General features: G+C 44.5%; 1 protein-coding gene across 1 annotated transcript; it reads left to right on the top strand.

Moving 5' to 3' along the window:
• The first annotated feature begins 44,237 nt into the window (after window positions 1–44,237).
• Window positions 44,238–141,364, top strand: ACVR2B (activin A receptor type 2B). The gene is made up of 11 exons (XM_041488075.1): window positions 44,238–44,289; window positions 120,334–120,541; window positions 124,553–124,662; window positions 126,934–127,085; window positions 128,390–128,533; window positions 129,626–129,769; window positions 130,596–130,744; window positions 134,286–134,400; window positions 136,036–136,174; window positions 138,559–138,689; window positions 141,097–141,364. The coding sequence occupies exons 1-11, from the start codon at window positions 44,238–44,240 to the stop codon at window positions 141,289–141,291; spliced, it is 1,539 nt and encodes a 512-aa protein (XP_041344009.1). The 3' UTR covers window positions 141,292–141,364.
• Window positions 141,365–143,671: the final 2,307 nt, after the last annotated feature.

Genomic DNA, 143,671 nt, shown 5'->3' with positions numbered 1-143,671 from the left:
ACCACACAATGTCACTATTCCTCCTCAGCAGGTCTGCTGTTTCCATTTATTTTGGTGCACCATGCTGAGTAAGGGAGGAATTTGAAACCTTCAAGTGGCAACACATTTATGCGGCTTTTGTTACCTATTTTATATTTTTCACTTATTTGTGATTATGGTTGCAATTGGATCCCATTAGAAGTCTCAGGAAGATCAAAGGCTTGTTAGAGCAGGCAGTAGACAAACCCACACTCCTCCAAAGCTGCAAGGGGGGGTTTACAGTGCATTGTACCCCAGCTGCAAACCCCTCAGCAGGTGCCCAGCTCTACTCCTAGAAACAATGGTGTGCAAAATGGGACCTTGCTTTGTGATGGCAACACCCAGATCAAGGACCAGGTTTGTTCCTCACCTTTACTTTCTCCTCTCCTTCATCTGTCCTTCTTGCTTCGTGCAGGGACCCTGTCAATCTATCTCATCAGAGCTGGCAGGAGAGTTGGTTCCCTTTGCCAGGAGCAGTTTATAAAACTAATGGAGAAGAGCAAGAATATTAAGCTAAATAATAGGGCGGTTGGTTTGGGGGTTTTCATAATTATTCAGCTGAAAGCCTGGCATTGATTATTGCCCCACCAAAAAGATGGTCTAACCATAAGTCAAAGCAGAGTCACCATGTGCAGTCCTTTTGCAATGTCTGTTCTTGATAAAAGCAGGAATTATCTCTGCAAAGACCATTGCCTAGTGAGGGAGCACAGACTTGAAAGCTCAGCCCTGATCTCCAGTTTCTGTCTGTAATGTCTCTCTGTTGATACTGGCCCTTGGGGACTCTTGCTACAAGCACAATTTTCTTTCAAGAGCGTATGCTAATCGTGGCATTAGGGGTGTATTTATGATCTCTGGCTGACTGTGGCAGGTGAGATTGGGAGGGAAGTGATACTGAGTCTGCAGACTGATCACACTCATAAAGCATGATTTTCTGCTTCCCCTGCACTGTGACACCCTGAAGCACAGGGGATTAGCATAAAGAGAAACCCGCCTCAGTGTTATTGGAATAAAATTTCATCCACGATCCAGGCAGCTGAGCCAGCTCCGTAGACCTGGCAGCATGTTTGTGCATCAGAATAATGACCTGGGAGCTGTTTTCCTAGGGAAACAGCAAGGCTGTCCTGTGGTTTGAGAGAGGAGCAAGGCTGGGGAACACTGGTGGCATGGAAAGATTATGTTATTTTACTTCATTGTGACTGGTCCATTTTTCCAAGAAAACGTCATTCATTTAGTCCTCAAGTTTATTTTGCTTCCAAAGTGGTCTCATGCCCTTGCACCTTCAGAAACAAAATCTGCTGGTTGCAAAAGGAGACAGGAGCCCGCTAGTCCTCCTGAAACATCTCCTTTTGGGGGGTGTTTCTCTTTTGGGATCTGCATCCCACAGCCATTTTAAAGCTTTGCTGCTGTCTTTGGCAGATGGACACTAGGTGAGGGTGTTTGTGCACACCTGGGACCGACTGCAGCTGCCGAGGGGAGCGCAGGCAGCGCCCGCCGCTGCCGCGCACAGAACGGCCTTGTAGACGGCGTGTGCTCAAACACACCCCACCCCTCACCCAGCATAAACTTGTTCCAGCCACACACAATATAAATAAAATATTTAGCGGAGGCTGGCCGTACATCTGAATGCCAGAGGAAAGTCAGGAGGGCTGGGAATAAATATTGTCGCGGAGGTGTCGAGGCTCGCTGGAAGTCAGGTGGATGCGTCACTGTTTTATAGGCTCTGCTAAATGGTGAGAGCCTGACTCTGCTCCCGCCTGCCGTGGTGTAAATCTGAAATAACTCTGCTGATATTAGAGTTACACCACCTCAAAACTGCTGTGCACGAGCCTCTGTCCAGTGGGGTTGAGTATTTCAGTGCTGTCAGGAAGACCCAGAACCCCCCTTCCCATTAATATTTATGTAGTGGTCCTCAGGCGTCTTCGGAAGAGCCACCATAAAATTTCTGTTGCTGTAGGGAGAGCCCTGAAAGAACAATTTGCAGGCAGTTATCGCCATTATTAGACATGGTAATTGAATTAGTAGTTATTTAATTATTATTATTAGTGTAATAAATACTCCTCACCCTCCTTGGTCCTTCAAAATGAAGCCTGAGGAAATCCCAGAGAGTGGGAAGAGCTCCATTTGGAGACAGCTATTAGGAAAACACTGCAGTGAAGGAAGAACCAGAGGAAATATCCACAACCACCCAGAAGGCGACTTGACTTCTGCACACTCTAAAACACAGGATGCCACTTCCAGAGGTGTTTTTTGATTCAGGGAGGAGTTACACTGGAAGCCAAAACTGCTGATTTATATGTACATATATACCCTGGGCTTTGCTTCATCAAATACATGGCATAGAGGTCCCTAGTGTAACCAGTTAACTTTTCCAGGGACAAGTTGCTTGGAGTTAGAAAAAACATTTATTCCCTGATGGAGGCTGTGTGGTGACAACACAGCCTGTGAGGGAAAGCAGGTGGAAAGAAGGGTCCATCTTGGCCAGTCTTTAACACGAGCCCAAGAGATAAGTGTTTGCAGTGCAGCATGCCAAAGCCATGCAGGGAGATTTGTCTCCTACCCAAGCTAATGATGGAGCAATGTCACCATATGTGTGGTTAGTTTCCAGCAGCTCCTCACTTTTCCAGCAGGAATGGAGGGTGACAGATTGTATATTAGACAAATTACTCTTCTCTTGAAAGCAGCTGTCCCAGTGATATCCAAACGCCTTCTTCACTCTCTCTTCACTGAGCAATTTCTGCCCCATCATTCAGAGCTCTGTGCAATAAAAAGGTGGCTGGTGAGCAAGGCTCACAGTGCTGCTCCTTAGCTCCCAGACAGTGCTTCCTGAGGCTGTGCCTGGACCAGCACCCACAGCAGGCTGCCATCCATCCTCCCATCTCCCTGCCAAGTGGCAGGGCCGTGCTGTCATCCACATGGGCCAAGCCTCTTCTGAAAAGAAAAGGAGGTCACATCCCAGCTGCCTGCTGAGAACAGCCCAGCAGGCTCCAGCCAGGGAGGGGGGACAGCACTGATGGCTCCTGGAAGGGGTTTGAGCCAGGCTGTGGACCTGGGTGTTGGGGGCATCTCCAGGCATTGCAGGTTGGAGTGGTTTCCTCATCTTGGGGCTGCTTCCACGAAAGTCTCCAAAGAAGCGGATCCATCGGCACTGTGAGAAGGTGATGGGGAATTGATATTTTCAAGGGGAGCCTTAGTGGCTGCCTCAGACAGCAAATTCTGTAGTTGCCCAGGGGGCAAGAACTGGAAGGCAAACAAGCTCCTTAAAAACAACATGTCCCTGGGAACACTTTGGTAGAGATGAACATTTTTCACTTTTTTCAGCTTTCAGAGGCAGATGGTGGCTCCCCTTGCAAGCTCAAAAGTTTAAGGCCTTTTAGATATTAAAGACTAATGTCAGTTATCAGTGGAACCCCAAGTTCCCACTGGTCATTCCTGTGAATACTGCATGAGGGTCACCCAGATGGCAATGGCAACTGTCCTGAGAAGAAGCCTCCTCTTGGGCTGCCCTCCTTTGAGGACACCTCTGTGGGTCCCATCAGCCAGATGTTGTCGGGGGTCTGGTGCTCCATGTTACCCTCTCTTCGTTTGCTTTTGGCTCACATCATCCAGCACATCTTCCAGGCACCACCCAAGCCCTCGTTCTTGGGTTTTCTCTTTGCCTGCCACTTCTTCCCTTCTCTTTGCCCCCTCCTGAAGCTCCTGCTGCTGCTCTGTCTCCAGGACATCACTATGGATAGTGCATTGCCCTCTAATGGATAGATTTCAAACTCCTCCATCCACCAGAACTTTTGGGAAAATCCTTAGACCAGTTATTGAGGCAGGAGGCTTGCTAGCCACATCCAGATCTCTTTATATTCCCTGATCCCTTGAATCAAAATAAAATACCTTTCTTTTTTTTCTTTTCTTTTTTTTTTTTTTTTTTTTTTTCTTTAGGAGCACAGACATCGGACTGGATCTTCCAGCTATTTTTATGAAGAGGCAGAGGAAATCTGTGCCAGTATGAACTGTGGTTCCTTCATGTCCATGAATGCTTTAATTGGCTTCAGAGTTAGGAATGCATTAACAAAGCTGATTCTGTGATTCCACGCATCTGGATTTCAGGGTGGGTTTTGGTTTTTTTTTAGCTTGCCTAATCCTTCTTAAAGTCTTAAGATTTATTTGTATGTTTATAAGACACAGCTTTTCTCATTATATCTATGTTATAGTCACCATTAAAGTAATACAAACAAAAGGAAAAACAGAATGGACTTGCAAGTAGCTGATAATTAATTACGGAGAACTTTTGAAAGGGTGGCTTAGCATCTTAAGCAATTCCTTTTGCTGCCAGATACATGGGCTTGTTTTATAAACTACAATCAATCTGCCATTGGGGGGAAACTGCAAAATGAACTTAGTCATCTGAGCTCATTTTCAGTTTCAAAAACTGAAAGGCTTTGGAGTATAAAGTACCCTCTTCTTTTAATGTCAGTAAATAAGTTGATTTGTTTATACGGTTTTCAATACAAGTAAACTGCTTGCCATTTAAACAAGTTCAATCAGCTGTGAAAATTGACATTTTTAACCATAAAATCAGACTTCATCCTACCATGATATTAAATATTAAGGAATCATTTAAAGGACAGTATACATTTCAGAAACCTGCCTGGAGAGATGAATGCCAATTTCTGCCATTCAGAAGTATGTACAAAAAAAAAAAAAAAACGCCCCTTGGCTGGAGGCCTGCTGCTCTGTAAAAGCCACTTTACAGACTTATTCCAACATGGTAAATCATCACTGCTCTAAGGAGACATTCAAGTTTCACATTCAGCCCTGGCGTGGCAAAAACACATCCTCAAAGAGAATGGATGGAAAATGAGCATTGTGTGCTGATGCTGTCCCTGATGGCATGTCCAGGCTGTGGGATGCTCAGGCAGGGCTCAGCATCCTCTGCTCCCTGGGGCCAGGGGTTCTGCAAGCCTGGGAGGCATGTGTGGAAGTGAGCACTGGCATTTCCAGCTTCCCTCACTCATCCATATGGCTGCACTTGCAAGTGGCACTTGGAAATGGGACATTTGTACCATTATTGAGACTTCAGAGGTCTGCACATACTCTTCTGGCCAATGCATTCTTTTTCTTTCCCCTTTTCCTTCCTTTTTTTTCCTCCCTGTTTCAATCAAATTCTGGGGACAAAAACACCCCGTGCTGGTTCTGTCCGGGCTTACAACTGACAGAGCTCTTCACAGCTCAACACCCCGATGTCCTGCCTGTGCCAAAGGGGTCTCATTGTGTAAGGGGTTTCCTTCTGAATAGCACAAAGCAAAACAGCAAAGCACTGGGATTACTGGGCTGCTGAAGGGAGACAATGGGAAACAAAACTCAGGCCGGAGAGACATTTATTTTTCGGAGGGGCATGGCTGCCCTTACACAATCCCTTTTAAAGCTCTGTGAAGTTTCTCTAACACAATCCAGTCCTGCAGCCAGGCAGAAATCCAGCGCGTTCAAAACCTTTTCATTCCATCTTTAATGTAAAAAATGTGCACTCGTTTACTACTGCAAACAGCAAGGGTATTTAAGGTACAGGAAGCATTAACAGCAGGATTTGGGGTGCCTCTGTTTGGGCATTTCTGGATGTTTCAAGCACGGAATGATGACGGCAGTCAGTTCTTTCCATGCTGATGAGCTATTGCAGGTTTTGGTGATCTGCTGCCTTCTGCCTGAGCACATCTCTGCCATTCCCTGTCCCATAGTGGCTTGGTTTTGCCTTCCCACCTACATTTTGGCTCTATTTTCCCCCAAATCACCGGAGGTTTTTCTGACTGGGGGCAAGGCGCAAGTACATCTCTCTCTTCCTGGCTGTGGTAGGGATTTGCATCCATTGTGGGGTGAAAAGGGAGTATTAATTCTGGGGGTGATGGGGCTCCTGTTAGGGTCAGGGTTTGCTGGCTGTTGTGGATTCAGGTTGTGACTGTTTTTCCCTTGTTGAAGATTTTTTGTCCCCACCACCTCCAGTGCTGGAAGTTGACCTTGTGCCCATCCAGCAGCACTGAACGCTGCCTCACTTGTCACGAGGGCTGAGTATGGGCCCCCCAGATGAGCCTGAGGGATTAATTTCCTCTTAGCTTCCTACATGCCAGGCTGTGACTCTCTCCCTGCCCTGGGCATAATGGGAAAAATGCTGGAGAGAGAGCACTAACTCATCCCAAGAGGCTGCTTGCTATAGGGCTAGCTCTTGGCACTCCTTTGTTCCCCTACAAAGGCATGTGGGATGGGGGAAGCCAATCCCATCATAAGTAAACAAATGTGTTGAGTTAAATTTTTTAAATGGAGTCATAAATAACGAACTATCACTGCAGAAATCCCTAAAGACACTGTTTTTGCTAAGGTTTTTATTTTTTTTTTTTAATATTGGCAGCTTCAGCAACTTTTGCAGAGATGTCAGAGTAAATAGCCTGCGATCCTACAGCGTCTTATAAAAGTCTTTAACAACAAGATTTTTATGCTTTCATATTATATGTGTTCCTAATAGACATTCTGTTCATGTCTCCTTATTTTATGTAGTGTAGAAAAAAAAAATAATAATCCCTGTCTGCAGCATATCTCAATATGTACATCTTTAGCAATTTCTGACTTGAGAAAGAAAGAAATAAATGCCTTTTGGACAGAAGATAATCAGGGTTTTCTGGAATTTGGAACATCCCGTGGCTTCTGCATCAGCCATAAAAGAGGAGGGAGGGGAAAAGAGGTTTATTCTGTTTAACTTAGCAAACTGAAATTTACTTGAGACTTAATCACACTGTGCAGGTAAATTTCCTGATACAGTATTAGAAGGCTCTTTCATCTTGCAGATTAAAGGCTACCAGGGGAAGCTGTTGCTCAGTGAGGTAAAGGATGCATCAACTCTCCTGGCTCAGTAAGTACAAGGAGGCCCATTTCACTTTCAAAGTGGAGTAAATTTTCCTCATGAGTGGAATTACTACAAGCAGCATTAGTACCATGTGCTATATACTTACAACTTATATTTGGGATAGGGTTGTTTTCCCCCCAACAGAAGAGATCAAATCCATGATGAAATACGGTAGCTGAAAGTTGAATATCTCAAAATTCAAACTAAAAATGAGCATACACACTTAACCATAGGCATTTTTAGCTCCTGGAACAACTTACCTAAATTCCCCATCATCTGACAGCTTTAAATCAAGTCTGGATGTGTTCCTAGAAAATACACTAAATTAGCTAAAAGTCAAGAGTCTGATTCGTGATTCCCATAGGGAGAGTCTGCAGTCTGTATTATGAGGGAGGTGAGACCAAATGGGCAGAATGGTCTTAGAGATGCCAAAGCCAAAGAACAATATGTTCCACACTGCTCTCAACCAACTGCATCTCCCTGCAGAGGGAGTGACTTCATAAATCCCATTTATTTCCTTGTGTTATCAATCCCTTTTTCCAGAGACGAGTTCCTTCACCAAGGCTGGCAAGAAACTTTTGGGCTCAGGGTAAATGCAGGTTATCTGGAACTGGTGATCCATTTTCTGCACAGGTCCAGCTTGAGGGGTAGGTGCTGCCAAAAGGTGCCCACTTCCTTGGACCACAGTTCCACAGAACTGCAGGAGCTGTGCTGGCTGTGTGTAGGGACACCCCCAGCCTTGCCTGCAGCAGAGCTGCCTCCAGTCCTCCCTGAAAAGGGTATTTCTCTTTTCCTTTCCATGTTTGCAAACCATCACCAGAAGCTCAGTGTTTCCTTTAATGCTGTAAATAGTCAGACTGATGCTTCCATGGCTGCGTTTGGCCTGTACAACATTTTCAACATTTCTTTCATGGATGACTCTTGTCTTCATTTCAGGCCATTATCAAACCCTTGCTAACTCACAATGGAGATACTTACAACACTTTTCAATGAGATAGGAATCATTCCAGCTACAGCTGCATCTGGTTTTGCTGCAAAGGCATGTCCTTTGTACTGTCCTACACAGACAACCTTGGAGACATTGTTAAGGCAGAGTAGAAGTTTGGAAAGAGTGCTTCTACCAAATCAGGAGCAGTGACTGCAACTGAGATGGAGGCCTAATGAGCTTGGGCAGATCTCCATGCTCCTGTGGGTACTGGAGGCTTGATTCAAACCAGGGCACCAATGTGGTGCTGCACAGTCAAGCCAGACCATTCAGAAGTAGATCTGGCATCTCCCATTACCCCACATGTCCATTTTATAGTGTTCACAAGAGTCTAAAGTCTAAATGCCATCCTAGAAATCAAAGTAATTTCTTCACAAGCCAATTTCTTAAACTATGGAATGATTTCCAGTGGCGACTCTATTTCTTGGGGCATTTAAATCTAGATCTGGAAGCAATAAAAATCAGCGATAGGATATGACCATTGAAAAGGCCACCTCCAGATCCACTTGCATTGAAACCATGAAGGGAAAAATGGTGATGGATTTGTCATCCTGAGTAATTCTGAGGCCATTCCTGGCAGATGGCACTAGACCTGCTCTGCAAGGCTCTACCCAGACACCACCCTCCCTATTCCATAGCTTATGACTGCTACTGGAGAGACACTTTTCTCAAGCAAGCTGAACAAAGTTGTTCAAATCTTCTGCTGGGCCACGAGGAAGTCATTGTTCCACCAGGATGTAACAAGGGATGATTTAGATTATCCTGTTCCTATCTGTGCTGGCCATGCTAGTTTGGCATCCAAGGGCACTTAAGCATTAAGAGGGCTTTTTGCACAAACAGCATGGTAATATACAGGGGGTTTTAAGTGCTTCTAAAATCTCTGCAGACAAATTTATATCTTTAGTGCACAGAGCTTCGGGAATTATCTTGGTGGTTACAGTGTCTTTGAAGCACAGAACATCCTGGATACCAAAAGCAAAAGGCAAGTACCAACTGGAAGTAGATGGAATTAGGGTGGCTTGGCTGTGTGGAGATGTGAAGTGAGGCTGGGTTCAGACAAGGACCTTCTTGTTGGATCGTGAATTTCTTGTTTACACAGTTCTGCATTAGCACTTTCTGATCCAGCAAATCTGTTGCAGCTAAGCCATGTGTGTGCCTGCTTATAAAGGTTGGTAAAAAAGATTTGGGAGTTCAACAGTAACCAAAAGCACAGATATCCATTGCTCACTCTCAGAACTGAGGAATATGCAGCTGCAGCAATACTCTGGGGACCCAAATTTACGTTCCCTGGACAAAGTAACTTTTGTATATCATAGTTCTAAAAGTTACAGTCAGCAGATCATGAAAACTCCAGTGGGTCTGTAAAAATCACAGACCTTAAAGGCCCTTTGAAGACAGCAAAAACAAATAGGCTGAATATGGGTTGACTTCCTGATTTGTCTCCCTTCTGTTTATCAGGACCCACACCCTGTCTCGTTCTCTTTATGCTCTTTAATGGCTCAACAGCTACTGTGAGTAAATCTGTCATTAAGACCTTACTTACCTTTTAGACCAGCTTTCCTGTTAGATGCAATTTGTGGGATTCTTACTTTGCAGACTTAAGTTAGAATTGGGTGAATTGCTGTTGATATGAACCAAAGCTTGTGCATTTTGAAATGTTGCAATCAAATAATCCCATCTGTACTTGGAAGCCTGTAGCAGGCTGACTTACTAGTCTTTTTGCAGTAATTATGGAAATGCCTTGGTATGGAACTGCGTTTTGGCTGAGCTAAAGCTTAGTCCCCATAGCTTTCAGCTCCCTTGCAAGACAAGATTTATACAACCAGTGGAGAACTCTGCATTTTGCTTTTTAATGATTTCTAGGAAGACTGGCCTCTTAGTGACAGCATCTTCTAAAGTTTTCAAAACATCTCCAGTCCTCTATACTTCAATATCCCTGTAAGCTTCCAAGATTATAGGAAGATATTTTTATCTAGCTCTTCCCTGACTTTTGGGCATTTCAATTTTTTTGTTAAGTAGAGGAAGACCAAGAGAAGGTTGCTGCCATCTTCCAATTCAAGCTTTGCCCAAATTCCTGATAATGAAATGTGGTGTTTCCTGGTTTCTTTCAGCACAGCACTTAAATAGGACACAAAGTAATTCTTATCAACATGAAAAATTAAAATTAATTTTCCCTGCTGCTTATTTGTGCTATATTTTGAAGGTATAGGCAAAGATTTTTTTACAAACTGGATTTCCAAGCATCTGGGTTTGAGATCTGCATACAGGTTAGTAAGGGTTTTCTAAATGCTAGTCTCCTCTTCCTGTAACTGGTGAGGTTTGCTTAGTAGTTCTGAAAAATCAGATCCATTGCTAAAATGTGCTGCCAGACAGAATTTGATATCTATTGTTAAAGTTCATTAGACTGAAGCCAAAAAAAAAATCCCCGTCTGGTTTGGTGCAAAGCTCTTTTTCCCCTGAGTGCCTTTGGCTATGAATTCTGCATATTCTAATTTTAAAGTATCATTCATTTTCTATTTGGTGATAAATGCTTTCCTGTGTAAGAGTCTTTTGATTGCTCTGCTAATTAAAGTGGATAGTTTCCTTTTATGTTAGGTGGCTGGGCTTCTGGGTAACTGCATTTTGCAGGGAACAGCCAAGGTTACATGGCAATGTTTATTACCTTTGCTCTCATCACCGATGGGTACATGTTCTGCAGCTCCAAATTCCCAGTGAGAAAATGAATTAAGAAAATGAGGAATTTGTCATTTTGGAAGCTTTTTGGTCTTCCTTTCCTAGAAATGGCTTTTTATCTCGTTGCTTTCCCAGCTTCATTACACTTTGAGAAAGTTTTGATGACTTAAATGGCACAGAGACAGAAGTGGGAATGGAACTTCCATGATGTCCCTTTTTTTTCTGTTCCCTCTGAGTCTATTTTGGTCAGCATAGATACTTGTGATAGTGGCACATGAAAGTGCTTGGGAACTGACTCTTTTTGTGAATGTTGTTTTTGTTGCCAAATGACACTGTGCCTTCTCTTCTGCACAAATTCCTCTCTCTTGATCTGAACTGCTCTGGCAAGTGCAGGGGACTTGGTATGAAATTTTAGAGAAAACACCTGGAACAGGACACAAAGTCAATATCTATGTCCATTCAGGGACATAGATATTGTTCAATGTGTTCAGAGGAAAACCTCTGTGGGCGGAGTTCCAGCTACCCCCCAGGTTGTTTTCCAGGCTGGATTTCTTCTGTGGTGGAAGGTGGCCTTGAAATAGCCCACGTGGGTATCTGGCACTGTGATAATCAAAGAGAGCTACATGCAAAACTCTTTCCAGTGAATGGGACTTACTGAATACACAACAAAAGATCAAGGGGGAGATGATGGAAGTTCTGGGGTCTTCCTGGAAGGATGTTACCCAGATTTTCAGGTGTGTGTTCCTGCAGGTCTGTAACTATGATGGTGTGTCTGTGTCGAGTGTGCACAGGGTTTAGGAGTGTTGTTAAAATGTGGCATTGGGATCTTTAGCTGCTTTCACATTGTCAAGGTAACCAGGAGATCTGCTGATGGTATGGAAGTGGTTTTGGTGAGGGGGAAGGTTCCTGTTGGATTTAAAGTCTATGTCAGCTGATCTTCAGGAATCATATGGTGCAGGAAGGGGTACAGACCTTAAAGGCCACCTCCAGAGCCAGTGGCTAACAGGATCTCAGTCTCAACATCATCAAAACTGATGGACCAAAGTCTGGGTTTAATCTTGATGGCAGCTTTTAAGGAGGCTCTGCCAATTGTCTTCAAGAGAAATTTGGAGATATCTGGAGGCCTAGACTGCCTGCTCTTCTCTTCATGCTAATTATTCCTTTCAGACCCCAGCTGCCCCCATCCTGAGTAGTGGCAGAAATTGTCAACCTTTCAGGTCAGAAATTGTCAACCTTTCAGCAAGGGAAAGCCACCATGGATGCAATATCTGTGAATAGGGCAGCTTGTTTCAGACAGACGCCTCAAGCAGCACGAGCCATAAACTGAAAACCCTGTAACAGCATCCTTTTCAGACTGCATGGGAATAGAGGAAACCCAAACTGAAACTCTTTAGGCTTGAATGCTTTGATCCTCACAGGACTTCAGATAACCTGAGCTGTGAACAACTAAATCACCCTCCCAAACTGAACAGGCTTTTTAGATTGAGAGTTTGAAAGGCAATGACACCTCCTTAACCATGTCTTCTGGTTATCATGTGAGGGAAAAAATAAATCTAAAAATAATTTTGCCCTGTTATTGGGGATGTAGCTCTCTGCCTGCCCAGGTTAAATTGCTGGGGTACAAGGTGAGATCAGCCCTGTCCTACAAGCAATCTTCCCCTTTGTACCTCCAGCAGCAGACTGCATGGCACGTTGCATTTTGTATAAAGCTGCACTGCTTTGATTTGTCTGCAGTAAGCAGAGTTTTCCTTTTATAACTCAGGCAGTACATATTGTCTATATGATTTCCCTAGAACCATCTCTCCTGTTCTCCCTGAGGCTCAGCCACTGTGTGAATCATCAGCAGGATTAAAGAAGCTGCTGTAGTCTTCATGTTCTTCACTTCTGCAGCTGTGCCCCTTCCTTAGGAACAGAAACAAAGAGCTCAGACCTCAGGAACCTGCACAATGCAGCCTCTAGTCTTGTTTACACAGTGTTTCCCATTTCTAGGAGCTGAAAGAAAGCCATCACCTCCACCTGCAGGGGTGCCAGCTCATTTAAACAGGAGGGACCATGACTCTTACTCCATGTTTTGTATCTGCAATTGCAGTGACAGATGAATGTTACTACATCTTCAAAGCCAGGACACTCTCAGGTGGGTGCCTTTGAAATTCCCCTCCTTACACACTGGGGGATGGAGCTCAGGATTTTGCCTTTGGACCATCTTTACCCACCAGCTGTCACCACTGAACAGTGAGTCTGGCTTTTTCTACCTTGTTCTGAAGCCTCCTTTAAAATATGGAGGCACCCAGGGGAAAAAAACCACACTGCAACAGTCATGAGTCCAACACCCTTTTGCTCTGTCTGTAATGGCTGTAACAAGCTGCCATTCATTACCAGGCAGTCTTACATGGAAAACAAATGTTGCTCATTTTCCAGGTATCCTCTTGTGGGCAGGATGCTGTCTGCCCTGTGGAGGTTAATTTGCTATTTCAGAAGTGCCACTTCAGGGTAATTCACTGCTAATAGGTAGCCAGCAGGTCCTGAAAACAAATATTCAACCAAACAATTCTAGAAAGCAGAATTTCTCTGGATATTATGGAGTCTCCATGAATTCTCCTAATAATGCATTTTAAGCCTGGCTGCCTTGGTTCACTGCAGTCGTAATTCCAGAGCCCCTGTAGAGCTGATGTGGAGCAGGGGAGTTGTTTAACAGATGGTTTCATTCAGAAGCTGGATAAGAAGAGCTGCTTGTTAGGCACAGGGCAAGCATCTGTGTGAGGATTTTTTGAGTGTTCAGGTAGCCTTTGGGCTCAGCACATCTCTGTCCGAGGCAGCAAGGTTAGGCATGGCAGAAGAGACTCAGGCCAAAACTCTGCCACCAGCAGGTAGATGAGAGGCTCTTGCAGACCCTGGAGAGGGAGCTGCTCTCCAAGTCCTCAGCCAGGGTAACAAGTCCCTTTCTGTGATTCCCTGATCTTATTGTGAGGTGACTCCTGTCTAGGAGAAGCATTTTATTGTTCCCTATTTCTTTTTAGCATAGCCAAGATCTGCAGCTTGGTGTGTTTGTTCTGAGTGACTGACTCCCAGGGTCGTTGGGTAAAGCCATTACAATCATCTGCAGCTCTGCTCAAGCCAGAGAAGTTGGATTTGCACAAGCCAGGCTCAAGATTTCTTGGTCTTGTGATGACCAAGTGAGGGATCCCCATGGGAATTGCACCCTCCATCAGGGAGATTTTCAACAGAAGTTGCATGAAGATTTTAGGCCAGTTCCGGTCTTGGGAAGTCATAGGGTCATAAAAGGCTTAGGTTGGAAGAGACCTTAAAGATCATCAAATTCCAGCCCCCCTGGGGTGGGCAGGGACACCTTCCACTATCCCAGGTTACTCAGAGCCCTGTCCAGCCTAGCCTGAAACACTTTCAGGAATGGGACACACACAACTTCTCTGGGAAACCTCTGCCAGGTCCTCACCACCCTCATAGGAAAGAGCTGAATTTACCTTCATACAGGTGTGCCCTTATCTCCTCCAGTTGTGGTAACCACTGGTAATGAAAGCCTTGTGCCATTGTGGGGATTTTGCCTCCTCTGTGAGAGGATAAACTCGTGGTCAGACCCACAACTGTGTGTTTGTGATCGAGGGGAAAAGAGTTCTCACCAACTTTGATGAACATCGGTTCATGTTTCCTACCATGCAGCCCCAAGAGTTAAGAAGCACGTTCTGGAAGTGATATCACATCAGTAATTGCTCATTATGGCATACAGAACAAAGTGAGCTGGGTGATTTTCCCTTGCTGTGGACACTTTCTCTGTAGGATTCTTGGTGACACCCTTGTTAAAGGTCAGACAGACCCCTCAAATGCATTGCTAAGGCTATGAGCAGCTCCGTGAGGAGCAGGTGAGTTTGCTGTACCAGGAGTGCAACTGTAAAGAATTTCAAATCAATATAGGTCTAATCTAAGTTGAACTGAGCTTTAGGGATTAATTAAATCTTAATTACAGATCAAACCACACAGCCACAGTTATTTCTAAATTCAGAGGATGAGCATTCATGCGAGCGCTGGAAACTAAATATCACCTTTTTGCATTACTGTTATTAAACATTACACATTCATAACCTTTTCAGTTGTAAATTTTTAATGTGTGTAGTTATACTTTTAATTAAGACAAACTCTTAGGGACACATTCTACTACTGTTATTTACCTTGGGCCCCTTTCCATCAAGAGTTCTCTTAACTTCAGTGGGCTGGTTTGTGTGATAAAGATACTATTAATTTATATTTATTTTTTGAAGAGTGCATAGCATATTAGACCACATATTCAACAAGGGAACACTTGAATCCAAAATAACTCGAAATGTAGGACTGACAGGCAAGAAGACACAAACTAAATGGGAAGAAAGAGCGATACAGGAAAAAGATGGAAAAGCAAGGTGGTAAAATTTATGGCTAACATCACTCCTGTGTCCACAATAGGCAATAAAGAATTTCTGAAGGTCATAACTGAAATAGGCAAGAGGACAGTGTGAAAGGACCTGACAAGTCAGTATTAGCAGCCTTATTTTGTGGGCTTAGCTGTGGATCAAGGTCTTACTTTGTTAGGCACCACATAAACCCTCATCAAGGTGAGAGACCTTGCCCTGCTATCCTTCAGTTAAACCATTGCTGTTGAATGGAAAATAATCCATACACAAGGGGTAGCAAGGAATATGAGAATGCTTATCAGTTGCAGATGCAGCACTATCATAAGACTGCTGCAGTGATAGATGGCAGGGTGTCTCAGGGTAATTCAAAGGGACTTCAGAAGGTTTACAAAAACTTCCACTAATCACAAAGATTTTAATTAGGGAAAAAATTTCTGAGTTATGTTAACTTATATTGGCTCAATACTTGTCTTCTGTTGGGGCTAGTGAATGTTTATCTCTGCAGCCACTAATTACAGGTGCCTCCTCCACCCTGGAGGACCTGAACTGCTGGCAGCAATGGGAGGTAGTTTGCAGCTTCCTATCTGGAGTATTGCATTGGAAATATGAGCTCAGAGGGGGAATGCCCTTGCAGAAAGCTTTAGAAGCAATGAATTATCTTAGTAACAGCACTGACCAACAGGAAATATCTCTGAATCATTATTGCACCCTTCTCACTTAAGTTTTCAGCTCGGGTGCAGCTTCTGTCAAACAGGCAAACAAAAGGTTAGGATGTGTAAGAAATGGGATGGAGTAAATTTCAGTGTGGTATAAAACCAAGGCTTCTCTCTCATCTGGAATGCTATAAGTCACTGCCAAGGGAATTAAAGGATGTTCAGATAAGGATGACAAGAATAATTTGAGACTTGGGGGGGAAAAAAATCTTATATGGAGAGAGATTGAAAAGATAAGTGGTGTTTACCGTGCAAGGGAGCTAAATAGAAGGGCTGTGATAACAGCTCCTGCTGTCAGGCCTGTGGCAAGGGAAAGAGGGGGAGTGGTGAGAGGAACCTGGGAGGTGTGAAAGTGCCAGAGCCTGCAGGCAGAGGGGCTGCTGAGCCCACTGGGAAGGCATCAGGCAGGGTGATGGGAGAGCTGGGAGCATCAGGAAGGAGCCAGAAATCCTGCTGGGCTGGAGGACGTGAGGGCTCCAAAGGGAAGGGAGCTCATGTTCGGGGTTTATTTTGCATAGTGCAAGATAAAAGAGTAGAAGGCAGGGAATTCAAGGTTAGATGTCATCATGGGAAATGTGGTGGGTTTGTGGAGCTCAGTTCCACCAGGTGTTGTAGTGGTCAAGGTCTCAAGAGATTTAAGGAGGGACTGACCATTCCTGTGAGGAGTTAAAACCCAGTTCTGCCACAGTGGACATAACATGAGCAGACAGAGTATTTGGCCACCAGTGAGTGCCACCAGTCTTACTCCAAACATGAGTTAAGCATTTCCTCTCCATCTCATGAAAACCATCTCAACAGAAGGCCAAATTAAGTTTATCCAAAAGCATTTAATTTAGCTTCAGTAAGACAGTTATCCTATATTAGATAAATACCCACTGGATTTTAAGAGCATATTTATTTGAAGATTAACTGCAAGGCAGAGTTGCTTATCCAGTGGAACAACTGGATTAATGGGGTGAAAACTGAAGCACCTATCCTATTATTCTACAACTGATGGCCAAGTTTTGATACTTCTATATTTTAATTTATCCTAAGACACTTTCCCTTGTGTTTCTCCTGCTCCTCCTGTCCAAGCAAAGCTGCTGACCTCAATCTGTCCAGCTTCAGAACAGGGAACTCTGTTAAAAATGGGTCAGTAGGGTCAATGATGTTAAAGAAATCTTTGGGACACAGTCTGGGGTCTTTGTTCTCCTTCTTGCCCTAATCCCAGGACCCATCTCCCAATTATTCTGCATTACAGGATGCCTGCAGACCTCAAATCATTATTCTTCAGCTTCTTCACAAACTTCATTCTTTGTTTTGCAGTAGGTTTGTATCCATTTGTCCAACAATGCTCCTCAAAGCAAATTCTTTCAGTTAGCCACAAGAAGCATGTTCAGTTCCCTGAAGATATCTGTCCAGTGCCATCAGAAATTACCAAACTTCTCCCACATGCTACTGCAGAGGAGTGCAAGTAGATTTTATATGGTACTGACTTGCCCCCAGTGTCCTGGATATCCCTACATCCATTTCCCACATACCTATTTTAACAACCAAATCATGCACTTTTGTGGTTAATTAGATGCCTCCTCCTTCATTTGGGGATATGAGAAACAGAATTTGGGATGTGAAAGCATTATGGCTGAAAACTTAGACTTTCAGAGCACAGGAACCAGGTTTCAGGTCCTGTAGATTTTTCAGCATATTCTCTGAATTGGTTTGAAAATACCAACCGTGTTCCTTGCAAGGCCACAAGTAGCAGAACTACACAGCATCAACAGCATCCCAAACTAGCCATGATAGCCCTGCCTGAGCCACCCCAAAGAGCTGCTTTAATCACACAAGAGCCTCAAAATGATCACTTCTACAAATCAGAAACAAGGAAATCAAAATCTCCAATGTGCCTCTAATCAGGGAAACATGAGGGGGTTTGTTGCTGTTTTCACAGAAAAGACAACAAATATTCCAGACCAAAGATGTCCAGCAGCTTAGTCCTTGTGGGCATTGGTAAAATGGATCTGACTTCAAATTTGGTGCCAGTTTGACTGGAGTTTTCATCATCATGCCCCATCCCACATAAATCTCTCATTTTTTATGCAAGGGCACATAAAAAATATAAGTTAGCTGGCAAAAACAAGAATAAGCAGTAGACTATGAGAAGGACAAGGAATTAACTTGAGTTGAACAGTGACTTCCTCTTAGGGGACAAAAGATACAGATAGATCTTGGCACCAAAGGTGGAAGGAAGGGAAAGAAATGTGTTGGTGACACCAAGCTGGGAGGCATTATCAGTCCTGGATGGGCTCCAGATATCCTACAGGAATGTCTGGATAACCTCATAGATTAAAATAGCAACAAAGGGGTGAAACTATAAACCCTGAATGAACTTTGCTTTAATTCCTGACATAATCAAAGATTCTGTGGATTTGCTGAGATTGCAGACCCAGATGCATGGGTTAATCATGAGATGTCTGAGCTACCAACATCACATCACATCATGTCAGGCGAACACCAGCCTGTGATGCATCAGGAGACATTTCCAGCCAAGCTGCAGCTGCATTAATGCCACTGTACACGTGGCTGGTGCAGCCTCCTCTGGAGCAACCTGCACAGTTCTCATCCCTGGTGCTCAAAACTGATGGATTCAGATGGAGACAGGAAGGACCACTGACCAGGAAAACACCAAACTGCTCTGCAAGATGTGACTCCTCCTGCCTGGGAAAGACAGATGTACATAGGGATGGCACACAGGCCTATCAGGAAGGTAAACATTAAGGGGGAATAGACCTGTTAGCCTGAAGGACAGCACTACCAGGAGAACAAACAAGAATTAACTGTCCATAAATTTAAGGTAGTAAGGAGGACGAAGAGTTCAAGCAGCAGAAGAGAGGCTGCAGCAGCATCTTCTCTAAGTCATGGAGGGAAAACCCTGGCTAGGGTAATTTGGAGCATGATCATTTCTGAAAAGGAAAATATGGAATATCTGCTGCTGTAGGGATTTGTTTGAAAAAAAGCAAAAAACAGAACCAAGGAACCCAAATAAAACAGAAGCACCTTTAAACTTTAAATAGCTTTATTTCTTTTCATTATCTTTTTTCAAGCCCACTGCCCACAATTATGTAGCATGGACATGAAGGGGGAAGATAGCAACTGTCCAAGCAGAACTCCAGAACCCACTCTAAAAGTAAGTCCTCACTGACCTGCAGTTTTGCTGTTGTTTCACTATTCTTCATACACTGAATTCACTGAAATTCATTTCTCCAGGCATTCTACAAGTGCATAAGTGCAGTCCCTGCTCCAAAATCTTACAAACAAAGGCAGGACCTTTTGTTGTGTTAAAAATGTTTTATGGTGTCTCAGGACACTTTCCACAGGGGGGCCAAAACACTGAAATAAATTCAAAATATGCTTTTAGTGTTCAACTGATATATTAAACTGGATTATAGAGTTGTATCATAGGAAATTATCCTTGTGCTTTAGTTCCATTAGCCTACTTTAAACATCGGTATTAAAAGCAGATACTTACTTAAATACCAAACTGTGCCTGGGTTATAATCTGTTTCTCTGATATCATAGATCATTTGCCAGCCACAAAGCCCCTTTGATCTCACAGAATGCTCAACTGAACTTAAAAGGAAATTAAATGCAGAGCTCAATTTTTCATTAAATTGTCACCCACTGTTTTAGAGTTATGACTCTTCAGATCTGTTTCTTCTAACAGGTGGACAAACAGAATGTTAATACTGTGGTATCTATGGTGTTATAAAATCTGCACTGGCCAGGAGATTTTCTAATTATTATCACTTCTTTATTAGCAAGGCTAAAGGCTCATTTTTCATAGCAGTCCCAGGACACCCTAAAAAGCAACTGAAAAATCAGGTCTTAGAAGAACTGGGGACAATTCTGTAACCTCTGATGGGTTACGACAATGAGAGATGAGCACATTTTATAAAATTGGAGCAACAAAGATCAGGGTTTATGTGCAATTAAAGAAGTCCTTAATGGGTGTTTGCCTTCATAAAAAATGGTAACGACTCCTTAAGACCTGCAATGCACTCCCAGACTTTGACTGTAAACCCAAAACTGCAGCGCGAGTTCTTGCAGCTGCTTTCCTGAGGGATATCCACAGGTAAAGAGCCAACCTCCCTGAGAATTCCCAACTATCTGTGTCTCACCCAGCAGGAATGCAGGAATTGTTCTGCATCCCCAGCTCCCCAAAGCTCGGGCTGTGCAGGAACTCTGAGAGCCTGGGCTGGGCAGCTGGGTGGCAGAAGCCCCAGGTGCGCTCTGCACGGCTCCCTTGCCATCTCACCCTCAGAGGAAAGATCTATTGCAGCTCCACCAAGACAGCCTTTGCTGTCTTTAATCCAAACTGTGGCAGCTCCCCATTTTAGGCTTGAAACCTGTGGGCTTTGGCCAAGATTGTGGTGGTAATAGATGGGCTCATCCAGCTGCCTGTTAAGGGCACAGTCAGATGCTGCAGATACAGACTGGCTGGAGGGGAGAGGAGATTAGAGCTCTACCCGTGGAATGCAGCCATTAGTAACATCCCTCCATCCTTTTGGACCAGGGTTAGGGTCAAGATGTGCTGAGAGCAAAGCAGAATTAAAAGCTGAGTTGAATCTGTGAATTACCTGCTCTCCAAACTCCAGTTTTTACATTCCAGAAAGATGCTGGTGAAGGGGGATGGCTGCAGTGAAAGAGGCTACTCTCTGTAGCACTTTGTCTGAATTAGGCACACTTCTCTGCTTTTCATTTCTTTGTTTGCAGTTGGACTTTGCATTAAACTAAGATTTTTTTTTAAATTTAATTTTTAATTGCAACAGTCTTTAAATTGCAGGAATTTGGGGTGGATTCTGTCACATCCAACAAATCCTGTTCTTGGAAATCTGGAGTTTCAATACACAGTTTTAGATAAATCTCACTCAGAGATTTCAGAAAAATTTTTGATTTGAGAACTTGGCTGAGCTTTTGTTTGTTCACACAGGCATCCCCCTTTCCCAGCAAATGGGTTCAGATCTAACATCTTCATCTGTGCACAGCCTGGCTGGCTCCTGGGCTGTTAGGAGCAGCACTCTTAGCTCTGTTTATTGCTTCTGTACTGGAACCACTAAGAAGTGAAGGGCAGGAGATGTTTTCAAACAGCGCAAGGAAAGAAATGGTGAGGATGTCTGGGCCTAGGTGGGGAGACAGACACCCCTTTTCATCTGAATTTCAGCGAAATAGTGAAAGCACAGCTGCTATTTCCCAGAAGAAGACTGAAAATACAAGGCAGATGCTTTTATTATAGGAATACAGGCAATGCTGGTACAATAAAAACTGAAGGCAACCATTTCCTCTGAGCCAGGGAGAGAGAAGAGCTCTTTGTGTGTCCTCTTCACACAGAGAGTGTGGCAGGAGCAGTATTTTAGGATGCTTTGGTAAAATTAGGATGAAAGTGTATGAATTCCATGCCCAAGCCTATTGGGAAGCACTGTTAGTTGAGTGTCACAAAAGATTGCAATTGAAGACTGTCAGCCCAGGCTAGTTTTAGCTGAACCCTGGAGAAAGTAAGAGCTTTAACTGTAGCCTAGTGGAAAAAAAAGCTCATAAAGTTGCCTTTTCCAGATATATATCTGCAAGATTGCAGCTGTACTAGAAAAAAAAATCCTAACCAAAGGGTTGTAAGTGGATCACCTCTGAGAAATATCCTCTCCTCTTCTCCACATTCTCATTTTTGACAGGATGAGAGGACACAGCATCGAGCTGCACCAGGGGACATTCAGGTTGGATTTGAGGAGAAATTTCTTCTCAGCAAGGGTTGTTAAACATTGGAATGGGCTGCCCAGGGAAGTGGTGGAGTGACCATCACTGGGGGTGTTCAGGGAATGGCTGGACATGGCACTCAGTGCCGTGGTGGCGTTGACATGGTGGTGGTCAGTCAAAGGTTGCAGTCAATGGTCTCAGAGGTTTTTTTCCCAGCCTGATTCTGTGATTCTGTGACACCTGAGTGAGAGCAATTCTACTGACACAGACTTGGTTGATTCTGATGGCTTTCTTTATCTGACTGGCTTGGAAATCGTTCCTTAATAGTAAAGCGGTGTTAAAGGAATAGCTCCAAACTCTTTTGGAGTTTCCTAAGGCTGGGATCAGGCTCCAGGTGACATTATCCTTCAGCAGGGGTGAAGAAGTGGCAAGACTGAGAGTTTCTGTTGAGGTCTTTCTCCTGACCACCCATCCAGCCTTATCAGGACACGCACTTGCACTCACACAAAGGGAACACCCCTGGCTAGAAGGCAGCTTTAGGAGGAAGCTGAAAAAACCAGCAGATGGGTGCAAACATAGCAGAAGAGCATGAGGTAACAGCAAGACAGTCAAAACTAACTTGAAAACACCTTGGACCTCTTGACCCCTGCCCTATCCCCACTGTGGTGGTTAGCCATTGTGTGAAAACAAAGAGAAGGGAGAAGCAGCTTTAAAAATGGCTCTGCAGCCAAAGGACTTTTTAAAAATTCTTTATGCTTAGTCTCCATTAGTCTTGTAATGTTAATTAGGTCTCATGGGAAGTAAATGTTCTTCCAGGACAGCCTTTTGCTGGGAGGCAGAGTATGGAAGGGAGGGAAGATGATCATTCTTTGGGAACAGAAGGCTCAGAAATCCCCTCTGACAATTGTCAGGTCTGGCTTACTCACAGATTCCCCAGGATAATACCTGTCTATCTGTGTGGGAGAACCAAAACCCAGGAAATCCAGTAGTGAGGGTTAAGTCTTTCCCAGTGTGGTCATAATTTTTTAACTTCAAAAAATGCTGTGGCCTTACAAACCAGCTCTTACCCTCTGGAGGTTGGAGGACTCCTTAGGGCTCTGGCTAACATCAGTGATGTGTTTGATGTGTTTAATGCTTAGATTCAACTAGCTAACTGCCAACAATTAGCACTTAACCAGAAATACTTGGCCTCTGAAAGCGAGAGGAGATACTCATCCCACAGAGATGCTGCAAGCTTCCAAGTGTGTCTCATTCAAGTACTTCAACCCTGTGCCAGCAGGAAAGGCTCCACCCAAGGGGATCATCACTTGCACCATGGTGCTTGGAGGGTCTTGATACATTTAAGCATATCTAAGGAACAGTTTACTTACAAATCAAAAACTTTACACCATCTTCCAGGCTCAGGAGAGCAAAGCTACCAGTATGTTATATGACTGCACCACATAACCTCCAGACAGAATACGTTATTAGGATTTATTAGGTTATAATCCTTTTTTGATTAAAAATTATAAATCAGCTCATGTTTGATGTTAACCCATAAATGCATAGCACATGTCAAGCAAAGCACAGTGTACGTGGCCCCTGGGCATGCATGGAGGAGCCCACCCTGCTGCTTCCATCACTTTGTACAAAATAATGGACCCCATCAAAGGATTGTGGCCCTCGCTGTGTCGGGGCCGTGGCTTTCAAGAGGTTAACTCTCAGAGATGGAGCATGCTAAGCTGTTGCATTTGATTTATTGTCCCTCCTTTGTTCTTGTTTCTCCTTGAAACATAAAAGCTTGCAGCCCACAGACTCTTGACATTTCTTTTAAATGCTCTTGTCATTCAGAAATTGCCACAGTCATCTCCTGCAACTCTGCACTCAGTGCTCCCAGCCTGTTTGGGGTTACTTGCAGAAGTTGAAAAGGAAATATGAATAGATTACAGGGCTCAATCCAGCAAGGAGCAGAGTGTCCTAGCTCTGAACCAATAACACACTTAACCATTTACTTAACTCCCGGGGGGGGGAGTAGTCTGGCAGAACTGTGTGGCCAATAACTGAGTTATAATCTTGAGAATGAGGTACTGAAGAAGTCTGCAAAATAAACAGCCACAGGTGACGCTGCGTGGGATTTTTAGAGGATCTTGTTGATTCAGGAGCACTTTTGACTTGCATTAGAACCTGCCATTTCAATGATTTTCTAAAAATCTCCCTCTCTGGGATTTGAGGTCAGGTCCCCGGGCACTTTGAATCCTCTACTGCAGAGCACAGCTGATTTTCTGCCCATCCTGACCACACCACGCAGGTCTCCCTTTCTCTGTCAGGTTCTCATGAGGGATGAAGAGTCTTTCAATGTGCAAGACTGTTCAAAAGGCTTGGAACTCATTATCCCAGACCCAAACAACTCTATGGGAAACTCATTCTCTGGGCTTCATAGCGTTTTATTCTAGGGTTTTATTCTCTGGGCTTTATTCTAGGGTTAAGAATAAAAGCTGAGAGCTAAGAATAAAAGTTAGGAAAGTCCTGAACATTTGGGAAAGCACATTTATTTGCTTCAAGGCAATGCAGGAATGCCAGGCTGCCAGGTGGAGCTTTCATACCTTCATGAGCCATTGAACTAACAGCACATATTTTAGCTCTATTAGCTACATATATAAACAGTGATGGAGCTAATCAGCTTGCAAATGGCTCCACACTCAATATGAAAACAAGCATAATATCACCTTCAATATTGCCTTCTGAAAGGCAGCCAAAGAGTGGGAAGACACTTATCAGGACCTTCACCTATCTCCTGGCCTGTGTGGTGCTGTTATCCCAGATAGTGCTTGGGTTTGGTTTCTCACCTGTTGTGAACCTTATCCTCCAACCAATGCCCATGTCCAGGATAAATTCTCTGTGATCTAGTCCTTGTAAACTTTTTTGTTTTCCTTTTCTTGGATATTTTCTTCATTTATCCTTTTTGGTGAAATCTATGTTTTTTGACTTATGTTTCCAAAATCCTTTTCTTTCAGCCCTGAGCTACGGGGAGCTTGAATACTAGCCAGCTCTTTCAAGGACACATTTCCTAGCTGAATCCTGACAGTTCAATGGGCAAGGAAGTTTTTTTTCTTGTCTCACACACACTGTAAATTGGAATAAAAATCTAAAGTTTTTCAAGTCGTTTGTGGCTGAATGAGCACTTGTTTAAAGGAAAAGGCCATGGAAATAAAGCAAGGCAGGGTGGTGGAGATGGGGGTTTCAGATATCCCCTGAGAGATGAAAGGAATGCACCCAAGTTCTCAACTTCTTGGGAAGGTGATTGAAGGCAAGGTATCCATGGGAAATGTGGTCCCTTCTCTTTTCACTCTAGCCTGTCAAATGCAGTGCTGCTGCAGTCCAGAGAGCACCTTGCTCTGGCTAGGGCGTCCTGGACATTTTGGGCAGACACAGGAGTGGCTATGGGACCTGGGGAAGGCAGGGACATCCCCATCCAGGGGACAGAAAAGCTTCAGTGAGCCTCCTCAGATGATTTTATTAGTGAAATGCAGACACGGCTTTGCAGGCACCTGAGTGGGATGGCTTTATTTTTTCCCCAGATCTCTCAGTTCAGCTGAGGTGTCTATATTGTGTGCAACTGCTGTTTTAAATGTTGCCCTTTGGGAGTTGCAAGATGAGGCCTCAGGTGGCTTCAGGAAGCTGTGCTGAACTGAAGAGGAACAGCTTTGTCTCAGAAATCCTGGGTAAGATAGCAGTGACAAGTGACATGAAAGGTGTGTTTTGCATGATGTACGTAGAAAAGCCAATTACATGTAATTAATGTTGGCTAAATGCTTTGAAGATGAAAAGCTTTTATAGAAGTGTGATTAACATCTCTTCTGTCAAAATGATTGTCTTTCTAATGTTTTAAGAAGCTTAATAGCATGCTTCAGCTTTTCAGTGTTTATCTCTGAGATGTGATGACCCCATGGAAAGCATTCACTGGAAAACTATATAAGAAAGGCCTTCAGTGGGAGTTGATGTTGGCCACAAACCAAGAGTAAAGACTGAGACACTGGGATTGAGATGATTTGTCTGCTGACAGCTCAGAATCTTACAAAAGTCCCTAAGCACCAAACCAGTTGAACAATGCTAAAGTATTGTTTGATACAAGTCTTTGATTGTGAGTGCTCACTGCAGGATGGCTTGAGGAGCCTATGGAAAGATGGTCTGTGCATGCTGGGTCCAGGTTTATAAGGTGCATGGTAAGCTTAGGCTCAGCAGGAGCCCAGCACCTGGCACAGGACTGAACTGACGGAAAGATGGTCTGTGCATGCTGGATCCAGGTTTAGAAGGTGCATGGTAAGGTGTACCAGATTAGGCTCAGCAGGAGCCCAGCACCTGGCACAGGACTGAACTGACACCTCCAAATGGGAATTTTGCCACTGGTTTCAATGAACACAAGAAATAACTACATTTTAGCATGCGCAAAAATAAGCTGTTATTGACTGAAGGCTTACAGTCAATTGTCTTGCTCTGACATATTTTGCTTTCCACTGTAAATAAAGTGGATTTGATTGTAAACCACTCACAGGAGATGAGAAACAATAAGGGCCGGACACTGAACAATAGGCGTTCTGAGAAAATAGTGATTTCATACGTTGGCAGTTGTTGTTATTTTCTGAAAATGAGTGCAGATGTTTTACTGTGCTGAAATCACTCAAGACTTTTATGGCAGAAAGAGGACATGGAGTAAATAAACTGGTGACAGGTATAATGAAAGGCATTCCATTTATTTGCCTGTTCAGAGCTAGTTTATTCAAGGGAGCTCTGTTTTGCCTACCACAGGCAAATCCTTGAGACCATCTTGAAGGAGTATCTTCCTGGATAAAAAGAATTGTGCAAGATCATTTAGCAAGCCCAGGACTTCTGGATGACAATCAAATAGATTACTTAATTCTTTGTAAGCAATCCTTAGAAAGCATCAGTTCCCAGAAAAGACATATACGAAGGCTCTGCTCAATATTTGCTGGTGGGGAAACACAAGAGCTATTCCTCCAGTAGTGGAGTGAATGTCATTTGAATTGTTTTTGGTGTTGTTGCCAATAAAAGTGTCCAGATATCACTGCACATCAGCCAGATAAAGGTCAGTTTTGCAGGCCTATAGGAATGGCACAGATCACACACTTTTCCTCTGTCAGTAAGTTATCTTCCTGTATGAGCCAATCCATTTGGGTTAGGATCAGTCCCTGCAGCTTTTCCCTGTTCAGTGAAGGTTGCCAGATAACTCTGAGTTGCTGGGAGCACCTTCTCCTCCAATGCCCAGCCAACCTGGCAAAACCCTTCCCTGCACTGCCCTCCTGGCAGTGGTGGGTGAGGGGGTGCTGGGGTCAGCACCGGGATCACTTCCAGCCATATGTGCTCTTGAGCACCAGGACAGTGCCACTCTGAGCTTTCCTCCTTCAGGACAGCTCTCAACAGATCCCTCAGAAGCACCAGCGATGGGAGGTGGGGGCATGCAGGACTCACAAGGTGCCACCTTTACCCAGTGCAAGGTCTGTGCTTACCTTGTCAGTCCACACAAGGCAAACCAGGTGAGACAACTTCAGCTTCACTTGGACCTGCTAACACACAGGGAAGATAGATGAGGTCCTCAGGGCTTATCTCTGTCAGTTCACATTTATTAATACTTTGTCTGCTTTGCCTTCACTGGGATTTTACCTCAGGTTAATTACTCTGTATTTGCTAATGCCGTGTAGGAACACGCAGCTTTTTCCCCCGGTGAAGAGAAGCTGGATCCAGAGAAGAGCTTGCTTTTCCTGCAGCTTGCTGGAGCGCTGGCATCTTTGTCTTTCAAAAATGCAGTTGGAAAAAATACCAAAACCATTCTCTCAAGGCTGTTGCTGAAGGTGAGGATTTACACCCTTTCCCACCAGGCACCAAGCAATGCTGCTGGAAACCAGCTTCGTACCTATCTCTGGTATTTATTGTGATCAAACTTTCAAGCCCACCACCTTTCCTAAGCACAAAATATCCAAAAAGTTTTAGAGAGAGAACTGCAAGACAACCTTTTGCTCAAAGGGAAGCATATGATAACTTCAGCTTTTGTTCTTGTGACCTGCCCTTGCAAGACTGAAAAGAGCTTTGAGCACACACCCAGGAGAGCAGGAAATCTCTCCTAGGGATCACTTGTAAAATAGCCCAGTTTGAAAAACATGCTGCAGAAAGAATGAAGCCTGACTGCAAAGGAGAGCGGGGTTTTTTTTCACCCGTGAATAGGATTTCGAACTAGCAGCCAAAGTGAATCATTATACATCCTTGCCATATGCCACTTTCAATCAATAAGGCCTTATGCTCTGCTAACAATCATCCTAAACTATACCTATTAACAAGAATGCACATTTTCGTAGTAATATTCCGCGCACGTCACCGCACACAGACTGCAAACAGTTGAGAGCGATCACAGCCGAAGGGAGATGGCTTCTGAAACGACGTGTGGACACACACCACACTGTAGAGGCTGCCACTCTTACACGTGTGGGCTGCTTTTCTGCTTCTTGCTCCTACAGTCTGATGGTTTTTTTCTCTCTCTTTTAGGCACACGCTTTCTTGATGACCCAGACAGTTTATTTCCTGATGGCCCAAGACTTGCTCAGAAGCAGCTGATGCTCTGAGGATAAGGAGCAGCAATAGCCACGGGGAATGAGATATGGCTACAACAGGACCCCTTCAGTTTGGAGGGAGATGACAGCAGTCATCATGAACTAATCATCAGTATGAGGAGTTCACACCTGAACTAATCTCTCCTTGAAGATATAAAAACCTGCTACAAAAGAGACACAGGTTTTGAGGCATGTGGTGCAGGAGCAGGAAGCACAGACTTTATTTCCTACTGAAAACAGGCCACCTCTGTTTCCCACCTGCTGTTTCTTTTATCTACTTAACATTGCAAACTCCTTCTGAGGGGTGTCGTTTCTCCAAAAACACTGAGCTTGCTGAAGCAGTTATTGACTGAAATGCCACAGTTTGAGCTGCTCAGAGCAGCCAAGTCCTACACCATGGGCACGAAGCTCTCGGCAGGTTCACCCCAATAAAGCAGAAATCTGCTCTTGGGCAGGTCACCTGTGGCTCCCTTGCGAGTCAGTGGAGAACCAGTCAATACTGTTGATGGAGTCCACAGTGATTCATCTCTTCCTAAAGGAGATGCTTAAAAGAGAGCAGAAGAATGGCATAATAAACCACTTATTTCTCCTGGCTGCCTGGAAAGCCCAGCGTGACAGCTCCCACTTAGAAGCCTACTCTGTAAATTCCTGAAATGAGTTGAGCCTAATCCCACTGGCACCCTTAAGACCTTCCCCTGTGCATCTCTTGGTGCACCTCAGGCATTTGGTGGTGCAGCTCTCCCTGTACCCCACGCTGCACAGAGATTTACAGCTGGACTGAAGGATGCCACAGCAGAGAGGCAGTCCCATACTCAGGTAGCTGGAACATTCCACCCCTGAGCAGCAGCTCACAGCCCCTCTGTGCCCCTAAGACCCCAAGGCCCCAATTCCATGCATGGGCCAGAGCCACAGCCCTGTGTGAGGTGAGATTGCATCAGCTCTGGGTGTCTGGCAGCGCAGAGCTCCACATAGACTATACAAAGTCCTGATGACGAAGGATCCTGGATTAGTAGAGCATGTATAGCATGGCCAGTCCTAATACAATGGCCTTCAGATGCTACCACATCAAAACCCCTTCGATCTTCCTCTCAAAGAGTGAATTTAAGCTTTGCTTATTCCTGTTTTATATCTGAAGGCTGTTTCTGCAACCCTTGTGTAGATAATTGCACATGGTCTGTGTGACACTCTTCCTGAGTAATCCTTGTGTGTTTTGCAGGGCTCAACATAAAAATTCATTGCTAATCAAAAGGCATTGCTGCTCAGATGTTTCTGTGTTGCAAAATAACCCCCAGTCAATCAAAACTCCTTCCAACAACCCCTGCCTATGCTTTTTGCTTTGCAACCTTGTTTCCTGTGGGCGAAAGTGGGAAAGGAGAACATGCTTACCTTTGAGCACAAAACTGTGCAACTTTGGGTGTCAGTGATACCTCCAAAATATAGCTGAGGTGCTGCAGTGCCCTTTTTCTGATTTTCTGTGCAAGAACACATCCATAATAGCATCATCTGTCACAAAGAGTTCATTTCTTCTTCTCTGACAGAGTGTGCACCCATTGAATCGAGAAATCCTTATTCCTCAGACAACTCCTCTTGATTTTGATGAAGATTTGCAATCCTGGAAGGACTGTGCAAAGTTAATACTACTAATTTATCATATTTGCAGATATTAATGATGTAGAAGTTACTGGATCCAGAACCAGAGAACTGGCCAAACTGCTGCAGTCTATTTTATGTGCGAAGTAAATATACATGATCAAAGGGTTACCTCTGGCTTGAAAAGGCATTAATACTACTAATATCAGCTGAAGTAATTAAACCACATGTTTTTGTTTAAGTGTTTAGTGTAGATGTTGACCCTATGGCATCCTCTGCCTTCTTAACACCCACAGACATTTTGACATTGGTGAGATCTTCAGGAATGAGAGCAGTCAAGGTGGCCAGAAAATAAGTTTTGCCATCACAAGAATGTTCAAGATCATGAGGGATGAAATCTCGAAATCACAGCCCCAGAATCCAATCCCCACAATGACAAAAGCAGACAGTCCCATCTAGTTTCACATCTGGAAAACACAAACACCTCCTAACACGTTTGGCTGCTGTTTCTGGCCGATGCAAGATGCACCTGCTCCCAAAGCAGCCCTGCATCCCTGGGGATCCTGTGAATGCATGGATGGTGGGGGCAAGTCCTTCCTTACGGTAAAGCCAACAGATGGCTTTAGTTGGCGCTGAGCAAACAAGGTGCTGGATATTTCCCACAGAAAGTTTCCTTTCACATGACTTCAAAGGGCTGTGGCTGGTTGAAAGGCAGATTCCGATTTGCCTTGTGGCGGTTTCTCCCTACGGGGATTTTTCCCTGTGGTGTTCCCAGGCAGGACACGTGGAGTATTTGGGACGCAGGGCTGCTTTCTCACCCGTGTCCTCTCTGACTTTGCAGGAAGTATGGCACCTTTTGAGACAATGATTCCATTTCTCCACACTACACCCAGAAGTGCAGCTCAGTCTCCGACATCAGTGTGTTTTGTCAGACACAGGCAGTGGGACCGACTCTGCACGGACATGTTGGGCTGCACTCAGAGCAAACTCAGCTCCCTGAGCTCCAGCTAATTAGAAAGTGCTTCCAGTGGGTGAGAGGAGAGCTTCAGCCAAACTGTGATCTCCAGCCAGACTTAAATCCACACCCCCAGTACCCTGCACAGACATTTATTAGTATTTGTGTGTTGTCAGTTTTTTCATCCCTCATTTCCCTTTACGTAGTTTTATTTTTCCCAGTCAATAAGAGTGATTTTATTGCTCTTAATTAGATTTCTTTAGGTTTCCCATAGTAATTAATGCACTTTTCTTCAGCAGTATAACCTATTACAGTAGTTAAAATATTAAATCATGACTGTTGCCAGATGTAAGGGAACAAGAAACATAGGTTTTTCAATAACCACTTTGTCTTCATCTTTTGAATTAGTTTGCAGCCTGCTTTACATTTTTGGGTAAGTAATAAGATTTGTTGATTTGAATGAAGAACAATATAAAAATAAATTGCATTGTACTTTTAATTACATAGTCTTAATTTTTTGTGGTGACACTCCAGGCTCTCATATAATGTTGTTTAATGTTTACATCTCTTTATTGATTTGATAATTTAGATGCAGAAATGTGGTTTAATTTGCAAATTTCCACATTCATCGTCGGGGTGCTGTGCTCATTAAGGAATCAGGGGAATTGTGCATTTTCCCCCATCTCCTTCACACACACACACAGGGATGCATGTTCTGTATTTGCTTTTTCTTAGGCAGCAAAGCTGAGCTACAGAGATGTTTTTCTTCTCCACTGTTGTGTGACCATGAACCTCCCTGTGTTTGACATTCCAAACCAGGGGGCTCAGTGTGGAATGGGCTGCTGCTCCAGGGAGCCCTTTTTTGGGGACTGCTTGGAGGTGGCTGAAGATAGTGGTGGGCAGTGGGCACATCAGCCTTGGAGGGCTTTTTTCTTCACCTGGGAAGTCAAACACCCTCGCAGAACTGAGAGGAGTTTGAGTCCACCCTCCCCACCACAGAGGGCATGGTGGAAGCAGATCTTGCAAAACTCCACAGAAAATGTGGGATGAGTCCCAACATCTCTAACCCACCTCCTCACTCACCTCAGCTCTCCTGGAATGGAACCTTGGACACCTCTCCATCCCACCCCAGGCACCGACAGCCCCTTGGCTGAATTCCACCTCTACAAATCGTTGTTGAGGTGGTGGTAGCTTAGGTTTAGTGCTCCAAGCTTATTTCAGAGTTTCCACAAGTTAAGTAAAATTAAACTTTTCTTTCAAAAATCCATCACCACAAAACTGTTTTCCCCTCCTCTTCATTAATGATTTACTTTCTGTGGAATAAATGCACCAACTGAGGACAGAATCATTATTAAAATCTCAGTTAACAACACAATATTACTTTGGTCCTTTCATTTCCTCTGCTATTATAAAATTCAAGATTCATTTCACTTATTAATATTAGCAATCTATTTTTTTTAATTTTGATCAGGCACAAATTAAAAGGGGAATGATATCATAGAACTGGCACTAGAACTTATTCCTTTTTATTCTTTTTTTGTAAAATTTGCTTTTCCCCTTCCATTAGTTCTTTCTTTGCATCTAATACTGCCTTTTTTAGCATTGATATTCTGGGTGACTTTATTTGATATCTGGCATTACTCCCATGGAAGTCAACTGGAAGGGGGCAAGAGAATTTATTGGAAGGTGATTAAAATTAAGGGTCAATGAAGAGAAAGGCTGGCACACGGGTTTGGGAACAAGGGAGCTGGACTCTGGTCCGAGCCCTGCCATGAAATTGCTCTGTGACTCTCTGCAAGTCATTTTATTTCTCTGTTCTGTAGTTTCCATGTGTTTAAAATAGGAACAGGAGTGTTTGCTGCTCATTGTTCAAGTCTCCCAGCAAATAAAACGTGATGTATCAGGGCTAACTGAGCAGGCAGGCACAGACCCTTCTCTCAGGAAAGCTGAGCAGCAGCAGACAGTGAGGACAGGGCAGAATAGAGACACACTATTTTTTTGAGGGCTTACAAATTGCTCCTCTTCCCTTTTTAACTGATCATTGGCATTGGGCTCTAATGAGATTTCCCTTGTGCCTTTGTAACACTAAATATAACCTGTGATATTCCTCACGTGAGCATCTCCTTGTGAAAGAAAAGCTGGATTTTCAATCCCTTAGAATAAGCAACTTCTCCAGTTATAGCACACGTACTTCTCAGCTTGATTCTGTGCCCCCACAATCCTGGGAGCTGCACATCAGCTCAATATGCATTTGATTGCTCTTGCAATCCTCTTGATTACAAACAGGGGATTGCTATTGTGCCAGGACTTCCCAAACGCTGAAGAACTGAATTCCAATTATTTCAGTGGCAACTGGAAGAAATAGGAAAAAAACCCAGATGGATAAATCCCTTTAAGAGGCTCCCAGTACAACCAACAACACCTCAACCATCCCTGCAAGAGCTTTGTCTAACAACTCCCTGCAGTGCCAGTTCCACGAGGGTCTGTGGGAACATCCCTGAGCTGAACTATCTGAAACACTGAAAGGTTTATCCTGATCTTTTACCTGTGTTGCTCCTGCTGCAGCTGAAGCCCATTACTCACCCTGCTTGCAGAAGGTACAAGGACACATTGGGCCACTCCTCTCAGCCTTGCACGTATTTGGCAACTTGTTTTGTCTCAGCTCAGTCCCCTTTTCAGGCCACTCACTTCTCTCTGTCAATGTTAACTTACCTCAATGGCAAGTGTTCTACACCTCCAGCCACTCCTTATGCACCTCTCTGGGCTCTGCCCAGCTAAGCCATATGCTTCCTGAGGTGTGGAAGTTGTCCTTGAGCCAAGACCATTGCCAAGTGAAATGGAGAGGTTGTCCCATGTCTTCTGCAATGTGCCCCCCGAGATGAGGCATCCCAGGAGAGCTGCTGGATTTCTGCAGCACTGGGTTTGTGCTGTACTCCCAAGCATCACATCCTGCATCTTTTTCCTCATGGCAGAAGCCTGGCCAATTGCTCTTCATCTTGCATTTGAGAAATTGATTTTAACTCCCCTGCCAGGGAGTGCAACATTTTAATTACTTCTGTGGATAAAGTCTGTTGTTCCCATTCTGATCTGGACTTAAGAGATAAGTAAAGCAAAGCCTATCAGAAATTCTGCAGAATCTTGAGCTGGAACCCAGGATACCAGAATACCCCAACCAGTACCTCTGCCATATGTCCTTCACCCTTCTCATCCTTGCCTTAAGCTATTGGGTTTGTTTTTTTTTTTTTGTTTTTGTTTTTGGTTTTTTTTGGCTTTTTTTAAATCTTTTTCTCTCTCCATTTTTATTGAATTCTTTTCTCACCTGGTACTAGTAGCCATTTGCAAGTACTTGAACAAAAGTAGGTGAATAATTAAGGTCTGTGCACCATCCCACAGCATGGATAGGCCATAAGAATAGAAAGCAGATTGTTTGTGCACTGCATTACTGATAATTTCCCAGCTGCCAGTGCCTGTTTCTCAACACAAATGAGTGGCAAAAATAAAGGACAATATCAGAGGCCTTTGGGAGCAAGAGAGGCCTGGATGCATAAAGGCCCAGGAAAGTCAAGACATAAAATGCATTATTCCTTCCAAAGGACCTAATCCCTATTTAGGGAGCACCAAGACACCTACAAATAGATAAAAACTTGAGGCTGGCTATAAAAATATTTCTGTTTCATTCGTCTGAAATCCACAGAGAGGCACTGCTGATGCCAAGAACCCATAATACCCTGGCATCACAACCTGCAGGGCTGTCTGCTCTCACTTGTGAATACATTTATCACTGATAACGTGCCAAAATGTCCAAGAGCTGAATACTGGCGAGCACTGGGAAGGAAAGCAAGTTCTCATAGGCATGACTGGGTGCAGCAGGACTTTTTCTGCATCTGCACTGGCAATGTGTCACTCTCACGTCCCTACAAAACTGATGGACCAGTTACAGGAATCTTAAGAGTTTTTACACTTCATATCTGTTATGACACATGGAATGTTCCATGCAGAAAGTGCACTGACACAGCTTGGCAAGAAACAGTTGGTAGAAAGGTAAAGAGGCAAGACCAAGGTGGAAGAACAGAAATTATGAAAGCCAGAAATGGCTTGGATGAGTCCATCAGAGAGCTCTCCAGCACTCCAGTGACCTGCAATGCAACTGGGAGGGATGAATCCAGAGGAATCCCCCAGAGCTGAGGCATGGATGACAGAGATGTTGGCATGGGGAGTCCAGGACTTCAGCAAGGAAATTTAGCCCCTGATATATGGGAAAGCAACCAAGGGATGGAGTGAGGGTCATGCTGCACAACCAGAAATACAAGGAAGGGGCAGAAGAATTGGATTGTTTGGCTTTGGCAGGATGAAGAGAGACAATCTTCCCATGTGAAAAAGCTGAAGAAGAGAGAAAAGGAGGAATTGTTTCCCACCTGCTCAGTAAGGACCAAATTACATCAGAAAAGGCCGAGGTTACACAGGAGGAGCAAAGTTCTGCAGGTGAAACTCTTAATGCCCTGGGAGGCTGGAGCACTGCAGGAAGAGGTTGGATGAGCATTTAACAGGAATGCCATAGGTCAATTAACCACTGCCAAAGGGAGGAGGATGGATGGGGTGATATGTGAAGATCCCTTCCAACATTAGCTCCCTGCTTGCACACTGCCAGGATGTGGGATGAGCTTTGTCCAGGAGGGTTACACCAGCATTTCCACACAAGACTGGCACTTTACAGTGTAAAAGCCAACTCTGCTCTCCATAAAGAAAAAAAGGAAAACTACCTTGTTACAATGTCCAATTCATTACTCAATACCACATAACACAATAATGTTGCACTTTCAATCTTGGTGCATCTGCCTTGCTCTATTTATACTGTGGTCTGGAGTGTTTATCATCTCCTGCTAATGGCCATAGAGGATTTGCCACAAAAACTTAATTATTTGCCTTCTCTGAGAGGGTATTTTTCCTGATTAAAGCCTTCCTGAGAGCAAGGCAGGAAGCACTCAGCCCCACCGGGCATTCTTATACCCTAACCACTGAAATCTGGGACAAAGGCCAATAATCTGGGACAAACTCTAAAAATACACCAAACACTCCAGGACATATTTTATTGGTCCTTCCACACATGCCTTGAGTGTGTCAGGAGGCACAAGGCCACAGGTAACAGTGAAAGTTAACCCTGCAGCGCAGTCCAGCCGGCTGCAGCAGGGATACGGATGATTTTCTTCAGCAAAGCCATTTCAAAGGGATATGGCACCTCTGTAAGAACATTCCTGTTGTTAAATCTTAACTGCAACCAGCTTAAAAAGCCTGAATCGAGCTTTTTAAATAAAATAGTGGAATTTGAAAGACGTTCTTCTGCCAACTAAACACCTGGGGAGAGAGGAAGGCGAGGGAGCAGGAGAGATGACAGGCTTTGTCATATGTGCTTTAAAAGACCTGCAATGCATTTCCAGGTAAAACATCAACACCTGGACACAGTGTGGGTGAATAATTCCTATCCTCTTTCACAGGGGATGGTAACTTAAGCAGAAAAGGTTGAGGGGCAGTCCGAGGGCTCTCCTCACTCTGCAGGTTGTATTCCCAGGCTCTCTTTCAGGTGCTGCAAAACCCCAGAGGTTGTGCTGGCAGCCACCCAAAGGCAGGCAGCACTTCAGGCTGCCCTGACCTGGCCCAAACACTCTCCAAGCCCAGAGCAGGTTTCACACCCTGCCCTGCCCCAGGCAGCATGATCTGTTGTGCACAGCAAACTGGAACGACCAGGACACCTCAGCAGCCCCACTCCTGCAGTGTCACACCTTGGCTGGCCTCATGCCAACGATGGGGACATTTCCTTTAGCTCTTCTGCTTGTCCCTCTCACAAAGCAGAGGCTTTGAAGACAGCAAGAATGCCAGCAAAATGATGGACCTGCATTTATTTACCTTCGGCTTTTAATGGAAGGAGGACAGAATGCTTTATGGCCACAGAGCAAGAGATTAATAGATTGCCATTACTGGAGGCTGTCAGTCAATAGGGCTGTCACCAAGAAGTGATTCCAGTGTTAGTACACCAATTTGAGAACACATTTTCCTGCCAGGCAACCAGGCAGTCTTAAACAGAAGGAATTTTGCTGCCGTGGCACTTGGTAAACTGCTTGAATGGTCACGTACCATCAGCTGGTGGAAATAACTTCCTTCCACTGAATTTAACCTGCATTGACTTCAACTGGCTGCAACACACGCTCTAGGAAGTTAGAAATATTTACTTTTTTATGAGCTACACCTCATCAATGCTGTTATTTGCATTTTACAGAGAATCTGAGGCAGAGAGCTTAAAACCTGAGATGTTTAAAGCTTAGGATTGTAGTTTGCTTATATATATATATATATACATATATATATATATATATATATATAAAACTGTGCTTTTCCTCTTTTTCTGACTCCTGGTCAGTGGCTTTGGAGCAGCCAGAGCTTTTGTACCTGAGGTTGAGGAAAGGCCCTCTGTGAGCTGTGAAAGCAGCACAGCCTGGTGTTCCAGGGGAATGTGAATACTAGTTTCTCAACACTAAAAGGCAGAGCAGTGCTTGAGGGCATAAGACAAAGCTGGCAACCACAGTAGCCTTAAGAACAGTGCATCTCAATGAAGAAAATACCTGAAAGGAACCTCAAACATCAGGCAGTCCTTCGGCACTGTGACCTGGGTTAAAAAAGGATAGAAAATGCTGTCCTTTACCAATTTAAACATACACTGTCATTGCAGAATTAGTCATGTGGTGTCCCTTATCCTCCTTGTCTGAGCACAGGAGTCTCCAAGTTGAGTGGGGGTGTGCTTTGGTACCCAGCAAGCTGGCATGACTTGGGGGTATGGATTAGAGCCTGGATTCTCCTTTTTGGGTGCAGGTAACACACCAATAGCACAGTCACTATCCAGCATCAACCATCCTCCAGAGCCTTCATGCAATTAAGTTCTCTACCCAAAATGCCAGACAAGGTCTCCTAGATTTAAAGAGGAATAATTATACAACAACTGCTGGTTACAGTGGTAAAAATAATGAGCTATGCCCCAGAAGTCCTAACAAAATCCATGGATGAGTAAAATGACACCAAAGCTCCGACCTGAACAAAGCTTTGGCACGTGGCTCTGATGCCAGCTGACACGTGCCAGTGGCTGGTATTTACACTCTAATCAAAATGGAGCTGAAAACCAAGGAAAAAGTTCACATTCTGGGGGACAGCAAAACTGCTGGATTGTGGGCATTTCAGTAACAAATCCCTTTGCTCCGTATGTTCCCTACTAATTTGTCAACATCTGATGCCTCGCTCTTTAGTCTGGAGCTAAGAAAAGCTATCAAAAAATATAGTTTAGGGCCCATTCTGTCTGCTGTATCACTTGCTATTTTTGCTAGCTGCACTGAGGCCAGACTGCAAAGGGCAAATTTGTCAACAAGGGTGGGCTTTTTTAGTGTGAAGCCCAAGGGCTCGTGCAGACAGTAGCAAAGACTATCTGCAGCCATGTCTGGAAGTTCAGGCTCTGATTTCAAGCTGCTTCAAATATAGAAATTCCAGCAAAGTTAATTGTAGCTGCATTATGGAGAGGTGACAGCAGCGGGTCCTTAGAAAGCTGGGGAAGGTCTAAATCTGCCTCAGTCGTGCTCCCTTCGGAGTTAGGCAAATCCAATGGGAGCAGAGGATATTACCCAGGCTGATACTGGGTAAAAACCCTACTGGGAAATTTGGCCAGTGAGATTTGATTTTGTTGAGCACACAGCAACAGCACTAGTTGAAAATAAGAACAAGGCTCTTTAGCAAACCCACCTTTTCTCCACATGTTGAGAACTGCGCAACATCACCCTGCTGTATCAATTGGTCTGTGCTTTTAAAAGCTCCCTAATTCTGCTCACAGCTGAGAACTTGCCTTACCGTTATATTAAGAAACAGCTCCATGGTGTGGGTTGGTTATTACGGGGAAGAGCTTAATTACAATAAAATGTGTAGTTAAAGTGACAATTTATTTACTCAAGGTTATGAATATAAATTGGTTTTTCTTACCCATGCATTTTAAAACAGGGAGGTAGAGGCTGGGATCCCAGGAGTTTCTTTAGGCTGGGTGATTTTCAACAAGTAGCTTTAGGGACCAGTGTGGAAAGTGCAGCCTGTGAACCAGCTTGCTGCCTTGAGGCCACAGCACACAGCTCCCACCTGTTGCAAGTAATGTGAGTTTTGCTTAAGAAGTCTGGAAACAGGTCCCTGTAACTGCATCAGAGCTCTGTAACCTTCAATGAACCAACACTGAGCTGAAAAATAAATCCCCGTTAGCGAACACTTGAAGAGATAAAGAAAATGCTGGGTCCTCTCCTCCCGGTATTTTCCATGTTTTATAACACCTCTGTCAGTATAAATTTCCATTCACTGAAGAAATTACACTTCACGAGCACCACAATAGGATTTTAAGATAAATGACATGCGAGCACTGCAGTTTTGTGCAGGCTTAAGTGATCCAAGTATCTTAATCACGTGCGCAGTATCAAAATACATGAATCTGACTTGTTACAAGAGTCACACGAGAAAGATTGAGTGTCATATGAGGCTGCAAGGCATAAAACACCTCAGCTAAAATTTATTTTAGCACGGGAGAGTTTTTTAACTGTTAAGTATAATTATTTAAAAGCAGTCTGAGCTGTGCAGCTCTAATGATAAGTGAAAACAAAAAGCAGCTCTTGAGAGCGCTGCTGGTAAGGGCACTTCTTGCAAGCACTGCCTGCTTTTAGCAATTGCTGCCTTTATTCACCGTTATTTCCGAAATTCTTGGAAGGCTGATGAAGTTTTTAAGCATCATCTTGCCAAGGCTGTAACATTATCTCCAGTGACAATACTCACTCCTGGGTTTTTGTGTTGCAAAAAGAGAAAACATTTTAGCTTTTCGCCACAAACAAGATGGGAGTTTAATAAACGAAACTCCAGGGTGTCATAAACCCCTGGGCAAAAATCCCCCGGGGTCCAGCTGTGGTGGGTGGGTCAGTTTGCCCGTGCTGGGCAGCAGGAGCTGCCCTGGTGCAGGAAGGCCAGGCTGTGCCTGTCCCACCGGGTGGCTTTAGGACAACATCCGAAACGCCCTGGGCGCGTTTCCTCAAAAGCGATGACAGCCGCGTGATAAACGCGCTGCCGAGTCCCTGCCTGCAGAGCAGCCATTCAGGTGCTGTGAAACGGAGCTTTTCATAGCACAGCTAGGATTAAAAATAGGAGCAGAGCTGGCCAGGGAGTGCTCTGAGCCCGGGCAGGGAGTGATCCTGTGTTACTCACCCTGCCCGCTCCCCAGGGCTGATGTTTTCTTGGACCGAGCTAAATGTCTCGTTTTAGCTAATCATGGAGATGCTGGTACACTGAAACACTAGGTCATATTTTATCACCCCATGTATTTCTCCATACTTCAGCCACGTGGTAGCTGTTTAACAACTTATCCTCAAATGAAATAAACAGAAATATTGACCTATTATTTGCTTTCAAATGAAATAAGCAGCTTTATAGGAAATATTGACTCATTATTTGTCACTTCTCTTGAGGTTTCAAATGCATCCTGAGCTGCTGCAGCCCACAGCCAGGACATTTACTTCTCCTTTGACAACTGTTTTCCATTCCCTTTTGCACCTTGCCTGGCCTTCTCAGTGATTTTTGCCACAAGCAGGTGACAAAGACTTTGGTGGCAAACATTTTGGCGACAAAATCAGTCCTCACTGTGTGCAGATTAAGAAGCAACAAACCCAAACCCTACTTGTGTGTTTCTGAATAAACAGTGATCACCCCTGACCCAGCCCTTCGACAGACACATCTTATTTTCTGTTCTTGGTTTCACCAGCTGTGTGGCAATATCCACCTTGCTATTTCTGTGCCATAGAACTAGCTCAGAACTAGACCTCTGTAGAGTTTTGCTCTAAAAATTATTTTCTCGAGCCTTTTACATGGCTTTACTAATTGCACTGCCCTTCAGTGCATGTGTTAGTTGTAACTTTTCACCCCAGGAGTATCGTGTTTAAAGTCACAACCACTGTGTTCCTGCCAATGTATTCCTCTTAACTTACAGGAAACCTATGAATGAGGTATGATACCATGAATGATACTATTAATCACTTTATTGCAACTGCACCCTGGAATCCCATTCACTGGTGAGACCTTGTTACGCAAGTGCTGTACGTATATAAAAACAGTCTCCAGCTTCAAAGTGCTTACAAGCCTTTGTAAAAGCCTCCTGAAGTTTTCTGTGAACTTGTTACTGTAAGAAGAAGAAGAAAAAAAATTACATATTTCTTCTTGGAACAAAATGCTTTTCAAACTTTTAGAAGAATGATTCATGTTTACTCTTATCTCCCTCCAGAGGAAAAAGAAAATGAGTTTAGGAATATTTTCAGCCTTAGTCCCCATCGGACGAATCTGAGGGAGCTGACCTGCGATTCACGCCTGTGCACAGCATCCATCCATGCCACGTTCCTTTCTCTGATGAGTCAGGGGACCTCACAGACCCAAAGTCTTGAGAATGACCCAACTTCAGCATCTCCCCCTTTCTCCTCCTTCCCCTTAAGATTCCTTTGGTGCTCCCTATAGCCATATTATTTAGTTAGAATTAAAATAAGTTGCAGAGAACATTCAATTCCTGTAATCCTGGCAATGGAGAAACCTTATTAACCCTGAAATGGCCTAAAAATGGACTCTGCTGAGGTGTCCCTTCTGCCCTGGGGACCCTGGACACTGACACTGAGCCACTGCTCCTGCTGGATCTTGGGGTCAAGGTGCTGTTGGGGTGCAGGGGCTCCAGGACACGAGCAGGGAGCACACATTCCCACTGCCTGGAAGAGGAGGATTGCTTTTTCTGCAAGGACACTGTTTATTCCTGGCCCTGGTGGGGGCTGTGCTGCCCTCTCCACTGGGAAGGCAAGGGGCCAGAGAATTTCTCCAAGACAATGAGATGGCTTTGCCCCGTGCTGCCCCATCCTCCACCCCATCCACAGCCCTGCCCTCCACCATTCCCAGACCCCAAACCCCCCCAGCCACCCCCTGCCCTTAAAACCTCCCCTGCCAGCCCCCTCTGCCACCCCCTGCCCCTGTTTGCACTCCTACTCCCTGCTCCTAATGCCCCTATAATTCCCTGTCTCTAAACCTTCTGCCCTGCCACCCCCTACCCCTAAACCTGCCCTGTGCAGCCTCCTGCCCCTAAATCTCACCACAGTCCCCTGTCCCTATCCACACACACTCTCTGCCACCCCCTGGCCTGATCCACTTCCCTAAATCTCGCTCCCCAGCTCCCTCCACCATTCCCTGCTCTATTTGCACTTCCCAGAACCCCTGCCCCTAAACCCCCTCAGCCATCCCTGCCCCATAACCTGTCCTGTCCACACACACCTTCCACCACCTTCTTCCCCAAACCCTTTCTCTCCAGACACTGCCCCTAAAACTGCCCACCTACCCCAAAAACCCTTCCTCTCCTCCCTGTCCCTAAATCTCCCTTCTCCTAAACCTCCCCCCTGCAGCCCCCTTGCCCCAAACCTGCTTCTATCCACACTGACAAGTCCCTAAATCTCCCCTTCTCCCAACTCCCCCTGCAGCACCCTGTCTGCAAACCTGCCCCTACCCACACATATCCTCCACCTTGCCCTGTCCCTAAATCTTCCATCCCCAAGCCTTCTGCCCCTAAATTTCTCCCACCAGCCCACTCCACTGTCCCCTGCCCTATTTGCATTTCCCCTACTCCTTGCCCCAGGCTCTTCCCGCCACCCCCATGCCCCTAAACCTGCCCCTATCCACACACACTCTCTGCCACCTTCTGGCCCTAAATCTCCACCCCAAACCTCTAAATCTCCACTTCCAGCCCCTGCCCCTAAAACTGCTGCCATGTACACATCTCCTCAGCCACCTTCTGCCCCTAAACCTCCATCACCCCACAACCCTCTGTTCCTAAACCTGCCCTTACCCATACACACCCTCAGCACACTTCTCCCCTGAACCTCTCTCTCCAGCCCCCACCCCTACACCCTTTCCCAAACCTTCCCCAGCAGTGCCCTGCCCCTATCCACACACACCCTTCTGCCCCTGTATGCCCCTAAATCTGCACTCCCACCTCCTGCCCCTCTCCACACACACCTCTTTGCCTCTTTATGCCCCTAAATCTGCACTCCTATCCTCTGCCCCTAAATCTCTCCTCCAAAGCCCCCTGCCCCTAAACCTGCCCATATCCTCGGACACCCTCTGCAGCCCCCTGCCCCTAAACCTGCCCATATCGTCCACAGCCCCCTGCCCCTATCTACACACACCCTGCCCCTTAACCTGCCCATATCCACACACACCTTCCGCAGCCCCCTGCCTCTAAATCTGCCCATATCTACGGACACCCTCCACAGCCCCCTGCCCCCAAACCTGCCCATCTCCACACACACCCTGCCCCTGCCCCTAAACCTGCCCATCTCCACCCATACCCTCCTGCCCCTAAACCTGCCCATACCCACACACATCCTCCCCAGCCCCTAAACCTGCCCATGTCCACACACCCCTCCCAGCCCCGGTCCCGGTCCCAGCCCAGCCGGGCTCCCCGCGGGCGCGGCCGTGACGGGCAGCGCCGCTCCCCACTCAGCGCCCGCGGAGCCCCCGCGCCGCACCGCCCCCTCCAGCCCCTTTGTATCCAACATCCGGGTTTCCCCGCTGGCTCCGCGCTGGCTTCTCCCTTTTTTTAGAAGCCATTTTGGACGCGGTTCAGGTTTTTTTTTTTTTTTAATTATTAAAACAAAACCCCAAAACAACAACAACAACAAAACCCCAAGCCCCATCAAACCTCCCTTTCCCTTCACCCTCCACCTTGTGGGTTTTTTTTAATTTCCCTCTCCCTCCTCCCCATCCCGCACATGGCACCTCCCGCCGCGCCCCCGCGCCCGCCGCCCCGCGCAACCCCGCGATGCCGCGGCCCCCCGCCGCCTCTTCCTCCTCCTCCTCCTCCTCCGGACCCCGCGGCCGCCCCGCGCCCCCTCCGCCGGCCCTTGCCTGCCGCTCCGCCGCCTCCCGCGATGCGGGGTCCGTAAAAACCGCGCACGGTCCCGCTCCTGCCGCCGCCGCCCCGCTCGCTGCCGGCGCGGGGAGGAGGAGGAGGAGGAGGAGGAGGAGGAGGAGGAGGAAGGGGGGCGATGCGCGCGCGTGTGCGGGGGAACGGGGGGAGCGCGCAAGGCGCGCGCGGCTGCGCGGGCATTGCGCGGGAAGCGCGCGGGGGGGCGGGGGCGTGTGCGCCCCGCGCTGCTGGGGGAGCCGGAGGGGCTGGGTTGGGAGGAGGAGGAGGAGGAGGGGGAAGGGGAAGAGGAGGAGGAGGAGGAGGAGGAGGGGGAGTCGGTGTGTGGTGCACGCCGCGCTCCCAGCACAAAAGCCCAGGGAAAGAAACTCTTGGAAAGCTGGGAGCGAACGGTGGGGCCGGGCAGGAGCAGGTCGAACCGTCCGGGTCTGTTCGTCTCCACTGGATAAATTTTGCAACTGCGAAGGAATTAAATCCGATTTTCTTGTTGTTGTTGTTGTTTTTTTTTTTTTCTTTTTTTTCCCACCCCCTACCCCCAAGATTTTTTTTCTTCTTTTTTTCTTCTTTTTGAGAGCGAGAGTGAAGGAAGAGCCGCGCTTCTCCCCTCCTCTTTTCACGCGCTCGATCTTTTTATTTTTATTTTTGTTTCCCTTGGGGTAGAGGTGCACGCGAGGAAAAAAAAAAAAAAAAGTAAAGGACTATGTTTGCTTCGTGGCTGACTTTCGCCGTGCTCTGGGGAACTTTCTGTGCAGGTAAGAGCCTTTCGGCGTGTTTACCTCCCGCTCGGGCTCTCGGTCGCGTCTCCAAATGCAGAATTGAATGGGCCGTGCTGTTATTTGCAGCCACCCTCCAGCACCCTCCGAAGCAGAGCACCCGAGCTGGGGAATCCCCCCACTGCTGTATCGCCTTCATTTCCTTTATTGTTATTATTGTTATTATATATATATATATTTTTTTTTTCTTTTCACTCCCTCTCCCTCCCTCTCCGTTTTCTCCCTGCTCGCAGGACGAGCCTTCCCGTGCTGCTTTTTGTTCCCTCCAGGCAGCCTGTGGGAATTCATGGCAATGTAAACACGGCGCGATCTCGAGGAAACTTTGCAAAAACGGGCATTTACTTCTGGGCGGGGGCGTGGGGGAGAAGCCGAGGATGTTGCGGGAAGGGGGGACAAGTTGGGAGCAGCGGGAGGAGACCTGGGGTCGCTCCGGAATGCTGCGGGGTCTCTCAGGTAGTGGCCATGTGTGCGCTCCGCTCCTGCCGGGCTGCGGTTGTGTAACTCGGGGGGGGCATGGGGAACCTCCCCCCCCCGGTTCCCCATCTGCCCCCCGGGACGCTGCGATCCCGTAGGGATAGCAGGGAACGAGCCTGTTGGGGCTGGCTGGTTCCGCGGGGAGCGGGGAGAAAGTTGGGAAAAAGGGGGTGTGTGCGGCGAGGGGTGCCTGGGGAGCATCCCTCCGGAGGAGGCTGCTGCGGCGGAGGAGGGTGTTTATTTTGCATCTTCTTCATCCCGTTTATTTTACGGATATGGGCTACAAACTTCATCCCCAACCTGCGGGGTGCGCGTCGTGCCGAGGGACGCGGGTGGAAGTTCGCCCAAAGCCCGAGCACGGCCGGGGGAGTTGGAGGGGACACCGGGCAGCGCTTGGGGAGGCGGGGAGGGGTCTCCATGGGGTGCCCCATCCCGCATCCCTCTCGTGGGGCGGGAGCGGTCAGACCCTCTGTGCTGCCCCCAGCACCTGAGAACGCGGGCACGCTGGAAATCCCCGCGTTCCCCACTTTCCCTCCTTGTTTTAATTATTCCTTATATTATTATCATTATTTCCCCTATTCTTTTTTATTAGCGCTGCATTTTCCTCGGGAGAAACCGGCGCGGCAGCAATTTTGCCTCTCCCCCCTCTTGCCTGACCACCACGACCCCCCCGGGGCTGAGCCCCCCGCCCCGGCTCCGGGCAGTGACTTGTTTCGCTCCTTCCATCTCCCGGCCTGGCGCTGGGGGGACGCGGCAGGGGTCGGGGGCCGAGAGGGGGAAGCTGTTTGTGCCCGGGGGGGTTCCGGGGGGCAGGGTGCGGGAGGCAGCGATGCTGCAGCCGTGATGGGCAGCCGGGGAGTTCCCGGCGGCTTTGCCATCCCCCTTTGTGCGGCTGGGGGCCAGGGGGGGTTTCCCCGCGGGTGCGTGGCCGGGTGCGGGTCCCCCGGGCCGGGGAAGGCGCTGCCCGGCGGGGCCGCGGGGGGAGCGGGCGCGGAGCCGGCCCCGGGGCGCTCCTGCAGCCGGGCTTCCTTTGTTCCGAGTGCCCATTAAATATGCGCTGCCACCGCCTGCCTCTGCCATTACCGCCGGTGCCAGCGCTTCATTATTATTTTTTTTTTTTTTTGAGTCGCACCGAAAGTGCGTGCGAGTGGCAATAAAAAAGGGAGCGGGCGATAAAAATTAAAAAAAAAAAAAAAAAAAAAAGAGAGAAAAAAAATGTAATTTCTTGGCGAGCCAAGCCAGCTCGGGCTTTTTTTATCTGATGGCTGGGACACTTGTACGCAGCTTTGTTTCCGTGTGTTGGGAAGGGGGTTGTGCGGGTTTGTATTTACATAGCAGCGCTGAGGAGAGCAGGTATTTTGGAAGGAGCAGGCAGGGGGGGGTTGTGTGTGTGCCAGCAGCATTCCTGGTGCTCGGCGTTGCTATCATCACAACAGCTCTCCTGGCTGGAAAATTCTATTATGTGCATAAAGGAGATTTATGGTCAATGTATTTTCTTTCCATATATCTTGGAATCCTTTTATCTCGGGTGATTCAATAAAAGAGATGGCTTCCGGATTTTTTTGGTTTTGTTTTTGGGTATGGCGTTGGGGTTTTGTTTGGTTTGGTTTTGGTATTTAACCTGATCCTGTGGCTCTGTGCACAGAGTGGCTGAAATCTAAGTTGGAGGGGAAAAAAGCAATTGCTTTAAGAAAAAAACACCCACCCTGAAAGCTTCTTAAATGTGTCATGTTATGAAAAAGATAATCTGACAGGGCATACCTATGCTGAATTTTTCCTCAAACCCCCCCTCCCCCCGAAAATACAATAAAGAAACCCCAGAAAATGAATATAATTCTGTTTATTTGGAAGGGTCCTTTTGAATCACTAAATCAGTGCATTAGCCATTCTGTAAATCCCTCCCTCTCTTTTAAAGCCTTTCTGCCTGTCTTGTGATATTTATGAGTATTTATCAACGTGATCTTTATTGTCCAGTTTTTCCTAAAGCTGTTCAGTTAAAAAAAAAAAAAAAAAAAAAAAAAAAAAGAAAACAAGCTGAGATACCCAAAGTTGGAGCGTGTTGCTTGGATTCAGAGCACTGGGCTTTGCTCAAAGTATGCCTTTTGTGTGTGTACATGTTAGGGCTCTGTGGAAGTGGTGGGCTTTTCGAAAATCACTTAACCTCCATTGTTGATGCTTCTCATCTCTACCTTGGCTGGATGTAACAAAGCAAGCACAGGGTTGCTATTCTTAAAAAAAAAAATAAAAAATCTGTTATGCTTAGTTTTTTGGAATATTGAGGATTCATTGAGGAAAACATTGTGTTTATTTTTAGCCCTTTGTTTGCAAATTTTCTGCAGCCCAAATGTTCAGAAATCATGTTTTAATCGATGAGCTTGAGAAAATACAGAAGGTGTAAAAGGATTTGTCTTGTAGAATGCATTGCTAACATGTTTTCCAAGCCATTACTTTACTTTTATTTCTGTGCAAGTTTAAGTAATGCCGTGCTGCAATGAACTGTGCTGCAAATGGATCTGGTCTTCTCTTTCACTGTCTTGTATTTATCCTCTTGTACTTGAGAAAGGGAATAAAACTGGCTTCATTAGCTTGCTAATTAAACACAATGAAGTGCGTGGCCCAAGGTTAATGGCAATGGCCTTTAAAAACACAAAACTCTTGAACAGGTGTTTAGGATATATAATTTTTTTTAAGCTGCTGTCAAATCCAGATAATTATACCACCGAGTTAACCACTGTCAGAGTTCTGTGGAGAAGAAAATGCTGTGTTAGAGATGCCAGTGATCAGTGCATTATTTTTAGTGACATTATTTATAAACACCTCTCCAGGTCCTGCACAACCTGTGGTTTAACTCCCCGCCCCTCTCCGTTTCGGAGCATCTCCTGCATCCTCCCTTTGGCTCCTGTGGACCAAGCAGCACTAAAAATCCCGGCTCCCTGGACCAGAGTGAGGGTCTAACCCGAGCTGGGGAGTTAACTAAAGTATTTAGAGGCAGAAATTTCTGCCATGGCTGGTGCCTTTGAGCAGCCCGTGCGGGCTGTGCCGCTCCTGCCCGCTGGATGCGATGGGAAGGAGCAGCCGATTAAAGGCGAGGGCTCGCAGTCCCCGCGCTGAGCTGTCAGCAGCCTCCTGTCCACTCTGCTCTCCATCAGCTAAAACACGCTTGTCAGGCTTTTTTGTGCTCCATGTGACGCAACAGTTGTGGACCTCCCCTGAATAGACGGTAGAGAAGAAAGAAGCAGGCCAACCTCATTGTTTTTTTCTTCCTCCCCCCCCCCCCCCAACATTTTTTTTTTCTTTTCTGTTTTCTTGTTGTTTTTGTTCTCCTCTCTCTCTCCCACCATTCTCCCCTTTCCCCATGCACACACTCCTTGCTTTGCAGGTCAGCCTAGGAGGGCTCCCTGCTCCCTGGCTTCTCCAGTGCACAGGTTGAGATGGAAGAGAGCATCTTTTGAAATGTTGGTGATGGGATGATGGGACCGGCCCAGGAATCCTACTGCTGTGCTGTCCATGGGATGGGTCCTTCTGCAGAAGTGTTACAGGTGTAAAAGGAAGCAAGGAATGCTTATCTTTATTTATCAAGGGTGAAGGAGGTGCATGGCAGAGATTTTTTGAGGCTGGGCGCCTGTCAGGGGTGTGTTCGTGTGCTCTGCCCAAAGGCAAAGTTGCCTGTTCCTAGAAAGCCATGATGCCTTTAAAATAAAATAAAATAACTAGAAGCCAAAGTTACTCCACCTTTGAGGCCTTGTAGCAGAAGGTGTTTTTGCTGTCATGTTCCAGGACCTGCTTTTAGAAACATTTCTAAAATTTAGTGTTAAAGTAGTTGACCGTCTGGTGCTGCACTAGAACAGTCAGAATTAAATGGGATTTTTGGAGCACGGGATCTTTCAAGCCCCATGAAGTGTAAATAGAAATGACCTTTCTATCAAACACACCCAGGACAGTGGTCTAAAAGTTGTGGAAGTGCCTTGCTGACCCCCTGCTCCTGGCTAAGGAAGGACACTGATGCTCTGATGTCTCCTTACGGTGCCTCCCAGCCCTTGCCTGCAAATCCACGTGTCCAGCCCTGTCCGCTGGCACTGGAGAAGCGTGGCTGAAATTTGGGAATGGTGCAGGCAGGGGAGAGAACCTTCTAGAGCTGAGCAGTGCTCTAGATCCAAATGAAAGCCCTGATGGAGTCTTGCCCTCAGGCAACTGGAGAAGCGCTTGTGCACGGAGAAAGTCTCACGGAGGCAGCTGGGGAAGTCAGGGCTGGTCGGTCCCTGCTGCAGAGTTGGCATTTTCTTGCTGCTGGGCTGGAGGAGCGGTGTCACCGAGGCAGGTGGCCGAGGTCCCCAGGTCCCTGGGTGGGCAGGGAGGTGGGAAATGAGGGTGAGGCAGTGAGGGGTGCAGCGGGGTGGGCAGTGAGGTGCTGTGCCCTGGCACCACTGCAGCTCCAGCGCTCTCCCTGCAACAAAATGTTATGGGAACTTGGGAAATGGGACCCACGGAGTGTAATCTCTGCTTTAAAGAGGTGTTGTCTTTCTCTTTTATCCCTCCTTGGCCTTTGATTTTAAAACTAGCAGGGGAGTGTGATTTTCCTGCCTGGCCAATAGCACTGCCTGGATCTGAATTATTCAGTGTAGCACTTGGCATTCTGCACCCTGTTCCCACTTAAGCTCTTTTTCGCCTGTTCCTTCATGTGGAGATTTTCACATCAGTGAAATTGGATGTGTTTAAGAGAGGTGTTTGTGACCGAAGTATTCACCAGTATAAGCTCCACTCTTCCCCTTCCCTTTCCTCTCCATTAACCATTGAGGATCAACTAATGTCTAATCTCTTCTCTTCATTATTACTTCATTCTGAAATAATTTTGTATCTCATTAGTCATTTGTTCCTTTAAGGTATATTAGAAAAATATACATCACTGCCCCCCAGTCTTCTTTGTGAGGTTTCTTGGAGCCACTGAAGTCAGAGGGGCAAAGAAGTAAATTAAAAAGGAAACACTCTGCCTGTGTTCTGCAGACCCAGCACATTTTATGCTTAGATTTGAATATAACTGTTGGTCTTTTTCACCAGTTTCATGTTCTTTTTCTCTCTGTCATCTTCCTCCTTTACTGTGGTATAGCTTCAATTCAAACTAAAAGTTAAGAGCAGCAATTGTCAGTGTACACTGTAAAATAACAATATGCTTCGCTCCAGCACACAAGTGCCTCTTATTTTGCCAGTATTTGAATCTTTTACTCTGATTAGGTTATTGCATGTGGCATTGGTCCATCATGCTACTTAAGAAAAAAAATCTTGCTGGTGTCTAGGGGCCTCAGAAAAATACAGCTCCTCTTTTTGCAAAGTGCTGTTTGTGTTGAGAGAAGGTCCCTGCCCCAAAAACCCAGAGCACAGGGGCCAAGAGAGAGAGAAAATTCTGTCTGCAAGTGCTCCCTGCTGCATCACAAAGTGGCTCAGCCAAGGTCACACCCAATATTTCGTACCTGTGCTGAAAGAATAATCTGCATGAAGAAATGTTCCTGTCTGGGGTAAAATTTGGCTTAAACCTGAGTGTGCTCTGACCACTTTAAGTGATTTTTAAAATTTCTTTTCTTTCAATGACTGTGCTGGAGGTGGTTGCTGTATTTTTAGTCTTGGAAAGATCCTTTTCTCTTAGGCCGGGCTGCCTGCAAGCAGGGACTGGCTCATACAGGTGTGCAAAGAGAAGCACAGGGGAAGGAGCAGCCTGCTGGTGCCTGGCTGGAGGAGGATGTGAATGACCAACGTGAATGATGTGTTTCTCATCAATAATTCCATGATTTCCTCCTCGGTGTGTCGTTTCACCACAGATTCAGTTTCGGACTTTGGGGGAGCTCTGCTCAGGGGATTGCACAGCCCTGGCTGCAGAGCAGGAGGCAGCCTGGGCCTGGAGCACCATTTTTGCCTTCCTGATGGGTTTGGGGCGTATTAAGGAGCTGAAATAAACCTTTGAAAGTGTTTTCTAGAAGGGAAACTTGTATCTCTGGATGTTTACTCTGGGAACATAACAAAAATTTTCCAGTTATTCCCTGGTGGGAGTGACTTCTCTGGGACCTTGAAGTCAGTGGCAGAGCAAGGGCATTGCTCCCCATCCTCTTGGGTCCTTGGCTGGTGCTCTGACCACCCCATTATCCTTTCTTGTCCACCTGACATTAAATTTGCTGGGAAAAATAGAATGTTCTGGTAATTTTATTAAACCAGAGGTATCATTTTGGGTTTTTTTCCTCCTGTTTCAGTCTCATAGTAATGTATAGTGTATGAATGCCTCCTCTTTAGACAAAGAGAATAAAGCACATGAAGAGATGCGGTGCTTTACAATCTGAACTCCATTAACTTCCACTGAAGTGGATACTCATGCAAATTTAGATGTGGATGTTGAACTGGACTTCTTCTGTCTAATAAGTACTTTTGTGTGACAAAGGGAGAAGAAAAAGGTGCTCCTGGGAGCAGAGAGGGTGACTTAATCCTCCTGCAGTAAAGCTGGAAATGGAATGTATTGCTGTCAGTTTTATAGAGAAATAAACAAAACCTGGGGGAAATGAGTGTGTCTGGCACTTTCTGGGCCAACCCCAAATCCCAGACCTGTGCTGAATGAGTCCCAAACCACAGCAGCAAAGGCTGTCATTTTAAAAATTCCAGAGTAGCTGACACTGTAGGGTCTTAGGTGCTGTGACTGCCTCTGTTTTGTTGTTTTTTTTTTTTTTTTTAATTATTTATTTGTCGTATTCTTTTTCCCATTATAGAACTTGTTTTCTTAGTGGTAGCGGAACTTGAAATTTTCTGTGTGGTGCCAGTAGTGCTAATGCAATGCTTCTTCCTAATTTATTTCTCTAAGGTGTGAGATGATAAGCCTTTGAGTGGATGAGAGGGATAAAGTTAGCTCCATTTGTGCCTGATCTATCAAATGGTCAATCTAGGTCGCTAACTGTTCTTTTCTTCGACATTTAGCTATTTAAAAATGCCTTGTGTAATGGGTGTTACCTCTAAAATTTGGCTTTTAGGAATATTTTGCTTATACATAATTTACCTCTGCTGACTGCTTTGAATTCCTGGGGAGGCAGGAATGCAACCGTGGGTCTGAAGTGAAGAAATGTTCAATCAAAACTTGTCTCCTTTTTGTGACTTTTAAAAAGTATTTCAGAAAATGATTATATTGCATGGTTTTAAGCCCTTTTAGTGATGTTCTTATGTTTTGCAGTCTCTGGATTGCTGCTGAGGGCTGGTGGCTGTTGCTGCAGCTTGGCTGAGCTGTCTGCAAACTCCCCCCTCCAGTTGCTCTGTTTGCTACTGATACTTTCTTCTTCTGGGAAAAGAGGGAATTTGAGCTTTGCACGGCTGATGTCCAGGCCTTTCTCTGAGGCAGCAAGCTGGGCTTTACAGGAAAGTTGTGAGGAGGCTGTGGCACTGGTCTTGGAAGAGCCAGTGAGCTTTGTAGGCTCTCAAATATGAGAAGGCATTGGCTTTGCTTCAGACCTGTGCATTTCCACATGCATTTGCAGGAGTCCCTTACTCACCAGAGAGAATCTGCAGTTGACTTGGGATGCATCTGCTCAGCAAAGTCCAGATTTGTGGTTATCCTGGTGGTAGCCTTGTCCTCACTCTTGGGACAACTGAGCCATGGCAATGTGTCCTTTAGGCTCCCAGTTCTCTTCTTTCTCCCAAGTCTTTGTTTTGGCATTTTATTTCCCCTCAGTATGGCAACTGGAATAGTGGGATTTTTATGGCCACTTTAGTTCCTGAGGGTAATTAATGGGTTAAGAATGCTAATTCCCCTGTATATTTGCAGGCTGAGAAATTCAGTTGTCCTTGGGTTTTGTGGAGAGTATCCAGTTACAGCCCAGCAGCAGCTATTGGGCAGCTCTTGGGTGCACAAAAGTTTGAACTCATAATCCTTGGCTTTCACATGCATCCACAGCTTATCAGGAACTTTTGGTTTTATAGCAAAGCTTCTGTTAAAGCACATTCTTACACCTGGGATAAGGCAGTTTTCCAAATACCTATTGCAGTTGTGCTGGAAAACACTCACCTGGCTGGCTCCTAAAAAAATGAATTTTTGTGGTGGGCAATAGGCACTGGTGCTGACACACCTGGAACAGTTCCCTGCTATGAAATTCCTTTTTATGTAAGGAGCCTGGGACACAGATAAAGCTTAGCACAACCTGAAGCAGGATGGTTCTTTTTGATGCTTGGTGCTGCCTTCCTGGGGTGCTGGCTCTGGCTGCTGCCAGGTGTGGTGTGGAATTGAGTGCCCAGGTCTGGTGAGAATTCTGGAGCCGTGGCATCACCATCTCTGAATGGAAGCTCAGCTGGGGATGCTGCCGTGGGCTGTGCCTGCCACGGAGCTCTCTCATCCCTGCTCCCAGGCTTCCTTTGAAATATTTCATAGACAAATGTTTTAAAAAAAAACCCAAACCAAAACACAAATTGCAACTTCCTGCCCCCAAAAAAGCAAACCTCAGAAAAAGCCAAAAAAATCCCCCCAACAATCCAAAACTCATAGAAATTAATGTTTTGATCTGATTGCTGTTGTTTCACTGCCATAGGCTCTTCCTCAAGCTCCTGGAGCATCTTTGTAAAGTGAAATCATGGAGCTGGGCCCTGTGGAAGGGCTCAATAATAGCAAGAAATTCCTGTGTAGGTTTTAATCACCTTTTACAGTGTTTGAAACAACATGATGTCCCTCCAGTCCCAATTTCCAGGCTTCTTTGGGTCTGTGATAAAGACCAGCAATGCCTGATGGAGCTTTCTAATGAGCACACTTGCTGTCCCTGGGTGTTTCCTCTCCTGGGTGCAGCTTGGAGGCACAAAGCTCATTCAGCCTGGATTTTGCTGGATGCTAAAAAGAAAAAAAGGAAAGGGAAAAACACCCAGCCACTGAATGTGCTGTCCCCAGGGCTGCTGTCTCCTGATGCCCTGACACTCTGGCTGTTCACATCTGCTGGAGATTGGCTGCGTGTGCCCATTCCTGCAGGGTATTTTAACATTTATATTGTGCCTCAGATAACTATGGAAGTCTTTAACAGCTAATTTTTATTGCTGTAGAAAGTTTCCTCTAGATACATAGTTTCTGTTATCATCGAATTGGACAGAGTTAGTGTTGCTAAAAGCAAACATGAGAAACTTTTTTTTTTTTTTTTCTTAATTGGTAATAGAATTTCCTTTTCGTGTAGGGATCGACTGCTTATTATGTAGCAGCTAAAAGAAACCCTCCAAGGTAACTGTGAGCCTCAGAGGTAAATGAGATGCAAGTGTATCTGTCTGGGTAACTGTGTCTGTAGGCTCCTTCTCAATGAATCCCTGGTGAAAGAAGAGACCCAGGGCGAGGGACGTGCCCTTCTCCTGCCCCCAGAGTCCCCACGCTGATGTCCCCAAAGCTTTTTGCGCATGGAAATGATTTCGAACGAGCTAACACGCACAGCTTTGAAGTGTGCCACAACAAAATAAAAGTTGGCTAAAAATAGGTCTGGATATGAAAGACAGGCAAAAAGTGGGAGAGGGGGGGAGCTGAGAGTCGTTTTACAGGCATTGTTGATAGGATTTCAGGGTCCCGAGGAGGGAAGATGAATGTCTTTCTGTTATAGTAACAGCTGCTCTCTGTCCATCGGGATCCAGTGTTTGCCTACCCAACTCATAATAATTAAACAAAAGAGTTATTTCATAGCAGTCTTGGTGGAGGATTTATGTTGGAATTTTATCCTTTTTTTTTATTTATACTTTTCTTTGTCTAATTCAGAAAAATATGAAGTTAACCTCTCATCAGATCTGTTACAACTGTCTGGTGACTGGGCCATTCAGAGCTACATTAATTAAACAAACCAAAAAGAAAAAAAAAAAAAAAGTCACTGAGCTTCTCTAATGCACTTGTTCTTTGTGAGCTTTCCAGAGGTTTTGTGTCCTGAATATGTGATTCAGGTGTTAGTAGCTCCCTAGTATGGCCACTCAATCCAATATGCAGATTTCTTTTTTCCTTTCCTCTTACTCTTTAGTGATCTCCACTCCCCTCCCCATCTTGAGAGCTAGGAGGTCTCTTGTCTCAGAGAAGAGACACAAAGAAGTCTCAGATGCAAAGTGTAGCAACATTTTGGGAATGGATCTGCATTTTTGGGAATGGATCTGCATTTTGGGAATGGATCTACTTTGTAGGGCTTTATTCTGATGCAGTTAACTCTGCAAAACCCCTCGGTGTGGGTATTTATATATAAAATTGATTTTGGGAGCCCTGTGAAGGAGAAGGAAACCACTTATTTCAACCCCCAAATTCCTCTGAGCTGTAGAAACATTGTCAAAGTAATTGTAGCCTTTTCAAATTTTTTCTGTGTAGATTTCTTTCTGTGTAGTCTTGGAAAAACTGTGCTATGTTGATGGATGTCACTGTTTTTTTACTTGTGACAAATATCTCCCAAGGTAATGTTTGAGTGATGTAGAATTGGTTCATGTGTAAAATTCTAGCTTTTCATGAATACTTTATCATGACTATGTGCATGCCAGGTTTTTCTGGATTAAGGTGTTATACCTTTAGAGGTTTGCTGTGGGATATCATCTTAATCATTTTTGCTGTAATTTAATCATCTTAATTAAAACTGCATTGAATTGTGGAAAGTAAATTGGGTCTGGAGAGCAGTGGGGTTCTTTCTTTTTTTTTTTTTTTAGGAAAGGAGGAAAAAATGTCTTGTTAGATGATGGTAATGGTCTTGGCAAGTTTCTGCTAAAAATTAGCACAGTGTATAAAAACTCATGTTGCCAAGTTAGTCCAGTATTTCTCCAGCTAATTGTGGCCTTGAAGGGTATAATATGAAAGGTCATCTTTGTTAGTGAACTGCAGGCTTCTCCTGCGAGACAGAAATCCATGTCCTTATCAAGGATGAAATCTTGGCTCCTTGGTTACACAATTGAGCTTTGCTATAATTTGGACATCATTAGGCTCTTTATTAAAGCAGAGGAACACTCTAATCAATCTTGGTGCTTTGCTTTCTTAAATGTACTTCTGTATCTGCATTCATGTTATGGCTTCCCTTTCTTTTCCTGCTCCATGTACTCCATGAAGGAAAAGGGTCTGAAAAATGGCATGGAATGAAAAGTGGCTGGTTTCCTCTTTTTGGGGTGTTTCTTCCCCAGAAAGCTTCTGATTGTGACAAGGATTATGAGAGCAGGATGTTCAACCTCCTCATCTTGTGTTGAGACGTGTGAGGAGACATTCTGGAAAGAGCAACCACTCAGTTTGGTTTGTGCTCTTAAACAATAAAAAAAACCCATAAAACTCCACAAAACCAGAATTTATTAGTGGTTGGCATTAATTTTGCTATAAACACAAACAAAAGGGGTTTAATTGTTTTTCGGTGGGAAAAAAAGCCTTCTACCCAAGCCAGATTTGTTTCTGTGGCACACGGTCACGGGGCAGAATTGTGGGGGAAAGAAAGAGGTTTGTATTGTGCTTTTATCCCTTTTTTTATGTTCTGGGATTTGTTTTCATTGGGATGTTGGCACTCCCAGGAACATATTTTTGTGGCTCTGACTTGTGCATTGTAAAACATAGCCAACGCTTGCCATTTCTTTGTTCGACTGCTGTTTCTTTAACCAGCAGATATTTTTCTAGTTGGATAGATAAATGGATCTTTCCCAGTTGCTGGCTGTTAGATCTGACTTTGCACAGCTATAATAGTTAGCTCTGTCCTTCAGCAGAGCTTCCTTCTCAGGGTTTTGTAGAGTCAAGGATTTGGTGGCTTCCATCACCTCTGTTTGTACGGATGACGTGGCAAACACCGCGTAGTCTTGCAGTGTGTGCTGTGGCTCTGCTCAGATAGCACATTACACCTTTAAAAACAAGTAAAAACTGGAGAAGAGACTGTGTTGTGCTTGCAGGTGGAGAAAGCTCCACCCAGGGACTTTGGTATCTAGCAACTTCTTTTCAGGAGTCCTGCTTTCCCCTGAATCTGCTTTCAGGGGCTCCCAGCCTGGTGCTGGTGGCAGCTGCTTGCTGTGTGATGCACGCTGGGGTGCTGAGTGGCGTCAGGAATGGGCTGTGCTCCACCTCATTTACAGCCCCCTGGCTGGTTCTTCCCCAGTTCCTGCCTAATGGATCCACGTGCTCTTCAGGAGCTCTCCCCTGGACTCCCTGGTTCATGCAAAGATTTGCTCTTTGGGTAATTAGGAGAACTGAGTGTTTCTGCTCTGGAGGGGTGAGCTTCCTTGGGCTGCGAGTTTTTAATGAAAACTTTAGGTTATGAATGTGCCATCCTCTCATTACTGCTCCTTACTGCATGGCATCCCGTTGGTCTAAGGTAGTTTAAGTGTCTCCAGCCTCAGTTGAGTGCTGCTTTCAGTATTTATAAACTCCACAACTGTTAAACCAAGCCAAATCTCCCATTTCAGCAATGGCAGCGGGGTTGAAGACAAGGAGTTGTCTCTAAGGAATAGAGTCTATTATAGGTTGGGTATAAATCAACCTCTGACTTGTGGGTGTTGGGAGGAAAATTTCCTTGGGGACTACTAATCCAGAATCAGCCTCCTATAAATCTGCTTGGATCTTCTCCTGAAGCCTGTGGAGGTACTGGAGAGCTGATTATGGATGTAGACCATGGATCTGGGAGTGTGAAATACTGCTGCTCATCCCCTTCCATCACCACGCTGGACAGACAGGTCTGAGGAGCAGATTGTTTTCAGCGTGGTAGAAGTGATGAGTTCATTGCTGTGTTCCCTCCCTCCCTCTCTCCCTTCCACTAAAACCTGGCTTTAGATATTGGGAAAGCAAACAGCAACAAATATAATGAGGTTGGTTTTGTTTTCTGGGGTTTCAGGTAGAAGAATGCACATTAATCATGTTTTTGTGCTTTTCTGTATTTCTTTTCCCCTTCCTTGAGGGCTGGAAAATATTTTTCTTTAAATGAAAAGCAATGTTTTACATCTTCTAAATGACCCTGAGGGATGTAGCAGCAAAAATCCAGCTCCTCATGGGGTAGTGAGAAATCCTGGGAAGGAAAATCAGGGCAGGAACTGATGCCACCATATCTGCAGGGGCAGGTTGGCTCTTGTCAGCTGGACAGAGGCAGTGTTTGCCTGTCATTGCTTGCTTTCTTCAGACATAGAGTGTTTTTGTTGTTTTATGGCACCACCCTGTTGCCAGCAGCTCTCTTGGTGCTGCAGGATTAGGCACCTCCTTTAAGGTGTTGGACTTGTCTCTGCCTCGTGTTGGTCACCTCCTTTTCATGCCTGTGTCCATCCTGGTTTGCCCAGTGCTCAGATGCAGTGTTTACAGGAGGTTTCTCCTAATGGGAAACGTGGCCAGTAGCAAGTGATGCATGAGCTTGGTTTGTGAGTCTTTATTAACCTTTTTCTTTTATCACTTCTCAAGCAACTCACCTACTTCTCATTATTTGGGTTGTTTTGATTTTTGTTTGTGTCCTCTCCACCTTTCTTTCCCTTTACAAGAAGTTGCCTGTTCCAGCTTCAGTAATTGTTTCCTCGCTTACCAGAACAAAAGCAGCTGAGCCTGGTGGATTTTTTTTTGCTTGTGTGTGTGCGCAGGGATTTTGCCAGGGTATTTTTATGGACACTGCTGCTGAGCTCATCAGCAGTGCTGGGCAGGAAAGCCAGACTCTGGTACAGATTAGATATCTTTACAGATTTTTATCTGCAGTTTGCAGGGAAGGGTGTCCTGAAGTCAATCTCCACAGTTCAGTCCAGGAGAGGAGTGATGGGGCAGGGACCCTCTTGCAGCATCTCCATCACTGGAGAGATCACCCTGCTGTGATGGTCCTGTCGATCCTCCTGTGTTTCCCATTAACTCTTCCCTTCCCCTCCCCAAGTGCCTGTTGCTCCTCACAGCTGGAGGAGCCTACCTAGAACTGGAGAAACCTGTCCCTGCTCTTTTTCCCCACTGGGGCTGTAATCCTCTCCATTGTCCAGAGCAGCTGTGGCTGCCCCATCCCTGGCAGTGTCCAAGGCCAGGTTGGACAGGGCTTGGAGCAGCCTGGGACAGTGGAAGGTGTCCCTGCCCATGGCAGGGGATTGGAATCAAATGATCTATTAGGTTCCTTTCAACCCAAACCATTTGGGGATCTTCTGGCTCTCCCACTGGGGCTCTGGTGACAATTTGCAATTGGTCTATTCTTCTTAAAACCATGTGTGATAAAAAGCTTTTTATTTATCTATCTCCTAAGCAGATGTTTTCAAGTGGATGCTCACAATGCTTTTTGCTTGTTTCTTTTCCCCTTCCTTGTCTTCCAAGAGCCCTGGAGGGGAGCTGAATCAAATCCTCTGGCTGGAGCATCCCCTGTCCTGGGCTCATCTCCTCTTCCCAGCAGGACCATGCTTGCTACATTTTTTTTGCAGTGCCTGCTGTGATTAGATCCATTTTGGCTGCAATTTATAGACCTTGCAGGGTACTCTTGTGTGACACTCAGCCCTCCCATCCCCTGGGTATCTGGGACACCGTTTTCTGCTGCAGCTCTGGTTTGGTGGAGGATGAGCTGTCAGGAGTTAGATCCCAAACAGGCAGCAGGTAGCTGGACTGAATTAAACTTGGAATGCCCTACTAACCCCCTTCTCCCTCCCCTCATGTCTTTGGAAATGTCTTTTATCTGGACTGTAAATTAAATTATTGCTGTTGATGTGGCTTCAAAGAAGCAGCCAGAATGAGTTGATGGGAGCTCCTGAGAGAGGTCTTTCACAAAAACCTCTTCTTAGTAAAATATTCTGGCATCTTTTTTTCCTTTCTTCCCTAATTTTTTCAAAGTTAGAATGGAAATAATAACTCAGTGTTTTCAACTTCCATGATACATTTATAGAGAAATAAAAGTCCTATAAATGTCTGAAGTATTATCTCTTCTTGCAGGCTTCATTGTAAAAATATTTATTGAGGTTTCATGGACTTAAAGTGTTGTGGTCAGCACCATGAATGTAATGGTTTTGTTTAGGTGTTTCTTCTTCAATGGCGCTCAAAAAAAAAAAAAAGCCCCAAAACCAAAACAAAGCAAGAAAACCCTCATAGTTTGTTTCACTGGCTTTCTGCTATTTATTTACCACAGATGAATCTGACAAGGAAAAGCAGCAGTTCCTTTCTCTTGTCAGAGCTGATGTAGCACCAGAAAATATGTGTTTAAAATAATGCTTGGGTTTAGTGGCATACAAAGTTTGTTTAAAAAGATAAGGTATAAAATGAATAGTTTTGTGAAGGATGTTTTTCTTTGCTTTGTTGTTTGTTGGGGTTTTTTTGGTGGGGGAGGAAGTGTTGGTTTTTATTTGTGTTTTTGTTTGGTTGGTTTTGTTTGGGTTATCACAGTTTTGGAGCTTTAGAGGGCCCAGTTCCCAGGGAAGAGAAGGAAGGGGAACATGGAGCATTAACACGATTTAGAGAGGAAGGAGTGGAGTAACGGGAAGATTTGCAGGAAGAGAGACAAGGCAGCCTGTCAGTGCTTCCATTATTTTTTGTTTGTCCTCTTCTGCCTCCGGATCTTGATATCACATGACTTAACATTGACAAATGGAGCACTTAACATTTAAGGATGGAGCACTTCTCCTATGGGGAAAGGCTGAGAGAACTGGGATTGTTCAGCCTGGAAAACAGAAGGCCTTGGTGTGACCTTATGGTACCTCAGGGGGCCGAAGGGGACCTGGAGAGGGACTGCTGGGGAGGGCATGGAGGGATTGGGCAAGGGATAATGGCTCTAAACTGAAAGAGGGGAAATTTAGATTAGATATTAGGAACAAATTCTTCACTGTGAGGGTGGTGAGGTTCTGGCACAGGTTTCCCAGAGAAGCTGTGGTTCTCTGTGGATCCCATCCCTGGAAGTGTTCAAGGCCAGGCTGGATGTGATTTAGAGCAACCTGGTTTAGTGGAAGGGGGAGGCTGGACCTACATGTTTTTTAAAGTCCTTTCCAACCCAAACTATTCTATGACTCTATTATTTTATGGTGTCTGCATCTCTTACACGTCTGTTTATCCCTCTGCTAAACCCTTCCTGTTGAAATGTTGGCTTTCAGCCCTTGGGGCTGGACAAGGGACACTCGGGCACATGGGGGTGCAGGAAGGTGGTGGCACACACTGGGGTGTGGACATGCCAGGGGCTCAATGCAGGTTCCCTGGGATGTGAATCAGTGATTATAAAGTAACAGGGAGGTGTTCCTGAGCATTCTCAGCACTGATGTCCCTTTGAATTTCCCCTGAAGAGGTTGATGTTTCTTGTCAGACGTGTAACTGAGAACATGCACAGGGCAGTGGGGCATTTGTGGGTACCAGAGCAGACCTAGAAATCTCCTGGAGATACAGGGGGGGAAACAGCTTGGAAGTTATGTGTCTCAGGCTGATATCTTTTTAAGAGACGTAGCTACCTAAATTTTTCTTACAATTTCCTTCCCTGTAAAGGCATGAGGCTCAACCCTCTTGTGAGCTGTGGTGGCATTTAGCCAGGCCTGGATGCTGGGGCTGACGCAGATCTGATTTTGGTGCAAGAGATAGATTTTCTGGAAGTGACTGATGAACTAATTCCCCTCATTTGTCAGTAAAAGTATGAACTTTGGAAATCTTGCCCCTGCATTGGCCAAGAAAAGACAAAACCCAGTTGTGGAGAGCTTCTGTAACAAGGATATTGCTCCAAAACCCAGCAGTGGTTTCTTGTTTCTTGCCTCTCCAGAGCACATTGCACACTTCTTCTCCTCAAGTGGTTGTAGTGGCTGACATAAATATTTTTCAAGTGAAAAAAGAATCTTTTCTGCAAAACACGGAGGTGACTGTGTGCATGTGCAAACCTTCCATCTGCAAATAACAACCTGTGTCCTTCCAGGCTTCACCTCAGCTGATCTGTAGCACATGTCCTTCAAGGTAAGCTGGGTAAGTGGCTCGCAGTCAGAGCAGGGGAAGAGAAATCCCATTTGAGGCTGACCTGATGCCATCTGACATTTTGCTTGTTTGAAAAGAGAAGGTTTGAAATGGAAGTGGCGGGGCTGGTTCGGAGTTTCTTTAGACCCTTACAACATATTAATCTTCAGGTTGAATTACAGCCACATAAAATGAGAGTTCTTTCACTCTGTGGTGAAGACGTATTATTTTTCCATGAGTCTCCTAAGTTTGTTTGGATCCTTGACATGTTTGGTGCCTCACTTGGAGCATGTTGGGATGCTGTTTTGTACTTAAACTGTGCATCCACTCTGTCAAACAGAAACCTCCTAATGATCCATCTGCCTAGGTTTTATGGATGATGTGGTGCATGTTCCCTTGTAAGTGGGACCGATAGATTCTTGCTCCCTTTTTAGCCCTCTGTCATGGAGGAGCTGCAAGTTTGCAGTGTGCTTCCAAGAGGAGGGAGATACCAGAGCATCCTGCCTGTGCTCCAGCAGTCCCTCCCCTAGGAAGCATTCAGCCAGAGGTCACAGAAAATAAAGCACCTCTCCATACTGTAATTATTATTTATTTTTTTCAGTGGGGTCTAGTATTTTTAAGCTTGGGTAGGACTTCACAACTGCTGCTCTGCTTGGTTTTTTTGGTCTTTGTGTAACAGCATTGGCTTTGAGGCATGGTGATACTTTCTGTTGACTTTGTGCCAGGGTGAGGGTTTCTCGAGCCTGCCATCCAGCTTTCCATGACTGTACAGTCTGGAGCATGCCATCAGCAGGCAGCAGATCCCAGCAGTCCTGCCTTGGCGTGGGAGCTGTTGGGTGCCCTGCCCTTATTCCAGCTCCTGCTGCTTGGACTGGCAGAACAGGTGCAGAGATGTTTGAGGCAATGAAGTGCCTGTCATTGGGAGCAGAAGTTGCTGAAAGATCGTGTTTTTCTCAGTTTTCATTGGCACGTGTGGTGTCTCCAGGAGGAAAGGCAGCAGCTTCTCAGTTCATTGCGTTTCCCAAAACCCAGCAGCTGGCTGGTGAGCTGGCTGCTCCTCTGTCCCATCTACCTCCCCCTGGGTGCAGTGGTGTGCTGGGCTGGGGTTGCATTTCTCATTGTGCTCTCTGTTGGGTGCAGCCAGAGTGGGAAGAGCCAGGAGAAAGATCTGATGGTCCCTGTCCCCTGAGGATGCAGGGAGGGGAGCTCCGCAGCCGCAAGCGAGCCGGGTGCTCTGCTCTTTCTGCCCTTCTGCAGTTGCATCTCATCCAACGTTCCTGATCCTCCTTGTCCCAGCACTCGTCTCCCTGATTCCCTGCTGGTGCCCTTTAAACCACACTGTAATCCAGACATTGGCTCTGTGTGGTCTGCAGGGTCCTGTGCACCAGTTGTGCTGGGGTCTCTTCTGGTGTTGGGATTTGTGATTCTGTACCCTGAGAATATAAAAATGAACCAATCACCTCATCCTCTGAGGAAGAAGTGAGCTTTTAGATAAAATAGGTCTAGGTGCCATGTCTACGCTGGTGTCACAGGAATCTATTTTGATTTTCCACCAGCCAGGCTGTGGGACAGGAGCCACTCTCCATGGCACCGCTGTGGCCTTAGGGACATCCACACAGCCATCCCCCCCAGATGGACACCAGGATGGGCCAAAGGGCTGTGGGGAGCAGCAGGAAAGTGAAGAACATTGGGGATCTTCAGGGGAGTCATCCCAGGGAAGCAAGGAGGCTTGCATGCATTAGGAGGGTGCACATGTTGGCTCTCCTGTACCCCTTGTTTCCAGGCACTAGTTTGTATTTGGGAGAGGCAGCCAGGATTTTCTTTCTAAGAAATAACAACTTTGAGTACAAATCCCTGTGTGGAAAAGCTGCTGCTGTCCTGGTAGAATCACGTTTGAGAGTGCCATCTAATGTGAAATCACAGCTGAATCAAGATTTGCATCTTTTTTTTTTTTTTTTTTTTTTTGGTTTTGTTTGCATTCCTAAAAATCATCCAGACATTTTCTCCTCTTTAAAAGCAGCAGTGCTCAAACCTCTCCAGCTGCCGTTATGAAATGAGTGAGTTATTCTAGCTAAATTGAGTAGATTGGACTGGAAACACTTCTGGAAATACTGTGCAGGTTGTGGACCAGCTGCTGGCAAAACCAGCCAGGGTTTCATACACATAGTGGGTCCCAAAAAAAGAAACAGTATTTTGCCATAGTGATTTTCCCCCACTATTTATTCTGCTATGAGCACAATCCTGCATTTTTTAATTGAAATTTGAGCTGTGTCAGCACTAGGAGAGGGCTGTAAGTCTGCAGCATGAGAGGGCACTGATTTCCTTTGTGCTGGCTGGTTCTTGTGCCTCCATCAGGCACTTGGTGACCTGAGACAGTGGCACGTGTGAGGGGACTGAGTGGGGAGAGCTGCTTTTTCTCTGACAGCAGAGTTTTCCTTGGTTTTCCACCCCCCTGATGAGGTGACTCTTCCTCTGCTGTGCTCAACTGGTGGCCCAGCAGCAGAGGGAGCAGAGGAAAAGTTTGCAGTAGTTGAGATAACTCAGCAGAGCATCCAGCGGGGAGCAGGAGGGGTCCACTGGGGACAGGTGCTGATCCTAATCCATCTTGGCACTTGTGAGCATCTCTCTTTCCCCTCGTGGTCTCTCCACATCTGCCTCAGTCTAATGCTCTCAGGCCCAATCCAGTGTCTTGGAGATTTTCTGCCTTCCCAAGAGTTTATCTGAACCCTTAATTGAGGGCAGTGGTTGTGCTCCTTCCCTGCCCGAGCATCTGGGGCAGGGCTGGGGGCTGGATGGGGGCTGAGCACAGGACAGCCACAGAGGTGTCTGAGTTACTCTTCTCTTGGATGTATTATCAAAAATTCTCCCAGCAGCATCTCCTGTGGAGTTTTTATCTTCTTTTTGCTAGGGTCGGGATTAAATGTGTGTGATGGTATTTCTTGTGTGGACTAGGATGTTTATTAGTTTTTATCTATATTACATCCATCTATATTACATTCTCATATCTTTCACTGGGGAGAATATTATCATCAAGAAAAATGGAGAGAGCCAAATTCTTGTTTGTGAAGCATATGTCCTTTTTGACTCCTTAAATATTTCTCCTTCCCAGTTTGAGTCACCTCTTAATCCATCAAGTTTTCAATCAGGCACGCACAGAGAGGAATTTTGCTCTTGTTTTCTTGCTGCACTTGCTTGTTTTCTGCTGTCAGGTACTCACCCAGTTCAGCTGGAGGCAGCCACTCTGCCCAGGATCAGCAAAGTCCAGACACAGCAAAGTCCTTGCCACCACTGCTGTGGTGATCTACTGAATGAATCCAGCTCTAATGCCATGCTCTCAGGGGTGTTTAGCTATTTAGACAGGGCCACAAAGATGACTGAAGTGATGGAACACCTCCTCTCTAAGGGAATTCTGAGACGTTTGGGATTGTTCAGCCCGGGGAAGGCTCTGGCATGACCTTCAGTGTCTGAAGGCAGCCTTCAAGAAATCTGGAGAAGTTCCTTTGACATGTAATGATAGGAGAAGGGGGGTGGTTTCAAAATGAAAGAGAGTAGGTTTAGATTGGATATTGGGAGGGAATTCTTCACTGTGTGGGGGATGAGGCACTGGAACAGGAGAAGGACAGTGGGATGGGGATTTGAGCAGCCTGATTTAATGGAAGGGTATCCCTGCCCATGGCAGGGGGGATTGCAAATAGATCATCTTTAAGGCCCCTTCCAACCCAAACCATTCTAGGATTTCTATGATATTTGAACATAAGGGGGACCTTTTTCCCAGGTTCTCCTAAAGGAAAAATCTCCAAATGCTTTAAAGTGTTGTGTTCAAGAGTCTGCAACTTCCTCCAGCCAGTTAACCAAGAGGGTGACAGAAGTGGGGAAGTGCTGCTGGTTGCATCCTATCTGCTGCTGAGTTACTAAAGAAGTTCTGAGTCCTTAGAACCACTTTGAAATAGTCTTTGAAGATTGAGAGGTTCCTGTCTGCACTGAACATAACATTTAAAAGTAAAAGAAGAGGTGGATGCTAGCTCCTCTGTCACTCCACAGAAAACCTTGGAAGTGCTACAGGTCCTTGCAGTCTTGGCCAAAGACTTGCTTCCATTTTGATGCACTTTAGCAGAAGTGGGGTACTGGGAGAGCTGGCAGCTCATTTCTTGGTGCAGAGTGGCAGCTGCGTGGGGCAGACTCCCACAGCTGACTCTGCAGCATCAAAATAAGGTTTTGAAGTGTTGCTCGTGGTCTAACAACACGTGGCTTTCAACAACATCTTTAAACTAGGCCGTACTCTGATTTTAGGGAAGGCCAGGTGATGGGGAGCTGTGACAGCATCCAAGTAGGTGTGTTGTGATGGGAAGGCAAGAAGATGCATCTTCCTTCCTGTGCTGTGAAGTTTGCTGGGATAAGACACACATAGTGTTGGTGGTGACCTCCCTGTGGGTGAGAACCGCCCTGCTTTTCCTCTCTGATGATTTCAGAGAGGTAGAGCTATCATGCAATTGTTACCTTGTGGTAAAAAATAAAAAAAAAAATTTGGGGAAATTTTACTCTTTAGCTGCTTTATCTTTGTTTATTTTGCTGTTTGAATGAAAACACCTCGTTTCATTCTGCTGTGCACGGAGTCAGAGACCCTGCATTCCTTGTCTGGAACCCAAAGGCACTCAGGAAACTCCCAGGAAAGCTTTCCTTGGGTGTACTTGGGACCGTGGTATGCTGATACACTGCTTCAAAATGCCATGTGCACTGCGGCTGGGGATTTTTGCTGGGGACTCCACGTGCTTTGGAAAGCACTGCTCTGCTCCAGGCAGGAAAACAAGGACCTGAGGGGGCTCAAATTGCTGTGATCGACCTCGGAAATCCTCTGCCTGGCTGCTCTGAGTGAAAGCCTTGCTCTTGGCGTCTGTGGGGAGGGATTTCACCCTTTGGAAATGTTTCAGAAGCATGACATGCTGTCCCTCCCAGCGTGCCGACCGCGCTGGGCTGAATTTTCCCCCTGCCCCCTCTCACCAGGGGAACTTTTACACCTGCTAGAATTTTCCCTTGTGTTTTTCAAACCTGCACGATCAGCACAAATTGCTTTCTCTTCTCTCTCTCAGGTGTAAAAACCCATTTTGAGTGGCCGGTCTGCTTTCCAAGGAGTTATTTAAGCACAGTAGGTCATCAATGTATCGCACATATTACGGCCATGCCTTGGCATTTGTTTTGCGTTTGTAATCCAACCCCCAGCTGCTTCGGCCTCAGACTCCAGGCAGCTATTTAGTGCTTCGGCTTGTGCTGAGGAATGCATTGTGGTGCTGTTTACTTCATTACGTGCAAGGCTCAGATGGAGTACAGTGAGCTTCAGTTAAAAAAAAACAAAAACAAACATAACCCAACAACCAAAGCTGAAAACCGAGGGTAGAAAATAGGTTTAATATAGGTGTTAAGTCAGGGTAGAGGGACCCAGCAGAGAAAATTTGGGTACATTCTGCTGTCATTGCAAGCATTCTTGCTTATGAAAGCAGAGATTACTTACAGTGCAATAGAGAACTGCACCAAAAAAAAAAAAAAAAAGCCCCATCTACTCCTGTGCTGCAGCTGTTCTGTTGCTTCTCCATCTCTGGCTGAGCAAAAAGCACTGGAAAACCCCACTCCAAGCAGTAAATGGGGCTTTCCTCTGGGAATACTCAGGTTTTGCTGGTCCTGATCTAGATTAGCGTTTCAGTTGCAGACTTTGGATGCCTTCACCCAGCATTTCCCCCTCTCCAGCCCCTCCAGTTTTCACTGGTGTGCTATGGGGTCAGTCGCCCGGCTCCTTAGTTTGTATCCAGTGAAAGTATGTGAAGCCAAGGCGAGCTGAATTCATTCCATTTAGCTGGATAATTAGGATGCTGCTGGTTACGTAAGGAGTAGTAGTAAGCAAAGCTTTTGATCAGCTGATGAGGATTTTGCACGTATTCCTGCTGAGGCTCTCTAAGTCTCCCCGGGGGTGAGGAGCGCTGGTGGCCCTAAGCGGATCTAGGGTACGGAAACCTCGCTGCTCTGGGAGAAGGGGGAGAGGGCAGAGCTCCTCCTGCTCTTCAGCAGGTCAACACTGTCACAGTGGGGCTCTCTTGGTTGCGGGGTAGCTTCTCGTGGCAGAAGAATTTGTTCTCTGAAACGAGGAGTGATTAATGGGGGGCTATTCCCGTCCCCGTGCTGCAACAGCTGGCGTTGGAGGAGGGGTCAGAGGATACAGAAAAATTCAGGAAGATGAGCTCCTGTCCCTGGCTGTCACTCTCGTGGATGAATTTGGTGGTTAGCTGGACTCCCAGCTTAGGCTGACCACAACATACTGGTGTTGCAACACAAAGAAGAGCTTTTCTGGGCTGGAGGCTCAGCAGATACGTTTGTAAGGTCTTGGAAGAGACACTGCACTGCGCTGGCACCTCCAAATGCTCCAGCTGACAGGGCAGGATGCTCAGTCACAGAGCTTTGGTGGTCCAAAGAGGTTGTTGAGTCACTTCATGGTTTTACTGGAAGTGAGTGATAACCTTCTCCTCCTTCTCTTCTCCATTGAACTGAGGTTTCTTTAAAAGATAATGGATGACCCGAAAAGAATAAAGGTGGGATTAGGATACAAATCTCCTGACAGCTTGGCTGTGTGAACAGTGCACAGTAGGTTGGTGGTTTTTTAGATATTGGGGCTAGAGAACAGAAATTCAAGTTTTAGGCTTGGGTTGGTTTTGGTTTGTTTTTATTTCCCTTTCCATTTGCCACTGGGCTTTCTAAAGATGAGATCATCTCCAATTTAAAACAGCCTGTGACTGTTTTTTAGCTTCTCACTCTTTATGTGGTCAAGAAACAAGTGACATTCTGTGTGATGGTACAAGAATACATCCAGGTAGGCCTGGAGTGCTGGATGGACACAGTTATCCAACAGAGCAGGTTTCAAATGCATTTGGGTTTATATCAGCAAAATGTCTCTTGACATATGTAGCTGCCTCTGGCTTGGCATTTGTTTTTTGGGTTGAGAGATCTGCTTTAAGGCTCAGGTGTCACACATTTTTGAGGGATGCCATTATATCCAGTAAGCAAACTATGCTGGGCTCTGGGAAGGATTTAATGAGTAAAGGTTGGATCAGTGACCTTTTCCACGTGTATTGTTTTGGATGTGATCCTGCTGTACAGCCTGGTCTGAATGTCCTACATTTGTGCCCAGAGTCAGGGCTTTATCAGTTGAACTCAGCCTTGCTTATCAAATCCCAAGGCAGGAATTCAGTTTCACTGCTAAACGGCAAAAATACTTTTTATTTTTTCCTTTTTTATTTATTTTCCTTTTTCGCCCCATTTTCCCCCTCCATCTCTTCTTTTTCCCCTTCCCCTTCCTCCCCTTTTTTTCTTTTCTTCATAGGCACCATCCTTTAGAAACTATCTCTGCACTGTGTTGAAAAGAGAGGAGAGAAAGAAAACAAATCTAAGCCTATTTATAACAAGGCAAATAAAAAGAATCAGTATTTCATTGAGAAGGGACTAAGACATCCCTTAATTCCAATAAGCTCTTTGTCCTTTGCAGTAGCAGTAAAGAAGGATCTTCCTGCCTCAAAGCTGATGCTTCCAGAAGGGTTTCCTTCTGTCTTTAGATTCAGAGAGGTGTTGGATCCTGCAGACGTCTTGAGCTGTGAAATTGTTATTATCCAGCTATTTCTGTAGTGGAGGGCAGGTAGAAGTGGCTGTGTGGATTTTCTTTGCCTGTTTTCCCTGTCAGGGAATGTTCAGTATCTTACACTCTGCAGTGGCTTTCATTAAGGTGGTTTCCAAGCAATAGCACTTCAGTGGTTTTGTTTTCTTTCTTTCTCTCCCTACTTTTCTGTCGGCACATCTCAGGTTTGAGAGGAGTTGAAGAAAGCTAGACACATTTTCTGTGTTTTCTAACCTAACCTGCCAATCTTCCTCTGCAACCTGAGACCAACTCCTACCTGTGCCCCATTTTTGCAGACTCCCAAACCTTCGCAGTACCAGGCTTAAAAAATAAAAAAAAAAATCCCCTAGCTGATGCTTTCTTATATGTTATGGGATAGTCTAAAAATAGTGCTCTGCCCTTTTTAACAGAACCATGTATTATTAAAGAAGGAATGAATAGGCGATGGAACCAGAATAAAATCTTCCTTCTTCTCACTGAAGAGGACCTTTAAAAACCTCTAAGTGAAGATATCTGACCCTTTTGAAAACCAGAGCTTCTCCTTGGGGACTGCAGTGTAAACATTGAATTTCTGGCCTTGTGGTGAGGTTCTTATTTACCTCTGCAAATTCAGTACCCAGGTGATGGGTGCATTTTTTGGTTTCTTTTTTTTTTTATTTTATTTATTTTCCACCAAGAGGAGCAGCAGCACGGATGGAGCTGGAACAACCCTCACTTCCCTACCTCTGTGCCCTTGTGTTTCTGCCAGGTGCTCGTAGGTGGTTTATATCTAGTGATAACAGGGCCAATTGAATTTATCTTGGGATGCAGTGGTATAAAACACTCCTAAATCGGGCTGGTGGCACCTGACACTGCAGAGTCACTCACGGGGGTGCTGCGGTGTAAAACGACACCACGCTGCTGCCCTGGCCTCTTGGACTGGCTGCTGGCACAGATGGAAGTGAACAAGATGCCCTGTGCCCGTTCTTGTCTGAATGACCGGTTGAGACAAATTATTGCAGGGTGTTTCTAAGCAGCAGACTCCTCTCTTTGGCTCGGTTTTCTCTGTGTGGTGCTGGTTGAATAACAGTGTGTGTGTAATAAGCAATTAATGTCTATACATTTAATTTTAGAGGACACTGTAAATAACAGGTTTTACTTCCCTCCCTCCCCCAACTGTTGCATTGAATTTCATTCTCTTTAATTATACTAACAAATGTGGGGAAAATTATAAATATTTATAGTGGAATGAGTGGCTTTATTCCATGAGTGAGTGAATGTCCCAAGGTTGATTATAATCTTCCATTCAGTCACAAATCAAAAGTATCTATTATACAACTTCAAGAATGAAACGCCAAACTTCTGCCAAAGGCAGAATGAAGCAACTTCAGATGTCGGGAATGTTGTTAATATGAACCATGGTGTGACTGCCCAATACATTTTGTTATCCTTCTTTCTCAGCAGCTAAAAAGTGAATTATATGGCTGTAATTCTGGTGTGACAGTGCATTTTAGATGCTGCCAATAACTAATTTTTGAAAAACAAATGTCAGGCATTGTGCTTTGGCATTGACTTTGATTCAGCGCGTCTCTTTTAATTTGTTAAAGGATATTTAGCCAGGCATATGAAATGATGGGAACACAAGTATTTTTCCCACGTTTTTTTGCATTTATTGTAAAACCCCTTCTTTCAATATTGCATTTATTTCCCAGGTTTCTCTTTGGCAATCTGGGTTTCCTTCTTCATCCTTTGCACGCATGCTGGTCACAGGAGAAGCCATCCTCCTGGCAGACCAGGGTATTACTGGAAATGCTCTTTATCCATTCATCTCAAAAAGTATTTATTAGCAGCATAACCTTTTGTATGTCCTCAATTTTTTTTACTTAGTTTTGTTGCCTTTCTTTCTCATTTGAGAAGTGCTGTGCCATTACAGAGATGGTTTTGCTGCAATAAGAATAGTTTAGAGTGGAGCTGTGGATGAGTGGAAATTGACTGCTTGGTGGAAAATAAGAGCTAAAAGTTTGGTGTAGTTTAAAACTAGTTAGTTTGCATCAGCATATTCCTGCTTTTGCTTTATGACTCTATGGCTGAGAAGAAAGGAAAAACATCTCAGCTTTCACTACTGAATTTGATTGTCAGTTCAGTGTTAGTGCTGGAGCAGCTCTTGGTGGATGAATTCCTCAGACTGTGTTCTACATTTCTGCTAAACTGCTGGGACTGCTTCTGTGGGCTCTGCTTGTCTATTTACATCAAGCTGCTCCAAAGAGGACCTGCCTGGGCTTTTTACAAATGAAGGAAAAATTTATATATATATATCTATATGTGCGTGTGTATGTCTATATATATACTTATATAAAAATATTTAAAAAGCATTGCAGCTACAACCACTGAGTAATGGTCTGTTTGATTAAAATATTCCACAAAAAGAAATATAGAGAAGACTTTCAAGCCTTCTTTCAAATCTTTATTAGCTATTCTTCTTTGTATCATCCAACTGCTATAAGAGGGGCAGGTAGATTTTTAATGGTGTGGATTGTATTTTATAAAGAGCCCAGCATAATAGAGTCCTAACTGGAGCCTGTAATAGAGACAGTGATCATTATTGGCAATAAAAAGTGGCAAATTTGCTGGAGGTGTCTTGTGATTTTATAACTTCAGATGTCTGTCTTAACACTGTGCTTAACTAAAGGGGTCTCAAATTAGGAATTTTAGGTTAGCCTAATATTCCCACAGGTTTCCTGATTTGTTTTGACTTTGAAGAGCTGAAATAAGTTCACTTTGGTTTATCACTCTTCTCCTTTATTATTGAAGCAGGCAGAAGTGGCAGTATTTTCTAAGTGGCCAGATGAAATATTGGTTGTGTAACTTTTTTTAATAGGTGCCTTCAACTGCAAATAACAGGTTTTAGTTGAAGCTTGAGTAGAAGATGTCAGGCATGAATTTCTACCCTTTTTGTTGTTTTTTTCTTACTTTTTAGTTTTTAAAGTAAGTTGTAGTGGTGGACAAATGGTATATACTCTCTGATGTCAAGGCTCCTGGCATTTGTTCCTTTAGCCTTTCTTCTCCACCCACAAACACTCCAGCCATCCCTCCTTTCTTCTAACATCCCCCAGCCTTTCCTTTTCCCCTCCAACATGTCTTCCATCCCCAATATCACACAATCTATTTTTAAACTCCTTTTCCTCATCTTTCAAGCTCCATCCCGGGTCACTTAGGTGAATGTGGTACTTTTGTCTGTCACTTGGATGATTCTGGCCTTAATCATCCATTTATCTGGCTCTGCTGTGGGTGCCCACAGCAGCTCTTTCATTTGCTCCTTAAATGGGTCCATGAAGATGCTTTTCTTTCTTCTAATTGTTCTTTAGGACCCCAAGGACCCTACAGAGGATTCACACACAGTAGGAAAAAGGCCCTTTAGATTTACAAAGATAATTCAAAGAATCCTGGAGATAAAATTCCACAGAGTGATAAGGGATCTTTCCAAATGAATTTTAGGTGGTGCCTGTGTAAGATCACATTATCTGCCTGTCTGGTGGATTCCTGTTCTTATCTCTATTGCTCTCCCTTTCCATTGTTTCTTCTCAAATTAAATTGCAAATGACAAGGTGGCAGAGCAGAGAGAGGGGAAGGGCAGGAACCCTTCATGGAATCATAGAATCCTTAAGGCTGGAAAATACCTTCAAGATCATCGAGTCCAACCATTAACCCAGTATTGCCAGGCTCACCGTGTCTTGAAGCACCACATCAACACATTTTTTGATGGTCCCTGTGACTTTGAGAGCTTTGTCCTGTTTCAGACCTTTGGATACCACTTTAATTCCATAACATAACCATCCCCTGGCACCGTTCTGGGGCTACTTTGTGCTCCCTGCATGGGCAGGCAATTTCATGTCTTTTATAAGGACCACAATGACTTTGTGATACTCAGCAAGGGTTTCCTTTCTTCCTAAAGTTACTCATGGAGCATAATTGTTGGTAAGGCCCCTGGTAGCCAGCTCCATAAGTCAAACCAAATATTGATTGTCAAGTGCTTCCCTTGTATTTTCACCTCACTTTGTGTCACACTGGGTCTCGATGGCCACGCCATTGGGAAGAGGACGTGTGCTCACCACAGCAGGAAGGTTTGGAGCACTCTTCTGAGGGGTTTTGTCCTGTTTAATAAAGGTGATGTTTACTGCTTGGTAGCACACACTGTCCCATTCCTCAGTAGAGCTGATTTGCACTTCCCAGCCCAGGAGGCACCCAAGTGTGTGCCGAGGTGAGAGCCGTCCCAAGAGCCAAGTGCAAGAAGGAGGGGGGAGGCAAGCAAGGTCCTAATTTTTTAAAGGAAAGCATGGCTGAACACCTGCTGTTCCCCAACAGAATAATATGAATTTGCATTAAAAAAGGGTCCCAATCGGTTGTGCTGGCTGCTTTTGAGGAGAGCAGTTGTGTCTGGAGGCATTCTGTTGGGGGAGATGTCTTCCAGTGAAAGCATTTTCCACACAAGGGCCGTGGGGCCCACCCCGCGGCTGGCATTTACAGAGGGGTAGAAATGCTATTTAAATTTCAAATGGCCTCAAGTTTTCACAGTTGCCATGTCAATAGATCAAGTTCCTTGAAATACATTTTAAGCGGAGTTTACACAGAGCCGCGGGAGCCCGCATTGACTCCAAGGGCTGCCTTTATTGTGCCTCCAGCAGCGGTAAGTCAATATGGCACATTGAAAGCAGCCCTGCTCTGCCACTGAGTGAAAGTTAGCAAATTCCCCCCTGTCTCCTTCCAACTCTTTTTTTTTGGATAGCAGCATGTTTAACTAGCTGAAATGGTCTTTTTTCCCCCCCACCTCTTTCTGATTCCTTTTGGGAAGGCGGTAATTAGATCAGGTTACCAAACTCATCACATCTTCCAAACGCATGTCCAGGCATGGCTGAAAAACTGGAGTGATATAAGGGAAGGTAACAGGAAAACAAGTGGCACCAGGACAGTGCTGATAAGGGCAGGCAGTTGCTTACTACAGAACAATAGAAAATAAAACTTGGAAAACAAGACGGGCCAGAAGAGTGGTCGTATTTCATTGTAGGAGGTGATGAAGGTTACAAAGCTGTTGTTCCAGGAACAACATCCTCTGGGAGTGACCTGATCTGACCCTCCCTCCAAGTGTTACTCATGGCTAATTTTAATTCTCACTCATTTATCTTCCCTTCCTATTCAAAATAGCTCCAAGCAGGTTTGGGTTTTGCAGAAGATGTGGGTTATGGGCAAAGACTGCTGCAGATGGGGTTGTGTCTAAAGAGAGGTGGGATGGATGTGGCTGCTCCTGGGAAAGGCTTGAGATGTTGTCATGAACTTCCCCAGCTGATCCATCAGGGTGTGAGTGTACCTGACACAGTTGCCATGGGTTAAAACCTCTGGATTTTTTTTTTCTGGAGGGATGGTGTGTGGAGCAATGCCCTGTGCTTCTGCAGTGCTGCTGTTCATGGCTGATGCTGGAATCTGATTTTCTCGCTGGTATTCTGGCGTGTGTCCACATATGGAGCATGCAGTGAGTCTGCAGCACTGGTAACTGTCTTCTTTGATTTCCACAAGGCATGTTTGACACACTTCTGGAGATGCTGTGTGTGCTTCCCTCTCCATCATCCACTCATGTGTGAAAAAACGTCATTTCTCCTCGGCGTGACCACCATACAGGCTGTCCCTTGTAAAATGCTCTTTATTTATTTCTCCCTATGCCTTCCCAATGGATAGGTGAATGTGAACATCCCCATCCGTGATGGGCACATCTCAGCACCTTCTGATTTTGAGTTTGGCCTGCTTTGATATTTTGCCATCTGCAGTCTTCCCCCTCGTGCTGGGGTAGCCTGTGAGGAAGCTGCAGCAGTCTGGAAGCTGGAGTAGACTTTGAATTTTAAATGCTCTGGTATGAGCTGTTTTGTTTCTGTTTGGATTGCGCTTACCACTTCTATCCCTTAGTCCTCCCCTGCTGGGATAAATCACTCCTGAGCTGACCATGCATTTCCTGGGGAATACCATTAACTTGAGCAAGCAAAGGGATGACCTGGCATGGGCTCTGTGGTGTTGGGTGCTGATGATTGATCCTTTCATTCTGAAACCCAGAAAAGGTTCCTCTCCCTTTTCCAGGGCTCCGATAAAGCTCTGTGATTGTGGTGCCCAAAAAAGGGTGGTTAGATTTACATTCTACCAAAAATAGAGGGTAGCATGGTAGAAACATATGTCTTGATTCCTAAATGGGAAAAATGAAAATATTTAGGAAGGAAAAGCAGTTCTGTGACTAATTATTTTTAATTGTTGTCTTTAAAAAAAAAAAAAAAAAAAAAAGATCAAGATTGTTAGAGTGCTTCTTTCCCTCCAGAACATCTACAAGTGATCAGGCTACCAAACACACTAATTAGATGTCAAATAGACTTCAGTTCTTAAATTGGTTTAGTTACACAATGCAAAACATCACATTGGGAAGCAGATGGCGTGTCATTTTTAATATGTCTTGTAACTTGCCTGAAACCACTTCAAAGTTTCCTTAAAGAAAATATTGTTACTACTGACCAAAAGAGATGCCACTGAGTAGCTCTCAGCATAACAGCAAGATGTTGGGTCAGTGTCTTGCAAGTATTGTCAGTGCCCTCAGTGACTGAAAAATAGAGGTATCAATTTAAAGGGGTTTATATTCAGTGGATAAAGAGCTGGTGCTGATTTAGAAAGTCAGGACCCTTTAATTGGGACCCAATTGGTCACCAGAAAAAATGAAGGCTATGATATAATTAGTTTTGAAAAATTCTTTCTCTGTGCCCAGACTATATAGTTCAAATGGCAAGTCTTTAGGGCTGTGCCTTCCTCAGGAATGCCTTTGTTGCCCTGGAATCTAAATGATCCATTAAATAGGAATATGGCAACAAGAAACCCTGCAGCAGTGGGGGAAACCCTTACCCTCATTTGCAAAAATATGAAAATCGCTCAATATCTTGTAACTTGAGTCATTACAGCATTAATAAAAACAGCATTAAGTGCTGCCAGACCGTTCCATTACAACCTTAATTACAGACAGAGTAGGAAATGAGTGTTTGGGTGAGAAACAGCTTTAGGATTTTGGTGGGGATTAAGCAATACCAAATTGGAGGGAGAGCTGTGCTCAAGTGATCAAAGCTGAGAGATAACCTCAGCTATATTCCAAATCCATCCCCAAAGCTATGCTTCAGTGGCTTTGGAAGGGGTTTTTGTCACATGGGTAGAAAGGTCCATGAGATACTGGCAATAGTGATGAAAATGAAGCCAGTAGTATGTGGAGGGATGAGATTTTTTTTTATAGGCTCTGATATATATGAAAGGTCAGTTCAAGTGTCCTCAGATGATTTAATGCTTGAAGAAACACTTCTTTCCATTATAGGTTTCACTAAATATTATTAAGAGTGTTGGCTTGGGTTGGGGTGAAAAACAGGAAATAAATTGGTGTAGGCAAAACAAGGTGGAGAGTTTAATTTCTCTCTAATATTCTTCTTCCATACACAGCTATTAGTTTCTTCTTAGTTACTTAAAATTCCATTTTCTGAAGGAATGTGATAAATGCAAAGAATTAGTTTGAAATTTGTATCTTAACGAGTTGTGCAAACTTTGGAAATATCTTTTTCTAACACGAAATAATAAAAAAAAACTAATAAAAAAATAGAGGAATTTCCTCCCTCCCTTCAATCCCAAGCTATTAAATGGCAGGGGGAGCAGGGTAAGCTTTGCCACGGGGCATCCTCATATCAAGGATGCTTAATTGCCTCCGAGTCTGCTAATCTAATATATGAACGAATACCAAACCCATTAATTGTGTTGATTTAAAACCCATTTCCCCTTTTTTCTTTCTGCTTCCCCCTCCTCAAATCTTTTCACTTATTCATCCTGTTGGTGACACATCATCACTTGTGAAATTGGGTGATGTATTGACATTTTTGGGGTTGGCAGGCTGTGGCTTGCAGGGTGAGGGCTGCTTTAGGAGGAGTTTGGATGCCTTGGTGGTGGGGGATGCTTTTTGCTGGGATGAGGTGTGGTCTAAAACCACTGTTGGATGTGGGACCTTTGGTCATCCCCATGTGGAAAGAGGCAAACCAGGCTGGATAACACCTTCCCTGGGAAGGGAAGAGAGGAGATGGCCCTTTTGAGTTATTTTCACACCCTTTAGTCCTTCTGCTGGTAACACAGCTTTTAATTAACCTCATTAATAGGGGTACACAGAGTCTCAATCAATCTCTGGGCGAGGGCTCCCGAGCATGTCTTGCTTAGGGACTCTCTGATAAGTGCATTTGGCACCAGAACTGTGCTGAAGATCTTTGTGATGCTAATTGGTTGTGTCATCCCTCTCCCTGCTGCCAGCTACCAAAGGTTCTGGAGGTTTTCCTGAGCAGCAGAGAGTTTCTTTGGAAAGAAAACCACCTTGACTGTACTTCTGATTGGTTTACGTGGCAGCGGTTGGTTCGCAGCGCTGCTCGGGGGCGTTGGAGGAAGTGGCAGAAGTTTGGAGGGGAAGCCCTTGTGGACTTAGTGGGCAGCTGGGCAGTTTGGAAGGTACTTGTCCCTTTTGCGTTCCTTAGAAAAAATCTGTTTCTAAAATAAATAAAAAAGGCGAACCCAAGATGTAAATCAAAAGGAGCAATGAGCAGGATTGCTTGCCCTTGGTTCTTTGTGGCTTCCCCGAAACGGAGGTGAATGACAACACGGAGCTGCATCAAGGCCATGAAGTTTTGCAGAATAGCAAGCAGGTGGGAGAGAAGGCAAAAGTGAAATAAAAAGAATGGAATTAGTTCATTTTTTTGTGGAAAATGGCCATCCATGGTGGTTTTGCTCCACACTGCTTTCAGTTGAGTGCAAATCACATCATAACATTTTATTCATCTCTTGGAATGACTTTGTTTGTTAGTGCCTGATTGGTTTCATCCAATGTGGCTTTTGGGCCATCCACATTTTTACTAAGGATTTACAGATCTTGGGGAGCACCTTTCAATAATATTGGCAATAGATCAATAGACTTGTTTTTATTTGCTGCTTCCCTAGACCCTTCATAGGCAGTCTGTGCATCACGACCTTAAAAACCCTCATCTCTTGAATTATGGTTTTGAGAATTTGGATCCAATAGATTTTGATCCATTCAGTTCTCTTTTTTTAAGGGCAGAGCAAAACTGGGAACTTAATTTTTTTTCAAAGCGGTTACAGAAACTTTGAGCACAATCATGGTTTTTTACTTTGCTCTGGGAGTAAAGATGCCAGAGCATTTAAGAGAAACTGAGGGAGGGACAGGTAGATTCTGGGGGCCTTTGCTGATGGATGTGGGTGTTTTCTCACCTTCCTGGTGGCATTGAATTATTGGCTTTGTGTGACTCTGGAATATGAAAAAGTGTTGAGAGACGAAGCAAGGGGCATCTCAATTGCCCATCTCAAATTTGAACCCTACCCTGCTTGCTATTCTAATTACAGATGTTTTATTTTGCTGTTTGTTTGCATGAGGGTTCAACTCTCACAGTAACATCTTGACCATACACTCAAATGAACAAGAATCATCCCAAAAATCTTTAATTCTCCAAGCTGTTTTCAATAACTAATTTTTGTGTATGCCATATCCAAAAGAATCAACCTTTTTACCAGCCTCCCTTGGTGGCCTGCAGAAGAATGGAGAGGTCCCTTAACCATTTCCCCCATTTTATTTTCCATGAAATGCGAGGATTTTGAACAGAAAACCTGACAAGTTGTTTCCTATCATGCATTGTAATTATCTGTTATAATAGGGAATAAAGGATTAATTAGTTTTCAAGCTGCAGATATGATTTAATTAGTTTTCAAGCTGTACCTGAAACACCTGTCTTGGCAAAATCAAAGTGTTTTCATTTGAATGGGGAGGAAAAAATAGGGGAGTGGGAGGGAAGAGGAGGGGGTCTGACGTTCGCTGACCTGCAGGGTTATTTTGCCCAATTTTCCACCCTTATTGTGGTGTGATGTGTTTTGTAAATGGCCAATTTATAATGTGTTTAATTGTTCTCATGTGCACACTCTTGCTCAGTACACACAATTGCGAGTTCCTGCCACTCTTCCCCAAAACTGAAGAAATTTTGAGTGTTCTCTATACAATGCATGTTCTGTCTCCAGGGATGTCACAACAGAGAGGAAAGGACCAAAACCCCAGGAGAAGCTGCTCTGCCTCAGAGTGAAACTGCAGCCTCTCTACTACCTTTTCCTTCCAAAACAATAACAATAATTATAATAGTAATAGTAGTAATAATAATAACAGCAACAATAATAACATCAACCACAACAATAACAATAATAAAGGGTATATTGCATTATATAGTATATATTACATCTATATTATATATTTTATATGGTGTTTGTAATTATTATTTTTATTAATATTATAATCATCATTATCATCAAAATCTGCAAGAAATGAAGCTGGCTCTTCCTCTGACCACAAACCCATATTTCAGAGTCACTCTCTCCTCTGACAAAACCATATTTCAGTCACTCCCTCCAGAGATGTGTGCAAAGGAATGAGAGTTTTTCTCTTTGGAGGTGAGAAAAACTGATCATTTCTGAAAAAAACTGCCTTCTTTTTTTTTTCTTTTTTTCTCTGTTTTTCTTGCTGCATATATTTTTTTCCCTCCATCTCCTTTTCTCCCCGCTCTCTTTTGCTGGAGCCCTCGCCTCGTGGAGCAGCTCTCCCTCCGAGGCAGGCGCAGGGTGCAGCGTGCTTCCCTCCTGTAGTAGTAGTAAAGGTCACGCTTCCCTGCGGTGGCTTTTTTGGCTGGGTTATTTTTAACTCGGATCAGCCCATCCGAGCTTCTCCCTCACACCACTCTCACACACTTCAGTGTCCACAGGAGCAGCACAGCGAGCCGGCTCCACTCCAGTTTATTTTCTTGTTGTTAATATTATAATTAATTTTTTCCAATTATTTTCAGGTTCTTCTTTCTTCTCCCTCTATTTTTTTTTTTTTCCTTTTTGTTGTTGGAACCGCTGGAGCTCTGCGGTTGGGTTGCTCCTGGGTGCTCGCCAGCAGCTATAAATAGGCTTGTGTACAAGCAAGAAGTGCCTGAATGAGGTTGAGCGGCAGGAAAGGAAAAGCCCCTTTTGGCTTCCAGCTGGCTGCCGGCCAAGCAGAGCATTGCTTCAGCAGATGAGTGTTTTGAGGTAGCGTGGGAAGGAGAGAGCAGTGAGTAAGATGGTCTTTCTCTGGTTAGAGGTGTGTGTGTGGATGTCTCGGTGTGTGTGTCTTTTGTTGGGCTCTGGTTTTATGAATGGCTGCCTGCAGACGGGGTGGCTGGTGATGCTGAGGGCAGCTGTGGTCCCTCGAGCCTTGGGAAGCACGTGAGGATGCTCTGGAGGATCCCTGGTGAAGTGGTGCTGGGTTGGGAGTCAGGTTTTGGGTGGGATTTTACACCTGCTTCTGGCATCACTTGGGTTTGTTCTGCCTTATTTTCTGGTCTGGAAATGTTGCGTTTGAACTGGGATGTTGCACGTGTGATAGATGAGTAATACGACGATTGACTCTCACCATTAACAGACAAATACCATGATATAGGTTAAGAAGAGTTTTTTTACTCCCTGAGTAAAAAGGATGCTCTGAGGATCCCTGGTGAAGTGGTGCTGAGTTGGGAGTCAGGTAGGTTTTGGGTGGGATCTTACACCTCATTCTGGCATCACTCAAGTTTGTTCTGCCTTTTTCTCTGGTCTGGAAATGTTGCGTTTGAACTGGGGTGTTGCACGTGTGATAGGTGAGTAATACGACGATTGACTCTCACCATTAACAGACAAATATCATGGATATAGGTTAAGAAAAGTTTTTTTACCCCCTGAGTTGTTATCAAGGGATAGCCGGCATTTGGATGTTTGGGAGGGTTGGCTTGTCACTATTGTGACATCTGACTCCAATCAGGATTTGAGGAACTGATGTCCACCACAGGACAGTGAAGAAGGAGTTCCATGGACAGAATTTTGGGAGGGGCTAAAGGGTTAAAAGGTGAAACCTCCATTGTGTGGATGAGCACATGGTGGGGAAAATCCTTTGCTCCCTGAGCCGAAACATTTTCTCTATTCAGTCTTCTGTTGTATTTTTGAAAATATTTAATAACCTTTCTAAATTTGTTTGGATATTTGGGAGGGTTGGCTTGTCACTATTGTGACATCTGACTCCAATCAGGATTTGAGGAACTGATGTCCACCACAGGACAGTGAAGAAGGAGTTCCATGGACAGAATTTTGGGAGGGGCTAAAGGGTTAAAAGGTGAAACCTCCATTGTGTGGATGAGCACATGGTGTCCAATCAGGATTTGAGGAACTGATCTCCACCACAGGACAATGAAGACGGAGTCCATGGACAGAATTTTGGGAGGGGCTAAAGGGTTAAAAGGTGAAACCTCCATTGTGTGGATGAGCACATGGTGGGGAAAATCCTTTGCTCCCTGAGCCGAAACATTTTCTCTATTCAGTCTTCTGTTGTATTTTTGAAAAGATTTAATAACCTTTCTAAATTTATGAAAAGTGAGTGGCTATTTCTCACACACACATGGATGGGTATCCCAGCTCCAGGGCTTCTCAGGACAGCTCAAGATCCTGCTGGGTTTGGACTCCCAAGCTCAGAATTGGGAGTGATCCCTCTGCAGCAGAAGGGATGGGACTGACATTGCTCCCTTATCCCCCCAGCAAATCTGGGGCTGAGCTGCTGGTTGGGTACCCCAGAGAGCACCCACGAGCCCAAACCTGCTCCTGAGGCTCTTCCTATCCAGGGCATGGTGATGATTTCTTGGATTACTGTAGCGCCCTGGTGCAACTGAGGTTGTGCAAACTAGAAAAAAACACTCAAAATCAATGCTTTAGAAATACATTTTTACCCTCAGTGCATAGATAACTGATTTTTAATCAGACTTTTTAAAAGAAGACTTTTATATCTTTTTCTCTTTATATGTATATTAAAGAAGCAAGTAAAAAGCACCTTTAAGTGCTGTATAGAAGCATGGATTAAATGGCAGTTACTATTGAATTAAATGAGTTTTTTTCAGAACACTTAGAGATGCTTTTTCAATAAAGGTTGAATTGGAACGGGGAAAACCTGAGTTGCCTCTGTCCAGTTCTTTCAGCTCCACTGAAAAGCTTTCTAGGGAGAGCCACTGCTCAGCCTGGAGAGTCTGCCAGGTTTGTGGGAAGGAAAGAGGATGAGGAGAGTTTGGGATCTTTGGCTTCCAGATTTAAAACCACCACAAAATTTCCTTTTCTGAGTTTATTAAATTTTAGTCTGAGGTTTGAATATTTCAATGAGTTTTGAAATACTAAAACCAGGTGAGAAAAGTAGAAATTAAGGAAATTTTTCACTTTTCCCTCTCCTTCTAATAATTTGTTTGCAAACTCAGTGAGAAACATTTATGCTAAAGCAATACAATATTTAATAAGTACAGTTAATGATTTACTCAAGTGGGTAAGATTTCCTTAAAACTTTCAACCTGATGAATTAGCACTGCAAAAAAAAAAAAAAAAATGAGCAGGATGTTAGGGATCAACTTATCTGCTGATGATGGCAGCAGTGGATTTTAGTAGTGATGGTAATGAGGCAATGATTGCTTGTGTGGCAGGACAATAGAATCAGATGTTTGTGGTCCCCTGTGCTGTGTCCTGATATGATTTAGCAGTTATTGTCACCAGAATAAACTCAGATCTTCCCCATTGAGCCTCAGAAAACCCATGCACTGTGAGGTTTGCTCTCTTAAATATTTTTGGGACTTACTTTCCACCCCCCCACCCCTTTTTTATTTGAAGCTTCCTGCTAATTGTGTTGACCATCCTGCAATGCGGGTAATGCAGTGTTAATTTAAAAAAAATAAATCAATCTCCCTCTTTCTGGTTTTGTAGCTGTTCAAATGCTATAACTGCATTGTATTGCTGGGTCATTTTTTCTTTTCCTTCTGTAATTGAATAGTCTCAAAATGCAGGAATGACACTATTTATTTGAACTGTTTAGAGGAAAATTAATAGGGCTGTTTTTATGATTGGTCTTTTGTGTCATGGTCTTATTTTTCACTATCTGATTTATGTGGCTAGAGTAAAAGGACAAAAAAAGTCAGCCTCATTTGAATTGCTGATATTTCTTTTATAGAGGCTTAGGTTGGGATTTTGTAATTTCTGCTTTTGGAGCAGGACACAGAGAGCTCCAAGCAGGAGGATGTGAAACATTAAGTTTCTTTTGTGCTGTTGTGATGTCAGGGCTGCTTTCATCTCCCACTGTGAAATGTAAGATGCTGCAAAATGCAGGATGGCTTGAGAGACCCAGGGATGCTTTTCCCCCCCCTTAAATTCTTCAGGTGGCTGGATCAGAGTGAGACCCTCAGGAGGGAATGGAATAGACTGGGAGCTGCTGGCTGGAAATGCCATTAGGGGAATTTGAGCAGAGAAGGTCATCAGAGCCCTTTCTTAAACTCAAGTGAAGGTTGTGACCCCCAAGTCCTGGTGGGGCAACATCCTCTGTGAGGCTCCAGGAGCGCTCCCGGATGGAACCCAGACGTGCAGGGCTGGCTTTCCACTTTGGAGAAGGGAACAATTTGTTCTGCACGGCGGTGTTTGCTCACCCCGGTCAGAGATCAAACGTCAGGCTGAGCTGGGAGTTTGCAAGGGGCAGTTTGGAGAGTCTGTAAAGAAGTGGACATGGGGACACCGCCTTCCCGACCAGGTCTGATCCCTTTCCTGGGCTGTGCTTTCTCCCTGGTGCTGCCTGTGGGGCTGGGGGAGGTATTTCAGAGGTGCTGCTGTATTTATTTGTATTTATTTATATATATTTGTGCAATCACAGGGTTTGGGTGGGGGCAGTGCGTTGGTAAATTAGTGACTGCCTGGCCAAATGTGCCTGTGCCAAGACAGCGGGGTGGCTCAGACCCCAGGAATGGCACAGGGGGCTGGGTGTCCCCGGCAGTGCTGAGGGGTGGGTGATTCCTCAAACCCAGCCCTTACTCAGCTGCACCTGGTTTATCTTCTCACCCCCTCTCTTAGCACAGAAATAAAGCATGAAGCCCCACTCTGCTCTGCCCGTGATGAGCAGCTCTGCTTTGGTACAGCTCATTTAAAATGCTGAAAGTTCCTTTTTTTCACACCTTTGCTTGGAGATGAATTGAAGCAGATAGATATCATCAGCTGATGGTTCTGTCCTTTCCTCCCCTGTCCTGGTGTGAAGGTCTGTAGGACAGGAGGGGGTGCAGAGGGTGCAGAGCCCCTCCAGGGGCTCCCAGCGTCGCCGTCACCGATGGCTCCTCGCCTTTTCTGGCAACAGGAACTTGCTATCCAGAGGGACACTGTTATCTCTGATAAAATGCTATTTATATGGGGAGGTTATTGTTGTTTTTGTTTGTTTGGTTGGGTTTTGTTTTTTTGGTTTGGTTTGCTTTGGTTTGCTTTTTTTTGTTTGGGTTTTTTTTTTGACAGATAGCCTTATTACAATCACAGCTGTGGAAGAGTTAAATCATCCAGCTTTAAGGAGCCTGAGCCAAGCAAAGCTTTTTGCTGCCTGGTCCCTGGGAGCTCCCTCTGCTCGGGGTGGCCTTGGCTTGTTTGCGGAGCCGTAGCTGATAGGGAAGTGTTGTCCTCTAATAAACGAGAGATAGCGACTAAGGAGATGTTAAGAGCAGAAGGTGCCACATGAGAAGCAAACAGCCAGAGCACTTTGGGGGCTGCTGGCAATGATTGCCTTCCTGCATGGACTTTGGTTCGTTCCCGGGTTGCACAGTTCATGGACCACATCAGGGTGTTAGGAAGTTACTGTTGTTTCTGGGGCCAAAGCCTTCTTTTGCTAATTATGGCACAATGCCTCCACATTTTATATTTTACATTGATTTTTTTTTTTAAACTGTACTGAGGTATTTTAAGTTAAAACCTGGCATCATAAGAGTTTTTATTTTTTCTCTAAGCACCAAATGCTCATAGTTAGGAGCTGAAAACCTTCTGCTTGAGGTGGGGCAACGCACCCAAGTTTCACCATCCCAGAAGGGATTCACATCTCCTGGTGCAGCTTGGAAGGTGGTGCATCAATGGTGAGAGACTGAAACCACACTGCTCCTTTGAATGACAGGCAGAACTAAGTATGAGACATGTTTCAGCTCCTCTGCTAAGCCAGAAAAAAAGGGGCATGAAAAAAATAAACTTGTTCCTCTTAGAAGACCCCATGCCCACATTGGTTTTGCAGAGGTTATAGCCATAGTTGGTGGCCATTTTTACTTAATCCTGTTGATGAGAGGAAGGTTGAAGCAGTCATCAGACATGCTGGACATGTGCAAATGCTTGGGTTGATCCCCTTTGCTCATGTTCCCTTGAGTTCTCCATAAGTCAGTTTGTCTTCCAGTGCCCCAACCCCATGCCTGTAAGCACAGAAAACACTTCCCAGCTCCACTGGGAGGCTGGAAGTGATGTATCAGTGTTTGCAGGGTACTCAGATAATAGAAATAATAATTAAAAACTAATGCATTATTAATGGTTTATTAATAATAAATAACAGACACGAATGAATAATTATAAGAAAAATAAACACACAAATAAACTTAATAGTTTAAACAGCAGTAATGTACTCACCCAGCATGTGCCTTATGAAATTGTCTCCTGGTTATATGCAGGATAAATTGCCACTGTGATAATCCTACATGAGTATAAGGTGTCTTAGGAGATGAGGTTGCATGAGTTCAGGTTGGATTGAAGGATTTCAAGTGAGTTCAGTACACAAAGAGCAAGATGCATCATCCCCAACGAAAAGATCTCTTCTCTATTGCTACTTTATTTATCATTATGTAGTTTGTATGTTTTCTTATGTGTCTGTGCATGGAAATTATGGTGAGGGGTTTGTGAGGTTATTTCAGCAGCAAAAGCATCACTGGATAGTTCCTCTGTTTGAACTTTGGAGTGTGAGGTTGCATCCCAAAAACACAACTCTGTACAAAGGAGCATATTGGTATGTTCAGTGTAATTAGAATTGTAATTAGCCTTCTAATTAACAAAAGTCTTGATTTTAACCTCCAAAATAGTGTACTGGTGGTGAGGAGGAATACCTGTTGCTATCACAGGGTTGCAGAGTGTCCCTGGGACTCCCTGAGAGCCCCGGGGAGCTCTGGCAGAGCTGCCACAGGGATCCCAGTGAAACATGGAGGGCAGGGATATGTGCTGCTAGGAGAATGATGTAGGCACAGTGCCACGGAGGTAGAGGTTAAGTCTTTGTGGCCTAATGCAGATTGGCACTAAACCTTGCCAAATTAAATGTTCAACCTTTTCTCTGTCAGGGGTTGCATTAACCACCGGTGTAATTATGAAAAAAAACAGTAATTTTACCCTGAGAGAGAGTTCCGAGAGGTCTTGTGCCTTGAGTTGCAAGAGTGAAGAGTGCAAATGTCTGTCAAATTCAAGAGTTCTTACTAACAGGTTTTTACCAAAACTGAGCCAGCAGGGAGAATGAATTCTAATGCCAAGCAGAAGCTCCTGCTGCAAAATGCCATGGCCTAAAGAAATGGAGAAGAATGGAGGGTTGAAAGGAAAGGTAAAAAACACTCTTTTCGTTAGTGAGATGTTAATGATAATGAGCTGCTTGATGGTTGCTTTAGCTGTATCTCGTGGGTTTAGGGTTAGACCCCACCCGTTTCTGGTTTTCCCCATCAGAGAACATCCTTGAGATAACAGGTTTTGTGCTGGGTCTTGCCTTTATTCTGCCTGCCTCTTTCTAGCAGTTTGGAGCCCTGCTATTTGTAAATTTGGCTCTAAATTAGCTAGTCTTTAATTCTGTGGCATATTTTTCTGTTGTCTCCACGGAAGGAGGAGATGCCCTTCTCTAACTCTGCATTTAAATCAAGTGTAATGCAGGTCTCCTCCGAGCAGAGGTAGCAATGAATGGGAGGAGACGAAAAGTCAAACAGCTGCTTACTCTTTCCTGTTTCTCTCCTGTTTTAACATGGAGGCAACTGGAAAGTTTGATTGCTCGTGATGAAAATGATTTTAAGCAGTTCAGCCATTTAAACAAGATTAAATTTTTGGCTTGTCTTTTGGCATCATCGTTCATTCACACCAATAAAATTTACTGGAGACCAGTGTAGCCTCCAGGTCTGGAGGGGCATGAGCTCTGCAGGGGTAATCATGCTGATATGGTGGCCCAGACCTTCATCAGTTTTTATGTTCCTTGTGAATTTTTAGCGATTTTTTATCTCCTGGAAGCTCCTTTCTGCTGTAGCTATTTGGTGTCATCTCAGCACACTGTGCAAAACGGATCACTTTGTGTGAAAAACGCCAATCAATTGTTTTTTTAAAATTCTAAGAGTTTAATAGTAATAAAATGGTTATAAAAATAGCAATATAGTTAAAGTAATAAAAATTTGAACAGTTGAGATGAGGACAATACGAGACAATAAGAAACAAAGAGTTACAGATGTCTGGATACCTTTTTCTGGGCAAAATAAGCCAGGAAAAGGACCCACGTTAACAGAGGATTAACCCTTAAAAACAGTAACCTGTTGCATATTCATACAATTCATACATGATGCATAAATTCCATTCAAACACAGGATTCTGTCTGGTCATTGTCAACTTCTTCCTCTTAATCCTAACAGCAACTTCCTGGCTGAGCGAGGTGGGAAGAAGTTAGTTTATTCTGATAATGGGGCAAGAAATTCTCTTTCTCTGAAAGACTTAGGTGTCCTGTGGCTGCTATCTCGGTGCGAGTCCTCTCTAAAAAAATATCTTACATAGCATAGTTTCTATTTTAACATTATGTTATAACCTAAAACTATATTTAACACACTACTTTAAAAAAATTAATATAGCATAACTTTCTAACATAGCACATACAATATTCATTTTAGTATTTGCGAAAAGCCAATCATAAAATAGGCATTTTTCACACTTTGGCTGTGACGACTGTGCTGGAAAGCAGTGGTTTGATTTTTGTGTTGGGATGAGGCGTTGAGCTCCTGATCCTCTCTCTGCCTGGTGAGCAGAGCTGTCCCACTTCAGCTGTTCCTTTCCGCGGTGGAACCGGCACGAACGTGGGCGTGAGGATATGGGGGAGAACATCCACTCTCTTGGGACAGGGGACCTATTTCAGTGGGAGAAAACCCATTTCCACGGGCTGGAAGGTCAGTGCAGACTCACCAGAGGTGACAGTCATCCAATCTGCAGGAAACCTCCAAGTGGAGTGCGACTCCCGGGAGCCACTGAGTCACTGATGACCAAGCCCGGGCTCCGCAGCTGTGCTGGTCCTTTCATCTTTCCAAGACGACCCGAGTGCTGTCACAGTCGTTGAGGTATCATGAAAAATTCCCGATTTAATGACACGGCCCTGACGGCTGCAGCATCAACCCAGCCCCTGTGGGTGTTGTTTGACTTGACAGATTGAAGGTGCTCCTTCAATTAATGCTGCATCATGGTTCCCTTTCGATAACGCAGGAGGTCTCAGCAGTTTTGTTTACAAGCCTCCCTGCTCCCCGATTTAAGTCGTTCCTGACAAAAGGAAGTTTAAATGCTTGCATTGATTCCTGGCTCCGCAGTGCAAAATATCCACATGTGGCAAAGACGTGGAGATTTTTCAAAGCAGCCTAAAGGATTTAAAGTGCTTTTAACAGCTCACAGGTCTTGGACCACTGCTTTTAAACATCCAGGAGTCACAAACAGATTTAGAAGATAAAATGCTGGATGCTACTAGTTCACTCAGCACATCCTTTGCTTATTTATTTTTTTGAAGAAAGCATGCTGACTAAATTTACCCTTTGTAATGTTTAGAGATTCATATTCACATATTTGGTCTTTCTAAAAAACGTGTTGGCTTTTGTAAAGAATGAGATGGCTTAGAAGTAAGATTCCTGGAGACTGTCATAAGTCTCTTCCCTGTCACTGAATAAACTGCCCAAAAATATAGTCCTTAACAATTTCATATGTGACACATGTAAGAAACGAAGGTGCTTTCTAGTTTTCAAGTAAAAGCTTGAAAATAGCAAGGTGGATTGTGGTTTTGATTTGTGGTTTGGATTGGGTTTGTTTTTTGGTTTTTTGTAGAAACCCAAGTTCTTAAGAAAAGTTGTTAACTCTTTCCATTTTTCTGTGAACTTAAAAATGTTTCAACCTGAATGCTTTCTTTGAATATTTTTTTAAAAGGGTAATTTTGTGTTTCATTCAGACTGTTGTATATTAACAAGGCCCAGTATTGGAGGAAAAATATGGAAGAAGAAAAAGAAAAAAAAAACAACAGAATTTGAGCGTGAAACTATTTTACATGTCAGATATGTTGGAGTTAATTGGCTTTTGTATGGTGTTCATCTGCAGTGGATCTACCAAAATAGCCTAGATGAGTGCTCTGCTCCATCTGGTTATTATCTTGCTTGCTGTAATATCCCTGTGCCACGCTGTTGTGGCCAGCCAGGGCTGGGAAAAATCTTGCTGGAGATTCCCAAAGATCTGCTCTGTGATACGTTACCAACTTGTCAGGGGCTCACTTGACAAATTGAAAATTAGCCAAATGCTTTTTCCAAGCCAAAAGTAGCCTGAGATGATGTCTATGCATCATACCAAAGAGCTCTTTTGAGTTCCTTAAGGTGCCTGACTCCAAATACTCCTCAGATTATTAATAGTGCCCTAATAAACCTGGAGAGCGATCCTATAAATTTCAGCATGTTCGGAGGTCAAACAGTGAAGTCAATATTAATTAATAGTCAAAAGCAGTGTTTTATTTCATGTAATCAGCCTCCTGACAGTCTGAGCAGTCTTGGAGGTTAGTTATGCTCGAAGAGTGGGAGCAATGCCAGGGCATCCCGTGCTCTATCATTATAAAATACCAAATAAACTCGAGCTGCTACATGTAATAGCTGAAGATTTAATGAATCTCCTGAATTGCTCTGGGCCCCTTCATGAGGGGTTGTGGGAGTGATGTGCTGGTGGACCTCGAGGTGGTTTCTTTTCACCCTCTCCACCAAAAAAAAAAAAAAAACAACACAAGAAGGTGGCTTTATTATGAGGGCAGAAGAGAGGTGCAAAAACCCAGGGGCTTGGGTGACCTCGGGTGTGTGGAAGCTTCAGTGGCTTCGTGGTGGCAGCTCCAGAGCAGAAGTTTGCAGGGGGAAAGGAAGGACACGTGAAGGAGTTCTGCACTCGTAGCACAGATGGGAAAGGAGAGAGGCTCCATAGGAAGGGAAGGTGTAGTTGTGGTGCTTGGGGGTGCAGCTCATGGGTGGACCTGGCAGTGCTGGGTTCATGGTTGGACTGATCTTAGAGGTCCTTCCCAATCTTAATAATTCTGTGATTCTAAGTGGATGTCCCTGATGCCCTGTCCCTGATTAGTATAAATTAAATTACTTCAAATTTGTTTAATGTGCACTACTGAGAATATTTAAAGGTGTAATATTCTGTTTTGAGGGAACTGCCAGATTACTGTGCTCAAAAGCCATTCTATTAATTCCATTAATTTGCAGGAGTGATTTATAGATTGTTCTGCCTTTCAATAGCTGACCTGCTGCTCCTGGAAATTCCTCATAAACTCTTCTCCTTTGCCTGCCTGGTAGTTGACATCTCACCTGATTTTGGCTGTGGTGTAGTCGCCCTTGGTGGACAAAGGTGTGTGATCCCAACAACCCATTGCAGAAAGCCCATCTTGCCCAGGAATTCTGCCTTCACTCATTTTGATGCTACCTCGAAACTACAACGTGCTGCAAATGCCACCCTCCATCCCCAAAAAGGACTGAGGGGGTAAGAGAAAAACAAAATAATATTTGCCAGGCAGATGCACAGGTTCCTCTTAGCTGAGGTGCAAAGATGGATGCTTCATCCAGGTGTTTGTATTTTCTCCCCAGTCCTTTATTAGAGTGAATTAAGATAGCTTTTGGCTACCATCTCTCCTCCAAGCGACGGGCTCCTCATAAGTTATTTATGTGGGATGTGTCACCTGATTAATTATATTCCCCTATAACCTGATGCAAAGTGTTCCCTGGCAAAGTGAGGATTCACGTGTGATGGAGCCGTGCTGGATCCACGGTGCTCATCTCCAAACCTGCACCACACTTTGTTCTTAAGGAAGAAAAATATAAAAAATTTGCAGAGATTTGTGGCCAGCTAACCCAGGCAATGCTTCATTTATTGTGGAAGGAAAAAAAAAAAGATTTGTGGCCAGTGAAAGGTTTACTATTGAATTTTTTAAATATCACGTATACACACACGCACCCATAAATAGAATACATGAATATAAAATAAACATATATTCACTGCCAGTGCTAGTTATGGTACATTAGTGTTCTAATTCAATTTAAATTCATTTTGCCTGCCATCCCTTGCAGCTGGAGTTGCAGTCTCCAGGTTGCAGTGTCTACAGTGGACTCCCTCACCCTGGGGCAGCTGGGTGCAGGGTAGAGTGGAGCATGTTGATTCTTCTAAAGCAAAGCTTCCCTCTCTTTTCACTTATTCTACTGTTGAAGCTGCTCAGTTCACTCCAAGAACATGAAATTTTGGCTGAAGCCATCCTGTGTCCCAGTTTTGGTCCCTGTTCAATGGAGCACATCTTGTTATTCTTGTTGCAGCATATATTAATTTCTATAAGGCCTTTGCTGAAAGAGGTGGGCTAAAGCATGTGGTCTGAACACTGGATTGGTTGTTTTTAATGACATTAACCAGATGTTAGGCAGCCTTTGGGGGGGATGTGTATAAATGGAATGGAGCAGTGACATGCTCTTCATCATCCACATTTTTATATCCTGGTGAAAATAACTGTTCCAGGTTTTAGCTATTTTCAAAAAAAAATGGTCTAAGTCCTTTGTGGTATCCTGAGCTTTCCTTCCATGAGCTCTTCTTATCCCAGGTGTTTCCTAAAGGAGATGTTTGGTGATGGCATTGCATCTTTGCCCCCTCTGTTTTCCTGCTCTGCCTTTTGACATTGGTACCATCTCAACAGATGATTTTGAAGGTTGTGTGTTCCTGCTGCTGGCTTGTGAGAGCTTTGCTCTGCCATCATCTTAGCCAGGTGTTTTCTCCCATCTGGGCTGATTTTGGGGTGCAAAACCCAGCTGCCACATGGAGCTGGAGGAGGCACTGCCCCACAGGCCAGCCCTCCAGCAGCCTTTCAGCAAACCTCTGCCTGATGGGGCACCCAGAGCTGGTGCAGTCCTGCAGAATTCTACAACTGCTGTCTTTCCCCACCTTTTTTATTGACAGCATTTTGACTTCGTGCCTGGTTGTAATGGATTTTGTGCAGTTGAGGAGATAGACTGAGAGGCTCCACTCATTGTCAGCTTCTCCTCTGCCACGGGAGTGCTTTCTCATTCTGGCCACGTGTGGTTTTTAGCCTAAAACATCTGAGTTTTGAGTGTGGACTGTCAAGCACATCTCAAAGCTTTTTGGTCAGCAAAGCATGTGTGCACTGAGGACTGAATGGCCCAGCATCACAGTGGGATTTCTTTTAATGCCAAATAATCAAAATGATTTAACTTGATCCCTTCTTTCTATACTGGTATAAGAGCAGGAGCAATAACCAGAGGTCAAGTAATTTATTGAGAGATGGGCTTTTGGGGTGTACTTTTTTTTCTTTTAATCTAAGGGGTCAAAGATTAGTCTTGGCTTCACTGAGGATGAAGGTGTGTTTCTGTGGTGTGGGTTTAGATTTAGCTGCAATCTGATATGTCTTATGAGAAAACTGGGAGCCTCCTCTCCCCTGTAGCATTTCTTGCTCTGTTTGTGTTGCTTGTTGGTTGGTTTTTTTAAGTGTGTGCCTTCATAGAATCATAGAATGGTTTGGGTTGGAAGGGATCTAAAAGATCATCTACTTCTAACACCCCTGCCATGGACAGAGACACTGCCCACTAGACCAGGTTGCTTTTATAAAGCCTAGAAGCCTGAGCATATTTTAGTTCCAGTTTAAACAAGTGCTTATGTGCTCGCTTGGCTAGGGGAGGATTAAGTCCTGAGCTGCCACTTTCCCTGAGAAATTGTCTAAAAGAATTGTCACAAACTTCCAGCTTTTTTCAGCTACACCTGTGACATGAGTAAATAAGCAGGTCAGTGCTTTTGTAAAGGACCAATTGCATTCCAAAACTATATCCAAAAACCCTTGTTGGTTAGGCAGGGGTATTTTGGGTGAGACCATCCACCTATCTGGTGTTTTTTTCACTGATATCACTGTGCCTGTTCTTGAGCTTTTATTGCTCTGGCTACTTCAGCCAGGGATGGTTCAGCCACAATGCTGGGGGAAGCAGCAGGTGATTAAATATCTGCTTTTCAAGCAAATTCCTCTCTTGAGGGATAGGTCTGAATGGATGGAGCCTGATTAATGCCCACAACTGAGTTTGGGCATTCATGCCTGAACTCTAAATGTGATTTTCATGATAGGAAGAGGCAAAAAAGCAGTGTCAGGAGCTGGTTTAACTGGTGAAGTGTTCTTGTTGAGTGAGAGGAAGGGCATGGTGGGTGGGAGTCTGGAGTGCCTACCTTGGCTGTGCTTTGTTCTCCAGCTTGACAAAGATGTTGTAGGCCTCAGCCATAAAAAAAAAAACCCACTAAAGTACCTTGATATCTGGTCAGGTCAGAGCCTTAGATCTGTTTTTTTAAAGGATGTTGGACCCCTTGTGTGATTGTTGGGTTTAGGTGATACCTGCCCAGGCACATCCAGGTGTGCCAGCAGGTGCTGGAGTTTGGTCTTCCATCTTCATCCTTGTTTTTTTACAAGGATGTTTTGTAAACATCTGAGATGGGTGGGATGCTGAGATACTCTTTCTCTTCCTCCTGTGTTTCTAGGGGAGGTTTAGTGCATGTTCAGAGAGAGGATTTAATGCCAATGCATCCTCCATCAATATTGGTATTGAATGGACACAGGGCTCACTGAACTCCCCTAATCTCTGCTTTGTGTGGCTGAATGATGGAAGCAGTCTTGGCCTACTTTGGAGAGAGGAAGGGGATGTGTAAAGGGAAGCAGGAGCTGGAGTTGCTAGGGAAACACGAGCAGGGATGCTCGCATGGCTCTCACCTGATCCCTGCCACAGCAGCTCTGCAGTGCAGGTTCCCTTTCACACGAGTGTCATGTGGCCTCCTGGGTGAATTCACGGCCACAAAAAGCTGCTGGAATTGTCCCAAGGCTCCAAGGGCAGCAGTGGTGCCCAGCAGGAGTCCCCCAAAGAATTGGGAAACACACAATCAGCCCTATGAGTGCTCTGGGGAAATGCTACCCGTCGGCATCACAGCTGCTCTGGGGAATGAGGCAAATGGGGATTTGCTCCTTCTGGAATCAGTTTTGGGGAATTGCCAATTCTCCCTCACGGAGAAGGAATGCAGCAGGTTCAGTGATTTCCCCACTTATGTACATACTGTGGGAGATGGGAATGATGCTGGACCCATCTAGGATGTGCCCATTTTCATAATTTTTACCATTGTTGTTCCCATTTGTCCCTTTGGATTTTGAGTCCCAGAGTACTTTGCTGTATGAGTAATTACTGCCAGGCCATGTACCCTGTGCTTAGCACACCCTGTACCAGGAAAGATGACTTCCACTGAATGTCTGATTATGCAGGTATTTTATTCTTTGCAAATATTTTATTTATTGCAATGGTTATTGATAGCTGCATGTACCAATTCTGTTGAGGCAAAACAACCTTCTACAACTGCTTTTTTTTATTTGTGTGTCTGGAATAAAAATCAATCCTGGCAAAAATTTGAATATCTGGATTCCTCTTGGCTTCTCCACCTGGTAAAATTTAATAATAGCTTGTAAATGTTTTCATCAGCTGCTTCTCTGTTCTTTAATTGAGCACAGATGAGTCTTGAATGAGTAGTTTTTGTATGACTGGGAGGTTTTTTTTCATGTTTAAGCAGCGAGTGCTTTTGGGACATGGATGCAGGACTGTTTGCAGTGTGATTATTTTCTAAAGTTTGGAACGAAACAGTTGAGGAGGAAAGCAATTGAAACTTTTCCTGTGCCGGTGGGTTCCTGGAAAGCAGCTGGTACCATGCAGGAATTAGAAGCAGCTGGCTTTGCTTTATAAAAAATCAAGGGAGTGATTATCTTGTGATAATCTTGCCCCCTGCATCTCTTATTGCATGAGTAAACACAACTTCAACCTATAAACTTTGAGTTTGGCCTTCCACCTTTGCTACCAGAGATGAAAATTCAAGCGTGCCAGGATGTGCTGCCCCTCCATCAGCTCTGCCTGGCGTCATCCCTGTCTCCCTGGGATGGTGCAAGAAGGGGATGAGCTGGGCTGGCTGTGCCAAGAGCAGTGATGGAGCCCAGTGCCAGCTCATGGATGAGCTGTTCCTGACTCAGATGAGCAGGAACCACATTTCACAGCCAAAATGCCACGTGGGGAGAAGGTGGGTGCTGCAGGGCTCCAGCTGTGCTCCATGAACTGTTCTTTCTGTGGCATCCGGCCAGAGACTGCTGCTTTCAGCTTTAAACAGAAGAAAGGGACCAAATAAAAGATTGAGAGGCCCCTGCTAAGCGGTGAGAGTGGGGCTTGCCCTGTGGTGCCAAGGAGTCGATTCTCGAGTTCAGCAGGGTGGCAGTGGGTGAGATGAGCTCAGATTAGCAGAACTCCTGTCGTTAAGAGCCTTGGTTACATCTGAACTCATGATGGGCTTGAGAGGCAGCTGGCACGCACACGATGGGCTTCAGGGCCAAGCCTCAAATCCCTCTTGGCCAGCTCACCTGAGTGCTGCCAGCAGGTTGGCATTGCCCCTTCTGTGGATCCCAGCGCCTCAGGCTGGGGTTTGCCTTTCCAGGCTGCTCTTAGGCCCCGTTTAAAAGGAAAGAGAAGGCATGTCTAAACAGAAGAGACTCTTCATTCATCTCCATTTTATTCCTTGCCCTTCTCCTGCAGTATTTTCCTGCTGGGAAGGTGAAACCATGAGCTGAAGGATCTGGCTCCCTGCTTGGCAGCGGCGCCGGCGTGGCCGCTCTGCTGGCCTGGAGGCGGGGGACGCTCGGTGTCAGCTCCTGTTCAAAATACATTTGGTTTCTAAATTGAGACAGGGATTCTGCACAAACACTTGGCATAGGTGAGCTGGAAAAAGGTTTTAAGGGTAAGCAGGTTATTTATACTCTGTCTTGCGTGTCCAGCCCGTGTTTGTGCTGCTAAGTGGTTTGTGTTTATTTTATGGAGAAAGACCTGTGCCATAAATACTGCTCTAAACAGCAGCCAGCAGCAAGAGCAGCGTGCCACAGGATGCAGTGGCCAGCTTGGATGGAGGAATATAGTTGGGAAGGGGGGTCTAAATAGAATTAGTCCCTTTCCATGGACTGTATCTTGGGCATGGATACCAGTTCGGATACCAGTTTGGATATCAGTTTGGATACCAGCCAGAGGAGTCTGGCTGGGGAGGGGGGGTTTAAATGGGGTTTAGTCCCTTCCCAAGGACCACTACCCAGTTTGGATACCAGCCAGAGGAGTCTGGCTGGGGAGGGGGGGTTTAAATGGGGTTTAGTCCCTTCCCAAGGACCACATCCTGCACCTTACAGCAGCTGAGAGGTAACTGTGGGCTGGGTGGTGCAGAGCCTCTGTTCTCTATCCCTGAGCAGCTTAATTTTCAACACTGGAAATATTTTCAGGTGCCTTGGGCTGGGAGCAATCACAGCTCCATGTTGAAAATTTCCAGTGTTGAAAATTATTTTCAACACTGGAAATATTTTCAGGTGCCTTGGGCTGGGAGCAATCACAGCTCCATGCATATGATAATTTTTTAGCAGGTGTTGGCCCTGCTCATATGGCAGTGATCCCACTTGTGAAGTCCCTGGAAAGTACTGTTAATATATATTTTCCTCCTTGGGCACTCAGATGAGTAAAAGGGGTTTGGAGATGCCTCTTGGTTTGGGGTGGAAAAAGGTTTTGAAACATGTGGGATATTAAACAAAATCCCTGCTGTCCCATGTTGGTAGTGCACTTATCCTCACATTTGTCTTACAGGCTCTTTAGTGGGAAAGAGTTAAGTGTCTTGTCACGAGTGTTCATTGCCACAGCCTTGAGGAGATTTCTTGTCTTCAAGAAATAAATGTAGCACATGTTCAGCTAAAAATATTGCAGGAGGAATCCTTCCTTGGCCACAGCCCCGATATCGGAGAGCAGCTGTGAGTCGCAGAGATTTTGTTTGTTTTTAAACTTCATCTGTCTTCAAAGTGATGCTGTCCTGGGGTGTTAGAAGAGCCAAAGTCCCTGTTGACCTTTGTTTGCATCCACTGATGGCCGTGGAGTAGGACTTCTTGGCAGCTATTTGCAACGTGAGTTTGTTTGTGGTTACCTGGAAAAGCAAAACCTGGAGGTTACTGAGATGAGTTGAACTTTGGTAGCTGCAGGATGGAGCACCTTCGAGGCTGCTCCTCAGTGTGACAATCTGTTGCTGCACAGAGCTGGAGGCTGAGGAGAAGGGTCTCAGCCTAGCTTTTTACAGGAATCACTCTGTGATACCAAAACTTCCTCTTCGAGCAAGGTGCCCTGTTTGCTGTGTTAATGGGCAAAATGAATATTGACCCTGAGAATTCACTGTCTTCCTTTGGCTGTGTGTGCCTTTGATCAGTTCACTGCTCTTAAAAAGTCAAACCTCTCCCCTGCATGTCTCAGTGGGGTGGAATTTCTTAAATTTGGCTTAACCTTCTGCTCTAGGGCCTTTTACCCCTGCAGGTAACTTCAGTTTAGTGTTTCTGTTGTTAAACTCCTAGCGTGGGGTCATCGCTTCCTTGATAAATGGGTGGCATGGGATGGGGCTTCCTGGCCAGCTGGGATGGCTCTGCAGGTGGATGCTGCTGCTCATGAACAGGAAGGTGCTGGGAAGCTGCACTCCAGGACTGGCATGCCCTGTGATAGCTGTTCCCACTCCCAGACAGCTCATTTTATATGATGCTTCACTTGCATTGTAAAAGCAGCCCTCCCTCTTTTTTTTTTCTTTTTCTTTATCTCTTTTTCTTTTTTTTTTTTTTTTTTTTTTTTTTTTTTGCATTGCTGTCCAGTCATTTGCCCACCACCCCAAATCCCAATTGAGACCTGATGCTGAGGGCCAGATGAAGCAGTGAATGTATTCAGCCCGATGATTTCCACATGAGCAGGGCTCTGCTGGTGAAAGAAGTGAACTCATTGCAGAAACCTCCCAAGAACAAAGCTTTGGAGAAAGGATCAACCTTATTAGCACATTCAAGGAGAAAGGGGGTTTGTCACTGTATCAGTTTATGCTTCAGCACATTAGTGTTGTAAATCTCTTTGTGGAAAATTGGTTAAAAAACTGTATTTGCTTTCTCCTATTAAAAACCCAGGAAAAAAAAAATCAAATCTCCAGCACGCTAGTTTGGTGTAAATCTTTTAATACAAGTTTATGGCGTTTGATGGTTTGAAGCCTCCCTCAATTAAAATGATTTTTTTTCCCAAGCAATCTTTTGGTTTCCCAAGTATTCTTCTGGCCTTTTTCACTTGAAAAGGAAAGGCAAACTTTCATGAATTGAGCAGGGGCACTCTTTGAATGAAGTGAGGGTCAGTGCTTCTCCAGGCTTTTCTTCCCATTGTTTGAAGAATACACTGAGGATAGTGGGAGCAGATGTGCTGCTTCTATTTGGGCTTATTTTGGCCCTAGTATGGATACATATGAGCTGCCATTGCATTAATTCCTCCCATGGCTGCTGTGGCTTAGTCTGTGCTCCTTTGTAAATACAGAATGAGCATCTTCTGATAAAGACTTGGTGCTTTGTATTGACACCATCCTGTTAAAAAATCAATAAAAAAAGTGAAAAATATCAGTGGAAGGAAAAATCAGTGGAGGATCTCTTTGTTCTGTGATTTATGTTGTGGGACAGGCGCCCTGCACACCACTGGCAGAGGTGTATCTGCCACAGCTGGGATGGGCAAACTTGGCCAGCTGTGTTAGTGATTGAGGGTGGGCATGCATCATCCAGCCACTGATTGCTGAATGTTTCTAATTTGCTTGTTGTTTCTAATAGTACCTGCCACAGGGATTTAATTCTATGGGGGGAAAAAAAGAAAAAAAAAAAAGTGGAAGTTGGAGGACATGGCATTTAAAAAACCTGCTTGTGATCTGTCTGTATGTCACACTACACAGGAAGATTAGCCATGCTTTGAACACTGGACTGCTGATTTTGTTTGGCCAGTGACTCTCAATTTAACTGTGCTATAAATGAAATGGAGAACAGACACTTCTGGGCCTGAACGTTTTAATGTTAACAAAGGAAAAAGCTCTGTTGTGTGTTAGGGTAAAAGGGTGAGCAGTTTGGCTTTGGAACAGAGGTGCTGCAGTAACTGAAGGCATCCAGAAACCTGGCAGATCTTCTGCTTTTGGGGGGAAATCCTTCAAAGAGGGGCTTGATTCTGCCTCCATAAACTGATATGAAAATCTCTACCTTTAGTTACAGAGGTGTCACCCTCAGATGGGCTCTGACCCTACAATGGAACTACTGTTATATCACTGAATATTATAGCTGGAATCCTGCTTCTAAGGGAGGTGTTTTCTCGTGGGCACACATCATTGCAATCACTGCTTCAAGGACAGTATCTCTTTCATGAGGACCACATCTCTTTCACCTTCTGAATCTCCCATCCTCTTGAAACAGAGCAATTATTCAGTGGGGAATGTAAAGTGCACACTCATCCCTGCCAGTAACAATGGAGGTGGTTTGTTTTGGTTGAGGAAAAATGCACATAATACATAAAATATACATAATTGCTCACCTATTCATCTCCTTCTCTGCCCCATTATCTTACCTTGTTCGCACAGGAGTGTGGGGTGTGCTTTGGGCAGGGGTGGGCTCAGCTCTGTGCCACAGAGGCAGCTCTGGGAAATCCCTCTTGCAGGAGCAGTGGCTCCAAAGAGGCAGATCATGCTCTACTTGTTCCCGTGTAACAGTCAAGGAATGATTTTTACCCAATGAAATGCCCATGTGGAAAATCAGTGTGTCCCTCTTCCCCAGAGGAGGATAGACTGGAAAGAAATCCTGCTCTGCTCTGCTGGAGCTGCCTTTGCTGCAGCCCCTCCTAACTCAGCCTCGTCACGAGGAAATTACTGCTTTGCACCTGATGCATTATCAAAAAATATCCCCTTGCAATGAGGCTGGATTAACCATGACATTTTACAAGGCCAGCTGGGAGGAATGCTTTGTGATTAATGAAGCTCGTTTCTAATGAGCCCTGAGCTTTACTTTCCAAAATATCTCCTTTTTGGAGGGTGGGGTGTGTATTTCTCTCTTTCTTTTCAACAAGCACATTTTAAAAACAGGACTAAACTGCAACCAGTCAAACCTACTCCATTGCCCTGGTCAAACAGGGCTGGAGAGATGCTATCTTCAGCAGGATTTATGATGGATCTGTGTGCTTGGAGTTTGCTGTTGGATACTCAGCCATAGGCTGACCATTCCAGGAAGAGCTGGGATGAAAAAAGGAATTAACCAGCAGAAGTTTAGTGTGATGGGCTTGAGATTTTGTAGGTGTTAAGGTTGTTTAAGAGGACTGTGATGCATTAATTTAACCTCTTACATAGCATGGACAGAGGAACTTGATCTTCTGATAGCCACAACCTGTCTTTTTTGTGCTGGATGCTTAAAATCCATTCCAAGATAAGAGGATACTTAAGCCTTTAAGATTGCTTAGCAGTCAGTAGAGCTGGAAACAGCACAGTTGGATGAGGAGCAAAATGATACTGGGTAAATCAATTCCAAATCCTGAGGGATGCCCATGGTGTGGCAGAAAGCTCTGCTGAAGGAATAGCACCAAAAAACCTAATGTATGCTGGAGTTTGAGTTGAAAAGCATCTGCTTGAACTCTCCTGCTAGTCCAGCATGAGAAGATAGTGTGGGAAGAAGCTGTGTCCTTCCTTTCTAAGTGGAAGATAGAAATATGAATCAGGGGATAGAAATCTTTCATCCTGTGATAATGAAGAAATCTTCCATCCTAGGATAGTGAGATCAGCACTGAAGAAAATACCTGGAATGCACATTTGGCTGATGGAGATGATTCCTCTAAGGAAAAAAAAAAAAAAAAAAAAAAAAAAAAAAATTTTAGAAATCAATAATTATCTCATTTGCTTCTCCTGTGTTTTGCTCCTTTGGAATATGGTTGGAGATTGTTTACCCACAGGTGATTGTTTCACTGGATTCTGCTGTGAGTTGTTTTCACTCTTTGGCCAATCAGTGCCAAGCTGTGTCGGGACTCTGGAGAGACTCACGAGGTTTCATTATTATCTTTTTAGCCTTCTGTAAGTATCCTTTCTGTATTCTTTAGTATAGTTTAGTACAGTATTCTTTAATGTAATATAGTATCACAAAATAATAAATTAGCCTTCTGAAAACATGGAGTCAGATTCATCCTTCCTTCCTGCCACAAGGGACCCCACAAGTACAACGAAATCCCATCCATGTGAGGCTTTCCTCCAGTGACACAAAGCTGCCTCGTGCTGCTGCCACCAGCTCCTTGGATGCTGCATTGGGCAGAGCTCTTTGGACCACTGTTGTAATGCTCTGGCTCAGCACACCCCGTGTTTGCCTACCTGGTTTAAAGTGTTACTAGTTCCTGAATGGAGAAACTGTCTGCGGGAGCTCAATAGCTTCCCTGCTTTTCAGCACTGCAGCTTTTAGGAAGTGGCTGCTGCAGATGTGGTCAGATGAGCTGTTGAAATTAAAACATGATATGGATTTCATGTGAAATAGCTGCTCCCAAATGGCTGCATCCATCTAGATATTCCTAATCTGGAGTGGAGATTAATTTTTAATCTGTTTTATTTCACTGCAATATATCCATGAGGCTAAATTGAAACAAAACAGTATTATTCCAGGATAAACACGCTGTCCTGTGGGTATTGAGAAGGAACAGGAGCCCGAGCAGCTCTGCTGGAACAGCTCCATGTGTGCACAAGCCACAAACCCATTGCAGGCAGCTGCAGCTGTGAGAGGGAGCCTGTGATGTGGAAAATCTCTTGCAGATGATATGTCAGTCATACCTGAGGATCAGCCAGGAGGGAGGGATAACAAACAGCACTTTTGCTTCCCAGTTGAAGGTGTGCAGCTTGTAAAAAACTTGAGTAAATATAGAAATAAGATGCTGGGACTTACTGGGGAATTGCAGCGAGGGGAACAAGTGGTTTTAATGTTGGAGAATAAGAAGTAAAAACAGTTGAAAAAACAGAAATGGGAGCTGGTGCTCCTGATCTTGATCAGTGTTTAAAAAGCAGCGAGATTAATCAAAATTCCTTGCAAAGGAGCATGTTCTGGGGTGCTGGCACGAGGCCTGCTCCGAGTTAGCCAGCTCTGTCACAGGTGGCTCTGCAGGACTCACTGGCACTGAGGGTCGTGTGAGGAGATGAGGAATTTTTCAAAGTGGTTCTGGGAACTCATTAGGCTAAAAACCCACATAAATCTACGGTGGGTGTAAGCCATCACTGTACTTTCCCCTTTTAATGTGCCTGAGCTGAGCTGCCTCACCCCTCCATCACCCCCTCCTCTCTTGGTGCTTGCCTGCCCTTGTGGACATGCCAAACCATGCCCCTCCCTGACCCCTCTGGGCAGGCTCTGGGGTAGGGAGAGGAGTTCCCTCCCAGCTCCCAGGGTTGAGGTGCATTCAGGGGCCTTCACAGCAGCAGAAGTTTCCACACCAGGCTGCCTCCTCATCCTCATCCTGCCTTTGCAGCTGGCATTGTGCCAGCGATCCCAGGCAGGCTCGTTGTCCCCAATGTCCTCACACTCAGAACTGTTGTTATTTTAGGCTCCTGGGTCCTCTGTTTGGAAGCAATGCAGGATGCCACATTTTCTCCTTGATAGAGTTAAATAATGATGGTTTTATTTTTTTTTTTTCCCTTTTATTTTCTTTCTTGCCTTCTCCTTTCATGGGGGGTTGTGATGCTTTTTTTGCTTTGGGTGTTTACACATCCAGACAACCCTGCCTGCTGGTGCTGGTCTCTATTTCAGCACAGAGCTCCTTCCTTTGAGGTTGTCTCCACCTTTATTCTGTGACAAAACGAGCCCATCTTCACTTTGGTATTACCTTTAGGGCTGTGAGTTAACGGAGTTAAGAGCTCTGGTGTTTTTCTCTTGGTCATTTAGAGGTGCTCAAAGCCCTGGTGCCAAACAGCTGATCCAAGTTCCAGCTGCCCAGGGTCAAGGACTCATGTGGAAACTGGGTGAAATACCCCTTGGCTTTTTGGGTTTTTGTATAAATTGGCTTTTGCAAAGTGGAAAATGCTCTCAAAACTGATTTCCCTGTTTTGTTGTTTAAGAAATCAAAAATCCATTGTTTCAAAAGAGCAAAGAGAAGAGGTACAGGGCTGCAGCTGAAAGTGCAAAGCAGTAAAATGCTGTGGGATCCTGGACTCTCACACCCCTGTGGCATCTTCTTGCCGTAGGGGAACGCTCAATTTCATCTCACTTAAACCCAACGAGTGGTTTGGGGTGACAGCAGTGACACTCCAGGCAGATTCCTTGTACTTGATAATGTGCTGTTTCACCTCTGGTAGAAATGGGATGCTTTTCATCCAGCCCCAACATCATCTGTGCTAAAGTCGTTGATGATTTATGTGATTTTTCCCCTTAAATTCAGGGAAATCTCAGCAGAAGGGTGGAGCAGAGCAGGAAGCAGCAGCAAGCAAACACTGTCTCTCCATCATGGGGAAAGATCCTCCTCCTTCCCTATTAGGAGACAATAATAATGAAATAATTATTTTATATTCACAGCTGGTCAGAGTACCCTTGCCTGTCTCCAGACTTACCTCATGTGTTTGCTGGGAGTTTTTACAGGATCAGAGGGCTCACTTTTTTCTAGTTCACACCCCTGGAAGTACTCAAGGCCAGGGTGGACTGGGTTCTGAGCAGCCTTGTCTGTTAAAGATGTCTCTGCTCATTTCAGGGGACTGGAATGAGAACATTTTTAAGGTCCCTTCCAGCCCAAACCATTCCATGATTCAGGGAAATTGCATCCTTGCTGGGAGCGATGCTGTAATAATGTGTTGATGGGGAAGTGATCCAGGCACTTTGGCTTTCTCTCAATTAAACTTTACTGAAGGTTTACCTGCTGGAATCAGGAGGACTTAAAATGAAAATGGAGACATTCAAATGAAGGTAGCACACAGAGTCTGATGGTGATGGAAAATGGCTGTGAAACATTAGGGATGGCAGACTGAAATCTCAGTCAGAAGGCAAATGAAGAGTAAAGATAAAAAGTTCCTTAGAGGTGTTTGCTTCAAAAAGAAAAAAAAATTAAAATAAAAATACTGGTTCACACCTGAAAGATTTGGCAATTCAAAGAAAGAAAATGCTTGAAAAAAGAAATTAAAATTCCATGTATTGTTTGAAAGGCAAGAAACTGCTGCCTTAGAAGTGCCATTGGCATGTGTGGCATGTTCTGAAATTGCTTGGGAGAGTATATTGGATTGGGGTGGGGAAGGGAGGGAGAGACTAATTATATATAATCTTAAAATGAATTAGGTGATATAAATGTAATGAAAGCAAATCCTGTTCCTGGAGAGACTTTTCAGTTTGCATTTTGATATCCTAGGGCAATGGCATGTTGCTCTCTGACAGACAACCATTTGATTTGGAAATATGTGAATAATTGGGAAGTAAAACCTCTTTGAATTTGTTCCTTTCCCCTCTAGCACTTGAAGGACTAATTATAGGAAGAGATGCAGAATGCCCTGTGCGGGCACGGATGCAGCCAAGTTTCTACTTTGCTGGTTGCATGAGTCACTGTGCTGCATCCTGTGCTCTTTGATATGTGTCCTTGCTTCGAAGAATTATATATTTATTTTGCAGATGGAGAGGTAAGTGTGTTCTGCTCCACGTCAGTGAGCCCTTGCTGGAGACACCTGTGCCAAAAGGAAGCTCAGCAGTCGGTGCTGGAGGCTGGGAAGGGCTGGGATGTGCGGGTGGTTGGGTAGGAGTAAACACCCGTGTGAAGAGTGAAAGCTTCAGCTTCTTGGCAAGGCTGGTGCTGCTGGCTCGACTGAGAGGCAGCACCCTATTTTAAGATGGTTTTAAAATGGGTCTGAAGATCCTCCTGTCTGCAGTTCTCTGCTTACCAGCAGCCAGATGCTGACCCTGTTCCAGGCAGGAGGGACCATCTCCTCAGTGCCTCTCCCCTGGATGGCACAGGAAAAATTGATGTGTTCAGCCTGAGTTCTCCGAGAAGAAGAGAGGGTTAACCAGCCTCATGGCTGGTCTGAGGCACCTGGTCTCATTTATCATCTCTGCCTCTGCTCAGCCCCAAGAAGGTGGGTGTGCCAGGGGAATTAGGGCCAGCATTGGTGTGGGAGACACCGAAAGCATGAATAAAAATACTCCTCAGTCTAGAAAAAAAGCAGCATTTCACCCTCTGGAAGAGCTCACAGATCCTATATAATAATACTTTACAAAAGTATGAATGTCTTAAAAATATATGAAGTCCTCTCCCACTGAAGATAAGATGCATGATGGGAGCAAAGCTGCTGCTGGGTTGGGCTGTGTGAGGGAAGAGAGGGAAGCACTTACAGCAAGGTGATGGATAAAAAGCTCCCAGCCTGTGTGTGAGATCTGTAGTTCCCAAGCTGTGCTCAGCAGCCCTGTTATAGTGTCTTCCCTTAGACTTTAGTTGTTTAGGTAACATGGAAAGTTTTGGATCTTCTGACATGGATGAGTCAAATATTCCTGGTGGCTCGATGTATAACCTTGAGCTTGGAGCTGTGCCTCCTCCTCTGGCTCTCCCCACCTGAGATAACTGGGGTGGTGACATTTGCTGCTGTTCGTAAAGCAGTGCTGGCATGGAGACCTGCAGAGTGAAACGGGGTAGGATGCAGGATGTTCCACTCACTGTTCTGGCCGAGAGCCGACGCACGGGGTTGCTCAAAATGCAGCACATCCTTTGTCTCACCATCTTTAGGCAATGTGGTGTTTGGGAAGAATCTTAACACAGTGAGGACCAGATGTATGTGAAGCCCTTGGGGCCATATTGAAATGCAAATGGAAATGAAATAGTGCATTACTTCCAAGAGTGGTCTAAAGATGAAAATGCCGTGTTGGGAGACTGTGCATCAGAAGCGGATAGCTGGGTGTGAGCCCTGGCAATGCTTTATCCTGTTGGGAAACCTGCATGCAATGCAGTGTTGTATTCAGGGTTTTGAGGCCATTGTTACACAGATTATTTAAGCCTGGATGCATTTTTAGCTGGACTTTGTCTAAAGAATAAACATAGCCAGGGCTGTTTTCCAGTCATCAGCTAAACGGGCAGATCAAGGGCTTGAGTCAGCGATTCTTGCAAAACATTACTGACTATCTTCAAAAATATTTCCTAACACTTCTTGCTTTTCAAAATGTAATCATGCATAAAGTGATGTACGTTAGTTTTGCTTTGCAAATGATGCTGGTGCCTGGATTCTGTGTGTGTGTGTTGGCTCTGCTTCTCACTTGCTTCTATGCTGCTCTGCTTCCTACATGCATGCCTGAGACACAACCCAAAGATGGGACTCGTCCCCCTCCAGGAATAAAAGAGCTACATTACCCCCTTCTGCAAAACCAGGATTTATATTTTTGCTGCATTAGGGAGGTGTGGCTTGTATGAGCAAAATTAACCTGCATATCCCACTAAAACAGCTGCTGCAAACAAAGGGCTCCAGCTTGTAGGTGTGCCTTGGATTTTGATTTAATCTGTAGAACTACTTTTCAGTAGAAACACCAATATTCTTCATATTTCATGGTGAGACAGCTAGTCCCCGTTAGTTTTCCAGTCTAGAAATTGTACTTTATATAGCAAGGAAGACAGAATGTTAATTTTTCATTATGCTGAGATGAAAGGGGGTTGTGAGATGCCAGCGTGGACCAAGCACTATGGTGACTTCTCCTTTCCACTTAGATTTTTCAAAACTGTATATTGACTTGTGGATACTCAATCTGAGATGTTTTAAACAGCTTTTGTTCCCTCAAGAATGAGGCACCTTTTCAAGATAGCTTAGGCTGGCTATCCTACGTGAAAATATTTATTCCCTTTGAAACTTCTGGCCCTTCCAGAATACAGCCAGGCAGGCACGTGGCTTCCTCTGGTTCAGTGTAAAGGTCACTTATGATGTGTTTTTAATGAATAATTACTACTGCATGCTTCCCTCTTTAAATGGCAGGGGCATCCTTGCTACATAAAACATTTAAAACTTGTTAAGATGGAAAATACCAGCAAAGAGATAAAAAGCCTGTGCAAAATCTCTGTCTATTGGGAAATAGTTGCAAGGGTATCAGGGAAGGCCTCTGGCAGGAAGAGGGCTTTGTGTTCTTCTCTCAGCAGCTGTCAGCTCCAAATGGCACTTCTGGGCTCAGGGCAGTTGTTCAGGGGGATTGGGTTTCTCAAATCCCAGCATGAAAAGAAATGCAGGCTGTCTCAATGGGTGGGGATGGAAATCAAGAGCGAAGTTGCAGTCAGTGACATAGTGCATTTGGTTGGTCAGTAGCTGCTTGGGTCTTTCAACATTTGACTTATTTTTAAATGATGTTTTTAGGTTGATGATATTTAGTATAGGAACTAGACAGTGGCCAGACTAGGCCAGAACAGAAGCCCACCCAGCCTGGTGATCAGACTCCACCTTTTGCTGAAATATGACAGGAGAGGAATAGCAGAACAAGAAAGTGCACGTGGTTCTTCTTAAAACATTATGGGGAACCTTCTGAGAAGGGGTTCCCCACATCAGCTGCCCTTTGGGTGAGGAACTGCCTTCTCCAGGTGTGCCTGATCCCACCAGCTGTGATCGGTCCACCCTTCATCACTTGTTGTTTACCACTTGTTTCATCCTTCATTACTTGTTTCACTCTTAGCAGTTGCCTCACTCTTGGAAAGCAGGGGCCATCTAGAGATGGACGAGGTTAATCAGCAGTTTTATTCTCTGGTTTTCATTCAGCACGAAGAAAAGTGCCTCTCTTAGTGCCCACCAGAGCTCCCAGGATATAGCCAGAACATCAGGTTGTTTTCCTGGGCTTGTTGTATTAAAGGAAGTGAATCCTGTACTAAAGTATTTATATTGAAAAGCTTGAACTGTGACATGATGTCCACGGAAAATATGTACAAGCAGCTTGGGCTGACACTTTCCTATGGTCTTTTCTTTGTTCCCAAAGAAAAACATAAAGGTGGAGGGATTCCCCTCTGTGCTGCTGCCTTGCCTGGAGCAGGTGTGTTCATCTGCTTGGTGTGGAAACAGATGGTCCTGCACCTTCCAAAAAGTTATCAAAAGTTCTGTTTGCTCTTCCCAGATGGTTGCAACGCCTTACCAAAGTTCAGGGAAATTGGCTGAAGAGCAGTGGGATCCATGAGCCCCAACCTAGTGGGGAGATTAGTGGTTTTATTGCTCAACTGGCTGCTGTCACTGTGAAGCTTCTCACATTGCCTTGGAGCTTTTTCTTTTCTTTAGTGAAAAATGGAATTTACTGGTGGCATGTCTTCCATTTCTGTTCCTGTTGATTAGCAGGAGTGTACAGTAATGTCACAGGAAATACCTTTTTATTGGAGAGGTGGGAATAGTTTGCATGCCTGTGTCCCCAGGTAAACCTGAGCAAGGGGAGGCAGAGAAAAGATGTGTTCAGGGCTGCAGTTTGCTCATGCCTCTATGGCTGCCAGTCCTCTGTGTGTACATTCCTGCAGGCACCTCTCCCACCTTTCAACTCAAGCACATGGACCAAAACAAGTGATTATTGCATCTTGCTGATGAAGCTCTTGAGGTGAAAGGAAAGGGTTTGACTGCTGCCTAAAATGATCTTGTTACAGGTTATGGAGGAGTATTTGAAAGATTTGGGTTGGAAGGACCTTTAAAGATCCTTTTGTTCCAAACCCCCCCATCATGGGCAGGGACACCTTCCACTGACCAGGTTGTTCCACACCCCATCCAAACTGGTCTTGAACACCTGCAGGGGTGGGGCATCTACATTTTCTCTGGGCAATCTGTGCCTCACCACCCACACAGGAAAGAATTTTTACCTAATTTATGCTTAACATCTTTAATTTTGAAACTATTTCTCCTTGTCCTATGACTACAGGCTTCAGTAAGAAGTCTTCCACCTTTCTTGTAAACCTCCTTTGCACACTGAAAGGCTGCAGTAAGATCTCCCTGGAGTCTTCTCTTGTCTTGGATTCTTATTGTATTTCCAGTGATAAATCCCTCTAAATATTCATGGTGTCTCTGAAAGTGCCCAGACAAGGGCACCCTCATCTCCTTATTCACATACATCAGCATCTAAATATGTGGGAGCAGCATCAGAGGTGGTGCTAGTGGAGATTCCCACCTATCCAAGGCCAGGAAACTGAGAGTACTGTGCTGAATCTTAGAATATTACTTTATGCTCTTTTATGTAATATTGGAGCCTGGTCACCATGGGAACTAAATGGCATCCAAATAGAAAGTTGAACTGGAAGGGAATGTACCCAGTTTCTGGGCTGGAGATGTTGAGCTCAGGTCATCCAGAAAGCTTGGACATGGATGGAGGGTAAGTTCTTCTTTCACTCCGTGGGCACACTGTGGTCCAAAGTGTTTTAGTCTTCCTCTGGTGTGAGAAAACCAGGAAGGAAAAGACCTGTCCCACAGCACACAGGTGTTTTATTGCTTCCCACCCATGAAACAGGATTTCAGCTTCCTGGGACAATCTGCTCAAAACCATTTTTATTTCAAAGTGGGATCTGGATGCTGCTTAATGAGTGCAATCAAAATGAAAGCTAATAGGTGACTTTATTTCCCTCCCTGCCCCTTTACATAAAATCTCTTCAGCATCTCTTTTATAACTTGTCTTTGGAGAATCACTGCAGTTATCCAGACGTTTCTTCCGTGCCTTTCATTATTGTAACAGAAACAATCACTGGAAATTGCATGATGGTATTGGGTTGTGCTGCATTCCTTCCTCAGGTCGTTTGACAGCAGCTTTTTTCAGTAGACCCAAAGGGGAAAGGTACATTTCTGTAAACATGAGACAAGTCCTAGATGTGCTGTAGCCACTTGGGAGAAAATTCCATTGTAAAAGAGGCTCTTAAAATTGCTCATGTGGGATTTGCCATTAAAAGCATAAAGACTAGAGAAATGGACTTCTGATTTGGCTGGCAACTTACTTCTCATCCTCAAAGAATTTTAGGAATGTCTTTACTTCCTTTTGTAGGGCTTAAGGCTAGTTTGTGATTGCAAGGGCCAGAGACTTGCTTTTTTTCCTGCCTCCCTTCTCTTTTAGGACTGGCTTCTGCTGGCTTGTTAACTCTTGAAATACCAGTGTACACTGGGGAAGGAGCATGTTTTAAAAATGTGGTTTCTTCTGCAAAACTTGAATAGTCTGAAGGTCTAGAGTGTAATGCAAAAGATGTCCCTTGCACCAAGGAGTTATCAAGTATTTTCACAGGTACTGCTGTGGGCTGGATGGAGGAATCTCTCTTTGGGATGTGGTAATGGATGCTTGATCTTCATCTTCAGTGTAAGGCTGGCTAGAAATTGTGCTTGTGCTTTTTTGTGCACTGCACTTCCATCATGTCCTTACTCTTTGAGCCAAAATGCACCAGGGTGTCTGACCATCACTGATTGCTCACGTGCTGGGGGAAATGCAGACTGGCAGCTAAAATGTGCATGTTCATTCTCTAGAACATGAAAAAGTATGGGGATTTTGTCATAGTGTATTTTACATAGCATATGAATGTTTTTTGCGCAAAAGGGCTTGATTGCCCATCAACACAGTGAGCTCTTGAGCTCTGCTGCAGCTCAGGGCTCTTTGCAAAGAGCTGGGCAAACATCCCCTCCATGCTGCTGCACCATTTCTTGCCACTGAAACCCTTAGTTCCTCTGAAGAAGTTTGGTTTTCTCAGGTCAGTAAAGAAGACACCCCAGTTGGCACCTACCAACAACCATCCATCATCATGCTGGATCTGGGGTTTGAACTTAGACATCTGTAAGGTTTTCTCTCTGTCACTGCCTCCCCTTCAACTTGCTGGCAAGGAGAAGCTGTGATGTAGTAGAAATCTTGGAAACCTGATTTCTAGGTAGAGATAATCTTATTCTACTGAGAGCATTTTCAAATTAATTCTTCCTTGAGTTTCCCACTTGCTCATGTAATCTGCTGATTAAGTGACTCATCTCTATGGTGTATTTGAATTCTGGTCAGTGATGGAGTTTAAAACAGTGATTTTTGAACCGGTTCCATGGTTTAGAGTGGTTGTGTTTTTTATTGGCTTCCTTCTTCCTGCTGAGAAAACTGCTCAGATCCAAGCTTTGATTATTCAAGTAGAAGAGGGTGACAGAAACACAAACAAGCATCATTTAGTTCTTGGGGACACGTTTTCCTGATGCTTGACCTTTTGGACTTCCCACATCTTCTTGTCCATTTACATGCATTACAGTTTTTCCAATTACCAGTGAATTAAATTTGGAATTGTGGTATTTGGAAATGTCAAGCAGAATCAATAGAAAAGCACTTGGGGCCCAATCTTAGTAGACTCAGCACATTTTAAAGCATATTTGAAATGTCCCTGCTGATAAGTCTCAGAGGACCCTGTGTAGATTATGAATTGAGGTGTTGCTGTTCTGGTACCAAAGATCTCTGTGGCTTGCCAGGTGTGCTGTGCTGTGCTGTGGTGGACACACATCACTCTCTCCCTGGAGAAAACCTTAAAAATCAGGAGCTCTGAAAAGCATTTCTGCTGGTGGCAGTGTCACAGGATGATGAGGACAGCGGGATGAAGCAGATGCACGTGAAAAAGCTCGGAAAGGCATCACCACATGATTGTTGCTGTTCCTTAAACCTCTGCACTCCACAAGGAGATGCTCCCATACCCTCTTTCCTCTGCCTGAAAGGAAATTCATTTTCCAGGCTTGCTTTGAAAGCTTTTCAAAACTTCACTGTGTGTGGGGAAAATATTTATGTAGGTACGTGATTTCACTTCCTCCTCCCATGCTCTTTGGAGACCCCATGCTGGCTCCCGAGGAGAATGGAGAGAACAAATGATTGTGTTCTAAATGTCATTTCAGAACTTGCTGCATATTTTACTTAGTGATTTGTGGAATCTGGTCAAGACTTGCCCTCTATTTGATTTTCAGGAGTGCAGTTGGAAATACCTTAATCTTGCAATTAAGCTCTAATATTTTCCCTTACAGAGGCTGCAAAGTTTGGCTGCTGAGACACCTTCCTGGTAGCTTGTGTGCAGAGTGCTCAGCCCACAAGGGGCCATTTTTCATGCCAAGGAGTAGTCACTGCTGTTACGAGCCAAATAAATGGCCTGCTTAATGCTTTTATAAATGCACACCTCAAATTCAAGGGGGAAAATAACCGAAAAAAAATTAATAACTATATGCCTGTTCAGAAACTTGTGGTCTGGGAGAGAAAACACAACCTCTCCTTTATGGAACTCCTCCGTGGAGCAAGGCATTTTCTTGGTGAGGCTGTGCAGAGGAAGCCAGGAGGTGTCTTCCAGTGAACTGGGGGGATGGAGGAGCATCATTTCAGAGATGCTGCCTGGGGTGGCATCCTCAGGGCTGGTCACACACAGACAGGGAGCAGCTCAGCAGCTCTGGGAGTTTGGATGGGATCTGCAGCTTCTTCTCCACCCTGTGCCATGCACAGGCAGGCAGCAGCAGTGCCCTTTTTGCATCTGTGACTTCGTGCTTGTTGGGGCTGCCTGGAGTTTGATTTCATTCTCTTGGGTGTAGCTGAGGAGGAGTATGTATCTGTGCAAAGAAAAAAAGAAAAATAAATTAGGAATTAGGCCTTTTTTGTGTGTTATTACTAATCTGGTTTGAGCTCTGCTGTCCAAATTGCCTCGTTTGTGACCCAAAGTGCATTTAAACATGAACTGCAGAAGCACCACGGCATTAAATGCTTTTGATTGATCTCCCTGATGGTTTTATTAAAGAACTAAAACCTTTTTGGGGGAGACAGATACAGTTAGTGATGTGAAGGGAGAAATGTAATTACATTTTTGGCTTTGTCCTTAACTGAAATGATACAAAATAGGATTTTCCTAATGGATAACTAAAATGATCTCTTCTTTAAATAAAATATAGAAGTGACCCTATGAGTTCAAGTCAAAAATGCTCTGCTTCCAAAAATTGATTAACTGCTGGCAACATTTCTGTCCTGCTGCACACCAGGCCAGCCAGCAACCTGGCCAAACCTCCCTGGATCACTCTGCCTGGCCAGAGGAATGATTTACTGAACCTTTTCCTGAGTGATCCTCCCCTTTGGGCCAAGAGATTACTCTCATTAGCTCTGTGTGCATGTATGTGTGTGTGGACACTCAATATTTCACTCAGCTGAGTATCTCTGTCATCTCACTTGGCTCTGCAGGGTCTGCCTGGTTTTGTGGCCTTGTGAGGAGCTGGGATGCTCGCTGTCCTTCTCCAGGTCCTTCTCCTTCCCATGCTGTTCAACTTAAAATACCAGGGAAATTATTCAGAAGAATGAAAGCATTACTGCATCCTTTCCCTGAGCTGGTAGTAATAACTCCTAAAACACACTCCTTACATTTTATAAAACAGGTTTTGCATTCTGTTTGGGGGAAAATTCTAATGAAGATCTAATTCTTGGGAATAATTTTCTTGTTATCATTTAGTGACTTAAACCCAAGTTAAAAAAGAGATATATGGGGAGGGGGGGTTGCTACACAGATGTCCGTGGAAGCTGTGAAGTGTGAGTCATGGTGTGAATATAGAAGCCCTGAGTTGTCATCCCTGGTGAGCAGGGAGGATGTATTTCTTAATATTAAAGTTCCTTTTTTAATTTTAAAAGAAAATATCTTAAAGCCTCCTGTCCTTTCGAGAGTAGTTGTCAATGGCATCATTGCAGGTTACCATGGCAATATATGCTGAGATAATAGATTAACAGCCATTGATTGACTCAAAAACTTGGAGCTCTTTTACTGTGGGATAAACGAAATCTATTGACAGAAAACAAAATTCCAAGTAATATCTTCCCTTGGCATTACACCTTTGCTTTCTCAGTGCTGCCTGTGCCCAGATTTACCTGATCTGGCTTAAGAACCAAAACATTTTGCAGTTATAAATCCTTCTAATTAGCCATCCCTACGTCCAACTGGTTGGATGGGGCATCTCTGCCTGGACAAACCCTGGTCACTGAGGTTCCCAAAGGTGGGGAAAGGTGAGGTTCCCAAAAGTTTTGTCTTGAGACGGAGGCTCTGCAGAGTCACAGGGGCTTGTTTCTGCTCTGCTGTTTAAAGACTTTAGTGAAAGAACAGGGGATAAAAGCAACAAGTCTCCAAATCCTCATGTGCAGTTACGTGCTTAACCACAGATGTCATCACGAGTTTGATGCTTTGCCTAAAAATGTATTTAGCCCCTATTATGTAAGTACAGCAGGAATGAAATCACCCTGCTTGGGGAATAAGTGTTGGAGCAAGGCTTAGAAATCTCACATTCGTTTTGGAGAGATGCAACTGGGTGGTCTCTCTAGAGCAACATTTTCCAAACATTCTCAGTTGCAAGCCTTCAACCTGGCTTGATTTTGAATTTCTAGCAACAACTATTTGAAATTCTTTAATTTGCAGTCCTGCACATGATTTCTGGGCAGGTGTCTGGCAGAGGGAGAGCTGGGAGACAGCAGCCCTATTTTTCCCTGCCTTTCCCTCTTTTTCCCTGCCTTTTCCTCCTCACCAGTGCCTCCGAGAGCTCTCCACACATGCTCAGATTGTGGTCCCCCACTTGAAGGGTGTGCCAAAATGCAGCTGTGGGTTTGGAGGCAGCTGGTTTAGCATCCCCTGGGAAGGGGGTGAAGTGGCTCATCCCAGCAGATGCTGAGCTGCAAGGTGAGCACCCAGCAGCCCCTGATTTCCCAACCCTGCCACGGTTCGAGGGGGAGCTCTTGAAAGCAAACCCAAACCTCAAACAAAGGGCCCGACTTCCATAATCACACGTGCAAGAATGCATCCGCAGTTGCTTAATTGCTGCATGCAATTACCCTCCAAATTAGAGGGCAATTACCCCAATTCAGTGTACAATCTCTGCCGTTTTATATTATAAAATTACATGTACAAATAGCTATATAGGGACATAACGAAGTGTTTGCAAATAACTTCAGTTGCATACACTGTTTCATATAGAAAGCCTGGTGGTTTTGACAGTCAGGCAAACAGACTGTCTGGTAAATCACTCAGTGTTTATGCAGACTATTTTGACACATCCCATCTTTTCGTATATACTTTCATTTTAGGTTTTCAAAAGGGGACAGGCAGACATAAAGAGCTGAGATTTATAGCAGCCTTGGGGAAGATATTCCCTATGTATCTAATTATGAGTTAGGAGCCTGGCAACTGCTAACACCTAGACCTGGAGTTGCTACACTGGATCTTGGCTATAATTTAGAAGCTGTTGGATAATGATACAGCCTCAGTGATCTGTCAGCGACTCCAAATTAGGAGAACAGGGTTTAGTCTCAGATCAGCAGCAAGGTCCCATGTCTCAGCAGGTTGAAGTCCTTCAGTTCACGAGGATCTTTTTTTAATGAGCTCCCTCTGTGCCTTGTAACTCCCAAGTAGAGGCGAGAGGTCTTCCCATGTCGCATGGTGCTTCGACTACTCTTCCCATCATTATGTGCCTCAGATGGGTGCTGGGGGTCTTGCTTGGCAAAAACCTAGTGATACTTCAGTAATTTGGAGCAGAAAATTGACCCAGGGGAATCAGCATAATGACAGTTCCTCAGGACTGAGGTCAAAAAGTTGATTTCCACCCCAAAAATGGGCGATGGTGGGCAGCCTCCCTCGGCCTGTGTGATGTATGGGAGTTATTTGGGCTTGGTATTTTGTGTAAAGGTATTTCTGTGCAGCTTTTGTTTGAGGACAAGCCACACTGCGTCATCCCCGAAGCGCTGGGTGGATGCAGTGGGATGCCAGAAACCCATCTGCTCCTGCAAAGCCTGATTCTTCCCGAGACTCTGATTTCAAACAGGACTTCAGGCTTTATTGCTTAAATGACTATTTGTGGATTGTGATATTAAAAAGTTGATTGTTTTTGCCTGGCTGCTGGCACGAGGCTGTTTTCCATGGAGAGAGCTGGGGCTGAGAGTGGGATGCAGTGCTGGGTATGCTGTGCTCCTGCCCCATGTCCATGCTCCTGCCCCACATACATGCTTCTGCTTTGCAACTTTTTTTCCCAAATTTTGCATTGTGGCTGGTTGAATTGGCTTGGGCAGGAGACAAATAGGGGCCCAATGAATGAGACCAGGTTCCAACAGCGAGCTTCAAACACTTGCTTAGCAAAGATTTTATATCTCGTTGCACCCAAGTCCCACTGATTTTCTGCCAAAAGTTGAGCAGTTCTCTGGGGTGTTTATTTGCCATCCCACATGAGCAGGATGTGACCAGGCAGTGCCATCAAATGAAGGCACTCAGGAGCTTTCCTATGTACCAAGCCTGCTGTGAGGGAGATGACACGAGTCAGGAGGGGGAGAGCAGGACTGTGGGGGCACAACCCCTTTAATCTGTCTCAGCTGGTTTGTGACTGCACTGAAAGACTTGTTTCAGGAAAGGCCCTTTTGGCCAAAATTAATGGTGTCACTCCTGTCAGATGCTCAGGTTTGGTACAAGACTTCTCTTGAGCCAGGTTGTACTGCTGGGGGCACAGGGGAGCCCAGTCAAATCCTTGTTGTGCTGATGCATCAGCTGTGTCCAGTGGAGGGAGACAAGTGCTTCCTGCACATATCCTGGGGGAACACCTGCTGATTCTTCTTGCAACTTGAAATGAGAAGGAGGACATTGTTATCCACACCTTTGTCACTTGGCAGAATCATAGTTTGGGCTGACAGGGACCTTTAAAGGCATCTAGTCCAACTCGCCTGCTGTTGAGACATCTTCAATGACACCAGGTTGCTCAGAGATCTGTCCAACCTGACCATGTTTCCAGAGGTGAGGCATCTACCACCTCCCTGAGTGTTTTATCACCCTCACTGAGAAAAATATTTCATCCTTATATCAAATCTAAGTATTTTTTTCATTTAAGACCATTACCTAATGTCCAGCTCAGTGTTTCTTACAGACCTATGGTGGCCTTGGGAGTATCCCTTGCTCAATGGGGTATAGGAGGCAGGAAAATCTGCACAGCTCCCTGGGGATGGATGAGCAAAGCTCAGATTTTCTTTTCTTAGTCACCACCTTTCTCTCTCAAAGGGACAAGCCCCTGTTTTGACTCCCCCTCCCTCTGTTCAGTGAGGGTTTTACCGCAGCGAGTGCAGAACAGGCAGTTATCTGCAAACTTTGGTCTCTGCGTGATCCATTACAGAGCAAGGTGTGAGTGTTTCTTGATGAGCTAAAGCAGCAGGTAAATTAATACCCAGACCTGGAGCTGTGCCCCTTCCTGCTGAGACCATCTTGGGTACAAACAGAAGGGTTTCTTGCAGTCGTGAGCACCCAGCGGGGCGAGGATCCTACCAAATGGCTTTTAAAGAGATCTGAGAGCAGGTAACAAACACACAGGATTTTAAAGTGTCTTCTTAATGCAAGCATCCTTAGGAGCTGTTATAAAGAAAGCATACATCTATTTAGTCATCTAAAACTTTATGCATGCTTTTATTCAAATCATCTAAACTTTAACAGCGGGGGGAAAACTGGGAAAGGCCTTTTTCCTGGCGCGGTCGCTGTTTGCAGAGTTGGGTTTGCGTGTTTGCAAGCAGCTCTTACTCTTCAGCTGAAACTTGTTCCAGAAAAGACAACTGTCTTGGGGGAAGGGAGCCTGGGCTCAACACAGGATTTAGCAGCCTTGGTTTGCTGGTCCCAGAGCCGATACAGCTCCTGCTTCACATCTTTTCAACATTCCCTTTCCAAAGCACAGTGGAAATATCAAATCTCATTGCAGCTCTGTACATCGCACTGGCTGTCGTTTATGGTGGGGAAAACAGAGGCTACACAATATTGCCTGAGGTTGCAGATGATGGTGGTTGAGCTAGGATTAGATTTTGGGGCTGTTTTCCAGTGAAATGGTTCATTAAACCTTCCAGCTTTCTGGGAGATGGAGAGGAAATTTCTGTCTTGATCAAAAGTGATATTGAGTTTAGGATGGTAAAAATGATATTACAAAGTGTATTTCCAGGAGAAGAGAAGAAAATGATGAGTGAGGATTAGGTGTCAGGTACCAACTGGAAGCCATGTGACTTATTACAATGAGGGTGGTGAAACTCTAGCCCAGGTTGTCCACAGAGGTGGTGGCTCCAGAAGTATTCAAGGTCAGGTTGGATGGGGCTTTGAGCATCCTGGTCTAGTTGAAGGTGTCCCTGCTCATTGCAGGGATATTGGACTAGATGACCTTTAAAAATCCCTTCCAACCCAAACCATTCTATGATTCTATGCCGTTAAGATATTTATTATTTCCTTTATAAGTAAAAAGATATTGCCCTCCACCCCCACACACAAGAGAAAGCTCTTTTGCTTTCCTGCTGATTTAACCAGTATTTAGCAAAAATGCTTAATCTGCCCTAAAGAAGCACGCTGTAAGTATCAAGAGAACAAATATCAAGGCTTTAACAAGGAGTGTCAATATTGACATTGTTCTGTGTTGAGGGATATTGGTAGGTTGTTTTCATTATTGTAAGCAACTTGTCAGAGGAAAACTCTGATGGAGCTTTGCAAGAGCTGATAAAACCTGCAGGTGCTATTGAAATTGAGCTCTTGTTCGTGTGTGCTTTGAATATAATTTACAGTTTCAGAAGTCAGCTTTATGACATTCTCATACCCCTATTCCCTTGCAGTCTCTCCCATGATGCAGATCAAGCAGTCTTCCTAAAAAGTGTTATTGAAGGATTGAACACCTCAGCAGCTTGCAAAGAGATATTCCTAGTGTGATGAGTTTGCTCTGTGCCATGAAAATTACCCATTGCTGAGTCCAGGTGTTGGGACTGGGAGCAGGTTGGACCCATCACCCCTAGTTTATTCAGAACTGGTTTTCTAGCTAGAAACTCAGTTCTAGGCTTCACAGAGATCTGTCTATTTTGGGAGCACAGCCCTTTCGTTTCACCATCCTGCGGGACTGATTTGTGTTTTCTACCCAGTTGTCAACACATTTTATTGAGATACCTACGTTTTCCATGATTGCAATCCATCAAAATAATGGCCAGGCCCGACCTTACCTTAGGTTGGGCAATCCCAAGGAGAGATGGCTGCAGGGCATTTCAGGATTTACAGAACCATCATGGTACAGGGCTCATGGCATCTTTCGTGTTTGTCTGCTTACAAGACGTGTGTTTCATTCTTCGTTTTGTTTTAAACTAATCCTCAAAATGCCACAAAGCAGAGTATTTCCAGATGAAGAGAGGATTTCTAAGGTTTAGGACATAACAGGTCATCTGCAAATATCAGTGTTCCCTTTTTTGACTCTGGTTTTAATGGGTGTGTCTGCAAGTGTATTTCAGTTCTGCCACTTGGTGGCTATGGGGGAATTGTTTCCCTGGCGGCAGTAGGAGCTCCACACTCCTTTGGTAAGAGGCTCTACAGGAGGGAAGACCCACAGGCTATGGAGACTCCTTTGTTTTTGGTGGCCAAGCATCCATTTGGGGTGGCCAGCGTTGTTTGGGGAACAGAATTTTCTGTTGTTCAAGGTCTTGCTTGGGTGGAGAGGCACCATGAGCTGTGTCAAATGCAGCTAAAAACAGGGCATTTATCATATGGAGTCTTATCCAAATAAGCCTGAACCAGGATCTAAGTGAGAAATGGCCACTGGTTTGGCCCTCCTTTGCAGAATGAATATTATCTGTTCTCAGTTACATCCATGGAAGAAACTGTGTATTTTTAGGTGGTGTTTCCCAAAGTAGTGGTGCAGAGGGAGAAAAACTCCACTGCATGACATCCCAGCAAGCATCAAGTAGCACCCTGGCAGGTTGTCTTTGCTAAACAAGGTTTCTGTGGTTAGACACTATTGGGTATGCATTGCCTTGTGCATCTCCTGTTTTAGGGTCCTAAGGCTGAAGCATTGTCCAGAGGAGATCTGGGAAGGTCTCAGCTGGGCTCTTGGCTTCACCATAAGCTCCTGTGTGAGCTTAGGCAAACCTGACCTCTCCATCTCCCACCTCATCCCAGAGAAGAAGAATAATCTCCACGCTGTGCTGAAGCTCTCACTGCTGAGCTGCTCAGCTCCTGGGGAATCAAATGCATGCATCACCTAAAACAGAGCCCTGCGATTCCCAGGATCTATTTCTGATTTTACCTGAATGTTCTTGGGGCTTGATTTTTGTTTTCATGGCCAGGCCACGGGGAGGCTGAGACAAGGGAGTGCATCTACTACAATGCCAACTGGGAGCTGGAGAAGACCAACCAGAGCGGCGTGGAGCGCTGCGAGGGGGAGAAGGACAAGCGGCTCCACTGCTACGCCTCCTGGAGAAACAACTCGGGCTCCATCGAGCTGGTGAAGAAAGGCTGCTGGTTAGATGACTTCAACTGCTATGACAGGTAATAGCCCAGCTGGTTTATCCAAATACAGGTTTAAACAACCCTCTAAGTGTAAAAACTTGTGATTTTTTGCATAGAGGAAAATAAGGCAAGTCCAAGTTAATTGGCAAAAGCATCCCCTGTAATTGCTTCTGTTGCTAATGCAGCTCTCAGAATTGTTACTTACCTGCTTTGACTTTCTAAATAGAAGCTGCAAAAATCACTTTTAGGGGTTTTGTGTTGTGTTTTGTTTTGTTTGTTTTTTTTCCCTAGCAAAGCTTTGATAATTCTGGCGTTCGTTGAAAAACCTGTCCTGTACCATCAAGTGAAGAGCAATATGTTCTTCCAGGAGCATTTGGTGATAGAAGTGAAAACTTGGAATCATTTGGAGCTGTCTAGAAAAGCACAGATATCTGGGGGTGGTTTGGGGTTGAGATATTCTGACGTTTGTGATGTTGCAAAAAGTTCCACTGTTCTTTGGCTGAGTGAAGAGGAGGGCCAGGAGAAAGAGTGGGGAGCAAAAGCAATGTGAGTTTGTGTGTCACTGATTGTAGCAAGCTGAAAAGGAGTGAGGTTTTGTAGTGTGAAGGCTCCAGCCTCATTAAATAGCTGGGAAAATTAACTAGTCTTTTCTCACTTCCCTTGATGCAATTCTACAAAGGGGAAAAGAATTAAGGCTAAAGAAAACAGCCCTATGAAGTTTCACAGTTGAAAAGGACAATGTTCAGTAGCTCTAAGCTCAGGGTTTTTGTTAAAAAAAACCCCAAACCAATGACCAACCAACCAAGCCAAGCCCAGCCCTTTCAATAAGGATTAGCAACATAAAATTCAAGGATTTCCCTTGATATAACACTGCTGTGGGTCGATCTCACCTTTGTGCAATTCTCAGTTGTGCATCTTGGTCGCGTCTCGTTCTGAAAGTTTTAGGAAGATCAGGTGCTAAGCTGTGGGGTTAAGCTGGAACTAGATTTGTCCTGTGGCTGCAGTGTTTTCTCCCTTTGGTGCTGTACACTTCCCCTGCCTTTGTGCCTGCTGTCTTGGCTTACCTCGACTGTAAGTTGTTCCTCATCTTTGTTCTATTATTAGCTCCAGAGTTACTTTCCTACCACACCTATTCCCTTGCCAATTGAGTAGCCAGGCTCTATATATAGTTAAATTTTTATTCTTTCCCAATAAATCAATCCTCCTTGGCCCATTAGTCATCTTAATGCCGATTCTTCTGAGAATAGAAGGTCACTGTAGTTTCCTACTTCCAAGCAGAAGTGTTTACTGTAAACAGATTTCTCCTTTCAGTGCCTGCTCTCATATCCAGTGACACTTGTATTGTCACTGAGTGTCTCTGCAGGGATGTAGTGTTTCTTAAACTCTGTCATAATGTGTTGCTCTGTTACAATGGTAAAAAGTTTCCAGGGCTCCTCACCAGCCTTTTGCAGCCCTAGAACTGAGCATCCAGCATTCCATTGCCTGACTTTTCAAAGCCACAAGTTCCAGGGCAAAGCTAAAAAATCTTCTGAGAATTAAAAAACAGTACAAATACCAAAAGCAACATTTGAGATAAAGGTTAGCTTAAATAATATAAAGAAATAAACCCTCTTTAAATGCAGTCCTTTTCATTTTTTCTCTTCCCTTGAGTGCCCTCGGCAGACTTCCATGCAGGCAGTGTTGCATCCCAAGGTGGCAAAAATGGCTAAGAAGATGATTTTTTTATCAGTGGTGCTGTGCTGATGCCCTTTGTGTCTCTGGCACCTTTGGATGCCAGAAACATCCGAAGTTTCTGGGAGCAGCCTTGGCAGATGCACCTGTGTTCTGTGTCCCTGGATGCAGGGAATGATCCTGTTCTGGCTGCTGCAGCTGCTTTTGGAGCAGCACATGCTGGGATGTGCCAAGTGCTGCCTCCTTTGTCGCCAGAATGTGGAAAAATTTTGGAGTGCAAGGGTTGGGACGTTGAGGGTGACGGCTCCTTACTCTGTTCTTTATCTTGAGGAAACAAGAACATGGCACATGTACATTTAAGGTTATAGGAAAAAGGTAGTGTTTAAAAATCAACTCGTTTATTTACACAGCCCTGCTGGAGAGGTCATGTTCACATTCCCCTGCAGAGCACGTGAACCCCTCTGAAATGTGCCCTCCCTGCCACAGAAAAATGTGTCATTCTCTCCCTCTGTCTCAGCTGTAATATTTGCTAAGTGTAACATGTCATACATACCTGGATGGCTTCACTCAGAGACAGGGATAATGAACTGCAGATGTGGAGCAGGCTGTTTTCACTCATTAGCTTGATTTTTTAACCAAGAGATTTAGCAAAGGATGTGTTTTCTATTGAAGGCTCTAACACTGATGCTGTTAAATCCAAAGGGCTTGTTATCTGATTTCACAAAAAAGCATCTGGAAACGCTGTTTAACTTGTTGAAACATCTTTGTTCATTTGAATAAGTCAAATGGCTGCTTTTTTGCTTTGAAGTTGAAAAAAATGAGAGCCTGAAAAACAAACCAAGTGCTTCCCAGCTGAGACCTTGGAGGAGACAGTTTGGCTATAGCCATTTTTTTCCCCCCAAAGGGAGTAAAGCACTGAAAACTACCCAGGGCTAGGATTGAAGAGAGCCCTTTCCATTCCTCTCATGGCAGTATGTCAGTGATAACACAGAAAGGGAGGCTTGGCATGGGTTCAGAAATGAGTAATAATGTCAAACGCATATGATTGTTTTGCTACTTCCTCCAAGTGGTCGAGGGAAGGAAGTTATGCATATAATTTAGCTGGGCTTCAGGAAATAGTTTGATACAGTTCTCTGTGGAGAGCAGCTCTGCAAGCCTAATAACTAAAACCAGGGCATAGCACAGCAAAAGGTGGCAAGGAAGGGAAGCAGCATTTAAGAAACAGAAAGAAATGACAGCTAAAGTACTGCAAAAATCACTGCACATCTCTTTTGGCATTGATCTGTGGGGAGAGGGAGGATGCGTGGAAGTGGAGTTGGTTTGATCCATGGAAGTCCCCTAAGGCCTTGCACAATGTGGAAGGAAATCTCAGTGCTGGGAAGGCTGTAGCAGTACCTGGATAAGAGGCAAAGGCAGAAAATCAGAGCTGCAACCTGATTTTCTTAAAGGGTTTTTTTTTTTTTTTTTTTTTTTTTTGTGCAGCTTCTATCTTTCTATGGAGGAGACAACACTTGAAAATTAAATTTACAAACTCTAGAAACAAAATGAGAATCATAGGAGCCTCAAATGGTTAAGGTTGGAAGGGACTTTTAAAGATCATCAGGTTCCAGTCCCCTGCCATGGGAAGGGATACATTCCACAGGACCAAGGATGATCTAAGTCCCAAGGTTATGTTTAACCTTGTAACACTTCCAGGGATGAGGCATCCACAGCTTCTCTGGACAGCCTGTTCCAGCGCATCACCACCCTCAGAGTAAAGAATTTGTACCTAATATCCAACCTAAACCTGCCCTCTTTCAGTTTAAAGGCATTACCTTGAGCTCTCACTGCATGCCCTGAGACCTGCAGCTCTCTCCTGCTGCAGCAGGGCTGTGGCTGCTGCTGTCTGGTGCCCTTCGAGTGAGCAGAGCTGGTGATGCTCAAGGCTGTGGGAGCAGCCTTAGCTCAGCCCTCATCATGTGTGCTTTATGGCACAATCTTTAATTGCATCATCAAATACTTCTCTGCCCTGGCAGCGTTCATATGGGCTGTGGGAAAGTCACTGCTCAGGGACTGAGGCGTCTCCCTGTCGTTTTTCTCCTTCTCATTCTGTTAGCAGCAGCGGCTGTTATTTATTACTCACCATCTAATGCCCTCAGTACATATGGAAGCATTTGTTTCCTTTGCAGTCTTTTCAAGGGTCTTTGCTATCCACTGGGGTGTTTGAGTGCCAACTTGTTCTCCCTAAGTGGAGACTGCTGATCTGTGCAGTGCAGCTGCAGGAAAAGGTGTGTGGAGAAGTCAATTTTGGGCAGATTGGCTCCCACAGGCAAGAGACAGGAGTTGGCTGACAATGTTTTTCTCTCCCCTTCATTCCATGTCTGTCCCTCCCTGGTGCAGGCAGGAGTGTGTAGCCACAGAAGAAAACCCTCAGGTGTTTTTCTGCTGCTGCGAGGGCAACTATTGCAATGAGAAATTTACCCACTTGCCTGAAGTCACCGGCCCAGAAGGTGAGTGACTGGGAGGAGGGGGAGTTGGGGTCTCTTCCTCTTGACCCATTTTCCAAGGACTTTAATAGAAACATAGAATGTCCTGAGTCGGGAGGGACTCACAAAGATCATCAAGTCCAACTCCTGGCCCTGCATAGGAAACCCCAAGATTCACACCATGTGCCTGGGAGTGTTGTCCAAAAGCTCCTTGAGCTCTGAGTTTGGCACTGTCACCACTTCTGTGGGGAGTCTGTTCCAGTGCCCAACCACCCTCTGGGTGAAGAACCTCCTCCTAATATTTGTCCTAAACCTCCTCTGATCCAGCTTCATGTCAACATTGACTTGCTGGATGTTTTGGTTACAAAGTCAGAAATCCTTTGGCTACAGTTCTTTAAGAATAGTTTTTTAAGGTTATTTCACTGTATGGCTAAAGCTGTACCAACACTTTGGATAACATCAGTAAGGTTAGGTTTTCTTTATGGTGGACAGTTCACTGTGGGATGTTACAAAACAAAATTCTACACAAGGGGAAGAGGGCAGAGTGATTTATATACCATGGATTGAGCCTCAAACTCTTAAAAGGTGTTTAACACCTTCCTCATTAAATTCACAGGTCTTGAGTTTCCAGATACCTTGAGCATCTGGGATTTTTGCATTTGATTCTGTTTTGTTGATCTGGGGATTGAAAGGGAAAGGGTGTGTGTCAGCTTTCAGAATTTGTAGATATGCATCAAGGAAGAAAAGTAATAGCAGGACCGTCTTCAGAGACTAATAGAAAAACAATTATTCTTTTAGATTTTACATTTTTTAAGTATCATTCAATAAAAACTATTAAAACAGGTGAATCTTTTTTTTTGGGTTGGTTTGAACTACCTGCATTTACTGAGATGTTCAAATAGACCTTTATCAGATTTTCCTGGGCTGTCCTGATAGGTTTTTAATTGTTTACATGGGTTATATTATCTCCTGTTATTAACGTACCCGTAGCAACCTAGTAGCAAATATTCTTTCTCTCACAGTTTTTTGTTTAATTTGGCAAGTCTTGCTATTTTTTCCTTCCCTATGTCTCCAACATAGCAACATGGCTCCATTTAGTATTCCCATTGTTTGTGTCTCAACTGCACTGATGTAATTTGGAACAAGAACTACTGTGGGAATATTGCATTTGATTGTGGCTCCGGCAGCATTTTACTAAAAACTGACAACTTGTCAATCACTGTGAAAGGTAAAGCAATGCTGCAAGGGATTTCGTGCTGTCTTAATACATTTGGAAGGGTTAAGAGGAGGAAATGTTCTGTTTTTATGTATCCCAACAAGAAATACCTATCTTAAATAAAGGTCAGATGGAGGCTCAGTTTGCAAAGTGTGGTTTGGGCCATTGTAACTCCATTACTAAAATTTCTTCTATGGAGAAGAGAAAACCATGGAGCCTTATGAATACTGTTGCTTTACATACAACAACTGTAAACATGGAGTTGAATCTGATGTTGTGTTTATGTCTTTTTGTTTTGTTTGCCCTCAGCAATGCGCTTTTGCCCATTGATCAGCCAAAAACCAATGTTTGGGTAACCTTAACCAATGCATCAGGCTTAGATACCACATGTTTAATTCATTCAAGCCCTGAAAAGCCATTTTCAACTTCTTTGGTCAGTTTGCCAGTAGATACTTGGGCCAATCCTGAAAACCATTCTTCCACATCTTTCACAATTTGTTATAAATCCCTTTGATGGATGGGGTATTTGGATGAAATTCCTTCCTGAAGCATCCTTTGAACCCCAAGAACTGGAAATTCTTGGTTCTGTAAAAATGGATTTTTGCATCAAATTTGGCATTTTTGGGCGCGGACAAAACAAAGACAAAACTTCAGATGTCACTCCCTATCACCTTGTGTATAAAGATGAAGATTCTTGGTGTAATTGTACCTCAGTTCAGTTTTTAGCACCTAGTCATACCCCTTTACATCTGCCATGGGGGATGTTTTTCATCTGTGGAGATCGAGCTTGGCCAGCCATCCCATCAAACACCAAAGATGGTCCATGTAGCATTGGAAGGCTTACTTTGCTGACACCCAGTGTAAATATGACTAAAGACCATAAACACAGAGAAAAAACAGTTTGTCCATCAGTATGAATCAGACTGTAAAGATGATTTTGAACCTTGGGGCTCTCATCATGGAACATGCCAGTCATCTTTGGAGTGGAGGAACAGAAGGGGTTTGGTTGTCTCTGGATGTGCAGCTGACTGCATTCCTGAAGGTTCTTTTCCCTCTCTTACCCTGCTCTTTTCTCACAGTCATATACGAGCCGCCGCCGCCAACGCCCTCCCTGCTGAACATCCTGGTGTACTCGCTGCTGCCCATCGCCGTGCTGTCCATGGCCATCCTGCTGGCCTTCTGGATGTACCGCCACAGGAAGCCTCCCTACGGCCACGTGGACATCATTGAGGTCAGGGACTCGCTCCCCTTTGTCTGGGCCTTGCAAAAGGCACGGGGGCTGCTCAGTGTGTGTTCACTTCTGCTTCGCTCTTTTCAGGTGGCCTGACTCTTCTTCTCTGCTTTTTGAAGTTGGTAGCACAGTTGGCCTCCATGGAGGTGTCAGACTGATGGGTTTAGGTGGAATTACCACCATGTCTGAGATAGCTGAGGGAGGGAATTAAGAATCTCAGACCCATTGCCTGATTTCAGCCAGAGAGAGAGCCATTTTCAGCCATCAGAGATCTAAGAGATGATAAAGATCCTACCAGCTCTATGAGAGGAGGGAAGATGCTTTCCCTGATGAAGCTCAGGTTTTATGAACCCTCAGATAATGGGTGTAGGAGGCTTTGGGGTGACCTAATTGCAGACTGAAGGGAGCCCACAAGAAGGATAGAGGGGGACTTCTTACAAGAGCATATGGTGACAGGACAAGTGGGAATGGATTCAAATTGAAAGAGAACAGATTAGATATTAGATATTAGGTAAAATAGGTTAGATATTGGGAAAAAATTCTTCCCTGTGAAGGTGGTGAGGCCCTCGCACAGGTTGCCCAGAGAAGCTGTGGCTGCCCCATCCCTGGCAGTGTTCAAGGCTGGATTGGATGGAACTCTGAGCAATCTGGTCTAGTGGAAGCTGTCCCTGCCCATGGTAGGGGGGTTGGAACTGGGTGATCTTTAAGGCTCCCTTCCAACCCAAACCATTCTATGCTACTGTGGACCTTTCCCATCTGAAAGCAGGTAGGACAGAGGCCCAACCCCACACATCCTACAGGGTCACACTGTTCTCCTGGACAAGTGCAGAGTTTAACCAGATATGATCTGTATGGTGCTGACAGACCTGTTCACTGCCCGTGGCTGGGGTGGCATGGAACATGCTAATGTAGTGAAGAGCAGTGGGAGGTTTTAGATGTAGTTGGCTCTCTGGTCACAAAGATCTAAAGGTTCCCACTTCCAGCAGGAGATATCCTTGAAGACATCGCTGCTTTACCCCCAAAATAACTTTTGCTTTGAAAACACAGAATGCAGGTTTTGCCCAGAGCATGGCAGGTAGTAGTGTCACAAAGTGACACTTGAAGGTGTAGATTGTTATATGTGCTGTATTCCTGCAGAGCAAGTGAGACAGGGAATTTCAGGCTGTTCTTGCTGCAAACAGTGCATCTAAATAATCTGTATTAAATAAATTTATTTCTTCACACTTCTTTCCTCTTGATTCCTCCCTTCCCTTTATTTTACAGTCCAGCTTCAGCTGGTGACAGTGTTTTTTTCTCTTGTGCAGGATCCTGGCCCACCACCCCCTTCTCCCCTGGTTGGCCTAAAGCCCCTGCAGCTCTTGGAGATCAAGGCAAGGGGACGCTTTGGCTGCGTGTGGAAGGCTCAGCTGATGAACGACTACGTGGCAGTGAAAATCTTCCCTATCCAGGTGAGAGGGACACTGCATTAGGTTCTTACTTGCCAGGGGCTTCCTCACCAGTGCTGAGATGCTGTAAGTGCCTGTAGAGATTATGGTTTTTTGAGACCATAACAAAGATGCATTTGGGCTCTTCTGCTGGGGGAAAAGTTCAAGAACCCTTCCTTCCTACACTTCTCCCTGTGTTATCTCATTACCAAATGCTTCCTGTAGTAGCACTTGTTGCAAGAAGGGCAAAAACAAGCACATTCTGAAATCTACAGGGTATGTTATCTTCCCTGCAAATGCCGTGTTGTTTAAATCCATCAAGAAAGGGTGCAGCTGCAGTGCCCAGAGGGCACACAAAGGGCCAGAGCCCTGGCTTTGTGTGTCCTGCCTGGGTGGGTTGTAAATCTGGATCCAGACCTAGTGAGCAGTTTACAGCCTCCAAAGGCAGAGCCCTGGTGCTGTGAGAGCTAATTGTGCTGCAGCGTTTTTGTCAGCTCCTGTCTTCTGCTCTAGGAAACCTTTGAACACTCCTGACTTGATTCTCTAGGAATTGCAGATGAAAAGAGTAAAGCAATCAAAAGTCAAGTGAAAGAAAAATTACTAAAACATCTTTGTGCTCCTCTGCTGTCTCCTTCATTACTTTTTCACCTCAAATTTGTTGTCATACATTGCTAAAGGAGATCTGCACATCTTCTGTCCAAGCCAGCTGTGACCTACTAGTATTCAATATTCAATAGAGCCTAAATTAGATTTTGCAATTGCAGCAATTACACTGCAAGGCTCATCCTGGGTGCTGTATGCTCAGGCTTTTTTCTTGCAAGTATCCTTAGGAAATCTTGAAAAATATTATTTCTCAGTAAGGTTGAGTTTGGTTTCCTCTCCACTCCCCACACATGTCCTTTAGGAACAGCTGAGGATAATTTTGGAGAGGGGAGACTGAGGACAGCAACATGTCTTTCTTCTTTAGGGAAAACAGCCTCCTTGCTTTTGAATGCATCACATCCTAACACAGGAGCATGATTTTTAGAGTAGTGTGAGCAGCTCTGACTGAACTGAAGGAGCTGTTTGCTTTAAAGGGAAGCGTGATCTTTGATGGTGCATTTCTCCCTGCTTCAGGATAAGCAATCTTGGCAGAGTGAGAGGGAGATTTTCAACACTCCTGGCATGAAGCATGAAAACCTTTTGCAATTTATCGCAGCAGAGAAAAGGGGGACAAACCTGGAGACAGAGCTCTGGCTGATCACAGCTTTCCATGACAAGGTAATGATCATTGCATGTACATTTTGGGAAGGCAGAGAGGGAGCTGATTGTGATACAGCAGGATTATAATCCCTGTAATTCTTCCAGTCTGTTTTTGGTGGGCCATGATTCTGTGGTAGCAAAGTGCTCCTGCTCCCCTGTTTCAAACGCCCTTCCTTTAGTTTTCAAGGCTTTCCTACACAAATAAAGGATTAATAAAAGTGGGATTTAGGAAGGGAGAGAGGCACAAAAGGCCACAGCTCACATCTGTAGTGGTCACCATCTCTTGATGTGCATAGATGAGCATCATGGGAGACAGATTTTGCAGATCCAAATGGCCCCTTGCAGATGGGCTCCATGTTTGCTTCTGAGGCCTGGGACACATCTCCCCCTTCATGGATTGCTTTAGTTGTAAACCATGACTAACACTTAAAACAAACGTGCAAATCTGGGGTTGAGCCAGCAGTGTTATCCCCTGGTAAATCCAAGGTCTGCTTGAGTCAATCATTGCCACAGCCAGCTGATACAATGCTCCAACTTGCATGGAAGGCTTTCCCCTTGCTGAGGTTGGATGAATTGCTCTGGTTAAAGATGATTTTTTCATTCGTTACCTCCCTCCCCTTCCCTGGCAGATAAGTAGACATCAGGAGGTCAAGGGCTGAAAACTCATGGACACTTCTGATTTTTATTTCTTCTTTTTGCTTTCACTAGTGATTTCTTCCCCCCCTGTAAAATCAAGGCTCAAATTTTTCAAGCACCCTCTAAACCATTCTCTAAACTGATGAGTTAGCACATCTATCACACAGAGGGGTCTATGATTAAGAGCTGACAATGTCCTGTTCTGCAGGGTTCTCTGACAGATTACCTGAAGGGCAACATTATCAGCTGGAATGAGCTCTGCCATGTTGCAGAAACAATGGCCCGTGGCTTGTCCTACCTTCATGAAGATGTCCCCTGGTGCAAAGGTGAAGGACACAAACCTGCCATAGCACACAGGTAAAGCCTCTTTTGTTGACACTGTCTTTGAAATGATGCCGTTGAATGGAAGTTGTGCTTGTAGGAAGTAAAGGCCTTTTAACTCAGCAAATTCTGTGCTAAGACAAGAATTTTTTTCACCCACATATAAAATGGTGGGGGGCAAGTAAGTGTCTTGGTAGTGGCTGATGGTGAATGTCCAAAGAGTAGGGGTTTCCATCTTCCATCAACTCTTCCCTTGTGGTGGAAAGGGAATTCTGGCTGCTGCAGAACCACTCTTTGAAAGGACTTGGCTTGATAATATCATCACATTAAGACCTGTGTATTTCTATGGCTGTACCAGGAGCAGGACCCTATTTTTCCCTGATTTAGACTGATAACTCCATTGCATGTCTTCCCACAGAGCCTTTGATCATTAGATAAAAAATAGAGAAACCGTGGAAAGGCAGGGAATGGCTGCTAGTTACTTTTCCCTGTAGTTTTATAATGCCCAAATTGTGCCAAGATGCTTATGGAGAGACACCACAGCAGGTGCCACCCTGCCCCTGAGACCTCCTGGCATTGCTTCAACCCGCCTGGGTGTCAGTGCAGAGGGGACAGTGAGAAAGAAGTTGGGTTAAACCATCCTCATGCTTCAGCCCTTCTCCAAAGTCCCACACTGCGTGCCCTAGATTAAAGCATCTCTTCTGAGTGGTTTGCTCGTGGCAGGGCAGGATGGGGGAGATTTCCAGAAGGGATTTACAGGCTGTAATCCGTGGCCATACTCCCCCACCACCCAGCCCATTTCATCTAGGAGGGACATAAAACCCCACGTCCAGCTGCAGCAATTTGTACCTGATCTAGCAGGCCTGGCTTCATCTGTGGCAAGATAATCCCTGTTTTTGCAAGGATATCCCTGCCCCCAAAACAACCCACCTCCCCAAACCTGAAAGTTTTGGAGAGCTGGGGGCTTTTGAAAGAATCTGCAGCTGCCTTTGTGCTGCTCCTGGAGCTGACCCCTGTGTCCCTGACATTTGTCCCTGCAGAATAAAGGCAGTGGTTTATAGATGAAAATTCCTGAGGGTGGGGAACAGGGGAAGGCTATAGAGAGGCTTTAAAGCAACAGATCGTGCTCATTAGTGTCCCTGTCCATTTAGCAAGCGATAAAAGCTGTAGAATGCAGCGTTTGTGTGAATTTAGCACATACCTAGTGGAGGAGGGGTTTCAGGGCACAAGGGATTTCCCTCGGATTACCCCACTCCTTTTAATTTTATTTTTGAAAGAAAACACTAAATGCATTTTAAATCCAGGGAGGGGGACATGGGGGGTGTTTTTTAATGGCTTCTCACGGTGCACATGGATGGAGATGCTGGGGTTGCCAGGTGGGACTCCCCAGTCACTGCTGGGCAGGGGTTCAGCCAACTCCTCTCTGGCCCCCGGCACTACAAGGAGGATTAAGGTTATGGAATCACTTGTCGGTGCAAAAGTGCCCCCACGTGGAAGCTGCAAATAAAATCTCCAGTGTCTCAATCGAATTAACTCACCCATTACTCATAGTCTGCTTGCTCTGTATTCCCTAGTTTGAAGTGCTATATGAAAAAAAAAAAAAAATTCTTCTTTTCACGCCACTTTTATTTGGCAGTGACAATTTTAGGATGGTCTAATGGATATGATGTTATGGGAAATCTACTTGGCAAGGCTTGGATTAAGTCCTTCTCCCTGGATACATTTGCATTGCAGCTCAGACTTGCCAGTTCAAGGTTGTGAAAGGAAGGAAAGAAAGCATGGAAAAATGGGGAAATGTATGGAAATGGGGGGAAAAAAATAGAATTGCAAAGGGAAATCCCTGCATTGTGTATCAAGATGTAGGAGTTAACTGTTGCATGCTTGAAGGGCACTGCAGGTGAGGAGCAGCAGCACATGCTCATACAGTAATGCTGGTTTGCATCGTTTCACCTTGGAACCACATCGTTCAGGCAGATTGTCTGATAATTTCTGTGTGGTCCTCATCGAGCCACTGCTTTGCAAAAATCTCGTGCACAATCTGTACCATCCTGAGGGCATAATCCCCTAAAGCTGAACGAGCAAAGGCGTTTATCCATGTCATCAGATGATGGCTGTAGCCTAAGCCTGTGGGGAAACTGCTATAGCATGGAAGCAGGCAGCCTCTGGGATGACAGATAGTGGGAAATGCAGTTCTTCTGTGTAATGGAAGGGTACCAATGTTTGGGAGGCTCTGCAAAGCTGTGCTGAGTCCCTAGAGCTGATGGAGGCTGGTTTCTGCTGGGGTTCGCTGGCTGCACAGTGCCCTCCAACTTCACACCCAGTTCCCCCATCTTAATCCTCAAGCCAGAAATGCCCATCATGCTGTGTTTAGCTTAGAGAGGATAAATCCTCTCTTTTGATATTTTAAGCTCAGAATCAGGGGCTGCGTGATTTTTGCTTGCAGTGCTTTGAGCTGATGCTCTGGCATCTGAGGCTGCAGGGAGCAGCCCCTTCTCTATGGTCCAGCAGTTTCCCTCTTCACAAAGAATTTTGACAGGTCTCTCTAGTGCAGAACAATCGTATCTGCCCTCATTAATTATTTTGTGCAGGCCTGCAATGTCCTGCAATCAGCAGGGTCACTGAGTGAATTGATGATAGGGAAGTTATAATGCTGAGCATACAGGACAATTGCCATCTGCTGTCTAAGGTCTGTAATTTAATTAGATTGCCAAACATTCCTTTTCAGATGAAAATGCAGGAAGCCCAGGGAACAGGGCTCGACTGGTTTGGCATCTCAGTGTGATCTTCCTCCAACCCCCACCCTTCCCAGCCCCTGCAGATTTACCTGAGCTGCCCTGAAATGATCCTGCTGCAGCACAGGACTGACACAAATGTCCCCTTCAAGCACAGAGCCACCATCTCTACTGCAAATTCTTATACCTGCCTGTCAGCTGCCTGCTCTGACCCTGACAGCATGTCTGTGTGGCCTCACCCCCTTCCCTGCTTGCTTTCCAACCCTCTGAATTCTCCAGGGAAGATCAATCCAGCAATTACAACAGAAGGCTGATAGATGACTGTGGCAGAAGTCTGTTGAAGCCTGTAGTCAGGGTGGAGAGAGTCTCACCAGCATCTGCTGATTTCCAGAAAGATCTGATTTTGTAGATAGGAGCAAACATCCTTACTAGGATAAAGAGTAATGTACTCCCTTAACCTGCCTTGGTTTTGTTCTTGGGAATGAGAAGGGCCCAGAATATGGGGGTCCAGAGCTGGTGCTTGGAGAAAGAAATGGTGCCTTATATACAGCTTGCTCTAATTAAAAGCGCCCCTTCAGGTCAGATTTTACTTTGAGATTAATTCATTGGGGAGTTTGGCTGACTCTGTGCTGGTCAGCTCAGGGCTGCTTTGTCATGTTTTGGGGACAAGGGCAGTGAGGAGCAGCCAAGTTTGCAGCACTGGCCATGCTGGGACCCTGGGGGAGAAAGGAAGAAAGGAGCTGATTTACTGGGAGCTGCTGAACCTATAGCCAATGTGTGTGCTGCAGTGTGATTTAGACACAGGCCATGATAAACCCTTCCCTTACTTCTTGCCTTGTCCATAGGGACTTCAAAAGTAAAAATGTCTTGCTGAAGAACGACTTGACAGCTGTGCTAGCTGATTTTGGACTGGCTGTACGGTTTGAACCTGGAAAACCTCCAGGGGACACTCATGGACAGGTAATCATTACCTTTAACTTTTTAAAAAGTTGGACTTGCCATAGCTTCTCTGGAGTGGGGGCTAGTTTGTGGAGATGCATTTAATTCTCTTTGAGATATGTGTTTTTTCCATAAAAACTTGTGCTCAGACATAAATTCTGGGAGCTGCTTTAATCTGGGTGAGTGGGAAGGGTGCTCAAATCTCTGATTGCTGTGCAGGTGAGGCTCCCCCAGCTCTGGGGTCAGGTGGCTTCCTCCTTCAGACACAGGGCTCATTGTATCTTTATTGTTTTGGTATACATACCCACAGAATCACAGAATCACAGAGGGACTCAAGGATCATCTGCTCCAACCTTTCTTGACCAAAGCAAGGCAAGACAGCCCAGCTGAACCTCAGAAGTTTGGAGTCTGCTGCACATACTACTTCTCCAGGCCATAACACAAATATTAAAGCTCCTAAATGTTAATACTGATACCACAATACTAATATTAATAATCCTAAAATTATTGATTTAATTTTAGGAATTCAGCCAGGCTGGCTGTTTGGGTGACCTTTGGCACATCTGGCTGTGCACTGTGTAAACAATATGCTACAGTTTTATGGGTTCTTAATTTTCTGCCTTTGTGTTGCAGCAAGCAGCTCCTCATTCTGCTCTCATGCCAGGACAGCAAGTCCATCATCCCCTCCTTGTGCCTCCAGCACTTTCTGAATTTCCATCTCCAATGTAGTCTCCCTTTTTTAGCTTTATCTCAGAAGGAATGAACACTCTTCTGGGTTAGCCCTATTCAACTTTCCTCATTTTTGTCGCTTTTATTTTGACTTTTCCAGTATTTTGCACATCTTTCCATATCCTGGCTTCACTCTGTCCCCACTGCCTCAGATAACAGAAAGAAGAGATGAGAATTTCCTTAAAGGAAATTATTAAAAGTCTTTAAATTCTCAAGAAAGCTGCTTTTTCCCTTGCTGTCCTGTCTACCCTCCTACATTATGAGCCATACTAAACATAACAATGGAGGTACTATAATGCCTATTCCATAAAACAAGAGCAGATCTTTTCTAAACCATGGCAAGTCAGGGTTCATGTTTTACTATTCTGTGGATACAGGAGACTTGTTTTATCTAGGGCTGTCAAAACAACACCTTTTCCTACCATTTCAGGACATATAATTTTTTCTCTTTTCTGTTTTTTTTGGTTCTGTTTTTGTTTATCTCGGGGGCTGTTTGTTTGGGTTTGGAGTTTTTTGTTGAGGGTTTTTTTTGAGTGAAAGAGGATTGAACTTTCAACAACTGAGATAACCAAGCCAGACTTGACCTCAAGGTGTTCTGTGTGTCTCCAAAGACAGCATTTCCCCATGCAGGGTGTGCTGCCAGAGCAACATGCAGCAGGATGCAGACCTGCAGTGGGCACTGAATGAGTATCACACACGTAGCCTTGCACTTTGGCTTCCTCCTTTATGTTGCTTATCTGGACTGGGGTGATCTTAATGAGAATCAGTGTCAGAAGAAACAGCTCCCCTTTGCTTGTTTTTCGAGCAAGGTGCACCTTTAGCAGCAGTGGCCTCCAGGCTAATGAAACCAGCTGTCACTCACCTCCAACGTGCAGAGGCTGAGGGGCCCAAATGCAATGTAACTTAAGCTGTGTTTTTTCTCTGTAGGTGGGAACAAGGAGGTACATGGCTCCTGAAGTGCTGGAGGGAGCAATCAACTTCCAACGAGACGCCTTCCTGAGAATAGACATGTATGCAATGGGACTGGTGCTGTGGGAGCTAGTCTCCAGATGTAGAGCAGTTGATGGTAAGAATAAAGACCTCTTCCCTAGGGAGGGTTCTGTTTCAGTGTGGTTCAGCTGGCCAGAAAATGGATCTGTCTCTGTTTAAAAAAAAAAAAAAAATCAATGGCATATTTTTATTAAAAGCAGCTAACCTGTTTTTCCTTTGTTTTTTGACATAAGGTGTTACTCTCTGTATATAATAACCTTTGTAAGTGCTCAAGCCTCAAAGTACTTTTTACTGTGTTGGTTACCTTGCAAATTGCTGAGAATTCAGAGGGAGAAGGTGATTCCTACAGGATGGGTGTCCTTTACTCCTGAGCCTGCCCTGTGCTGCTCTCAGTGGCACTCTACATTTCTGCCAGTGACCAGGGCATGCCTTGGGCTCCTGAGAAGAGCCACACAGCCAGCTTGGCTGTCACCTGGCTTATGCAGGGCAGGGGAGTAGCCTGAATGGAAAGCACCTTAGTGAAATAGCAGGAACACAGGGCTGGAAGGATCTTCTTGAGTCAGCAAGCCCATTTCCCTGCTATCATAAATCATTAGTTGTTGATCTTTTGCTGATCAAGCCCTCTCTCAGCAGTGCACTTGGTTTGTTTCTTCATTTACAGCTTTGGAGGATCTCACTTTCTCCTGAAGGATCTAAAAGTATGAACTTCATGGTGTCTCCTTTCTCCTTTTTTAAATCTAAAAATGATGCTGTAAAGTGGGCCATATTTTCTGTCCAATCAGCACATCTGTCCTTTATTGACCCTTGACATTTGCAGGACAGGAAAGCAGTCACAACATTGTACTAGCTCCAAGGCTTCTTCTTCCAACTTTTTTCTTCTTGTATAGATATGGGTGCTTTGAACTGAAAATCAAGTTGAAAGTTTGAAATCAAGTTTGCAAAACAACAGCACCTCACCTAGACTTGAGATGTTTTTGTTAGCATTACAGTAGGACTGAGGAGCGTGATTATAATTAAAATGCCTCCCATAAGTGTGTGGTAACAGAATCTTACACAGAAGGTTACATCTTCAGAAATGTACAGTCTAACGAGGTAGAATGCTGGAGGAGCAGGGAGCTGGGAGCACAGTAGGGAAAAACAGTGGTACACAGATCATTCATGTAGGAATTGCCCTTCTCTGTTGAGGTGCCCCAAATATCCACTTTCATTTTTCCTGTCATGTTTGTGATCCCCTGCCAATTCAGGCAGCTGAGATACTCCAGGTGCCACACTCAGCACCACTGAGTCAGAGGGAAGGCTTCCCTTGGGATGACAGGGAGTTACACTGAGCCTCATCTGCACTTCAGCTCAGAAGTGATGTTGTGAAAACAGCATATTTAGCTTCCAAATCACCAGTGCAGCTCTTCGCAGCCTGGGCTCCTCTTGGAGGAAAAGGAAAGTCATAAATGACCCTGATTGGAGCAAGTGTTTTAGTTTGTTTTAGTGACTGCCACTGAGTAAACAAGAATAATGAAAAGCCATTTTAGTGATTTCATTCTTTAGAGTAAACATTGTGCTGTTGGTGTCACAATTCATGACCAGATGAAGTGGTCAGCTCTTTTATTTTAGTCTGGAAAGACCCTTATTTTAGTCTGGAAAGACCCTTTTGAGGTATCTCTGCTCTGAAAAGAGGTCATTTTTGGTTACTGAGAAACTGTAAGTGGTGCCATGGAGCACCCTGAGAAGCCCATCAGTTAAGCTGGGCTGCTCTTTCTGGGGGAGCATCTATGCATTGCCAAAAGCCACATGATGTTTCAGTAAGCAGAAGTTACTGCTATCATCCAGCATCTGCACTGATACTCATAGCAGTTGTCTCATTCCTGTGGCCCTGGGCAGTGCACAGCCATAACTGGTATAAGTAAAACATTCAGAAATCATTTTACACTTAGGAGCCAGTACTTGGGACAAGTGCATCTGGCTCCAGTGTGTCAGGGCTGACTCAAACCTACGAACAAACCAGATCACAAAGCAAGAAAATATAAGTGTTGTATATGCTTGACCTTGTTAGTCAGTGCTAAAATGAAATTATGCTCATGCTGAAATCTTTCTCTAGGTTATTGTGTCCTGAATTGCTGTGTTAAAATGTGGGGAGGATGAGTTGATCTGCTCTTTATATTAAAATAAATCATGGATTACCTGGCAAACTTCCTCAAGGAAATGGTGGGATCTGGAGGCCTGGCTGAGGGTTCGGATTTGTAACTCAGCGAGGTGGAAAATGCACGGCCAGACAAGCAGCAGGGACAGCAAAGACCATTGTGCAGGAGGAATGTAAATCACATTTGTCTGCAGTGACATGTGAACGTCAGGCTTTGTTGCAGTGGGTTAAGGTTGCTCCAGAGCTGCAGCTCACTCATGCATGGGGACACTGTAGCTCTGCAGAGGCCATTCCTTCCCTAACCTGATTCTCTGTGTGCACTGTAGGTCCAGTGGATGAATACATGCTGCCTTTTGAAGAAGAAATAGGTCAGCACCCATCCCTTGAGGACCTGCAAGAAGTGGTGGTTCACAAGAAGATGCGCCCCGTGTTCAAGGATCACTGGCTAAAACATCCCGTACGTCCCTCCTGGTTAACAGTGGAAAATATTTTCCTGTGTGATGGGAATGAGGGATGTGGTTATGCATTCCCAGTGTTAGCCAGAGTCAGCTCTGGGCAACGAGGGGTTGCTCAACACCTTTGTGTTCCCTTTTCTTTTTATCTCCTGTTTTTAGAGACTAAACAAGCTGAATAATCAGCTAGTGCTGAATGTGGAGCGTGTGGTGCTTTAGTAGGACTCCTTTAATATGGTAAAAGAATGGAAAATAAAGTCCTTTCATTAAGAAAAAGAAAACCATCCATACCATTGGAGACAAACTCCTCACAAGCCAGATACTATGCAAGACTTGGAGCAGTTTATGGAGGAAAAATTAATTAGATGTGAAAGTGAGCAGACAATGAAGCAAAATGCAGTGTGGGTTTCCCAGAGGTAGTTCATTTCAGGCTCACGTTTTTAATAAAAGAGCTGATTTTTCTTAGATCTGGAAGATAAGAGATGATGACATCTCACTGGGCTTCAGTAAGAAGTCAAATGCCTCTATTTTGCCCAAACTGCTACAGATTTTGCTAGACTCAGGGGCACTAACTCATTTCCCAGAAGTTAGGTAGAGCTGTGAATTGTACAAAAAGATGAGTACATCACTTCAAATGAGGGCTCAAATAAGAGCTGCATTCTTCAAGCACTGTTGAATTCAGGTTTTTTGGGGATATCAAGAGAAATGATTGCAAACAAAGCAAATGGTTTCATAGTAACTGATACAGTGCTGCCAGCTCTCACAGTTTCATCATGGGAATCTTAATACATGTTGTCTTTTAAAGCTTCAACTGCTGAATCTTGGGATTTATTTTGATATTAAAAAAAGCACTTTTGGGGCGGAATGCGACCAAGCCTTAGAAAGCAGATGCTTAAAAAGAACCATGAAAACACATATTTAAAGAACCATGAAAACACATATTTAAGGTAATTGGCATACTGTGGAAAAAATACTTGTAGGGGTTTTTTAGAGCATTGGCTGTGTTGAGTGGATCTCTCCACCCAGTAATTTTTGGAGCTTATCTCATGGTAATTGGCATACTGTGGAAAAAATACTTGTAGGGGTTTTTTAGAGCATTGGCTGTGTTGAGTGGATCTCTCCACCCACTGACAAGGTGGTGCTCATGATGCCTTAAAGATATAGAAATAAAACAACAGACTTTTGAGACAATATTAGCATAGGAGGTAATATAAAAACTGGTCTTTGATTGCAGGCCTCCAGGGGCAGATGTGGAAAAATGCCCACCCCACATAGGGCGAATACAGCTTTATAAGTTTAGCTGATTAGCATAATTAACAAGAATCCCCAATTAGAAACACAGGTGATGAGGTAATTCCCTCTCTTGGTTCAACCTCTTCTGGAGCCCCCCATTGGTAATAGCTGTACTCTATTTATGAGAAAGTGTCTTGGGAGGGTTGCTCATCCTTGATTCCCAAGAAACACAAGGTAGGATAGGAGCCTTTGGAATGTGTTTTGTCTTTCTGCATATCAGGGTAGGAAAAGTGCTGGAGCTAGCTAGGAGTTATATAATTATACAGCAATAGGCTACAGAGCTACAAACATGTATGAAGGAAATACATAAGCAAAAATCACTTTGGCATCCTGAAGTTTGTGAGTTTGATCCTCACACGGGGCACCACTAATGTTGATTTTTTTGTTTTTTCTTTGTTAAGGTTGGGATTAAATTGTGGGATGATATTTTTTGTTTGGATTCAGATGTTTCTTGGTTTTTATTTATATTATATTTTCATAAGTTGTGAGTTTTATAGTATTTTACCAATAAGGTAAAAAATGGAGTTGTATTTCTTTTTTTATGAGGTTTTTTAAGGGTAAACTGTTTAATTAAGAAATTATACTTAAATTATTTTTATTTTTAACTTAATAACGAACTACTTGGATTTTGTAATGTGGATTTTTTAATTTAATTCCACAATATTACTTAAACTTATGAAGAAGAAGGTGAAAAAGGTAAAGAAGAAGGACTAGTTTCTATTTTAAAACTTCTATTTTGTTTTATACGTATTATTATATTTTTAATACTTCAAGTTTTCATTATGTGATATTACACATTTTTATTTAAATTATACACTTATAATCTTAGTTCTATCATTTAATTTTGGATGTTTTTTTCTATGGCTGTAGGTTAAAGCAGTGTTTTCTTAGGGGGTTAGCATTTATTAGTCTTTCTGAGAGAGCATCTACGCATTGCCAAAAGCCAAATGATGTTCAATAAGCAGAAGTTACTGCTATCATCCAGCACCTGCACTGATACTCATGACAGTCGTTACGTTAGTCTAGAAAGTTTGAAATTGTCAGTGATTAGGGTTCTAGCAGCCTCCCCCAGGGCAGGTGACGTTGCTGAAGGTGTTTTCTCGCCGTTGCTGTCCGCAGGGCCTGGCGCAGCTCTGCGTGACCATCGAAGAGTGCTGGGACCACGACGCGGAGGCGCGGCTCTCGGCCGGCTGCGTCGAGGAGCGCATCGCGCAGATCCGCAAATCCGTCAACGGCACTACCTCGGACTGCCTCGTCTCCATCGTGACGTCCGTCACCAACGTGGACTTGCCACCCAAAGAGTCTAGTATCTGAGTCCTGGGTCCTGGTTCACTTTTGTCTTTCCAGACTCAGCGGATTTAAAACAAACAAACAAACAAAAAAAAAACACAACAAGGAAAAGAGTTTAAAGAAAAAAAAAAAGTACAAAAAAAAAAAATCACAAAAATTCAACAAACCCATGAATGCAGCTGCTATTTTATCTTGACTTTTTATTATTATTGTTATTATTATTATTATTATTTTTTTGGATTGGATCAATTTTACCAGCACATTGCTCTACTGTATTAAAAAAAAATGGACATTTCAGCAAGCATTCAGGTGCCGACTAATGAATGCAGAAAAGGTGCAGGTACCTCAGAACCTCAACAAACTCACTTCAGTTGTTTTTATTTTATTCAGTTTTCTGGGTTTCTCTTTATCAGTTTGTCTTCTGCGCGGAGCATCTGTGACATAAAGCTTACGTGACATAAAGGAAAACCACCTACCACCTTCAAAAACGCAATGCTGCAAACTGTGGAGGAAACTTAAGACTGTTATGTAAAGAATACACCTTCCTCAAAAGCATTTTTTCCCCATGTTGGTTTTGGGTTCAGTTCCTTTTTCTTTTTTTTTTTTTTTTTAAATTTTTTTTGGAAGTGAGCTTCAGAAAAAAACAGCAGATGTGTCTTTTACGGATCTAACGGGTGTCATTGTAACATGGGAAAAAAAAAAAAAGTAACTGGGCAGAGAATGTTAATTCTTGATGGTATAATTGAAGGGGGGAGCGTAGAATAGGGGTGGGGAGAGTGACGTTGGACTTGGCAGCATTTGGGGAAACATCATTTGCTATGGAGCTACTTCTCAGGTAACCATTAGAGGAGGGGAAGGACATTTCTGGGCAGAGTATTTACAGCTGCAGTGTATGGAGAAAGCAGAGTCAAAGAGGCTGTGGTTGGAAGACAGGCACTTGTTTCTTCCTCCAGAGTCTGGGGTTGGGCAGTAAAAGAGCAAAGCAGGACTATAACTTTTATTTTTCAATTCCAGGTAGTAGCAGGAAGGATGCTTTCAGTGTCATCAGGACAGGTGGGGAAGTGTGATTTCACAAGCACTTTGGTGAAGTACTGGAAGATGAGAAAATTTTTGCATCTCATTTTAAGTGTGAGTCAGCTGAGAGAATTTGGCCTTGGGTTGATTATCTTTCAGCCCAAGCTAATGGTGCAGATGGTGGAAAGAGGAAAAGGGTGAAAACTGGTTATATGAATTTTTTTTCTTTATTAATTTGGGACTGGGGGAGTGAATGGTGGCAGCTGGCTCCTGTAGCATCTGAGAAGCCTGAGAGCTGCCTGGCTGCAGGGAGCTGAGGCAGCTCAGCAGCAGCAGTGATCCCCACAGCACCTCTCCCACTGGTTTCTTTGACACTGCTTTCTCCTTACTCTGTGATGAAACTCTTTTGTCTTAAAGTGGTGCATATTTGAAAATACCGTTACTCTTATTATGCCATAAACTCGCTCTAGTCAGTGAATGTTCCTAATGCTGCTGATTCAACATTGAAATATTTTTTTAATTTGCAAAACATGCAATGTTTAAAAAAAGAAAAAACTTAAAAAAAAAAAAAAACCAAACACAAAACATACACACACACGTTACGTGGCTTCCGAGGTTTAAACTGAAAAAAAAATTAAAAACTTCATGACCACAGACCACCTCAAACCAGAAATACCTCAGAATTTTCTACTTGTATGAGTTTTATTATATATTTTGTTAGTTGTGTTGTCTTGTAGTAAGTATATTTTAATGTAAGTTGGCTTTTATGACAAGGGAGTTTTAAAAAAATTAAAAAAAGAAAAAAAGTTCCAAAATCTTTTAGGAAGTGCTACCATTTTTTTTTTTGTTGTTGTTTTGTTTAATAAAGCACCATTGTAAATAACTGTATACAGTTGTGGAATAACTGCCTATATAAGGTACCTGGGCATTATTCACTATTATTTGTGAAGGCTGTTTCCATTCTGTGTTGTTTTTGTTTTTGTTTTTGTTTTTTTTTTTTGGTCTGTTTTAGTGAAAGGACAGTACATCTTTTTTTTTTTTTTTTTTAATTTCTTTTTCTTTTTTTACTTTGAATATAACATGATTTCTGTGTCTTGCTAGACTGACAAAGTTATGTCCATTGGATGGCCAGATCTTCTAAATTTTTCTTTGTGTTAAGCCAAAATGCAGTCCTAAACTAATCACCCTCTAATGGAAATGTAAAAATCCTGTATTATATCTGAATGAATTGGACTTCTCTCCACTGCCAAATTATCAGTGTGCACCCTTGCACAGATATAATTTATTAAGCAAATGAAACTGCTAATTGGAGAAAATATTAAAAAAAAAATTGAAATATATTTCTTGAAAAGTATAGCTTTAAAACCTAGAGGTCACAAATGAGGACATG

Source organism: Pyrgilauda ruficollis, unplaced genomic scaffold (assembly GCF_017590135.1).
Source record: "Pyrgilauda ruficollis isolate IOZ18807 unplaced genomic scaffold, ASM1759013v1 scaffold12, whole genome shotgun sequence".
NCBI classification, from domain to species: Eukaryota; Metazoa; Chordata; class Aves; order Passeriformes; family Passeridae; genus Pyrgilauda; species Pyrgilauda ruficollis.
The sequence above is the reverse complement of the archived record's forward strand: the minus strand, read 5'-3'. Positions and strand labels throughout refer to the sequence as shown.

What these genes read in the sequence shown, in the direction of transcription:
- ACVR2B (XM_041488075.1), top strand. Translation starts at nt 44,238, where the DNA reads ATGTTTGCTTCGTGGCTGACTTTCGCCGTGCTCTGGGGAACTTTCTGT. An exon ending in TGAAGTCACCGGCCCAGAAG is followed by an intron (nt 124,663 to 126,933) that starts GTGAGTGACTGG and finishes CTTTTCTCACAG; the next exon opens with TCATATACGAGCCGCCGCCG. An exon ending in CAGGGGACACTCATGGACAG is followed by an intron (nt 134,401 to 136,035) that starts GTAATCATTACC and finishes TTTTCTCTGTAG; the next exon opens with GTGGGAACAAGGAGGTACAT.